Raw genomic sequence first — 123,672 nt, forward strand, 5'->3', positions numbered from 1 at the left:
ATATTGTAAAGACTTCCTTCACTGTTCGCATCATTTCATTTCAACAAATTTTATTATACAAGATGTTATAGTACAAAGGGATTTGACAACAGGCTTTGCCTATATCAGTCTTCTCCCACATAAATGACATTTTGATAAAATAATATTGATAGAATTTTTCTTGACAAATTGAACAATAGAACTATATAATTAGGGTTATTTGTAACACTTGCACATACACTCATACACACATCATTGTAATAATTTAAGTAGTCATTCATAGTTTAATGGAATAATTTATAGTTAAAAAGTATCGAAAGTTCAGGAAATATTTTTATTTATATACATTATATATAGAAAATAGATAATTATACAAGACTTTGTAAAGCAAAAGCGCTTTACCTACCTGACGGTGAGAAAGAAGAGTATTTTATTGAACAATTATAATGATATACATACATATCAATGAAATATTATATAATTAATTGATTCAAAGAGAAATAAAAGAGAATTAAAACCTTCTCGAATTAGTTATAAATCTTTCTAATTACTTAATACAAATTTATTAAGATCAAGTGAAAGTTCACAGTTACCACATGTGTTCACATCGTTGTCGATGATGCGAGATCTATAATTTAACAATGTCGACGAATGAAACACAATGCTTGAGAGGCATTTTGACAATTATGTCAGCCCTGATAAATACATAGCCTAGTATTGATTGCTAATCAAAATATAATTGGTATTACCTATTGCATTGTACGCATGACTTAAGGCAAGATCAGGTGATCACCTGGAACAAATTTATTATACTATTGGGAATAATTAGGCAATTTCCATGACGTGTCACACATGATAAACAATCCCATATGGTTGATTCTGTTGAGTGTATCACAATATCTGGAAGCATTAGTTTCACAAAGCTCAAGTTATGTTTGTATGGTGATCATTATAACTGGAGGCTATATTGATGTTCAAACATACTTATATTGATTTCCAGAATAGTAAATAATCGGGCTATTCTAGTAAGGTATCATGCTATTTGATTATTGTGTATATCTACGGATCTGATGACGTCATCCCTTGAATACAAGCCTGATATTCCTTCTTAATTAAATGAAAACTAAAATCCTGAGTGCATGTAAAACTACCTATTCTATTTTTATCTTATTTACATTATGCATCGTAACTTCATCAAATGGATGATTTCTTACCAACATTAAGCATGTTTTACTTATTCTCGCCTACTTCATGAAATAACCCCTTTTTTGCCAGGGATTGGATTAATAAAATCTATTACCTGTAAGTGATCGGGATCGGGTTTTCTCATACGGGGCAATGAACGACAGTTGACACGCATTTTATGTAACATAAAAAAGTCACTCATGTACCACGATATCAATTTCTACGTACATTTCACGGGAAATTGTTGATGACGCGATGAATAGGTTTCCCAAAACTTTACAATTTACAACATTTTTGAGTATATGAAAAATAAAAATAAACCAAAAAACAATAATGATTAAAATGAATATATAAGAGATAGGTTTGTTCCGTGATCAAGGATTACTCACATACTTCACAGGGTCATCTTATGGTTGCTAGTGATATCTTAAATCCATTTCACACAGCTTCACATCATTATTCTTATGTAGAGTAATCACGGCGTGGTTGTTAACGTCAAACCTCGTGATTTCTTGCCCAATTCTAACACTCGGATTCAGATATCACTGTCCATAAGCCAAACCCTTGTAAGATTTTATCAGTCACAGCCTAAATATCTTTAATTCCCTCGAGTAATTGTGCAAAAATCATATAAACGGAAATCATTTTGGATTATGAATAATAATTGCTGGATTTGATCTAGATCTTTATAGTTGATGCTGTCGATGAAGAAGAAACGGTTTCTGGCATATCTGTTCTTATTTATCCTATTACCCTTGTTTTCCCAGTATATATATAATACACTGATATAATTGATTTTACGTTCGAACTTATGTTTCGTTCTCACGAGGGGTTTCTCTTGTATTTCATTTTTTGTGCTTTTGAACTGTTGAAAAATGAGTTGTCTATTAAAATATGTCACGTAACTAAGACTTTCCGTTTATTTTGAAAATTAAAAGTGTCCATTTTTGAGATTTACACGATTTTCGCAGTCTTTCTCTCTTTTTTTTCCCTGTTTTCATAAAATCTCCTATGATATTCGCATTATTACTGAAACCTTTGCATACACCAATGTTAGAGCATATGTGTTCTATTGTTTACTGTTAACATTATATATATCATCTTTACAGTTTAGATCTAAAACATGTATCCTTATAGGGAACAACCAACCAATTGAAAAAATATATTTTTGAAACAGACCCTGTGTATAGAAAGTTGAGCCAAGGATAAAATGTCTGGCAGCCACTGATTGGCCAGTATGTTATGAAGTGAGAAAATAGATATGTAGCCTGATCGGTAACTATCAATAAGAAATGTTGATATAAATTTCGTAAGTCCGATTGGTTTTTCCCCAAAAGTTCACGTAATAATAGTAAACAGGTAAACATTTAAGATTTTTGCGAAATTCACCTCTTTTCAAAATGGCTACCCTGGAGAAAATTTGAGCTGAAGGACCCAACTTTTTTTTTGATTAGGTGTTATATCAGACCCTAAACTTTTGTTATAAACCATAATCGTCATATTCAATTCAAGAATTTGAATGAAATAATCCAAAACGTTAACACTAAAGTCTATGGGAAAGCAATTGGTTGGTTGGTCTCTTATAGAATTAATAATTATATATTTAATTGTTTTACGTAACGTCTGTATGACTTACCCCACTGCTTGGTATGCGACTGTATATAAAGTCATTGTCCTGGACTACATTGGTCACTGACGGCACTACATCAGTCAGTTCGCAGTATCCTGTGAACTTGTTGTAGTTAAAGGAGCAGCACTGAGGAGAATGCCGGACACAGTCGTTATAACAATCTCTGTATCCTGTTCCATTCCTTGTCTTAATGGAATTTCCATTAATCCTTCCAGGTTTTGATGTTTTGAAACAATGTTTCAGATCAGTACATTCACATTCACACTGCGAACAAAGCATTAACATTAGCAATATGAATCTGTCATAGTGCTTTATAAATCGTCTTTGATTTTGCATGGTAACTACACGGAGACGCTATATCCAAAACTACAGAAGTAGACACGCATTGTATTTATATCAATATCAAAATCGATCTGGGCATGCGTGATAAGTAGCATATTTATTAGATATCTCTAGTTCTGGGTATAAATGTACTACGTACTCGTACACGGACGCGTGTTAAGGGTCGTAACGTCCGTTATACTAATAGCTGGTTATAAAGGGAAATGTTTCCAAAATACTGAATTCAATGTAAACACTGACACCTTCACAGTATGCATGTATATTGAGTGTGAGTTGGAAAATCGTTCCAAGTCCATGTGCTGGTGACAGATCGAAGGTAGTTTTGAGCCCCAGTACTTTTTGTTGATTATAACATATCTATTTACCAGTGAACCATTAAACTATTCTGAATTATTTCATAATTTCCCCGTCAGTTCAGTTTGTTTTCTCGACCGGATTTTAATGTTACATGTAGGTGTCTAGCGTCCTTATCGGGGTGTTTTCGTCGGTCCTCGTGTTCTCGCGTGGTCACATACCCGGCACGAAGGACTACATAAACACTTGGTCGGTAAATATGGCCAGAGCACCCGACTAACGTATTTTGCCGTACAAACAAACGTGATACACTTGTTCATTGTACTTAGAAACCGATTAAAAGTGTTGTACATTCTTCTATTTTTTCACGTACAGCTACATAACGGCGTTATAAACAGGTGTAAATTGACGGAGTGTCGATTAATTGACTTATTTTTCAAAATAATTTTGACGATGTTTGTCATTTTCGTGAGAATGTACAGCACTTTTCGTTGTTCTCGTGCAAATACCTTCACGCTCTTATATATTTCATACATGTAAGTATTGCCTTTAGGTAGTCGGGTGCTTTAGGACGATTTATAGATTTTTAAGTGTTAATGTGCATGCTTCAATATTGGAACTCTTCAGTGTTTTAAGTACCGAAATCAGCATAAAGAAACGAACAAACGTTGATAGACGAATGCAGTGGATCGTTATTAGGCCTAATTCATTTAGTTATTTACAGATGATTTCCAAAAAAACATAAGGCATAGTTAGTTAGTTAGTTTGTAGATTCATAACTGTGGTAAAACCACCGTCCCCGTCGTTGCCATGACAGCCAAGCCAAGCTGAGATCACGAATGCACTGACAAAGTGAAAGTTGAAGTCTTATGCGCAACATGCCGTTTTTTTCTTAAAACAACATTCGCACCTCATATTGATTGAGGTTGTTTTTCCATACCTGATCAATTGAAATATAAGAAAACTAACAAAACCACTAAAAAACACAGAATGAAGCCGTCGTGTCAGGAACTGTAGGATCTGCGGGATCTGCAAACAATGTGACGTCATCGGAATGTACTGGTTGCAACATTGTACATAGAGAATACATGGTCAGTGTCTTAAAATATAAGCTGTATTTTGGCGAGGGTAAAGAAAGACAAAAGTGGCGAGCCTTGTCTTTCTGTCCCGAGCCAAATATACAGCTTATATTTTAAGACACTGACCATGTATTCTATTTATCCTGCAACAATAAAAAGAAAACAATCATAAAAAATAATCATTTTGAAGTGAAACGGTGCCAAAAATGACATAAATATGTTCGCCTTTTAATTTGTTTCAATTTGAAGTAGGTCAGTCGAATTGACGCACGTGCTAAGATTCCAAAACACAGCTGTTTTCGGTCACTGCCGTACATAATGTATAGATCAAAGGTGTATTCCGACAATGCGGCGGCAGTTTCAGGATAAAACAATGTAATGTATATTTTACATGAATACACTAATGAGCAATACAATGGGATGCAACATTAACCCACATGCGTGGTTCGCCCATTGTCAGTACATATGTATAATGTGACCGGGTGGGGTGTCCTGCTGGATGCCTTTGGCAGTATGCTTTAGTGAGGTAGCACTATGAAGTCGGCATCAATCCCGCGCTATGAAAAGGAGTCAAACACAAACATACGCGGCCTCCCAAAATACACACATATACACCTAACCAAGCATTTCTCACACAGGGGGAGACCGTCCTTTAATGACGTTATCTGTTGATATGACGTTAAACAATACTTAAACAAACCTTCAATATCTATGACAGAACAATACCATAGACAACGTGTCAGTGTGCCTGTATTCGATCATGCTTTATGTTTATGATATACACGGACTTCAGTTTGAGGCCCGTTCAGGGCACGAGACATAAAGTTGCATTCCTTCGTCAATTGTGTCACTATGTTATATATCAAATATTTAGCACGATGTATCATATGCACTATGAGTTGGTGATCCGAAGATATATATTTGAATTTCCTTTCGTAGTGTTGTACTCTATTTGTAATATGTGTACAATTTGTATCCATGTATGTAAAATACATTGCGATCCAGGTATTCATATCATCTAATCAGGGGGTCCAACGTGTTTGGTATGATGAGCGCGTATTTTGGTATGAGAAGATCAATATGGCTGACAAACACCGCTTCAGACCCCACCGGTGAGTACAAAATCCTTGATGTTTCGTTAACATAGAATATGACAGATTAATGGAGATTGCGTTTCGGTGACAAAATGTTTGCAGTTTCCAATCATGTATGATATATTTGCTGACAGTATATAGTTTAGAAGTTATTGAGCAGTTAACGCGATATTTTGAGACAAAAATCAACACCTCGCACCTATTTTCCACTATATTGATACTTTCAAGTCGATTTGAATAGCATTGTAGCACATATAATCAACTACTATCACTATCGAACCATAATCAAGCCAAATGTGACTCGCTATAATGCCCTATATTCCCATTACCGATCATATTCATATTAGTTTGGTGTACGCAATCATTGGTATGTGTCGTCATGTATACGACCAGATTTGGTATGATGCGTTTTTGTAGTTCGTCCATGCAATGATGCCCGAACTGGCTTGTTCAAAATGCTCCTTTTTATTTTCAGGTGATGCACAATGGCGCGGTACAAAAAACGTCTCAAGTTAAGCCTGTATAGATCAAAGCAACGCCATAAATACCCATCACAAACTATACATTCGCCGCGGAAATTAAACAAACGAGTCTTCGTTTTTTCCCCTGGAAAATCTAATGCGAACAGGATGTGCGTTTCTACACAAAAATCTGATCCTACATCAGTTCATACCGACGTGACACCACCACATAATGCTTCTAAACGGAAATTGTCGTTCTCTTCTGGTAACAGCGATGCTGCAGATCACAGAGTAGAAACAGAGTACGAACCATCCAGCTTATTATTAGAAAAACTTGTTCGCAACGGAAAATTTTCACCAAATAACATTGCATACAAAGTTTTCCAATATACTTTAAAGTGGCACGAGCAGTAGTATGCGATACTCTGAAGAAACAAAGGAGTTCTTCTGGACAGGGAGGCTGTTGCTAGGAGGACAGTTCATAAGATTCATGCGCGGGTTTGCTCATAGGGATACTGTGAAACAGCACCTTTCAGAACAAGGGCATTAGAAGCCGGAGATAGGGCAGCTGAACTTCGCGGTACCCAGCGACAGCACACTTAACGAATACCAGCCGTCAAACATCAATGTTCGCCAATCTGTTCCACCGGGCATCATTCAAGAAAACATACAGCTGTATTCAAGTCACTTCCCGTCAACATCTCAGGTTGTAATGTTTGATGGGAAGAAATCATTCCCAAGTCTGCCGAGGTGTATTTGATGGATGCAGAAGACGAGCCAAAAGTGTCAACCATACAAATGGTAACACAACAGATACAAGATTCTCTTCAAATATTATTATATATCCTTTATGATTACCAGGATATTGGGATCCAACGTTTGAAGGATGTTACTGGAAAATCGTCTCTCCTAATTGCACTTAAAGATGTGTTGAATAAGCTTGCCGTCACACTCCGATCTCTTCGCAAAACAAAAGCCAAAAAACTTATTAACATGGACAAAGTGAAACAACAATTTGACAAATCATCCGAACCAAGATTCCGGTATGTGTTGAATCATATTCGAACCTATTTACATGAAATTAACAACTGCATTAAGGACCTTCTGACGTGCGTCGACCAAATAGGATTCGCAGCCGCAATCGTGAATGGAAATGGGCATCAATACTGTTACGACAACAAAACATACAACATTGAAAATCACGAACACTTTCAGGAACTAAAGCAGCCAGAAGAATATCAGTCCAGTTTTGAAGACAAAATTCCAGCACACAAGATCAAACAAAGAAGTACGGAGTGGTTTGACTTGCGACAAAAGGTGAAGGTAACTGGTAGCCAAATCCACCAAGCCATTGGGATGGACACGCTTCATCCAATCATCATTACTCCATTATGGAGGCCAAATAAATTAGAGTTAGTGCCCGTTAAAGAAAACTTAAATAAAAGGTTTAGTGAAGTTGCTTTAAAAAAATAACATGTTTTCAAATATCTCTTTCATATCATACAAGCTAGGTTGATCAAAACCTGACCACATGCATCTAGCATATATATAATAGCTCAAGTATCTAGACATTGCTAATAATAAATGTGTCATTCTGTTTCACAGAAGATAAAGAGAGATATAGTTTGTAATTGAAACCAGAACATGTTGTTAACCAATGAACTAAGCACGATTTCACAAGACAGTGAAAATGATAAACTTTTTTTTCTTTTAATATACATGTACATGTATGCAGAAACAGGAATATTGCCACGTTCTCGAACTGAAATGACCAGATAAAAACAACAATATAAACCAGATGTACCTTTTGTTTTATAGTGTACAACTAAAGACATCCGTATGCTAACTACGGCTTAGAACAGGAGTGATCGGCAAGGTGAAACGCAACATCTCGACTAATTCCATCGAGACTCGAGTTATAAGCCATGACGGAATTGGTAGAAATGTTTCAATCTGGGTTACGCCTCATATATTCTTATCTATCGAGATACGTTATACATAATATATGTTCTATATTTAAATGTTAAATTATTTTAATAAAGCTGACATAGTCTTAATGAACTCCAAAACAGAGAATACCGCCATAACAACAAAACCGTAATTCGAACTCAGTATGGTCAAAATTAGATACGTACTTTTTGAGCAGCGGATCTAAATGCAAAAATTTAAAGTGAAATGCTATGTTGCCGTCGCCACTTTAAATGTAAAACCATAGGTAAGGTTTCGAGAGGCTTCGCCGCAATCGAGTACAAAATATGACTGACATTTGGTTGAGTATACAGTTATCCAAATAGACAATATGTAACTGGACCGATCGCATATATCTATATTTGTCCTGATAAGCACAATTTGACTGGGATACTAGTTTGTGTTTACAATGATCACGACGAGTACTTTGAAAACTACGTTTCTACCCTACGTAAATATGTTTTTAGAATAATAATAAAAAACGCTAATTACACTTTCTTTACATTGTTTTCTATGGTTATTATGGTTGGTGTTCTTATACCTCTTGTGTAAATCTGTTTATATTCGGTTTTCATCTCTATGTTTAGTTTTCTAAATCTTAAGTAGATACTTTTAAAGAACTCTTTGAATGTTGAGAATAAAATAAGGTTTCTGTTGAGTGCGATCTATCTATGAATAGATAAATAAAAATAAGAAATAATCAATGAAAATTCTTATATATTAATGAATACTTTGATACAAACATACTAATTCAACCGATAAAGTATTGTAAAATTGATAAGCAACAGAGAGAGTTTGTTACTTTTTGCTTATTGAATGCTGCACCAATGTATATTCCCACTGACTTTATCGATTTATAAGATATCATCTACGCTTATAAAAGATCACAATCTTGCCCTTGAGCATTGAGCCCAGCTTTCCATATACTAAATAATTACGTAAGTTTTCGCATGAGAAGACAAAATACGCGTTAATGGCTTAAAAATGTCCTTTATTGATATCCAGCTGTACTTCTAGTCAACTGTATAGTGACTCCTATCATATAGCTTAAATGTTCTGCATCGTAAAATTTGTGTTGTAATAATCTTATCAGCTGATTATTTTTCCCAAGTGTTGATGAAATATTCCTTTCGAATGTTTTTAATGTACACTGTTACGTCTCATGGGGAGGCTGTGAGGTCGCAAATAATTCACAAACTGATCAGTCACCGCTAATCAAACGGAGTGCATTAAACACTAGACTAGACTGCATGCATTGTTATGTTGCTGAGTATTAATAGATCCCACGTACAAAATGTTTATGATATTTCTTATCTTAGGCGGTGTGTCATAGAAGCATTTGCTAGTAAACATTGATATCATAGAAGCTATGTCTTACATTGTTTGTAGCCATGGATGTCAGAGAAGCAATGTCTTATTGCTAGTATCCAGGGATATCAGAGAAGCACTGTCTTACATTACTAGTTACAAAGAATGTCAGAGAACCACTGTTTTTTATTGCTGGTAACCAAGGATATCAGAGAAGCAAAGTCTTATTGCTAGTACCTATGGATATCAGAGACGCAATGTCTTATTGCTAGTACCCATGGATATCAGAGAAGCAATGTCTTACATTGCTAGTAACCAAGTATATCAGAGAAGCAATGTCTTATTGTTAGTAACCAAGTATATCAGAGACACAATGTCTTATTGCTAGTAACCAAGGATATCAGAGACGCAATGTCTTATTGCTAGTACCCATGGATATCAGAGAAGCAATGTCTTACATTGCTAGTAACCAAGGATATCAGAGACGCAATGTCTTATTGCTAGTAACCATGGATATCAGAGACGCAATGTCTTATTGCTAGTATCCATGGATATCAGAGAAGCAATGTCGTATTGCTAGTAACCATGGATATCAGAGAAGCAATGTATTATTGCTAGTAACCATGGATATCAGAGACGCAATGTCTTACATTGCTAGTAACCAAGTATATCAGAGACGCAATGTCTTTACTTGCTAGTAACCAAGTATATCAGAGAAGCAATGTCTTATTGCTAGTAACCAAGGATATCAGAGACGCAATGTCTTATTGCTAGTACCTATGGATATCAGAGAAGCAATGTATTATTGCTAGTAACCAAGGATATCAGAGAAGCAATGTCTTACATTGCTAGTAACCAAGTATATCAGAGAAGCAATGTCTTATTGCTAGTAACCAAGGATATCAGAGACGCAATGTCTTATTGCTAGTATCCATGGATATCAGAGAAGCAATGTCTTACATTGCTAGTAACCAAGGATATCAGAGACGCAAAGTCTTACATTGCTAGTAACCAAAGATATCAGAGACGAAATGTCTTATTGCTAGTAACCAAGGATATCAGAGAAGCAAAGTCTTACATTGCTAGTAACCAAGTATATCAGAGAAGCAATGTCTTATTGTTAGTAACCAAGTATATCAGAGAAGCAATGTCTTACATTGCTAGTAACCAAGGATATCAGAGACGCAATGTCTTATTGCTAGTACCTATGGATATCAGAGAAGCAATGTATTATTGCTAGTAACCAAGGATATCAGAGAAGCAATGTCTTACATTGCTAGTAACCAAGTATATCAGAGACGCAATGTCTTTACTTGCTAGTAACCAAGTATATCAGAGAAGCAATGTCTTATTGCTAGTAACCAAGGATATCAGAGACGCAATGTCTTATTGCTAGTACCTATGGATATCAGAGAAGCAATGTATTATTGCTAGTAACCAAGGATATCAGAGAAGCAATGTCTTGCATTGCTAGTAACCAAGTATATCAGAGAAGCAATGTCTTATTGCTAGTAACCAAGGATATCAGAGACGCAATGTCTTATTGCTAGTATCCATGGATATCAGAGAAGCAATGTCTTACATTGCTAGTAACCAAGGATATCAGAGAAGCAAAGTCTTACATTGCTAGTAACCAAGGCTATCAGAGACGCAATGTCTTATTGCTAGTAACCAAGGATATCAGAGAAGCAAAGTCTTACATTGCTAGTAACCAAGTATATCAGAGAAGCAATGTCTTATTGTTAGTAACCAAGTATATCAGAGAAGCAATGTCTTACATTGCTAGTAACCAAGGATATCAGAGACGCAATGTCTTATTGCTAGTACCTATGGATATCAGAGAAGCAATGTATTATTGCTAGTAACCAAGGATATCAGAGAAGCAATGTCTTACATTGCTAGTAACCAAGTATATAAGAGAAGCAATGTCTTATTGCTAGTAACCAAGGATATCAGAGACGCAATGTCTTCTTGCTAGTATCCATGGATATCAGAGAAGCAATGTCTTACATTGCTAGTAACCAAGGATATCAGAGAAGCAAAGTCTTACATTGCTAGTAACCAAGGATATCAGAGACGCAATGTCTTATTGCTAGTAACCAAGGATATCAGAGAAGCAAAGTCTTACATTGCTAGTAACCAAGTATATCAGAGAAGCAATGTCTTATTGCTAGTAACCAAGGATATCAGAGAAGCAAAGTCTTACATTGCTAGTAACCAAGTATATCAGAGAAGCAATGTCTTATTGCTAGTAACCAAGGATATCAGAGACGCAATGTCTTATTGCTAGTATCCATGGATATCAGAGAAGCAATGTCTTACATTGCTAGTAACCAAGGATATCAGAGACGCAATGTCTTATTGCTAGTAACCAAGGATATCAGAGAAGCAAAGTCTTACATTGCTAGTAACCAAGTATATCAGAGAAGCAATGTCTTATTGCTAGTAACCAAGGATATCAGAGACGCAATGTCTTATTGCTAGTATCCATGGATATCAGAGAAGCAATGTCTTACATTGCTAGTAACCAAGGATATCAGAGACGCAATGTCTTATTGCTAGTAACCAAGGATATCAGAGAAGCAAAGTCTTACATTGCTAGTAACCAAGTATATCAGAGAAGCAATGTCTTATTGCTAGTAACCAAAAATATCAGAGACGCAATGTTCTAAATCATTCCCTAATGCTGGTTCGATTAGTCAGATCTGTGTGTTTTTATCGTTGTATTCTGAAATATTTTAAACTGATTTGGTCCCGTGGTCCTAAATGTGTAATAACAATTTCACAACTGTTTTGGATCGTCTCCCTTGGATCGCAACTTGATCAGTCCCTATGATATATATTTAGATTAGACTGTTTGTCAACCAGTTTTGTGAGTTTATAATGGGATGTATCCAAAGTACTTGGAGTGATATTATTGCCCAATAGGCAAAGTTACACCATAACATGTACTATATAGGGTAATTTGTACACATGACGTCCAGAATAAATCCCATGCCCTGCATGGTGTTCATAACCTATCGTTTGTAAAAATGATGCTTCATAGTTATGTTTACCAGTTTGATGAATCTATTTTTTTTCATTATCATTAAGTATATCTATTAATTTCCTACAATTTTTATTAGTATTTTATCGTAATTGTAGGCTTCTATTCTCTTCCCGCGGGTTTAATGTACGCGTAAGTGCTCTTAGTAGGCGGCGGTGGAGATCGGCTGGACTCGGTGGAACTCGTTCGATCGCTTCCTCCGCCGTGACGACGGTGAAGGTCTGTGTAAGCCGGTGTGACGCGATGTGACTCGGTGTGACTCGGTTGAACCGCCATCTTGACGACGGTTAAGGTCTTTGTAAGGTGCTGAGGGGCGGTGGAACGTCCCGTTTATTTACCATGAGCGACGGTGGAGATCCGTGTATCGAGGTGATGATATTATGTATTATACGAAATATTTGATTCCATTAAAATATTAACTGTGAATATATACCTTATCAGCAGACTGTTTTTTTTCAATCAAAACAATCTCATATACAAGTTACAATCAGGATTCTTACCAAAACACTCTTGCACGCACCAACTGATAGAATTGTATCACTCTATGCTGTTATCGTTGGAAAATTATGAACACATAGCATTTATTTTTTGCGACTTCTCCAAAGCCTTTGATAGAGTTTGGCATAAAGGCCTCATATACAAACTTAGACAATATGGACTAAATGGAAAATTACTTACCTGGATAGTTAATTATTTGTCGTGCAGGAAACAGTCTGTTTATATAAATAATTCCAAATCTTCTTTGAAAAATATTAATGCTGGTGTACCACAAGGATCTGTCCTAGGGCCTCTATTTTTCCTCATTTATATCAACGATATATCCTCGGAACTCGCATCATTATGTCGTCTTTTTGCTGACGACACTTCATAATCATACTCTTCAAAAAATTTAGATGATATAACGCGTGTTGTTAATACTGATTTAAAAGCTCTTGAAAAATGGTCAAATGACTGGCTTATGTCCTTCAACCCCAAAAAGACAGAAATCATGCTAGTATCTTTTTCAAATCTTCCTTACCAGCCACTTTTTACATTCAATAACACAGTTATAGAAATAACAGAAAAACACAAACACTTAGGAGTAATTTTAAGTAGTGATGCTAAATGGTCAAAACATATAGACGAAATCATCAATAAGGTTTCTAAATATATAGCAACTCTTCATAAACTGAAATTTCTACTTAGCAGAAAAACATTAGAAAAAATGTATTTAACTTACATTAGACCTATCTTAGAGTATGCCTGCGAAGTTTGGGATAATTGTGGTGTTAACAATTCCAATAATCTTGAAAATTTACAACTTGAGGCGGCTCGTATTATTACAGGGTTACCAGTATACACAAAAATAGAGTTTATATATAAAGAAATTGGATGGCTTCCATTAGCCAAGAGGAGAGAGATAAGAAAATTTACCCTCTTTTATAACATAAAACATAGCACCCCCATATTTATGTGATATCTTACCGGATAATATTGGAATTTGTTAAATTATAACTTAAGAAATTCCCAGCAAGTGCGGCAACAACGTTATAGACTCCAATGCACATTAAACTCCTTCTTTCCTTCAACTTCTTCTCTTTGGAATAATTTAGACATATCTATTAGGGATTCTCCAACTTTAAATTCCTTTAAATCAAATTTTAGTAAAACGTTCTTTACAGAAACTGATGTATGCTTTCTAAATTTTGGTACTCGACAGCTAAATATTCTCCATTGTAGATTAAGAAATAGAGCAAGTACTCTGAATTACGATCTTTTCAGATCCAATCTTTTGCCTTCAGCACGATGCGTATGTGGATCCGCGTGCGAGGACTCGTATCACTTCTTCTTTGCGTGCCCTAAATATCACATTATACGACAGACGCTTTTAAATGATCTCCATTGATACCCTGGCAATATCTCATTAGATATACTTCTAAGAGGTGATGCATTTTTACGTTGAAAATTCTGTATCGAGATGATGTACCAGGGAATATGGTCCTGAATAGATGTGTTCTTATTGTTGAAATGTTTTGCAACAATTAATACGGCAATAACGTGAAAGTTCATCTTCAGGAATGAAAGGACGTTGCAATTATATTTATATGAAATGCTTGATCTAATTAAAATATTGATTTTTAATGTATACCGTATGCACGTGACTGCTCATACAAAATTCATACACTGATATAGAAACAAATATATATCAATACTCGATATAAACAACAAACATGTGTAAAGTACATGTACATGTGTACTTTATTTTAGAAAATGTCAAAAATACAAAGAAACATTATAATAAGGCACAACAAACCAATTGAAATGAGATTTGAAAGGACCTCTTACCGGAATAATATTATTTAACCCACGAACCAATATGACCAAAAAAACAGGCGTATCGCCCTGCAAAAACATCTTCAGTACTGACAAATAATGTATGACATCAAACGTCTTCTTAAATATACTACATACTTTTTTACAACGTTAATACGGGCGAATATAAACAACGAAAACATAAAAATAATGATCTTAGAATATGGCCACACAACAGCATAGACATTGTACATGTATGTTTTTGATAACATAAATAATACGAATACAAAGGAATAATATACTAGTGAACAAAAAAACAAATGGAAATCAGACTTTTGAAATGGTCAAGATTTGCGAGACATTAGATATTTGGCAGCCACCGATTTGCCAGTAAATTATGAAGTTCAAATAATTATCTAGCCTGATAGGGAATAATTAATAGATAATGGTGAGATGAAATTGGTAAGTTTGATTGAGTTTTAATTTTTCATAATTGTAGGACAAAATAATCAATAGGTGATCATTTCAGTGGCTTCAGAATTTTTACTGCGGAATTCACCCAATTTTAAAAAGGTTTTACCTGAAAGACCCCACATGTTTTTCAGATTAAGTGTTAAATGATACCATTTTCTGTTATAAACCATAATGGTTAAATTGTATTCAAGAGTGTTAATGATATTCCCCAAAAGGCTAACAATGAAGTCTGTGGGAAACAATTGTTTGTTTGGTCTGTATGTCTGTAAAGTCAAGTTTACCTTTGATTATCAGAGCTGTTAATAGAATGTTAAACAATACACAGATGGGGTCGTCCTTAAAAAGACCATATACGTTAATAGGACGGTAAACAATACACATGTAGGGTCGTCCCCAAAAGACTGGGGCCGCGGTGGCCGAGTGGTTAAGGTGTCCCGACACTTTATCACTAGCCCTCCACCTCTGGGTTGCGAGTTCGAGACCTACGTGGGGCGGTTACCAGGTACTGACCGTAGGCCGGTGGTTTTTCTCCGGGTACTCCGGCTTTCCTCCACCTCCAAAACCTGGCACGTCCTTAAATGACACTGGCTGTTAATAGGACGTTAAACAAAAACAAACAAACAAATCAAAAGACTATATTTATTGATAGGATGTTAAACAATACACAGGTGAGGTCGTCCTTAAAATACCATATCTATTTAGAGGATGTTAAACAATACACATGAGAGGTAGTCCTTAAAAGACCATCTCCGTTAATAGAAAGTTAAACAATGATAACCCAAAGTCAAAGTATTTGTAGCATACCGAAAATTAAAAAAAATGGCGGATATGTCAAACTCCATCATAGTCAGCTATGACACTAATTATAAAAATGTTCCTCAAGTTTTAAATCATTGCTGTAGTGTCAAAGTAATAGAACAGTCAAATGTACCATATATGCTAAATCTGCAATGGGGCAAATGAAAAAATCACACTTTGAGAGATTTAATGCCATGTCAACTTACATGAACACGATCGGAGGAATCACTATTATTAAATCACTTCTCATTTCACATTTTGACCTTGTTTTTATTTCACTTCCTAATTCTTAAGAACAGTTTTTAACCCTAAATTGTAGAATAGCAAAACAGAAAAAGTTAAAAGAGAACTTATTTACTAAGAATATTTTAATGGTGGTTTAAAAGTTATAATTTTAATGAATCTATAAAAGCTTTCATATTGAGCAAAATTCTTCAGACTACAACCAAATAGCAATCTTGATTTTCTAGCCAACTGTGGCAATGATTAAGTACAGAAATGTGTAATAAATTGTAGTACTAAATTCTGGATTGGTGAGTTTAAAGCCTTGTACAATTTAAATATATCAATTAAAAAAAATATAGCCTGATGAAAAATTCTATGTTAAAAACACCATTATAGGGTAACAAAAATATATCGGTTTTAAGTGGAAATTAATGTTGTTTAGATTTTTTCTTCAAGAAATTATTCACATATATCAGATCTAAACATGTTTTCTTCAGTATCATTGAGTTTAAAAAAGTCATTATCCTCAAATGGAATCCCTAAACTAAAAGTCCAATATTCTTGAAAAACAGAGAAGGCTCGAAAGATTTCTATAACTATTTCATGAAAAGTAAGATTCCTACACGTAAACGGAAGAGAAAGTTTTCAACTTGAATGATAAAACCTGGACTAGGATATACAAGATCCATTCAGATTTACAAAAAATACCAACCTCCAGTTGTTTCAGTACAGAGTCAATCATCAAATCTTAACCGCAAACTCTTTCCTTTTTAAATTCACATCTACTAATTTCTCCTCATTGTATTCTATGCAACTCTAAAAATGAAACTGTCATACATATCGTATGGGAATGTTGTTCACAACTTCAGAACTTATTAGAAAGTCTTAGAATTTTATACGATGCCCTTTTATCGCATTTTATTTCAATAAACAATCTTTTATTTTCGTACCACTATCACAAAATTTGAATAAATGTAAAGCTGATATGTAATTATACTTGTAATCAAACACTATATTTACAGCAATCGATGTTTCCACAAGTCGCTCAACAACAAATATTTCAATTTCTACTCAAGTTTGACTCAATGAAACTACCAAACTTAATCTGTTTCATTTGCTCATGAATTTGACCAGATTAACACTGATCAGTGCGTATGAATACATGGTTAAAATCCTTCCGCGGAACGATTTCACTTTTTCTACATTGCTGTTATAAGCATCGAATAATTATTAAAATTATCAAATTTATAATGTATTCTTGTATTTTATGAAAGACCAGATATGCTAAATACTTTTATTTTGACAAAGTAATACTGTTTTTCAATCCTAAAATAGCGGACTATTTTACTCGACCGACTAGACATGCAAAATCCGGAACTCCTCGGGCTTTTCCGCATTTAGACTTGCACAAGCTACAAGATATTAATATCTAGGCCGACTTTTTCATTCTAGAAAAAAAAACAATTGAAATATAAGGATTGAATCTAGATTTGGTCGATTGCATGGGGTCATGAATTGAGTTGCTCTTGATACAAATTCAACATGAACTGCTTCGCAGTTCATTAAATTTGTCTCAAGAGCAACTCAATTCATGACCCCATGAAATCGACCAAATCAAGATTCAATCCTTAAATGGCGTATTAGTGCTCTAAAACATTGGAGTTACAAAGAGTATTGCAAATAGTGAAAGAGAATCCTCAAGGGCAAGGTGTGAAAAAGTGAAAAAAGGGGGGAAATCACGGATTTATAAATCATATCTATTTTTTCTCCAGTACCGTTTTCAGTGTTGCTGATCCGTATTAGATTTAGCAGTTGATACTTTTTGTCCAACTCCTGTCATATAATTACATTCTATGTATTAAATGGTCCCTTCCTTCTTTGTCCTTCTCCCTCTTTCACTTCCTTACTATTTCCACATCTCGCCCCTTTCCCTCTTCCCTAATTTAAAACAAGCACATGAATCATACTATCATAGCATACTCCTTTAAACCAAATTTCAATCGATGATCTAGTTGATAAAATTAACTAATTAAAAGATATATCAATAAATTAAATGTGTATCAATTAATAAAATGAGTACATTAAACTGTTTGTATGTATGGATGCATGCTAAGTAAGATTATGGCTTATTTATGAATATCAGTCAAGTCATATGAATTATCTGAATTTACAGAAGTTTAGAGAAATGAGATGTGGTGTACATTGAATTCTGTATGAAGAGGTTAGGCATGAAATCTGTAAGTCAGATAAATTATTATATACATGGACTTCCTTTACCATGATCTGCAGACATATGTAGAGGGCTTTTTCTAAGTTGTAATAACTTGTGCCCGATCCTTTTGTTTATAACAATAAAATATTTCCAAATCAACATGTTTGTATCGCTATATCACATGTGTATGTGTTTGAAAACTCTGAATGAAATTATAACTTACAAAAAATGTTAGGGAATAGCTAACTATTGCACACGAGTGTTACAGAGTACAACAGTGTATCACTTTATGGATATAGAATCATAGCATACTTGACTGTAATCTTAATAAGGCAGGGATTTATTTCACATGGACATGCCGTAAGCACAAACGGGCGAGAACAACATTCTCTCGTCAGTTTTCCTATATTGGATGTCCATGTTTCTTCTGTGGTTGAATTTTATATAAGACAAAGTGCTTCACAATATGCTTCATCAGTGTCCTCTGCTATATCATTGAAAGTAAAGTAATTAGTGTAATATGGCACTCTAAACTAAGCATCCAGGGTCAATAATGGACATCACTTAACCATTCATATTTACATAAATCAGCTATTGATATTCCATCTTATACAAAGTCCCATTTAATGAATTATTCTTTTATTGCCAATTTTTTTAGAGGTTAATCAGCCAATATGCGATTTGGCATGTGCGTAAATGAGATGAGAATCATTTATAGACATGACACTTAAGCTTCTTTCCACATTCTGTCGAATTGTGTTAAAAATTATCTTTTTTTTATCGTCGTTCACAAATGAAGCGATGTTTTTTCCCACAGGACATGCTGTGCATAGTGCCTTTCAGACCTGCGCAAAGGTAGGTATCGTTCATTATCTTGAAGGAATTCATATCAATTGCGGTACCGTCCGAATATATCCAGTCATTTCCGCTGAGTCTTCCGTCAATACGATACTTTGTATCCTGATCGACGACAGAGTTGACACTGGTCAGTTTCGCGGTGGTATTTATCTTTACAAGCTTAGAACCCTCTAACGCATAGAAATCTATCGCCGCGTCACTTGACATTACTTGAGTCACCACTATAAAAACAAGACCGGCCGAAGTATCATTAATGTAATTTTCAATGCATTTCAAACTTGGCATTGTCCATTCAAGATTTGCCTGGCAAGTACTAGTTGTCGATGTTCGATCAAGCGCGAAGTATCCAGGGTTACAAATGTATTCAGTTTTTGATCCCATCAACAAATTGTTGAAAGAGCGGTTTGCATTTGAAATCATGGGTGGTTCGCCACAATACTCCGCAACACAGTGAGATATACCGCTAGATAAAGTAACACAGACATGATCTTTGGCACATTGGTGCTTTCCACAAGGGTCAAGGCCAGTGGGCTGGAGGTCAGAACGCCATTTCACAGCAAAATCTTTGCTACCTGAGTTATGGTTTGAACTGTTAAAAACACCGATGTAGCATGTTACAAGACTAACGTGAAATGCTATCACGTCACATCTGGTGGACGAAAGGCATTTATGCTCACACTGTTGAAGTCCCATCGTATCAAAAGCCAGTAGATTAGTCACGTCGAAAGACACCAATTTCATGAAAGATTTACAACTTTCAGAAACAGTATCAGTAATCAGCGAAGACAAAATTATCAAATTAAGTACTATTGCATAACGAACCGCCCACATTGTTTGTCTTCTTTGTCGTGTAATAACGTCTATTAATCTTCACCTCTAAATAATGTAAAATAATGTCAACGGATGCCTTCAACTTTCTGTGTATTTCAGTAACGTCTTCCGCTAATGCAGACAATTTCAGCATTAAACAGAACTGAAGCTGTCATCTGCACCAAGGAGACGGGTTCGGGTAGCAAGCTTCGCTAACCTCCGCGTGTTGGATAATTTATGATTATTAAGGTAGCCGCTATCTGATATTAAATGTTATGTAGCAATATCGATCCTTAACTGTTCAACAAATATCTATAATATCGACACAGTGTTAACTGCTCACAACAGGAACGGAATTTGAAATTCATCAAGCGTCGTTTCGAACTTATCAAAGGACATTCGTGACCCATAGTTTATTAAACCCAGTTGTGTTATTTACATCATTTGTATTTACTTTAATTGTTTTCATTGCATTTCATTTCAACAAATTTTATTGACATATATGTACAGGTGTTATTTACAAGGTCAATTGGATTGAATAACAGGCAGGGCCTAAATAAATTCTCTCCATATTATAGGCGCACAAATAGTGAGAAAGTGGAAAATTTAATTCGGATAATTGAAATGGAATTATATATACTTACAATTAACAAACAGTAAATTTACACATATTGAGAGGGAGATAACTCTTATACATATATCTAATTAATTTTGGACATACACATACAGATACACATACAGACACACATACAAACAAAACATACATTTGTATTTATAAGGTATGACAGATTAAATTAGCACATATCAACATAATTATATGTATGTAATAGTAGCACAGTTATTCAGTAAACAGTTTGGCAGATAGACCAAATGTCCGTATGCAAAATTTTGCATAAGTCATATCTACCAAGCTGTGTTTTTTTAGAGTAAAAATTTCACTACATCATACATGTACCTGTAATCATAAAAGAAATAAGGAAATACTGCATGAATGATACATTGAAATGTACATAGAGGAAAATTAAAATAATATGAAGTGATGGCAAGTTAAATTTTATTCAAGTGAAAATACATGTACATTCACAGCTGTGTTCAACTGAATTCAGACTCTAACAGGGGTTATAATAGTTTAATTACTAGACTGTCCATTTAATATGTATAACATAATCAATTTCTAAATATATTTGATATAATGGCATCATGTAATTTATATTTTATATAAGTTGAAACGATTTGATTTACCTATATAATAATGAATCTGGTGTAGCATCAGTTTATTTGTATTTCCATCACAGTTCGAGCATCCATTTACTAGGGTTTCCATAGAAGTATGATTATGGTTAGCAAGCACAGTTATCAAGAAAGTTAAAAAGATTATTACGCAGGTCAAAAAAATGGGATACTGTTTCTAAATGGTTTGTACATGTACATTCTGGGCTGTCTTTTAGGTGGTCATTATGCAAATCAAAATTTAGGTCGCTACATTTATTTCTTAATTGTGTTTGAACTATATTTGCTCGTCTATCGCCTTCATTTTTAAAAATTCTAACCGATTCCATTTCATGGATTTTGTTTTTGTCTAACTGTAGCATGAAATTTTGAAGTGTATTTGATTTTAGGAGAGTTTTATCATTAGTATCAGCAGTGCGGCACATAGATGGGATGAAGCTATCGAAGTAGTTATTTGTTCTGCATATAGGTGGATTAAAAAGTCTAGTTTGTCGAAGAGGATAAGGGTTGTCATCAGGATTGTTAATAAGGGGAGTTAATATGTCTTGTAAGTATTGCGGTGCTAGCTCATGTGTCAATTTGTACAACATTATATATTTGTGTTTTTCTCGACTGGCAGCCAGAGTTTCCCAACCAAGTTCGATGTAAAGTTTGTTGTGTGTAGTTCCTGAACGAAGGCCTGTAATGATTCTTGCTGCTTCAAGTTGGACAGATTCTAATAGATCTTTGGATTGTTGTGTGCAATTGTCCCAAACAATGTCAGCATATTCTAGTATAGTATTGATATTAGTGCTTTGCGATTGACTTTAGATTTAATGTAGCGAAGGATGTTGAGTCTTTTTGTAAATATTTTGAATATGTTGTTTCCATGATGCATCTTCTGTTAGGGTAAGTCCTAAATGTGTGTGTGATGTAGTGTCAGTAATTTGGCTGTTTTCAAATGTTATAGTAGGGTGGTTTGTGTTTTGTTTTCTTGCGAATATAACTGATTTAGTTTTATTTGGGTTGAATTTAATATCCCAAGTATTTGCCCATTCACTCATGTTGGTAAGATCAGTTGTTAGTGCTTGTGCTGCTAGTGCTTGGTCTTCATCTATGATTACATAAAGTGAGGTGTCATCTGCAAACAGCTTGATATTAGTAGAAATATTTTCAGTTATGTCATTAATGTAAAGAAGAAAAAGAAGAGGCCCAAGAACAGATCCCTGGGGTACACCTGCATTAACAACCTTGAATTGTGAAAAGTAACCCTCAGTATTTACTCTTTGAAACCTATCGGTTAGATAATTTTGAAACCAATTAAGTAGATTATCTTTGATACCATATTTGTTAAGTTTATAGAGTAGGCCTTGATGCCATACACGATCAAAGGCCTTACTAACATCACAAAATACAAATCTTAACTCCTTACCCTGATCCATGTTACTAACAGTTTCATTATAAGTAAATAATAATTGATTTACTGTAGAATCACCAGGTATAAAACCAGACTGATGTTCTGTTAAAATGGAATTCTCAACAAGGTAGTTATAAAGATACTTGAAAACAATTTTTTCCATTATTTTGCTGAAGCAAGATGTAATTGAGATGGGTCTATAATTTAGGACATCATTAGTTGATCCATTTCCTTTGTATATAGCATTAATGTTTGCCTGTTTCCAGCTGTTTGGTACTGTGCCTGATTCCAGAGATTTGTTAAATAGTAATGTTAGGGGAATTTTTAAAGAAGAACTAAGTTTGTTAACAACTTTGGGAATAACACCATCAGAACCTGGTGGTTTGTTAGTGTTAAGAATGTTTAGTTGGTCAGATACATCCTGTTCGGTGATATGGATATTTGTTAGTGAAAATGGTGTGAAGGGTTGTGCTGTTTGAGGTAATTCTAGGTCAGGGGATGATGTAGATATTCTAGTGAAATGACTATTTAAAATTTCAGCTTTTTCAATTGGATGATGGAATATTTGATTATTAGATTCAAGAGGGGGAATGGAAGAGGATTTGTTTGTAAAGTTAGTGATGGATTTAGCTATCTTCCACCATTTATCTGGTGGGATATTATTATCATTAAGAGAGTTTTCTAGGTTTTTTTTTATATAATTTGATTTTGCTTCACGAATCAGGTCAATAGTTTCATTTCTGAGAATGCGGAATCTGTGCCAGTAATGAGGTGTATTATTTATCTTCGCTTTTTTATGAATTCTGTTACGCTGTCTCATCTTTAATCTAATATTGTTGTTCATCCATGGTTTATCATTTGGCCTAATGGTTATGACTTTTTTGGGAATAAAGTTGTGTATTTGTTCCGATAAACAGTTAATTATAGAAGTATTGTATAATTCAGCGTCCTGATTTTGTGATAAGTTTAACCAGTCAACATTTAAGATAGCGTTATTCATACTTTCAAAATCAGCTTCATCATATTTCAACATGGTTTTTTTTATAGCTTACTTGTTTGAATACATCGAAAGATATGTTGGCATGAACTGACGAGTGGTCACTACAAAATGGTGGTGATACAAAGGTATTCTTAACAATGGTTGTGTTATTTGTAAATATAAAATCAATTGAAGTTCCGCTATTGGGTGTTATCCGTGTAGGCTCATTGATAAGACTTGATAAATTATGCTTAATAAGAATTCTTGATAAGTGTTCATTTAGAGGTCTATTTATCATGTCTATATTAATGTCGCCTGTAAGTACAACATCCAATGATGTATCAGTAGCTCTTGTAAGTGTTTCATCTAGTTTGCTCCAATAGTTAACATTGCTATCTGGTGGTCTATATATACAACCAAGAAGAAATTTGTGATTATTAACTTGTACTTCTGTCCATAGCAACTCTACATCATTCCTGTCTAAGTCATCTCTTCTTTTCATAATGATATTATTTTTATAATATATGATAACCCCACCCCCTGGACCAGTAGTTCTATCTTTTCTGTGTGGTGTAGTATAGGAGTGTAATTGTACATCAGTACCGTTTATCAGTGGATTTAGATGGGATTCACTTAGACAAATGATATCATTATTATCAAGTTCAGATTCAATTAGGGACGTTTTGTTTTCCTGGTTGTGCTCTATAGTTTTCCTCTGTCCGTCCGTATTATATGTACGTACGTTACGCTACTTGTCAACGCTCTTTCCTTTGTTGATTTCGACCACTTCACACAAATACAAAGAACGATGATATCTCAAAGACGTTCAAGTTTCAGGGTTGTAAGTTAAAGTTCAAGGTTACCGTTTTAAGAATATTTATTCATTTATTTTAATTGCGATTTATTTCGTTTTGAGATATGAAATTATCGAAATATATATCGAAAATTGTTTTTTTTTTCTGTCGCGGGATATATGTCGTCAAAACTTATTAGATGATGGAGCTTCGGCTATGAATATGTCGTTTGGCTCGTTTCTTTTGCATTTTGTTGGAAACTGTGTTGTAGTGACTTTATACAGTTATAAACAGTGACTAATCTAGGTAGCAGTGTGGAGTAAAAATACCCAATTCTGAAAAATAAGGCACATGTTTTAGATGTGTAAACTAAGCCGGTTAACCCTACATATTACCTATAACGAAATAGATGTATTAGTAATCTATACAATATATGTGAATACCATGGTAACCACTTCAAAAAACCTTAAAAATTCCAAAATATCATGATATTTGACCCAAAATGACACAATTCTCTTCACTTTTTTTTTACTGAAACCTATTTGAAATTAATAATCTCTATCCCAAAGACAAAATCAATCTTGTTTTGACATTATGTTGTACATCAAGTTTTTCCGCAATCTTACCTTGACTGCATGTGAGAAACCATTTGTCGCTGCAAAACTAAATTTTCAGGGTAAACACAATTTCAGAAAATCCGAAAACTATTTTTTTTAGTACTAACAAATGTAAAGCCTGTCTGTACTAATTCATAATGAATAAACCAGTTATAGTGTACCTTTATCTTTTTAACATTTTTTTATGCATATCATAACATAGGAGTTATTTTCTCAACAAAAAAACAAAAACAAAAAAAACACGGCCAGCTGTCTTTCTGTGGTCTGCTACGCTAGTCTTCACTACATGTTTTGTATTTGTGCTATACAACACTTAGATTGTTATATACTTTTTTAAACATTTACTTTATTATTGAAACTATTGCTCTTTATTGTTTTTTAGTTTCCATCCCGTTCTTATTTGTAAGATCTACTTATAAACCTGATATAAGACTTAAAGTTTCATAGTCCTCAAACAAAAGGTAAAAAATAGATGTAGACTACATGTGTTACTATTATCCCATTATAACTTACAAGTATGTAGTACCTAGCGTGGTGCAAAATAAGCTGTCTATAAAGACTCCCTGTCTAAAAAGGCAATTTTGGTATCACCTAAAGCGGTCTTTATAAGACAGGTTTGAATGTACTTAAAGGCCGCTGACCTATTCAACAAGATTAAGTTAACCATTGGCACTTGGTTCATCTGGATGTGAATGCGATGACACTTTTATCTGCGTTTGTGTGATATTGTTCGAGTCATATATAGTCAACATTATCTGTACCTTCCCTGGTGTCTATAGAACATTTTCAGTTTTTTTTTTGTTTTTTGTTTTGTTTTTGTTTTTTATTTGGGGGGGGGGGGGGGGGGGGGGGGGGTAAAAAATTGACACTCTCTTGGATGGTGATATCCCTGCTATCTACCTTTCTTCCGGAACAGACCTGCATCCGGTGCATCCGTGATGGCAGCCCCTTGTTTCCCTTTGTTTCAGACTGTCTTTCTGTTTTACTAAAATTAGGATTTATGCAAATTTTGTGACTGATGTCTCTGTTAGTCAACCTCGCCATATGGATGGACGTTACAGACGGTATATATCAGGTTGTCCATTGTAAACTACTCAGAGTTTAACATGGAAAGCTACATTCTCAATTATACCTAATGATGCGATTCTCTCTTCTTTCATTCAGCTTTCTTTTTTCTTTATAACATACATTATTTCAAAATAGGATTCTACACATTCTGTCTTCTATTCTATCACTTTCATCTGAAATCCATTGTCTTCCTTCCTTTCAATATGTGATTATAAAACTGCCTGCACACTTTCCCATCCCTTAATATTATCATAATTATGTTTTATTTACTGTTCTGCAAGATGGGTGTAAGAATGGGCTGGTAGCATGTTTAAACAAATTACTTTTCAGTTTCAAAGTCACAGAGGATCTTAGACAATACAAAAACAACCCATGTCATTGGGAATTCGACGAATTTTAAACACATTTGACACACCTTCATGATCTTGAATTTAGGTCAGGGCCATTCATTTAAACAAACTTGTTAGACTTTCATTCAAGCATGCTAAAACCCAATATCAAGTCCCTGGGCCTTCTTGCTATTGATAAGTCGTTTACATATTTTAGCGTATTTGATCCCTTTGACCTTGAATGTCATTTGAAGAAACTTGGTCACCATTCATGCAAGCATGCTACAGACCCATTGTCAAGTCCTTAGCCTCTCTCTCTCTCCCCCCCCCCCCCCCCACCCCCCCGAAAAAATAAAAGAAGTTATTAATGCATTTTTGAAAAGCAATAATTTTCTACGCTAATTTATGTAATTTACTGGCAATATATAGATCAAGATAGCTAGCAATGCATGTGTTCTCGCTAAAATAATTACGGCAGTAATTTGTGTAGCTCTATTCACCATCACGTATTTCGTCAGTTGACTACCTATATACTGTATATATGTATATATCTACTTCGTGCCCGCTATTAGGTTAAGATTAACCACTTTTAGCGACGATCCTGATGTAACAAGCGAGCGAACACAGGTAACTAGAATATCAATTATATACCGTAAATTGATCTTCGATGTTGATACCGGTTATATTCTAATGTTATAAATACTTTGTTGTCAACATGCGATGTCCACATCTGACCTTCCATGGATCGTCGCATCAGCGAGGAGCGCTTTGGTTTGTCGGACATCTAATCGTTGAATTTCACAGGGTAGAGTCGGCAAAAGCAGGAATATGAAGCAGGATAGAGATACAGTCGACTGAAAACATGACATTTAAGGATTAATAATGTAAATAGTTAAACATCGTTCTAATCGTATGGCATGTAATATAACCTGCAATATAGCTGGTTTCCAAATTAAGTTGCCCTTTTACGCTCATGGGGGCTGCAGGTACGATTAGTACGTCCTACCTGCAAGGTAATAATATATGCATTGATTCTTTTATCTAGTAACATATAGATGGTTGTTACCTTGTGTTTAATAGTTGCATCTCAAATGTGTGTAACTGTCTGTGCCACGTTGACAATTGTGAGGCGTCTAGTGAGATACCTGAACTCTCGGATCTGTACCCTTGACAAAAAAACCTTGCATTAACGAAATTGCCAAATGAAAATTTGGGATTCTTAAGGTGAGCCGAATTTTGCCAACTGACGAATTTCCTTGATTTAACATATATAGTATGCCATAATCGATCTAATACATGTGCTTTGAGTAAGACAATCGTCTTCATATGACCCTACCTATTGCATTGCTGTGAAAGACATGAAAACAAAACCAAAAATACCATGGGACATTAATGACGACGTGATAGGTCTAACAACAACTTACATGAGTCTGTACCGTGGACAGGGATACCCTTGTAAGAGTTCGACTGGCCAGCACTATATCTGTCCACGGAACCTAAGTATCTAATATTGTCATTACATCAATACAAGACAATGTTTACCTGACGTAATTGAATTGTCGATATGACGTCATTCTATTGCTGCCTTGACGTCAAAACATTTTAACACTAAAATCCCACTCTGGTAAAATAGTGTGTCAAGGGTAAGGGAAATTATTTCATCCTGCAACTGGCACTCTCGGAATATACCCGCCATATGACACTGACTGCGTATCCTCTATGTCCAAGGTAACAGAAATCGATGTCTAGCGTAACAGAAATCATTGTCCATGGCAACAGAAATTGCTACAGGTTAGGAGAAAGCATTGATCAACGAATTGAAAAAAAAATGTTATGAATTCTGAACGGTAATGTCTATGATAACCATATCATTTTTTGCCAATCCTTTAACACGACTTATTTTTATATGTATATTTGATGAGCTAGATTTAAATCCGCGACTTATTTCATACATTATCGATTCCTGTTATAATTCTCTGTTCTTTCTGATTTGGACCTTATGATAAACGATTTCATTGGTTATCATATGGACTTATTCATAATTCGAATATTATATATTCCTTCTATTTTGGACCTTATCATAGACAATTTTATTGGTTTTTAGGTCATCTGACCCTAGCGTCGTCTTCGTGCGCCGTGCGTTAGACTTTTTATTTCAAAACGCTACTCCTCCTTAACCCTTAGGTGGATTACTTTCATATTTGGTTTGAAACATTTGGGAAGTGCAATCATATTTGATATAAATGAGGCTGGTGTGACCCCATAGGACAGAGAGGCGGGGCCAAAAATGGGGAAATTCGGTGAATTCATGTTTTAAAACCCTACTCCTCCTTAACCCTTTGGTACATTACATCCAAATTTGTTGTGAAAAATATTGGGGAGTGCATGATATTTTATGTAAATGAGGCTGGTGTGACCCCTTGGGCCCCAGTGGCGGGCAGAGGGGCATGGCCCAAAAATGGGAACTTGGCTAAAATTTTGCTTTAAGATGCTGCTTCTTCTTCAAGCCAAAATTGATAAAAACCAAATTTGATCTGAAACACAACTAGCTGCTTACAGATAATTTATGGTCATGATGCTTGATCGAGGGGTGTGTCCCTGCTGTAAGTGTCTGCAAGATGACCGTTAAGGCCCATGGGCCTCTTGTTATTGGTAATTTTCTCCGGGTACTCCGGCTTTCCTCCACCTCCACAACCTGGCACGTCCTTAAATGACCCTGGCTGTTAATAGGACGTTAAACCAAAACAAACCAAACCCTTTAATTCCCATACCCTACTCTTCCTACCCCCAGCACCTCATTGTCCTCCTCCCCCTCCCCATCTCGTGATCTTTCTTTTACTTGTCCCGCTATATCATGGCTTATATTTGTCATTATGCGATCGCCGTGCTATGACTTCGACCTAGTTCACACACGAATACATAAAAGACAAATTGTAAAGAGTGTCAACCTGTTTACAAGGTGGAGGGATACAGACGTACGGTGACCGAAGGTATGTAATATCTGTGTGTTTATAATATGCGGTGCTTAGGATGTGAATATATCAGCTTTGATGCAGTAATAATGCAGATTTCATGTGATGTCTTCGGTGTTGTTTTCGCTAGACTTATGGACGAAGCTTTAAGGTCAGGAAGGCGAGTCTCCTATATTGTCGATTAATACTATATCATTGTGATATTTAAAAGGAATATATATACTTATATGAGGAATCACAATTGGGGTGTTGGGATGTAATACACGATTTTCTCGGTAATCATATGCAATGATTCTTATTCTGAACATAGCTTCACTTCACACACACACACACACACACACACACACACACACACACACACACACACCTTATTCTTCCTTATTTTTTTTTTTTATCTTTTTTATCTTTATTTTCCTTATTCCATTGTTGTGTTATGACTTCGCTCCAGTTCACACGTGTGCTTTTATAGTAGTAAAGTGTGTCAAACTGTTTACAGGGTGGAGGTATACATAGGTATGGTGAACGAAGGTATGTTATATCTACGTGTATGTGTTTGTAACACGCGGCGTGTATAGACCAGCTATAATTATATCGGTGCGTTAAATAATACTATATCATTGCTTTATTTGAAGAGAATTTATAGACTTATTTGATTAATCACAAGTGGGATATTGTGATGTAATAAACGATTTTATTTGTAATCATATGGAGTGATTCTTATACTGCACACTGATTCACACCTTTCCCCTCCCCCCTTTATTCGTTTTATAATACTATATCATTCATATAGTTGACGGGAATATATATATATTTATATATCAGAAAAATCTGTTGAAAAATGCTAAGAACCATATGAATATATTTATAGTATCCGGACCGTTTTGTTAGTAAGATTATTGACCGAAGATCTGTGTCATCTGTGGATTTTTTTCGGTCGTAACCATAAAAAGCTCATGGGAACTTAATGGTTTTGAAAAAATATCTGATACTAAAAATTGTTATTTTCCAATCGTTAAGTTAAAGAAACGAATTGTTTTTTGCACTCAGAGCCAAGAGATTATGACTATCAGCTAAACCAAACTAGCCAAAGTCTATAATGATCTCGACTCTCTACAATTCTTATAATTTTTACAATACACTACATGTTTCATACTCCATTGCTTACTTTCATTACTATTTCTTGTCGTACTCGCTTACATCAGAGACATATATACATATGTCTCTGCTTACATGCTCCTACCTTCAAGCATGCATGCATATATACGTACATACTAACATACACAAATGCTCATTCGATCCGTTCAACGCCTATACAGTCGCAAAAAAGACTCTCTGACATACAATATACAGACACTATGGCAGGGACTGACCGTCTTAAATCCTGCCACTATCAGATATAAAGACAAGCACAATTCACTGATAGCCTAACAAACAAACACACCATCAGTCCTATACACATATAAAAACAGTTATACTTAAGATCCACCCAATAGCCGACAACATATACAATGCAAATTTAAATCTGTCAATCATACATACAGACTTGTATATATCTCAATTAAGAGTCAGCTACATAAACACACAATCATACATATACTCAAAGACAGACAGTTACACTTTAGATCCATACACTTACAGACAAGACTGCAAACTCGTTCAACACTCGCTCAAACATAGACATAGAACCGACAGACTCAATGCCATATAAACATATTCAGTTTCACACTTAAACTCATATATACGTATGTTCTGTAATTGCTGATGTCGTTTTGCTCTCTTTTAATATTTATAATAGTCGTAATATTTATTTTGTACGCTTCAAATTCTTTATATAAATCCGTGATCTGGTCATACACACAGAAAAAGAGGGTTGAAGAAAAGAAAAACCAGTTAACGATGATATAGATCAAGCGATATATACAGTATAGCTTTATAACGAGTAGAACTTTGTCATATAGCAGTGTCGTTCATCAAGGCGTCATTAGTTATCCTTGGGGCCAAAATCATTGAAATCGAGAAGGGAAATTTTTCAAAACATTTTTAGTGAACTATACAGATGTGTAAAGATAGAGTATGCTTTCATCCCGTATCTTAATCATTTATGTTTTTCTGTAGTGTGAATATCATTAAGTTGTACACGTTCTGAATAGATGCCAATTGTTTAGGGGAAAAGGGTTTAGGCAGACGTTGAGCACGTAAAGCCTACCTGCAAAGTTAACCAACCGCCCGTTATTAAAGACTATAAAAAGGCACACAAGTGTCGACCGTGATGTATGACCTCAAAGTATGAACGATGAATTGACATGATCTTAGAACCAAAGGTTTATCAACTATCGGAAGAGAGGTAAAGACATTCTAATGAGTGAGACGTGTTAATACATCGTAGTTACAATGAATTTAATATTTCACTCGATACACCAGAAGAGTTTACAAGCGGGCATACAAATGTACCTTGAATAATAGATCGTATCTCGATACGTTTGAACACTCAATAAGCGGTCATACTAAATGATAGCTTGTGTCTTGATCATTTGAAGAGTCAATCAGTAGGTATACCCGAGATAACAGGTCGTCCGTTCATACGCTTTGATAATCAACAAGGATGGATAGTATTGCAACAGCAATACAAAGTCTTATGCCTGAGCTAGAAGTGCGCCTATTCATTTCCCATTTTTAAAAATGGTTTTTCGAAAAGAAAACAAAAAACAAATGTGGGATGCACAACTACATGTTATACTGATAATGTATACCAAGTTTAGTTAAGATCGGAATAGTACTTTAGGAGGAGTTGTCCGGACAACTATTGCATGACAGACAGACATACGGACGGACGGACGGACGGACGGAGGGTAAACCTATAGTCCCCCCGTTTTTCAAACGGCAGGGCATTAACAAGCGGGTTTACCTAAAATAGTAGATAATACATTGTTACACTAAAGAGTCAACTAGCGAGCATACCTACAGTTATAGATGGTGCTTTGATAGACTTGAAGAGTCAACTAGCGAGCATACCTACAGTTAGAGATGGTGCTTTGATAGACTTGAAGAGTCAACAAGCGAGCATACCTACAGTTATAGATGGTGCTTTGATAGACTTGAAGAGTCAACTAGCGAGCATACCTACAGTTAGAGATGGTGCTTTGATAGACTTGAAGAGTCAACTAGCGAGCATACCTACAGTTAGAGATGGTGCTTTGATAGACTTGAAGAGTCAACTAGCGAGCATACCTACAGTTATAGATGGTGCTTTGATAGACTTGGGAGTCAACAAGCGAGCATACCTACAGATATAGATGGTGCTTTGATAGACTTGAAGAGTCAACAAGCGAGCATACCTACAGTTAGAGATGGTGCTTTGATAGACTTGAGTCAACTAGCGAGCATACCTACAGTTAGAGATGGTGCTTTGATAGACTTGAAGAGTCAACAAGCGAGCATACCTACAGTTATAGATGGTGCTTTGATACACTTGAAGTGTCAACTAGCGAGCATACCTACAGTTAGAGATGGTGCTTTGATACACTTGAAGAGTCAACTAGCGAGCATACCTACAGTTATAGATGGTGCTTTGATAGACTTGAAGAGTCAACAAGCGAGCATACCTATAGTTAGAGATGGTGCTTTGATACACTTGAAGAGTCAACAAGCGAGCATACCTAAAATCACAAATCGAACCTTGTTACAATTAAAGAGTCAACAACCGAGCATTCCTAAAATAGATTGTACCTGGATACGTTTAAAGAGTCAACAAGCGGGTTTACCATGAACAATAAATGATATCCAACGTCCAAACACACATTCTGATTATACCAATTTGGTTTATTAATAAAAGTGGGCCGTTTAATTCATTTGCCGCCAAAGTATTCAGTCATGATTGATACATAACAGTGTAAATGATTTCACTCATATTAAACACTTTGGCTTCTATTGTAAAGTACTTTAAGAAACGATATCCATTCAAATATATATTACACTTTGATTTCCTTAATAATTCTTTCATATTTTTCAAAATTGATTGGAAACAGATGTCGGAACAAGTGAGACACGTGGCGGTGATCGGCGCAGGTATATCTGGGCTTGCTACTCTAAGGAATCTTCTCTCAACAAAGCAGAAGTACATACCAACATGCTTTGAACGAGGAAGTGACCTAGGTGGAGTATGGCTGTACAATGAGAATACACATGTGGATGAGTACGGAATGCCGGTATTTTCAAGCATCTACCGTGATCTGATGTAAGCATGTATTCATTAACATACGTCGCAATTGTTTAAGTTACATCTGAATTCAAAACATTTTCAATAATTGCAAGTGGGCAAAAAATCAACATAGATAATAATTACAGTAGTCATTTTGTTTTAGAAGATAATATTTTACAGTATTTCACAACACACATGCAAAACCATACACACAAGAAAAAAATTACACACAAGCACAAATATACACACAAACACAAACATACACACAAGCACAAACATATACCCACATGCGCCAACAAACTCCCATATTTGCAATACCATAAACATACATATGTAACAATATTCACACACACACACACACACACACACACACACACTTATGTACCAACATACGCACACACATGCACCAACATACACACACATGAATTGACATACACACATGCATACAGGGACGCATTCAGGAAATAGTATTTCATAAACTGCTAAAAATTAACGATAATGAAATAAACAAACAATACATTATTCAAACAATGGAACAAATACGACATACTTGGTCTGGTGTATATTTTATATTTCATTGCATGTCAGTATAACAAAAAAAAATAAAACTAAAAAAGAAAAGAGAAAAATCAGCAAAGCCATTATCTTGGTATCTAATCTGTATAACCATCTAAGTATTTCTTTTCTTTGTTATGCAATTACACAGAAGCAACTTGCCAAAGCCGCTTATGGAGTTCCCAGGTTTCCAAAATACAGATCCAGACATAGCTTCCTCATTTATGCACAGAGAAGAGGTGATGGAATACATCAAACGATTTTCAGCGCACTATGATCTTGAGAAGCATATCAAGGTAGATATACATGTTGTAATTACTTTTAAAATATTTGTGATTTTACAACTCATAAACATTACTATGAAATATCAATGTGGTTTAACAGTGTCTTCAGTATTTCACGAGTTGGACTGATATTTCACGAGTGCACAGCAAAATAAAGCAAAATATACCAAGCCAGCTTTACATTTTCCCCATTGTCGCATATAAGCAGTGTTAGATTAGTCAAATAGAAAAAAGTGATATGTATCTCTAGTGAAAAATATCACTTTTATCGAATGAATAGTTGTCGATATTTCACAGGTAAAAAAGTAATAAATATTGATAACAATCTTTAGGTGCATGACGTAAGGCGAAATGAGGATATGATCATTTCATTGTCTATGCATGTACTACATATAATCTTAATTTCGTTCAGTGTTTTGAAAGCAGTACACATAATTACTTCAGTGATAATGATTTCCGATAAATGTCATTAAGTATAATACTCGAAATAACACTTTGTTTCCAAAACATAAGAATTAAATAATTAAATAAATCATACATGTATACCATTTCTTAGATATATGTGGCAAAGAAGTAATTCAAACAGTGTGAACAATAAGGCTTGTTAAATTTTCGAGGCAATCCGCCCCTTTATCAAAACACAAAAAATACAAATACAATCACGTAATATATATAAGAAGTACTGGAAATACAATAAAATACAATAAGAATAATGTTTTAGTAACTGGAGAAACCACAATGAACCCTTCGGCAAACGTGGGCCGAAGGCGGATACTAGCGTGACTGTATCATGTGCAACACTAGAACGCTATGCGACCAACGGCAGAGATATTTTGAATTCCCCCGCACGTGAAAGTATATCGAAGAGTTCAAAGACGATTCGTCCCTAAATACTGTTGGTGGACGACATTGCATTGATATTAGATTTCAGAATAAAATGTTGCATTATCGTCTCTACATTGATTGATTAAATATCGTGTACAAAGTCTGAAAAACTTTAGAAAAATATGTTTTAGTCTATTTCTTAGATATATATATATATATATACGCGACTTATAAGTTTCGTTATAAGATTGAGTTACTTCAGTGATAATGATTTCCGATTAATGTCATTAAATGAATCATACATGTGTACCATTTTAAGATACACTTATATACGCGACAAGGAATTCGTGTCCTATTCTAGTAAGATTTTATTCTATTTTGTACTTTGATTCTTTTAGACTCATGCATATGTCACAGACGTGAGTCCTAAAAGCGCTGAAAGGTTTCCCGAATGGACTGTATCCTACCAGGACGTTCGGAACAAAGAAATGAAGCATGACGTCTTTGATGCTGTAATTGTATGCACGGGGTAAGGCGTTTACGTATTTCAATACAAAAATATTTAAACACAAGATCTGTTGTTTGAAAAATTAAGATAAGAATGATATTTCCAAAATGTATTTTTCACCTTTGTCATTGATTCGGCATATTGTTTTCATTTTTTTTTTAAATTACGGAAATTTATTGTTTTATTTAAAGTTTTCCTGAAAATGGTTGCTTGTTTTGTAGGTTATCTTTGTAAGTTTCTGGAGATAGATTACTAATTGATATAAAAAAAAAGTTTGTTGTATGTATAAATAACATGTCGATTTCTCTGAATTTTGGTGATCATTGGCTGCAAAATGTTCACCGTTTTCCATAAAAAAACCCACCCTTTTTTGCTTAATTACATGTAGATGTCGGCCCTTGAAACAAATTCTCGCAAAAAATGTTTTTTTAACAATGTCTAAGGTTTTCTTAAAATGTACTGTTTAGATATCAATCATGTTGAGAAAAGTGTTTCTCTACGTTAATCTCGGAGTTTCCTTGTCTTGTATGCAGACATCAACATACACCATACACACCAGAAATTGAAGGAGTTGAAGAGTTTCAAGGGGAAATTATTCATAGTAAAAACTATAGAATTCCTGAGAAGTTCACAAACAAGCGAGTTGTCATACTTGGAGCCTCTTTCTCCGGGATTGACTTAGCTATTGGGATATCGCCATGTGCTCATCAGGTACTGTCATCTTTTGATAGATGTACTTATAGAAAATGGCGGATGTTCATTTTACCACATACTTGTACACACGTATTTTGTTAGTGCGGTTGTTTACCTTGTTACATGACACTAAACTATGGGTCCATCTGTTCAAAAGGTAATTAGGCCAATTACAGTTAAACAAAAATATTAACAACATTTATAAACCCTCCGATTTTTGGTAGAATTAGCTTGACAAATTTTCATGCTATTGCATAGCAACTTTTGTCTTTCAATACTTTCCTATTTTAAGAAACAAACACAAAAATATGAATCACAGACAAATGTGAATTTCACTAATGAAGTAAATTAGCAAATAACCTTTTGTACGACTTGGCCCTATTGATTAATCCATACAGATTTGTTTGAATAACCGCAATCAGTAACGTTGGTATTTTACTATACGAAGTTATATACCGGGACTATCGAATGTAATACGCATTTAAAATATCTCTTCCTAGTCAGGCGCCATAATATATGATGATAGTGATATCAAAATCATGAACTCTGACAATCACACATCGAATTATAATAGTAATTATATAATGTGTAATGTGTATTTGTAATACTTCTTTATCTATATTAACAGGTTTTCCTAAGTCATACACATGACAAATTGAAATCAGCTTTACCCGAAAACGTTAATATATAATGTGTAATTTATATTTGTAATACTTCTTTATCTATGTTAACAGATTTTCCTAAGTCATACACATGACAAATTGAAATCAGCTTTACCCGAAAACGTTATTGAGAAAACTGGGATTAAACGAATGACACGTACGACAGTCGTCTTCCTTGATGACACAGAGGAGGAAGTAGACGTTTTACTGTTTTGTACCGGATATTGTTATAGCTTCCCATTTCTAAGTGATGACGTCATTAATGTTTCCAGAGATAAGATCACGCCTTTATATAAGCATGTTGTAAATGTCAAACATCCAAATTTACTCTTTATAGGAATCCTTGAACGTGTTTCATACTTTCCAATGGCGCACGTGATGTCAAGATTTGCTGTTGCCGTATTAGACGGTGACGTTATGCTTCCATCCGAAATGGAAATGCAAGAATACGTTGACCGTGATTTTGAAAAGAGAGAGGCACGAGGTGATAAGCCACATAAATTTACGAAAAATGAGCGATTATGGGAATATGATAAAGATTTATCAACACTGGCAGGTATTCAGCCAAGCCCTAAAGCCTTTGAATTAGTACGTGCCTTCATCATTCAGGAATACACGCACAACGTTACCACATTCCGTGACAGAAAAATTCAAATATCAGAAGACAGAAAATCATTTCAACTTTTAAATTAACCAATGGGAGAAAAGAGACCATTTGTATTCACCGTAGGGGAATATGTACATTTCACCGTATCGCAATTCAAATAAAAAAGAAACCCCTACTTTGATGGTGCAACAAATTTTTGTGTTGTAATCATACTTCATTCGGAAAATCAATATACCCAAAACAGATTTTGGGTTAGATACAATATACCCACAATGAACTACACCGTACAACTGTTTCGTCCTTTTAGGACTCGTTAGTTTGCTAAGAGGCTAAAGTGTTGATAACTAAGGGACGGGCAAAGACCCTAAAAGGTCGAAAAAAAACCCCAACTAAATCTGAATGGGGAGTGCAATCATGTTTTTTGTTTTTGTTTTAAGAAGTTTAACATCCTCGCAACGGCCAAGGTCATATGAGGACGGGTATCAGGAAGACGCCTACAGAGTAAGACAAAGCAAGAAATTCCCTCCCCGCTCCTACAAGCGTCCTTATATAAGAACGGTCAGATCTGTTTTTAAATATGCCATATACATTATACGGTTTATCCATACGGTTATTAAAAGCCACATGACTTAATGTTTTACTACATTACTTCAATATGTGTGGCTGATGATATAGTTGTATCTTCATAGAAGTTTCTTTTTCGCGATTTCGTATCAATCTCCAGTATGCCACATTGCTTTACTATAACTCTCGGTGGTTTTGTGAACAACACAAGAGAGACTGAATATACTAATTCATCAAGGTAAAGAACAATGTATAAAGTTGCTGGAAAAGAAAACATATTAATAAACAAATGTGTCATTGTTTTATTGATGAAATTTATAAAAGATGTTTGATTGAATCTGCGAACTGAATAGTAAAATGGCAAGCAATCTTTAATGTGTAAAATGACAATTATCGTTGAATATTTTACTTTCTAATATTAGATGGTTTTGAGAAAATTTTACTGGACCATTATGCACCAATTGACTAATTGATACAGAATATAAATGTAATTTTGTTAGACTTCGTACGACTATGCCACGTAAAGGTCAACGAAAAACGTTCACTGCAGATCACTGACTAGTTTTTTCTCAATGGCGTGCTGATGTAAACCCATTTTATATCAGTTATGTTTACTATTCAAACACTAATTAGACTCTAATTAGTTCAAATAAACATACCACTTTGGAATGTTAGGTCATGCTACTGAACAATAGAAATTTTCTTTGAAGTGAGCACCACTATAAATGAAACTGTACCTATTCATTTAATACATGCGTTTGCAAAATAAACAAAATAATAAATAAATAAATACAAAGAGTGTTCTTTTCCAGTATTTTTTACTATTTTAATTTATTAAATGTCGAGAAAGTACTTACCAATATTAATAAATGACAATTACAGACGTACAAACACAGAATCGTAGATTTCTTGAAGGATAATTATCAACACTGCCCAGAGCGAGATGAATTGGGAACTGAAAGCGCATGACACACCGTATGAGGCAACTAAATTTGATGATGTTTCAATTTTACAAATAACAAATTTATGTTAGTAAACCAAACAATTGACTTACATAAAAAAGATTATCAGATCATTTTATCTATTTTCTATGAAAAAGCACATCCTGCCCTTATCAAATGGCTACTTATGTACCGTAATCTTGCAATTAACACGCGGGTGAATATAAATGTTCCGATTGGGAAACGGTGAGGAAAAAGATTATGTTAGCATAATAATGAAAATAATTAGGTGAGTGTATGACCTGAATAACTCGTGGTAAATAGATAAGTTGTTGCCCTTAAGCAGGGCATTGACTTATTACGACACTTGCCATAAACAGCAATCTATCTCGACTTTAAAGCGACACGAGTCGTTAATACATGTAATGCGGTAACTACTTGGTAATGTATTTAAAACATAGAACCCTAAGTTTAGTGTGCATGTAAAAGAAATAAATGCTTGATCATGAACAGGGAACATTTTTAACGTAAATCGTACTCGGCTAGAAGTGTAATGTTAATTTGGAGCAGACAGAATCTGACCACAAATACAAATCAAGTAAGCAGTGTGCCGTACACTCTTACATTGTTTTGATTAATCCTTTCCCGATATCTAAAGACAAGTGTGGGGAAAAGTCTTGCTAGGTGAGCTTATCGAAATTTGTGTCATATGCTGAATGTTTTTATAAATAGTTCATGGATAAAAAATCGACTGAGATGAACATTCGAAATGATGTTACTTCTTGACATAACACAAAAGTATATACAAATTAACATATTTGTTTTATAGCAATGAGTAGTTAATCATCATAGTCAAATTCGTTTTGTTTCGATATACTTAACATCATATCGTAATTGGTTTATGGTTTAGCATATCAACTGGATAGGATATACCAAGTGTTATTAACAACGAAAGCCTGACTTTTCCGACACCCTGTCTTATCCGACCATAACGGTCACTCCCCCATCTTTTCGGTTTAGACAGGTTTCACTATTAACGTATATGACAATGAGAGGTCGATAACCATAGTCAAACATTTTCGTACAATATATTCACAGTGAGATATTTCATTTGCATTTCGCCAATACAGGCAATTTACAAAAGACAGTAAACTAGTATATTTTCGCAATATTAAAGTGATTAAAAATATAAAATTATCAGTTCTTCGGGTTTTAAAACTCTTCTTCGTTTAAAAAACAGGGTTTTGCATTACTTTTAAATGAAAAGTCTCTTTCTTCTTATTGACGAATCATATTCCAACTTAAACATATCAACAGTTCACATACCAAGGATGATAACTCTTATATAATAATATATAACGGTAGAAATGTCAACTGTTTATATCGATTTATTTTATTGTTTAGATATTTCGTGCTATTGCTGTATCATTAACTGCTGAAGTAACTATGATTTCTACAACATTTGTTTCTGTGATTGTTTTACACTAAATCGTTGTTTTCTAGGGCCTCGATCAAACCTATTTCTCCGTTAAAATTGAAGGGGTTGAGATGAAATGCGTATCTTTTTCTGTTAAACACAGACATATGTCTACGACACAAATCCTAAAAGTGATAAGATGATTCCCAAATGGACTGTGTTCTATCATGACGTTCGAAACAAAGAGTCGAAACATACCGACTTCAATGTTGATTTTGGTTTCACAGGGTAATGAGCTTGTTTTATATTTCATTTTCTTCAAATGAATCACAGAGGAATCATTGAAATATCTGCTAGCAAAGGATGATACGGAACATTTGGATGGTTTAAAATAAATTGTTTACTGCATTCTGTTACCAATTATTTTATTTGCTTGAGGGTTTTTACTTCTTATCCGTTTGCTATAAATCATTTATTTGCACAGTGCTAAGTTTTCTTTAGTATTGTGTTATTTTCTGTAAGCTGTTAATTCATATCTTAAAAAAATCAGTTACACTTTGCTTTTTCGTCTGTGTTCATTTACTGTTATTTTCAAAATATGTTTGTAGTTTCATTGAAATTACATCTATGAATCATGCCTTTATTGTAAGAAGCCATCAGCACACTTCATGTAAATATTCCTGATATTGATGGAATTGATGAATTTCAAAGAAGGATACTTCACAGCATAACGTAACTATAGAAATCATGAGAAGTTTTCAAACATGAGGATAATTATACTAGGAGCCTCCTGCTTCGGAACTGATTTGGTATTAGGGATATGTCAATACGCAAAACAGGTACTTTCACATTCATTCGGGAACATCTGAATATTCAAGCATATCTAGCCTTTTTGAGAAATTTCTTGTATAAATTCGGTCCTTGATTTGTAATTATTACGAAATGCCTAAGTGAAACCATACTTTACGTTGGAGAACTGATGCTTGGCCTTGGTATTTGTAGCAACATGTGTTAATATGCGAAAACATACGTTTTAATAATACAAATTATCACTCCTTTGTCTATGATGGATCATTATGTAAGTGATGTCAAAATTTGCCGTTGCCGTATTAGATGGTGACATCAGTCTTTCATCGGAAACGGAAATGCTGGAGAATGTATCTAGCGACTTCCAGAAAAGAAAGGAAGGAGGTGACAGTCCGCTTTTGTTTACCAAGAATGAACGTTATGGAAATTTGAAAGATATCTGTCAAGAATTGGCCAGGATGCCTCTGGGTTGCGAGTTCGAAACCTACGTGGGGCAGTTGCCAGGTACTGGCTGTTAATAGGACGTTAAACAAAAACAAACAAACAAACCAGCCAAGCCCTTGAGCCTTTATATTCATAACTGATTTCATTTTCAAGAAATTGAACACAATCTTTGTTCTTACCATGAAAGAAAAGAATCTAATTTCAAAAGACAGGTAATAATTCGAAATTTTAGATTAATCAACATTTATTGCATTTAATATAGCTAAGATTTATTGTTATACAATTTATTAGAAAACAGTTCCGATCAAATTCTAATCAGCTATATTGTACTTTTAATTCCAGGAGTATCGTTTATTTAATAAGCAGCTAATTGGAAATAATGTCGAGTCTATTTTTTTTTATCAATTTTAAGTAGGTCATTTATCATATTTTCAACATTTGAATTGGAAATTGTCTTAACGTTTGGCATCCAAGTGAAAAAAACACTTACATTTATAATGATGGATCAAGGTGCTGCTCATACATATACCTCTTACTCATCTTCAAACTACTCTATTTGTTGCAGATATATAAACGCACTGGAATATGTATCTTTTTATCTTATTCATATCGGAAATGTCAAAGGAAAAAAAAAGAAAATGAATAAATGAAAAATGATAACTAAATATAAAATGAATAAATGAAAAATGATAACTAAAATAAAAAAAGATAAATAAACATATAAATAATAAATAATGAAAATATTGTAATAAGTAGATAAAGATAATAATGCTACGGTCCTTAACAGAGGCAGGTATTATGTAGAGACGCGTCAGGGTTTATTTTCATGAGCTAAAATTTCAAATTCTAACAATTCATTTGTTGCATGTTTTTTATCAATAAACTTATACATAGCCTAATGTATAGAGTGATATATTGGATAATCAGTCTGAAGTGATGGCTTTAGTTGGATGAATAACACGTTGTGCCAGATAGTGCTTGTTATACGTCTGTAATATTTAATAATGCTAGGTTGTTACGTGTGGGTTAGACAGGTCAGAACTCATTTGGAATATCATATGTCCAGCCATACAGTTTTGCTAACTATTATCGTGTCTTTGCATAACTCCGATGCTTACTTTTTTTGCAAGATAGTATTATGCAAATACAGTCCTTGAATCATCCGATATTGACATATTAACTTCGGCTTTTGTGCCGTAATCTGTACCGTTTCATTTCTCTTTCAGGGATTAACGAGATAAACATTACAATGATAGAATATTTCATAGAAAATGATGCTAGCTGATATTTTTCTAATTATGTAGTTGGAAAGGCGGCATATATATCTATATGATGCGGTTGAATCATGTTTTAAGTCATGACGTCACATAAGCCAATGGGTATAATAATGTTATGGTTTGATTGGTCAATTGTCGTTCGAAAACACCTGCAAAATGCTAGTTGAGCATATCGTTCTCTTGAACATGTCAAGAAATACGTTTAATACCGAGAAAACAGAGCAAATTTTAAACAGTTTATCAGGTTTCAGGCATGTATGCTTTAAAACAGCACATATCTATCTGTCGAAAACTAAGCAAACATTCTGTTTTTCGTACAATGTATATGCATAATCAATACTCTGCGCTTGAAAGTTGATGTATCAGAATTTCGCAAGACAAGTCAAAGTAAATTATGAAATTGTTGGTTACCGCTTATCTACAATTCCATATGCTGCAATATGATATATAGATATTACCCATGATATCAGGCATGGTGATTACAATAAATATATATTAAGTGCCATTAAGTTGGTTTTAATCAAAATTGAATGAAGTTTGATCAACTGTAAATAAATGGTAAATGATGTTTATGACTGAAATTATTTCATTTCATGTTATTTCATAGCAATACTGGATAACTATATTCGCCTAAAGAATTGTGTCAGTTTGTCTTAACTAACGAAATTCTGATTTATGTATAATTATAAACTTATTTCACTCAGAATTTGTTTCGTGATTTATTACCTGAATGCCTGTTATCCTCACAATAAATATAATTATCACAGTAGTATAACGTTATTACTATACATAATTAACAGAAAAACAATTAAAAGAAAAAGCAACAACAGGAAGAAGAATGGAAACGAGGTTGACCTTTAAGGTCAACTGGTGTATACAAAATATACTACTGCTATAAACGTACCAGGTATAACACACAATACACTACCGGTGTATACAAAATGTTAGGAACATTTTAGTTACAATTCATGCAATTATGTTTAGATGTTAGTGTAAATTTATTGTTAACTTCTTTAAAAGCTGTTTTTTGCTTTGATTGTAAAAAGGTTGAGATTTGTTTTCGTAATAGTTTAGTGTTTCACTTAAGACCGTATTACTAACACTCATTATATATTTGATACAAATGTCTGAGCAAGTTAGACGCAATGCGGTGGTCGGCGCAGGTATATCTGGTCTGGCTACTCTAAGGAATATCCTCTCATCAGACCGGAGGTACATACCAGCATGCTTTGAAAGAGGAAATGACGTAGGTGGAGCATGGTTGTATAATGAGAACACAAACTTGGATGAGGACGGGATACCCGTGTTCTCTTGCATGTACCGTGACATAATGTAAGCTGGTATTAATTAGTATAATGCATTAGATTGCATGTAAGTTTTCTGTTTTCCATCAGGCATACACATTTGTTTACAGATTAAATAGTCGTAACATTCGCTCCTACTTTTAATACACCAGAGATACCAAAGTCAAGCAGATGTTCGAATGCATTACGCTCAGAAGTAGTCGAATATTGGCTCACTGGGAAAGGAGATTCCATTTGAACATTACATGTTGTTTATTGAAACACGAGTTCCCGATTGAATATCATTTACCGATTATTTTACTGTAAATCATTTTTTATTGGACAATGACTTTTGTTCAACACGAAATCATCTTTACCAAAAGATATAACTTATTTAAAACATTCGTTATAAACAACATTTAAAGACTTTTATCTCGTTATTATCAGCTATTTGTATTGACATTTTGTATTTCTGCTTTTATGAATATTATTCAGAACCAATTCAATAAAGCAAATAATGGAGTTTCCAGGTTTCCCAAATATGGATCCAGATACAAACTTTTCCTTTGGTTATGGACTACATCAAAAGATTTTCAGAGCACTACAATATTGAGAAGTATATGGTAAATGGTAAATATTTTCTTTCAGCTCATGTACTTTTTGTAAATTTCCATTTTCATTGATATTTTTGTGTAAAAGCACATGATAATTGTTAAACATAAAACATAAAAACACTGATAGAGTGGAATTGATTTGATACAATTTCTATTGATAATTTTAATGTAGAATCGACAATGTTACTATCATAAAATCGTTTGTTATATGGTGTTAGATATAAAACTAACACAATACATGCCTTGTTACCACAGTTATAATTTTGAGAACATGACAGGACCTCGGTTTGGCCTAGATTTGTATCTGTTATAGTGTGGTGGAGATGAGGCAAAGATGCTTAGCCACTTTTGCGTTTTGCGTTTCTCTCATTTTTCGTTTTAAACGTTATTTCAATGAATATTCATTTTGCTCCTTGGAGTATGATGACTGGTTTGCACGTTGTCAGTATGATATGACCTGTTGGGATGTCCTGCCGGGTGTCTTTGGCAGTATGATTCAGTGAGGTAAATACAAAATCGGCAAAAGTTCAGAACTATCACAAAAATACTTTACACGAACATACGCAGCCTACCAAAATACACATACACACTCACCACACGCATGAATATCGCACGCACGGGAAGCTGTTAATATAACGTTAAACAAACAAAACTAAAACAAATTACGATTTTAGTTAAGCCTTTGATTTCTGTTCGATAACATATTGAGACCGATCATTTGTTCCTGAAACTTTCATTAATGTAACATCAAATCACATTTAAGTGGCTAATATCTAATGCCCCGGTATGTAGCTCTAATTTTGTATAAACACAACTGTTTTGTGTTCTTTTTTTGTATTTTTAGACTAACACATATGTTACGAATGTGAGCCCTAAAAGCGATGTGAGGTTTCCCGAATGGACAATTTCCTATCACGACACTCGGAACAAAGATCTGAAACATATAGATGTTGATGCTGTTCTTGTTTGATCCGGGTAATACGTTTTTTTACCAAGATTTGTTTGGCGGAGAAAAAACACATGTTCTAGCAGGTAACAAAGAATTATTGGAATCTGATCTTTCGAAACTGGATGGGATCCAACCATGTCCTAAATCCTTTGAGTTTGTTCGTGGTTTTATTGCGCGGGATTTCAAGTGTAACGTTACTTCATTTCGTGGTAGAAAATTTCAAATATCTGAAGACAGAGAATCATACAAGCTTAAAACACAACACAAGAACATTTATCATCTCATTACATAATATGTACTCGTATTAAGTCATAGTCATATTGTATACTGATATTAGAAATAGATAATGATAATAATAATAATAATCTACGTTGATTATAGACTACATTGTTTGGTGTACGTTGATCAACACAGACGTTGATTATTTTCATAAATCTTGAACATAATCGACAAAGTTTTCTTTTTTTCTTTTTCTTTTAATCAGAAAACATTGTTGAAGTCGAATTATTTTTCATCATTTATCCCTTTTGTTGAAGAGCAACATATAAAAATATGAACAATTGTAGACAAGAGTTTTATTGTTTAAATCCATATTCTTATTTCCATACTAATTAAGCTAATCAATATTGAATTTTTTAATAACCTATTCCTTGTCAAAACATGAAGCAAAAACAAAAAATCTTAAAGATTATCATGCTAAATTCCAAGAAATGAAAAATAATATCTTGATTCTCGACATCAAAACAGATTGTTCGTTAGTAGAACATATGTGTCCCACTATTTCAGATCAAGTTCACCATCAAAAAAATCAAATCAACTTGTGAAAACTCTATACACTGATGGTAAAGAACAATATATTGTAAGTTGACAGCTGCGATAAAAATCACTGTCCGTGTATATATTACGTTATTTCTTCACGGACATTGTATATACACCCGTAAGATGCTTAAGATTTACGAATTTTCTCGTTTGAATAACAATTATACAAAGTTTCATGTGTTATCTCCCTTGAGAAGTCATCACAGGACCACATGATGATAATGCTATATGTATGTGTTATTCCCCTTGAGAAGCCCATGCCGGACCACTAGGCAATAAAGTATTATTTCATCTCATTTTTAGGATCCTCTGTAATAACTTTCATGATTGTTTTGTTTTTATTTATTCTCAAAAGAAATATGGATTCTCGTACCTAGCATTAGCTGTGTTCAATGTAATATTACGATGAGGCAAAGCTTTTACACCATATACTGCTGACTATCAAAGAATTATGATAATTTTAGTACAAAAATACCGGTTGTAACGTAAATATACAAATCACTGTGGTTTCAATGGTAATAAATTATATTTTGCTTTTTGTACATGTATGTGTAAAAAAAACAACAACCAAATACTATATGTCTCTACTATTATTCTCCGACTAAGTAACTTCCGTTGTGGGAAGCGCGTCAAAAATTAATTTGATATATGTTACGTCATACAAATCACGTCTCTACTTTTCAACAAATGTCTCATGCATTAAAACGCCAGAGATTGGATGAGAAAGGATAGCACAGGATAGCATAAGAGATACACTTTTTTTTTATTGAAGAAAGGAATTATCCTTATGTAAATAACTATGACGTATATGCAATGCAATCGTAAGACTAAAAGTGCTTCGACGATAACATAACGGTCAACTAAACCTACCAGACGTATAGGCCACATCTGCATCAACTGCATAACAGACATTAATCATTAACGCCTTGAAATACAATCATGCTGAAATCATTTATCATATCATTATATTGTTTGTAAAGTTATCTTATAATTTATTGTGTATTTCAGTTTTTTTTCTATTCATGTATTTATATGTTTTTGTCTAATTGTAATATCAAGAATGTCATGAATGGTTGACGAATAAAAAAAAAGACAAAGAAAAAACGTCCAGTTCAAAATCAGAATCGATGCGAAATGGGTCATATGTGCTCTGACAAAACGATTTACAAATGGGAACCAATACCGAGAATGAGTAAAAAGAAGAAAGTACAAATTATTGTTAATACGAGAAAAAGAATGAACCAGAACCTATCAAACAGAATGCTGATTTCTTTCGAGGAAAGACAGAAATCCTCAACTTCCTTAGTGCTTTTGTCTATGTCTTCCCAAGCAGTGTTGACAGTTTTACGATCAGAACTCGTCATGTTGTTATCGTTTTGGATGATGTCTTTTTGTGATTCAGTTCGGTTATCTTCGTATTTGCGTTTACATTTGCATTTTTGAAGCACTTTCTTAGTTAACATCTTCAGCCAATTTGGAATATCCATCTGCTCTTCTTGGTGGTAAAGGCGCAAATTCAATGATGTCAGAAAGACGGAAAGTGTTGATAACGTTAAGATCGACATGATGTATATTGCTGAAATATAAAAGAGTTATAAATTATTCACTGTACATATGTCATGCTTTTTATCATGTTTTCCCCTTTTCAAAGCGCATGCAAATGATGACTATTCAAAACAGCTGTAAAAATATATAGAAATATTAGTCTCACTAAGGACCTCGTATTCTCTCTACTACCTAGCCTACTGTATTTATCAGTCAACCCCATCCTCGACCCATGTCATGACAAACGCTAGCCTTTTTCTGCTTTGTTGAATGGGGCCGGATTCGGGATTGATCAAAACTATTTTTTCGTCTTTGTACATAGAATGTGCAAGACGTATACAGGTCATTCATGGATATGGTATGTGGAGGTCAGATATGAATTGGCCAGAGACATTCCAAACTAGTAGTAGCATTGTTTGTTGGTCAGCAAATACAAATATGTGTAAAATATGTTACATTATAAATTGCTAGTGGCTTTAATGTGTAAAATATGTTACATTATAAATTGCTAGTGGCTTTAATGTGTAAAATATGTTACATTTTAAATTGCTAATGGCTTTAATACTGATTCTCACAAAAATACATTAAATGAAAAAACAAGAGTATTAATATATCTTATTAACTCCAACAAATGAAAAGCATGATAAGAACACCTTCCCGATAAAGATTGCTCATGAGACTGAAAGATACATATACAATGAATATGCGGGGAAGATAGGTTTCTTCAGGATGCAATTCATTTTTAGCATCAAATTAAAAAGATGAAATTTGCTCGAACATTCCGGGGGTAACTTTTTGGTACTCTATGAAAACAGCCTATTAATTTCAATAATAACTTTGTAGGAAAATCAATCGCCTTTAAAATGATTTATGTAGATCATTAATTGATAAAGGATGTAAATAAAAAACCTCTTACACAATACTGATGTATGCATTGACGTTGTCGGCATGATGTCTGAAATCAGAGTCAGGAGCAGAGCAAGAGACAGCAGGACGGTGATGCTGAATGAAATCCGTTCCCCTGATTCTACCGGAAGTATGAATACAATCGTTGTTAAGAAGGAGATCAAGACTATCGGGAATATCATATTCATAAAGTAGTAGGTTGGTCTCCTAGCCATATGAATAATGAATTCTAGCTGCGAGTATTTGATCCCGTCGGTAGTCAGTTCACTCCAGGCAAGGGAGGTACTCTCAATGATCCACTCACCGTTAGTTTTGTAATCTTCCAAGTTGATATTGGTCTTATGATGTGATAAATTCACCACATCTATAGAATACCCCCAACTTGTCAACTGCAACACAAAACAATAGCTGTTTATGCATAATATAAATGATCATAATTCCGCAATTGACAATTCCATCAGTTTAATATGGAATTTATTGAACGAGTTCACTTATTGTTTATGTCACAAGCCTTTAAGTGAGTGACATACTGAATAATTTAACGCACTTAATGTGGTTGCAAACACCTACCATTAAACATTTTACAAAAAATAATCATTTCATTTTCAGTGATTATCTAGGCCACGAAGGGTCAAACTTGAAAGAGTAAGATTATTTTATTTAAAAAAAAAATAATAAAAAAATCCCAAATACGATAAAATATTACCCTGTCTGAAAAATATGTTTAAAAATGATATTTTGAGAGAAAAAAATCATTTGTGGCATGTTAATTATGTACAAAGCGAAACCACCACCTCAAGACATGATTACTCGCAACGCCATTTGCTGGTGACGTCACAGTAGGGCTGATGATGCATAATCGTAAAAAATGCATGTTATGTGGAATTTTAGCTTAGAAGTGCAGTGTATGTATCATGTCTTAAAATGCAAACGTTAGAGAACACGTGCAAACAATCAACTTTGATGAAATCGTCTAACATTCTCTGTGTACTGAATGATTTTTGTACAATAAATTTGAATAAAATCCAGACTGCGAAAATCAATATTAATACATGCACTTGATATTAACAGATGATAGAATCATCACATGACACTCACCTCTACGTAACATGTCTGACGATCAAAGGGAAACCACGTGATGTCGACCTCGCAATGTGTGTTGTATATCCCGGGGGGCTCCCATTTCACGTGTCCGTTATTATCAACCCGGAAAAGCAAGTTTGGGTCCGATATCACTGATATCTGGGTGATCCTGAATATCAAGACAAAATATTGGAAAAGGATAAAATATCTACTTTTTGGTGGAGATAAAAAAATATTAATCATAATTTTGCAATGACTTCTTTTGACTAAAACAAAAAAAAAACAACAACAACAAATAAATGTTATTATTGTGCTTTTGGAATTCATTTTTTCAATATTGGGCCGCTTTATCCTTGTAAATTAATGTACTAATGATGTAACAAATACATTTGTGGCATTATATTGATATCAAAATCTCAGAAAAATTTACCGGAATCATACATGTTAATTGATATTTTAAGAAAACAACCAGTTTCGATAGACAAACATAGTTGTTGACTTGCTAACTTGAACAAGCGCTTCATGTTATGTCAATGATATCAAAAGCAGTTGATTATATTTTAGTAAAATGACGTCAGTATACTCACGAGTTATCTACTACTAGTTCCGGTTTCCAGATTGTATCTTCGTCAGAATATATGAAGGAGATGTTATCGTTGGAGGAGGGAGTCCACGTAAGTCTGCTGTCTGTCCAGAACTAGCACATGGACAAGAAGTGCACCGGGGAAAAAATAAAATGTATACAAAATAACATATATCCACACATCAAATGACGAAGGGATACATATTACCAGACCCAGTAAGGGCACAGTACACAGCCAATGTTTCTTCACGTGAAATTCACGTGAAAAATTTCACGTGAAATTCACTTTTTTACCGCTTTTCACGTGAAATTCACGTGAAGACATATTGCCTGTGTACTCACAATCTACAGCACAGTACCTAATCATCGAGCCAGAAATATCAGTAGCTTATACCACTGCACCACATCCATGATCTTAAAACAATCAATTCAATGGCGCAGTGATGATCAGCATGACACCTTGCCATGATCATAGAGACAAGTCGTCTATCATATATACACAGTTTACATATAAAAAATTGAAAAAGACTTAATCATAACAAAGCCTGCGAAGTCAGAAAGGTTCTGCGGAAGTCTTGATTTTTCTTCTTCTTCTTTTTTAAAATGTGTATTATTTTTTAATGTGTATTACCTCAGCCAAGTTAATATGGACGCTTTAACAGAAGGGCGGTCCATTAATGCACCAATCTATATATCAGTCAGAATATAAACATTAATGAGTGTTCCTTTATTTTCTGTAATTTGTAAGTTTGTACTTTTAAAAATGTCATTTATTATTTAAAGTTTTCATAATATCCTATCCCTATATTAAGATCATGTAAAACAGTGTTTTACTAGTATTCTATGTCTGCTCTTAAATCAATCAAATCATCATCATATCTGAATTGATATAGTCATCATCAAAATACTATGAGACGATATATTCGGTACTGTGTACGTTTGTTTGAACTCACAATATTTTCACAAACATTTCGGAATATGCTTTCAAGAAGGACACATTTTCACATCATGCAATCAAACAGACTTGTTAACGTTCTAGTAATTGATTATTAAGACATCCAGGAGCAAGTATATTAAACATGCAGATAAATCCGTAGCATTAAATATGCACGAATAATTATCTAAAAAAAAAAAGAGACTTCGGTCATTCTCCTGGGGTTCGTTCGTAAGGGCACATGACATGATGTACCATGTTGTTGTTAAAGAGAATATACAGAAATAATTATTTGATAATTTTGAATTTTATATACCGCTTAAACACAAGCAGAGCGGTTCATAAATTATTATTCATGTTTTTTTGGACTTAAGCAACCATGCAATGTCTTTCTTAACTACCTGGGGCAAAGAGCCGGAGCTGCTCTTTCGATGCTAACAGTTTACACACGACATTTCTTTCACTGCTCTACCACGTACTAATTTACAGCCGAGTCGTGTCGACAATAACACCCATAAGTTAATGTATTGAATTTTTACATACATTTTAGAGACAAAAAAAATGGTTTATTGAGTTTTCATATATCACTAGCTAAAAGGTTTCGGAAACGTTGATACTGACAACCGCGAGACAATTGTCTTCAAGCTATCAAAAAGAATATGGCATTCATAATATCAAAATATGACAACAAATGATAATGTTTAGGACGATGAAGGCAGAACCAAAACAATATGTTTCGGTTGGCAAATTCGAAATATTTTACAAAAGATATGTTTATAAGATCTACATTAAAGGTATGTAAATATATAAGGACCCTTTCGTAACTTTGATTCTATATTTCAAAATTGACACATATACAATTCAAACGCGGTAGAATAACATCGTCGCCGTCACGATCCCATTATATTTCCGTTACGTTCTCGCGATCTCACTCTGTTGACCTTAAATTTGCAAGATTGCAATTTAGCGAGATGGACCTAAGCGGTCACAATAGAAAACACCCGTCTGCGAATACAGTTTAAAGTCCGACAGCCTTTGTTAAATTTTCCTTGATCAATTAAAATCATAAAAAGGGACTTGGGGCTCCAATATTTTCCCTGTGCCGATATTTTGCTACTGTGCATTGACTACTATAATAAAATAGTCCATTGCTGCTTCAACATTGAGTAACAAGATCTCATTTAGCTCCTTCGTTTAAATCAATAGTACTTACATATATTGAAATAGATTATATTGACTTACCATTGTGAAAAATCCAGCTGTGGACAGTTTCTGTTGCTTTAGATTCTGAAAAAGTAATAATTATTTATTTCCTTCAATTGATATAGCTATTTTTTTCTTTCTGCAATTCATTTCGATGTCTTTGATCAACCAGTTTCGTATGCGACAACCATTGACAACTTGTGAGATATATAATGGATCGCATTGTGAAGCAAGCATAGCTATGTGAAAGAGTTGGCTCAGTATGTTTACATATTTAATGTGGTTTTAGAAATTGTATAAGTCTGATATATCAAGGTCATTTGCTTGAAAGGACAAGCCTCAAACAACAAGATGATATAGACATATATACAAAAAAATGCTAACTCATACTCTATGAAGATGGATATAAACAGTAACAATAAAACAAACAGTTTTATTAAATAATCGCACTTGAAATATGTATGCACATATCACTTGTGCAATATGCACAGGAGCGTTTTCCATTGACTGTGTCATTCTTTAATCTAGAGTGACGTCATAATAATGATGATCCATTATGACGTCATAATACTTTATTCGGAATGGTAAAGGTATTTAAGGGGTCTGGAAATGTATGTCATTATGTTGATGCACGAATGTTAAATGTGTGGTCTACTTCAAATGTCTTTTTCTTGAAATAAATTTCTCATGACAAATGTGCTAGCTCATTGTAAGAGAATGTTTTATTTACTGCAGTATGCAAAGGATAATATATCATAAAGATGTTTAGGTGACGGATGTTTAAAGTCTCAAAATCATAACTTAAGACATAATGTATTGTTGTTTGATATCTTAAATGTTTCAATAGTAATCAATTTTTGAGGACAATTGCTTTTCCAGAATCGGTTCTAGAGAGGGATGATGTATCATTATACAATACTCACTAAGTCATTGATGCTGAGCAGAATAAACTCGACTTCAACCGTCACAATATCCGCGGGCCTTACGAGTCGATTGTATCCTGGCCACAAACTGGTGTGGACAGAGTTTGCCCCGTTCACTGTGAAACATCGCGCGATTCCAACTGTAAGATAATATATCAAATCAGTCAACACATATGTAAATACTGGTCTATGTGTGTAAGCTTTGAGAAGGAAAACGGAATACCAGTTCGAGATTCTAAATCAAATGGACATTTTTGTAACTTAATCAATAATTGCATACTTATTTCCTTTTTTAAAATCCGAAACAAGTAATATCAACTTGTATCTCTTACTCTTATTAGTCGAGATTGAAACACGTAGAGGAATCGAACCCTGGTCACATAGGTGGGATTCGGGTATGCTAATACTTTGCCACCTCGTCATTTTTCATTTATTCTTTTCAATATTGACTAAAGGGGTCATGCGACAGCTAAATGACAAAACTGTATAAGGATTCCTTGCCAGGACTGACTAGGGTGGCTAATTTTAGCCATGTGATATAGTCCTGTCGCTTTGTCGCGGTCAAAAGCTACAACAATCCGATATCTAATAGCTAAAATGTCGATAGCACAACATGCTGTATGCGCTAAAGGTGTTATCAAAGGAAGTGACAGCTACAAAGCGACAAGCTGACAACAACAACTGGCTTCAAACGAGAAGCCATATCTCACGACCCTTGAGTTGACTATCTAACCAGCTTCGTCGGCTATTCGATTAACGCGTGTTTCGATATAGTTATCCATCGATAACCATAACAAACTTATCGTTAATACTTAGAAAACGGATGTTTGCTATGACAACATATTCTCATCTGCATCCAGAATCGATAGCATACTCAGGCATTGACGCCATTTATTATCCGTCTTTATACATTATCGCCTTGTCAGTTCCAAATAAGAATTATGTAATGATAATATGTTGTGATGCCGGATTCATCAACAGCAGTACCCTAAATGTATACTTCAATGTCAAATAAAGTAGGATAAGATACACATATTGGCCACTGTTTAAAGATAAACAACCAAATAATGGTCTTAAGTCTAAAAACAACCTCTTAAAATATAATCGTTTACGTCATCTAAAAGACAGCATTTCGACTTGGTATGGATAAATGATTGATCGTTAACTTGTAAGAGTAACGTCACTTCATTTTGAAAGTAAGTCTAGATGGCTATCAGTGATTTTTAATTAGCAGATTGGTAAGAAATAGAGTATATAATCTATTATTATAAATTTATTGATAAGAAGATATTTTACCAGTATTTGTGAATATTTTTGGTAGAATCACATGTTTAATATACACAATTTTTGTACTCACAATACACTACGCGATTTATATGCCTATAAATAATGGACTAATCATATATTCTGAATCAGACATCGAAGGAAGTCCTGCAAGTGCGGACACAAAAATAAAGCACTAGTACTTCAATTAACCGTTTACGACTGACATCAAGTCCGTCTGATAGGATTTAAATTGATGTCACGTGTGGGAATGTCTCACTTGCACGAAAAAGATCCCTCGGTGATCTTTTGGTGTGATAACGCCGGCCCAGAGGATAGGGTATTTTAGGCCAATATTTAATATTTCGAAATATTTTTAGGCGTTTAGATGGACTTCAGAAACCTTGATAAACCAAATTCCCAGGATAGGGTCTTCTCTCGTCTCCCTTCATTTCCTTCCGCTTGAGTAAGCCTAACTGCTACTAAATAGTGCTAGGTTAGGACCCATTCGAATCTGGAGGTCGCTTTCAAAAATTAATCATACCATCAATTAGACAGGCGACTCTCTTCCACCCCACTTTCTTTTTAATTCTATACTGTTCCCATTCTACTCAATTTCCTATCTATTCTCTTCCGCTGAAAGGCCACAAGGCCGTAATAGTTTTTTTATTTTATTTTCAAAGAGATACAGATACAAAAATGTCCTCATACATGAGGGCTAGCATTCGCCATGTTTCTTTCTTCATATTCCGATGAATGTATTCCTGTGTGTTTTTTTCCACCGATGACAATGGGACACTTAAGTCTTTGTAAAGTCTAATATTTTCTATTTGTTTATTTAAAAAAAAATTCAATGTGTTTATTTTTCGTTTCGTTTGATTTCGTTTCGTTTCGTTTGATTTCTTTTCGTTTCGTTTTGCTTTTGTTTTGCACTTTACAGGTACCCTTTTAAATCCTCCAAATGTTACATACATTACTCTTATAAAACCCATAACCTGCACTATTACCACAATCCAAATGTTACACACCTTACACTATTACCACAATCCAAATGTTACACACCTTACACTATTACCACAATCCAAATGTTACACACCTTACACTATTACCACAATCCAAATGTTACACACCTTACACTATTACCACAATCCAAATGTTACACACCTTACACTATTACCACCCTCCAAATGCACATCTTACATATTGTATCAACAGAATCATAAGTGCGTTTATACTGCTGTAAAGCAAAATATCAAATTGAAAAAAAACTAATGATAAAAGGGCAGCGCAGAATAATGGTGGAGCAAACCTTAATTCTGTGTCACTTTGAAAAGTATTCGTTGACATATATGTTTATATGTGTACTGAAACTATTTCTTGTTTAACGGAGGAATAAGGGCCTATTAATTATTAGTACTATTGTGTTTATTGTATAGTACATGTCACTCTATATTTAACTTGGCAAATGATATTAGGATGTCAGTGATGACAGTTATAGTATTCATTTATGTAATTTAAAAAGGTTCTAAGGCCATGAAGCAATTTTATACATGTTTGATCTTTATTTTATTTTTTCATTTTTTTATTTGATGTCATCACTCTCCATGACCTTTTCTGTGTGAGACCGGGCCCATCAGATTTAAACTGAAGATCATTTATGATCCCGGAGCCTTGGTTACCTAACTAATGTGTATAGTAGCAAATGTTCTGCCTCCTTAAATACACATCCAATGATCCTTTATGTTTCAAAGATAAAAATCTACTAATTTATATATTTTTCAATCGGATAACTACCTTGTATTAATGGATACGCATTATTGATCATTAATTCAATTTGATTACTTCCATCAAATATCACAAATAAAAACGATGTCAATAACATCCTACACATTAATTAATTCAGACGAATTTTGCTCTTGATAATAATACCGCTGGGAATATATATAGAAATAGTTTTTGTCGATCCAATATCGATCTAATATGACCTTGACGATATGGGACTGTTTTAACCCGAATATTGTTAACGTGCACGTGTAGCGTTAATCATTTTTAGCTCATCAGCTTGGATTGCTGAATTGTGATTGTGCAAAATTCAGGTTTTGTACAATTGCTGAACTTATGTTTTAGTTGCTGATAAGTTACTGAAATTTGAGTTCGCCAAAATTAATACGTTTTGACAAATCACAGAAAAAAATCCAAAGAGATACAGTTTTACAAGTTAATTTTTTTTTTATACCATAACGGAATATAAACATGTATGTACAATAATAAAAGAGTGTTCCCACAGTACTTAATATAGACAATCCTATACAGAAACTACAATTAACGCAGACATTAACGGAATTATTACAGTACGACAAAAAAAATATGTAGTGAATGTAAAAATAAAATATTTATAATATAGGCTCGTTTAACATCGATTATCTCGGATGTCTCGAGATTTTTTTCGATATAACGAGGTCCAATTATATGCCGCACTTATAAACAGCTTATATGCTTCTTCCCTAATCTTCTGCGCTGTTTGTATTAGAACTTAGCTAGATCGTAAACACGTTCATACGAGTACAATGTACATAATCCCTTTAATGTTTTTTTTCAAATACACGAGGTCAATACACTAATAGATTTCAACACTATCAGTTTCTGATGATATCATCGACATGTTTAATCAGTATTAAAATACGTGTGATGACTAATCTCTGGCCAAAAAAGCCCCCCCCCCCCCCCCCTCCCCCCAATCACAGTACGTGTTATAATTATGTCACGTTAAAACATTCTACCTAAATCAGAATCAGAGAAAAGGTGCTCCGTCGATATATAATGCATAACAACATTAAATGAATGTTTTGGTTGCTATCTCATCATTGTTTTGGAATTATCAATGTCTGGAAACTTCCGGGGAGGAAGAGAATGAAAAAAACTGAGACAGACAGATAGAGACGGAGGCTACGGACCAAATACACAAACCACTGTGCATTACCGGCGACATATCTCGTGGAAATGTCATGCAACACTGGTATATCATCACACTGTGACATTGTCGATAACTGCCAATTATCTGCCATTACTAATAAACAATTACATAATAGGTCATTTACATGTGAAATGCTGGCAGGCAGTAGAGATAATACTAGAGACAAACACTAATGGGCTGGAGAGGTCATCTTGAAAAGGCATATAGAGGATGCATCTCTCCAATTTGAAGCAATTTATGTTATTATGTTATTATTTTGTTAATTTGTATTGCATAAAGTAAACACCAACTACACCCACATTGACAGTTGATCACTGTTGATTATGGTGTATTATCATGCTTGATAATAGACAAAGATTATAAGACTCTATCATATGTGGTCATGTAGGATAGGGATATTCCACCAGAGGGGTCACAAAATGTGGTAAAACCCGAGGCTCCGCCGAGGGTTTTACCACATTTTGTGACCCAGAGGGTGAAATATCCCTATCCTACATGAACCACATATAATTGAGTATTTTTCTCTCATTCCCCAACCTAAGATATGCAAAAATAGGCACTATCTGTCGATAGCATTCTCAGATAGACGCCATTTTTTCTCAATCCAAACTTTTTTTCTACTGCATATAATAAAAAAGAACAGCGCCAATCGATTTACCATACCCCATATATGCAAACGACGTTTGCTGTTCTAAAAACGAAGGAAACCATTCATTTCCACAGTCTAACGTTGTTTCAGCAGCCCTGGCATTGCAAGCGAAGCCAAATCACTTGATGTCGGCCAAGCTAGTGTGTCATTTCGCGTGAAAATATAGTTCCATGTTTTATTAATAAAAAAACAATAAAAGAACGTGTTTTTTTTTTTACATAATTTATATCATAAATAAAAAAAATATTATCTGTTTTCGGTTCGGCGACCTACTTTTGTATCATTGCGCGCGCGTGGCTATCCTACACCGGAAGCGAGGTAATACACACACAGCAAGCATGGGTGTATTTATCTGGACAGACCAGTATGATACCGGTAGGGATGAGAGAAGATAGATTTATTACCCTGCAGGTAGGACGTAAGAATTGTACCTTCTGCCCCCATTGCATGATCGTAAGAGGCGACTAAATTTGGGATCTTATCGTTTCTTTCTGAACAACTTTCTTCTTCCTAATGTCTCCCTTGACAATGCCTCACTTTTGGCCTTTAGTTGAGCGTTTGCCGCTGTGAGGAAGGCTTTGGGTTTTGTCTCCTCACCGCGACATACCAGAATCTTTAAAAATGGTAGTAGTACTCCTGCTTAGCGCTCAGCATATTAGGAGTGGGACGACTGCTTCGCCCGTTGCCAGTATATTGTGACCGGAAGGGGTGTCCTGCTTGGTGTCCTCGGCAGTATGATTCACTGAGGTAGTACTATAAATCGGTTAAATTCCGGACTATCACAAGGAGACTTAACACGGATATACCGTATCCTCCCAAAACACACATACAAAACCACACGCAAGCATATCGCACGCACGGGAGGCCGTTTTTACATGACCTTATCTGTTGATAGGACGTTAAACAGATAGAACCAAAAATTACGTCGGCGACGACGACGTAATCGTCGTCATTGAATCACTTCATAATCTTTGTCATCCATCATATCGTCATTCTGAGGAATTTAAATAATATTTCAAAATCCATTATACAAAAAACAATAAATGTAGAATACTCCTTTGAAAATGAACAAAACAAATTGTAACACCTGTCCCATACCGTAATACTATGAAGGATGATTTGTTTTACATTGCCCTTGTATGACTAGCCATGGATGCTGGGGGCCAGAATATGCAAGAACGTTAATTTACAAAAGTTTCGAATGGTTATAATGATACCTAATAATGCATAGATCATTTTGTTTTTACATAATACGTGTATTAAAATGCATTTACAAGTCTTTCAAACACAGATTACCTGGAGTGATGATTATGTATCAATATTACAAAAACTTGAACAAACCCTCTCGCTAGTGGCTATCCATGTGGAAATAGAACAAAATGCCATATGTAATGCAGCTGACATAATACTTGAGTATTTCATTTAGACCATCGCTGAAGGTGCAATCAAAATCAACAGCAATACAAAGAGAGAATACGGCAAGACATTATGTTGTCTGATTTTATATAAATGGGAATTGTTCCCCTTGCGATACATTTTTGCAACAATCCCAGGTTTCATTAATATTCCTTACAGATACTCATTAACATAAATTTTTCCATGCGAATTTAAGGAAAGATATTTAACTAAAATCTCCCTCAAATACAAAAATGCTTTCTGATAGAAAATTTCCAGTTATGACACTACCTTATGTTGAAGAATGATGTTGAAACTGGAAACTGATATATTTCCTAATCTTGCATGTATTTATAAGATAAAGGACATATAAACAACTTAGGTTCATATGTTTGGAGATCATCTTCAACTCCATTCGCACAAGGTTATCTCGGAGTTGGTGGGATTATGACAAAAGCTTCCCGATATCCCCACTATTCATCGTCAGCTGAAAGGCCGTAAGGCCGTAATAGCGGACGTAAAACCCATAAATAAACCCACTATTCGGAGTAACCGAGTATACTAAATACTGTATATGCAATATGGAACTGGATTGTTACTTATTTATGTTTGCGTAATATGGAACAATTGCAAATATAACGAAATCAACTTCCCATAATTACCAACTATTTGGTATTGAATTGTCTATATATACAATATTTAAATATTACAAAAGTACGAACTTTAGCTACAGCTACAGTTAGTGTAAAACGTATATGGCCCATGACAAATCTACATAAACCGGTATGAAAAGATAGCTATACACTGGAGCATTAATAACGTCCTTCTTGTTCAACAGATAATATGAAAATGACGCGAAAATGTATATGATTTAATTTCGATTTCAAATGTTTCAAAATGCAGAAACGTAATTGTATCACATCAAAAGCATTTGTGATATTGCATGACATCAACAGCATTTGTGATACTCCGATCGTCAAAAGAGTGAAACCAATTTGAAGGAATGGTAAGTAGTGGAAAAGGATAGGAACAAAATGACAAATAATGAAATATAGACAGATTATATTCATGGAACACACCACAACTCCGAACGAAAACCAGACTTGATTACCAACTGATAACATTAAACTCATATAGCTTAAAGCTGAGTTTTTTGTTTTTTTTTGACGCTAAGCAAAAATATCGACTTGTCGACATTATTACTTCGTAATCTGCTACCTCTCCCGTTTGACCTATATATAAATGTCAGTTTCCTAACCGTTGTTAAGGCGTTTCGTAGTTTATTTCCCATTAGCACGAGACATATTTCATTCCTAATAGGTTTCTGTCATCATTTCCATAACACTTTTTACGGTATCTGTTAAATGAGCTGAATCAACTATTGTTTCTCTTGAGTTCAATCAATAAATGCCTAACCTTGCTCTTAACACAATTATGTTATTACAAGATAGTGTCTATTCTATTAAATGTAAGTTTTACGCTGACAATGATTAAGCTTAATGACTTGAATAAGTCTAGTATGTTTAAACCCAATCAGTTATTCATTGATGAAAATATGCAAAAGCCTAATAATTTAAGTTTTTAACTTTATCAACTTAACCCAGGAACGACTTGCTTTCACATCTTCATCGGGATGTAAATATATGGAAATGATTTTTATAATCTGCCAAGATAATTGTGTCATAAGCAAGGAAGTAAATTAGTGTATCGAATGGAGTTTCAATTTGAGTAATATTCTTGTGTTGTATCGTGCTAAATATGACATATGAAATGTTGATATTCTTTAAAATGATGGTATCAAGAATGATTTTGTAGTGTGTATGATGGAGGAAGTAAGAGTGGGTATCCATGCCTTTTTGTAATGCACATTATACTGCTATCCAATGAGTTGTAAAATTATTGAAATACATTGAATTGAAATTGAATGGAACCAATAACATTATAAAGACTGCGTTAAAGCGTCATTTTACTGAACTGTCGCAGACAGATCAGCAGAATATTTCTCCCAGTTCATTATAATGATACTGGAATGGATTATTGCGTCAACCGTTTCCTGGTTTCTAATAACAGCGAAAAAGTTTATGACTGATTGTGCATTAAATCAAAGATGTTATCGGAGGAGTTATGACGACGCGGCGTGATGTCCTATGAACAATTATATCGAATTTATTCCGACAGCTAAAATAGTTCGTTCTTTTCGCGTTTTATTTCCATCCCATCTCAGTATTGTATAATATGCTAATGAAAGTAGGTTTTTCATGTCTTCTTAATTCAAACAGTTTTAAATATCTTTGTTTTGTTGTTTGGTCCGTGTGTAATGTTGCTTCCGTTCGTCATAGGCGTTCATGATCTCGTGCAGGACAACGATAATGGCGCGCTCTACACAGTGAACACAATTGATGTCTTTTTCTATTTTCATATAAAATGTTGGTAAAATGTGGCCGACCTTTAGATATTTAGATGTGAATGTATTGGTTTGCATAATAATCGTAACGCCTCGCACTTGTCACGTTAACATGAATAATTTCCCTACATAATAGATGAATACGCTAAGTACAATCGCGATACAAAGGCTGTTCCGATAACCTAGGTTTTTAAAATCCACGTCAACGATATGTATAACACCAGAGGATCCCAATAGAATGTGAAAACCTGACTTCATGCATCCGCAAGACATAAGATCACTGATCATCTTAGAACTGTTAGCAACTCACCGTTGCATCCACGTGGCTATTGTTTAGTGAATGGATAACATATTTGTCGGAGCAGATACAATCAAACATCGTTGTACCGAATTAAATAGGTTTTTTGTTGTTGTTGTTTTCGAGTCATGCCGTCTACGAGTCGCCTGAATGCAAGAAAACGAGGTTTGAATGTATGTGACAAACTTGCCTTTTTCATTCAAATTGTTTTTTGTCTTCACGGACCGTCTTTTAAATCTGACCTGTAGTAGAGGATGTAAAATACTAATCTTTAAGTCCCCTACTAATGAAATATGATATATCTCTTGGAGAAACTTTCTCAAAACAAAAGCCCTGATGGTCCCGTTATTTTTGCCCCTTTCAACATGTATCAGTTAATATTTGGAGACGTTTGTAACCCCCATTCCACAGGGGTATCTTATCTCTGTTGTGTGTCATTCGTCGCCCATCAGGGTCTAATAGAATCTTTCACCCCTTTTAGGGTGAGATAGGGGGATCTCAACCCGAAGGGGGGAGATTGTTAAATTCCCAAACACGAGCCTTGCCGAGTGTTTGGGAACTTAACAATCTCTCCCCGAGTGTTGAGGTCCTCCTATCTCATCCCAAAGTGGGGTGAATGATTATTTTATTTTTCTTTTACCCTGTTTTCCTATCGTCGTGTGAACCAAATCAAAACGTATGTAAACAACAACACGTGGACGGGGGATGACTGTTGTGATAAGGCTGTAGTAGACGCTTTACACCTTACGATGTTGATTCCATACAAAATATAATTCCGATAAGCTTATCAAAATGAACACCAAACACTCAGGTAACTCTGACAATTAATACTTATTTTAACACACTCTAACGTTCCGGGTCAGGTCATAGAGATGTCACTCTATCGAGAACAAGAGCACGCTCAAAGAGCACATGTAGCTTGTCCTTTCCCTAGGGTGAGATAAGAAAGTCTCACCCGGTAAATATCCCTGTCCAGGGTAAGAAAGATACTGGTCTCATCCCTGATAAGTAAAATGCTTCAAACGATAATTATCGTGTTTAGGTACTGTCAGAAAATAAACCATACCAAATCCTTTGAGTTATGTGTGATTGTTAATTGTATTGATTCACAATTATACATCCGTGAATTATTGATGCCTTCAATTAAGTCAACCAATTGTTCTCAAGATCGTTTGCAAACTGTGACATTCTGCGTTACAGACGAAATTTTCGTAGGAATAGTACTATCACTTAAAAGTCTAAAAGCAATTCAAAATCGGAGCTTAGGCCTATATTGATTAGTGAATTAGTAAAATATTTTGCTTTAAAAGGTAGCTTGTCCGAGTTAGCACATTGGTGTCATGTAAAAATAGACACTAAATGTTTTCATAGAGGTATTGCCTTTATAGTAAAGATAAATGAATGTATACTTACATTAACGTGTTATCAAACATTCCATACAATTATTCTGTTTGATACTAGATAGGATTCTGCACCATTGAACGGTATCAACATATCTACGTTAGTGAATGATATTTGTTATTACTAAATGATTATTTGGAAGAAAGACGCAATATCATTAAGAAAACAACATTTTATGTGTTTGTATTGGACGTTCAAATGTATTAAACAACTCTTAATATGCTTTCAGTGAAAATAAACTTTTATTTCGTTGGTATAAATATTTTCAGCAATCTTTTCACTTACAAAATACATATACAATAATGATTAGTCTTTTTACGCCATGGTTATATTAAACAATAACTAGTGAAAAGTTTATGCTACACTATTATATAAATTTTAGTTAAAACAGAGTATCATAATTGTGCATGTGTGATAAGACTCCTTTTTTGGACACAATTATATCTATGATTTTTATGCGCCAGATCATTAATGCATTCAAATAACTTTATAAACTATGCTCATCCGACAATTAAAATATCTTCCTTTATAAAATAAATATAACAAATTCATTAAGTTGAACAAAATGATGTAATGCTATAGGCTTTGTATCTCCTATTTTGTATTTAACATTGACCCTAACAATATTATACAACCTTTCGCTGTATTCAATATCATTAAAATATCAACGCATTCCCCGTATATACTGAATAATCAAAAACTTTCCGTTCACATATAGATTGGGAAACCGCAAAATAATTCTGAATTTCATCACAAAAATATATCATAAACATCACGTCTAACTAATGAAAAGCATTTACTTACCGTTACAGAGAAGCCAGAATCCGGTAACAAGAATACCACACTTGAAAATGTCGTTTTTCATCGTTGGTATGGAAATGCTGTTCTGATCTGTGAAATATACATTCCCAACGCTTCTGTATGCTTAATGCTTAGTGCTTCTCTTGTGGCAATTATATATAGTCTAGCAGTTGAAAATCAATACGAACGCGCCCTTCAATGTTATTGATCTACCTCAATAGGTTAAACGATTCTATTATTTATGTAAATAACATATAATGTCGTCTTTCAGTTGGATTCCTGATTCAAACAGTGCATTATCACTTTATCAATAGTCAATACATTCGAGTGAGGTTGGATCTGCGTGTTAGTGACTTCAAAATGATAAATGTCCAATAACGATATGCAGTAGAAAAATGACATTTTTTTTATTTACTAAATCCATCTGTTTGCAATATGTTGCGTTCCAGCAAGAGAGGAACTTATATACAGAACTGGTGCACTGATTTGGTAAAGTGCCGGGCGCTTTTAGAGTGGAATTGTTCTGAAAACTTTGACGCGATAAAATGACAACCAATCGGGTTCTGTTATAAGCGCAACTGGCGAATTGGTCAGTTTTTATGCCATATGAACACCAATCACTAAAATCAAATGAAAGATTTCGCCATGTGAGATATTAGAAAAAAAAAGAAGTTTAAAAGTATAGAGGAGATATTGATATCTTTTGTTGAAATTGAGCAGCATCGCTGGCTTTTTTTCCCCAGTTGAGTGTGGATATTACAATGATTACATTCAAAATGAAATATCATGATATGTTCTCTAATATCCGTGATACCGCCTTCCTATAGCCATTCAATTAACTACGGTAGTAATTAAAATTTCCTTTTCATAAACTAACGAGGTTTGTTTGTTTGTTGGGTTTGCCAGTCATTTAAAGGCGGGATTTCCTTGAAGTAGGTGGTGCCTACCTCACTGAAAAACATACGGGAAACCCGCCTCATACCTTCCAGGTCAATTAAGGTAGTGTATTGTCAAATGACAAAATCACTACAGCACAGACTGGGCTACCGCGGGCCCTGGCTTTTCCTATTTCTAAAAAATAAGTGTTGTATATCACAATTATTACTACAAAAATGAAATATCATTAATTTTTCTCTAATATCCTTGACATCGCCATCGTTTTTTATAACCATTTAACTAATTATGATTGTACAAATGTATTATGATTGTAACAAAAATGATAGATTTCCGGGATGCTTTAATCCTCATAATGAAATTGCTCTAATAAACGCATTTTTACCTTGCATTGAATTGCCATTGCATTTATTCTGATGGAAATCTAATCCTTATTTCTGCCGAAAGAGCTACGCGCATAATGTACGATACACGACCTATACTCGTATGAATGATTTATATTTGATGAGAGAAATAAAAACAAATATTCAGTCCTTAATTCTTTCACTAATTCAATCACGCAGTGCCTGCGTTTGTGACTCTAGAAAACACATTTCCTGGAGCTCACAGAAATTCTATGTTAACACCACGTGATACCAATTAACAGTAGTCCGAAATAGGAAGCTGGCAAACAAGTCTAAGTATTAAACATCAAACCATAATGTAAATGAATTTATATATCAATGTTGTTGTCATTAAGGAGTCCATTAGTTGAATGATTATGTTCGGTTAAACAAATATCCAATCAGGGTGTCAGGTCACGGTTTATCGGGTAAATATTGGACGATGCGGACTCCCATTGTCCACTGTAATTAGTGTCGAAATTAATGAATAACTGGTTCTAGGTTTAATCACTGAACTGGGTTATAAAAGACAAGTGTTCTATATCTACTCTGTGTACTCAGAAATTGATGTTAAGATTCTATTAATCTCACACCCACGTGGAGTCATTAATTTTTGAAACAGAATGGGACTGGAAAACAGATTGACATAAACAAACACAGCGTATACTTGAATGGTTTAAATCATATTTTCTACAGATAGACTTACATGAAAATGCGATTTACTTCTAAATAACGAGCAGTGTACACAGTTCCTCTTTTCCGAAAGTACGAAACTGTCGTCATAGTTACTAATTTGTCAACACCGATACGAGTAAGATCTCTATACTGTCATGATGTGTATTCCGTCTAATTCTTATAACGCAATATTGATCAACCATATGTACCTTATCGCACAAAATTTGTGATATAAAGTATCGAACTGTTTTGTTGCATTGTACAATCTTAGACAATGCAATACGATTTGTAACCAATTTCTAAATGTATATCAATATAAACTTCACTTAGGGTTGATCGGGTTGTACAGCGGTAACTCACTTGCCTTTCATCTAGGTAGTCGGCGATAAAACATGATGCAGAAACAGTCAGCACTTAACGTAAAAGAAGCTATGAGAAACTATGAAACAATAGGCTTAAACGGGCGGCAGTCAAAAGCGATTTATCAAAATGTCTTCATTCATTTCTAACATTCAATTATCATCACAGGTCATTAATTAATCATTATAATGGATGAAGACCATTCATGTCCCCTTTGATTTAAATGAAGATATGCTCTTGAACAGACTAGTGTCTACCTTTCTGCATCGGGATTTAGGTACATGTACCAGTAACAACCAGCAGGGTCGAGTACCATCATGCGTAATTTTGGTAACGCGCCTTGCCCATGGACACAACCATGGCAGCAAAGACATGCTCATTTCCTATCTTCCCGAGAAACACAAACCACCACGGTCAGGACTTAATAAGATATGGTTGATATTATGTCATTAACATTGATTCTATAACATTTATCGAAACACAACAGAAGTACTGAGTCGATGATTGTGTGTTTTATGACACGCCCAATATCTATAATGGTATATGTAAGACAATAAGATAGTTCTACATGTAAGACAATTAGAAGATTTTACATGAAAGGCAATTTGATAACTGTACATCGAAGACAGGTAGATAATTGTACCTGTAAGACAACTAGAAAATTGTATTTGTAAGACAATTAGATGATTTTAAATGAAAGACAACTAGAAAATTGTAGGTGTTAGACAATTAGATGATTTTAAATGAAAGACAGTTAGATAATTGTACGTGGAAGACAGTTAAATAATTGTACATGTAAGACAATTAGATAATTGTACATGGAAGACAATTAGATAATTATACATGTACGACATATAAATAAAATAGTACAATTATGCCAGTTAACGAAACAGTTCTAAAATCTGTTTTCCAAAAAAGCTTAAACGGGAAAGGTATAAAACAACAAAAATAGATACAGTGACAATTCAACAAGCGCCATGTTACAACAACATGAGTTATGAATATGTGTCAGGCCTAAAAGACATTCAGGTTGGATATTTTTTCTGCCCGTTTTTGCCAGATGATAACCCTTCATATTGCGTACTTATTTACTTTGTGCCTCGCTGAGTAAATATTAGCATAACGTTGAGTAATCCCTCGGACCGAGTGTGACCTGGTTGGATAGTTTGGTGTTATCTCGGCCATTATCAGTTCCAAGATGACTAGTCTTTCATCCTACAGACCTGTACTTAAGTAAACTAAAGATTACTCCCAGATTTTTGTTACCATACCTTTTGTCTTTTTGCATTGCCTGTGTATAACGTTCATTCGATGATAAGGTTATACTGATCAGGTGGGGAATTTCTAAGTTCGCATACCAGAAACCGTCCCCTAAATAATCTCCAGGTAAATCCGAGGTACGGCCTAGGTTTGGATTCTCCAACCTAGTCATATCACGCATCTTGCCTCATATTACGCCTGAAGTCAGTGGATAGGGACTTTAAACGACTATAAGGTAAGGTTTATATAACGTTTGAATTTTGAATTTGAAATATTGACGATTCTTTCTTTCTTTAATTTCGTGGATTGTTTATGTTGATATACAAATTCATGCTCGTTGTTTCAGGAACGCTTACTGATCTTCAATATTTTTATTAATTTCCCATAACATCATAAATATATAGCTATGCCTTTCCTCGAAAGCGCGTGTTTTTGTTAAGTCCGATAATTGTACAAATGTATAATATAAGATGAACACCGATAATCAAGAGACAATTGTGAGACTAGGGAATGTGACGGATAGTGTGTTAATAGCACTGAAATTGAAACTTATCTAGCAAATGTGACAAATGACCATATAGACATCGCTATTAAGATAACATATTTACATGTTAAGTAAATACATTATGTTCAATGTATACATGCTTTACGTGCTCCATTTGGTTCATATAATAAAATGCCACTAATGTCTCTAGAGTATTAGAATCATAAATGAAATTTATTATTTTAGTCTCAAGGAGATGATATAGTATTAGAATAAAGCGTAACAATTCATAACAACAAAATTGGTTGCCAGCCTGATCATATTCTTACACTATCGATATTATCATAATCATATAAATATATAAATAATATAAAGAATGATGCAATGAATAAACATTTATCACAGATACGTCATTCATTTAAACTGGTACGTTTATACTCATCTATTTCTGTGTAGTCTAACAATCATATCATGTATGTATTTAATATTATCCATTGTTTGACACATAAGACAGAAAAGAAGCAAAAACACGATACTAATATCATTTCGATGTTTGCGTTGAAAGCAACACTGTTCCAAATCGTGTATTGATAACTCAATAACCTCCAATATGTGTCCGTCACATGAACTTAAGTTGACAGTGGAAAGTCAATATTTATTATCCAATTATTAGCTTCATCGTTTATCTGCGGATCAACACTATATCGGTCATATTTCTTTGTATAAACTTCTAACTCCTAACCTACTTTTACTACAGAACCTTATATCTCAGCAGTTGTGTTTAATCAGGAATGGGCTCGATTAATCCTAATTACTTTTGTTTGTTTAAATTAACTTGTGTGTGAACTTAACATATTTTGATGTTTACGGATAGCATTGATGTATTACGCATAGACTTGTTATAACCTCGATATTAACCTCGATTTGATTTTGTATTGTTTAACGTCATATCTAATAGTTTAGACAATTCAAGGACAATAGTTATAGATTGTATTTGATTGACATCATAGTTAACTTCCGTACATATGTCCATAACAAAACATATTTTTATTTGTCAAGAATAAGTGATATGAGATCGATAGGCCCAATGAATTGTCAAACAAATACTGCTGAAACCCAGACAAACATTGCTAAAATACTAAACCATGCCTTACTGTACACATCGAAATCGTTATCTGTATCTTATCTGTGGTAAAGTGTAGCGGAGTGACGAAATCCCCGAACCATTCAAGTTTACCTTGGTGAAAATCGATAAAATGTCTCTCAAGCCTTTCAGCATTTTGTTTATCAATCTTCGTTACGACAATAATGATTTGTGCGTTAAAAGCCAGTTGAAGAGCCTAAGAAATCCTGTGTAACCTTCTCATGAACGGTCTTTCGTGCTGAAATGATACCAATATACGGATGACCGAAAAAAGATAGTTCAAGTATTAAAATGATAATTATTTGTTTCTTAAAACATTGTAGACAAAAATGTTTTCATTATTGCTATGGCACTAGCTCATATTTTTACAGTTTTTTTTTTCATTGTATCAAAATCTTAAATCCTAATGCATAATTCCGTATCTTATTCAAAATATCAGTTCGACACAGTGCATCAATGTTATAACAAAATTGTGTACTGCCAGGGTATGCTTATACATATTAACCGGTCAGATTAACGTGTCATTGTTCGAATTTTTCAATAAAAAGATGGCTGTGATCGGATATTAGGACAGTCAAACGTGACTTCAACAATACTGTATTGGACTGAGTTAGTGTGTCGGATACGACAGTGTGTCGGTAAAGTCAATGTTGGTAATGACAGTTGAGTATGTCACCGTTATGGTGGATATGGTCAGATGTTACACGATGTCGTTCAAGTCAGTGTCGGCAATAACAGTGGAGGGACCAATCAACCAATTGTTTTTCCATAGACTTTAGTGTTAACGTTTTGGAGTATATCATTAAAATTCTTGAATTCAATATGGCAATTATGGTTTATAACGAAAGTTTAGGGTGTCATATAACACGTAATCAAAAAAAAAAGTTGGGTCCTTCAGCTCGAATTTTTTCCAGGGTAGCCATTTTAAAATGGGTGAATTTCGCAGTAAAAATTCTCTAAAATCTGAAATGTTGTTGAAGTCAGTGATCGGTAAAGTCAGTGTCGGCAATGACAGTGGGACATGTCTCCGTTCTGATAAATATGATCGAATGTTAATGTCAGTTTCACAGGGCATTTTTGTACACGAATGTACTGATACCAGTAACACTTATAGGATTTTCTATCATCCGTTAATTAAATATAGAATAGTTATTTTTTATGATTATTCCGACTTATATGATCATACATATCGTCATAAAAATTGTGTCCTTTTTATTTTATAAGATTTTAGATTAAAGGAACTATCGTCCCTCTTTACACACTTTTTGGGAAATTAACTGAACTGATACCATCACCTTGGTGACAAGGAGGACACTCATACTTGGTCATAGTGTGGATAAAACCGCAGTTCTGAGATTAGACAATGCTCATTTTGGATCAAGGCGAATGCCCACCCTGACAGCTGTGTCCCACATTACAACAGATGCTGTTACATCGATACGGTTCGATATTTATTACCAGAAGTCAACTATAAATATTTATAGGGGCGCGTATTTTAGAAATAGTCAATAAACAGTTCTAATATTAACCAGTAACATTCAATGTATTAATGATGTTATCATATTAAATTCCCCTAAGGATGAATGCGGCCGAGGTTTATCGCATTTCCATATGACTGTTCGTGAGCATTTGAATGACATTCCTTTGATGTAGAAATCAAGGTTTGATAATTTTGAAATTCTGAATATAATAAGCAAACACCAGTTCCTTAGTGTATGATAACGGGATACAAATGTATATGAATATATCATGTAATATAGTCTAATGTTATAATTGGTATAGGGTTAGTTAGTTGTAATGTCTATGGTTCTGCTAACATATACAAAACTGTATAAGGACGACATATTCTTAAAATGAGCCAACACAGTTGATGAATACAAAAGAGATAGCTTGATCTATCTTAACTCGTTAAATCATTTCAGCGTGTGTACACAAACCAAGTAACACATTTATGTATGAATAGATTGCCGTATTTGTGGAATGATCAGTAAAACCACATCATACTACTGTTCCGTACTTCTAATACCGTACATCAATACTTGCAGATCTATTTGTATACACGTATAGCAATCCAAAAAAATCCACCATTGGTTTACATGAATATGAAAAACGTCGAAAAAGCAGTACACCTATTATAATATTAGGGAAAAGGCTACAGATAACTGCATCGATGTTAAATTTCAACAAAACGAGTATTTATTTAATGCCACTTCATCTGTTGTTGGCTCCAATAATAATAATAATAATAATAAAAACTATCAAAAAGATAACAAAAAAAATGTCATATGAGACTTCATCTCGAGATTATGCAGGCTTGCGTTTACCAAAAAAAAATGCTCGCAAATTATTTTTAAGTTAACAGTATCGACGTATGAACATAGCTATAGACTTTTTACAACAATTTGCACGAAGTTAAACTGGGTGATAATGGGACGAAATCTGAGTAGCCGGGAAAAAATAGGGTCAGGCCTCCATACCAATTTACGTTTGTTCGGGAAATTGAATCCCGATCGTTTAGTCGGCAGGCGAGTGTCTTACACCGTCACATCACGACAATGTACTGTATCATTAGTCTTGGATTCAAAATGTCAGTATAGGTCGACATGGGTCTTGACCGATGAACAAAGTATGGGTGTGACCACGGCAATATTAGTCCTACCCTATCAACGATAACACGGAGGGTTTATGTCTGTTTATTCCTACCCACACACTGAGGTGTCACCTGTACTACAGTCGGGGTGATAGGTATGTTTACTTAAAGGGGAACATCCCAGACCATCGATCACCTAAAACAAACATTTATCTCACCTGGATATATTTGTTTAAAATGCCATTGTCTCCTGTTAAAGTCCTATGAACTATGTCGTTCATTGAACTATTTTTCTTATGTAGAATTATGATAACGAATGGTATAGTACACTTACTAAAAAGTTGAGACCGACACGTTGTGTATCTATAATTTTTAATCAAGCCTATTAAACCAATGATATTTGTTCATCGTGAAGAATTGACAAAAATGTTAACCAGATTATGTCTAATATATCTATCATGACCACTAAGATATAACAGTATTTATTTGGGTTTTTTGTTTGTTTTTTTTTTCTGGGGAGGAGGAGTGTTTGCTTGTTTTATAAACATTTTGTTTTTCACTAGGTACTTGTCCTAACAAACAATTTTGATGTTGATTTTTATATATATTGGCCATATTTACAAACTAATTGTAAATGTATTCTCTTTCGTGCTGGTCACGTGACCACGGGAGGAAACGAAGACCGGAAAAACATCCAGAAAAGGACGTTGGAAATTAATGGATAATGTATTTATTTGAAAACATGTTTGGTATATTTCAGTAATAAATGAAACATTAACCCGCATTCGTACCTTTATCATTCACCCTGATGTTCCGTGTGAATGAATACAAATAATAATGATATAGTGATCCTATAAAATACTTGCCAAAGCCTTCCGTTTGAAAATTATAGTTTTTTTTGGGGGGGGGGGGGGGGGGGGGGGGGGGGGGGCCTCTACCTTTCAGAAAAATTTTGGTTGTGATAAATAGAGATCTTTTTGATGCCATACTTACTTTTATTGAAAAGTTCATAAATTTCACTTATGAATCAAATATGATGAGTGAAATATAAAACTGTAGATGTTTATAAAATCTTAAACATAAATTAATACAGTTACATTAATAATAAAATATGAATACTAGACTATCTTCACCCCTATGAATAGATGTGATGACAAACGTAAGGTCCTATTTATTTATTTTATTTTATCTTTTCAGCCATAAAATACCAAAATGCTGGCCAATGTCCCTTTTGCTCTGGTCGTTGTAGCAAATATATGCCTCCAGTACAATGCAATGACTATTGATCCAGGTAGGAATATCATATATCTGTTTTATTCATTTTTATTCGTACTGATGCATGAAAGAAAAATCGTTCGTCAATTACAATGTAAGAATTAATCATCATTTCTGATATAGCTTACATATCAATTACGAATAACGATTTTTTTTTCTTTAAATACTTCCCCCGTCCAATTATTTCAATCTCATGAGTTGTTTGCATAAGTCCATAGAAGCACCGCAAATTAATCGCAAAGCACTGTAATTACTCAAATTCCAAGTAACAGCACATCCGTCAAATGATTCTTGAGATGTGATTAATCTGATACAAGTGAATTGAAGAGGCTTTAGGCATTCTATAAAGGTAACAGTATGTCATTACTAGATGGTCTATTTTACCTTAATGTTATTCAAACATTAGAAGTAGCACAGCATGTTGATATAGTGATATATCTGTTGACACAATATAACAATGTTTTCGTTGATTAATTACAGCCTTCGCAATGTGTTATAATCTATGTCCAACCACAACTACTACTACGTCAACTTCAGTGTCAACTTCTACAGCCAGTAAAACAGCTTCAGAGCCTACTACTAAAGTCACCAAAACAACCCCAGTGCCTACTACTACAGTTAGTAAAATAAATCCAGCATCTAATCCTACAGTCACTAATCCAACTGCAGCGCCCATTCCTACAGTCACTAATACAACTCCAGCGCCTACTACTACAGTCACGAAAACAACTCCAATTTCTAATCCTACTGTAACAAATACAATACAAGGACCAACTAGTACAACACCAGTGCCAATTACTGGAGCTTTTAAAACAACTCCAGCGGCAATTACCCCAACCGCTAAAACAGATCCAGTGTCAACCACTCTAGCCATTAAAACAACTGTAGCGCCAACTACTGCAACTACGAAAATAACGTCAGCGCCAACAGCGACAAAAACTAAAACAACGCAAGCGCCTACTGCAACTACCAATGGAAACACTCATATGCCTACTGACAAAACCACTAAACCGACTCAGGCGCAAATAAATTTAACTACATCTTCTTTTCCAATTGCATCAAAAGCTACTAACTATGAGGTAACCACAACAAGAAATACACAACCGGCAGCTTCGACCACGAATTCGACAAAAACTCCAACAACGGTCACTAAAACCAATAATCCAACTTCATCTGTAAGGACTTCTGGACCTTCGTCGGCCACCCTTCATCTAGCGAGCACGACAAAGCCTGCTTCAGACAAAACGACAAGAGCATCAGTGCCATCACAGACTTCTACTACCACAAAAGGGGTGAAAACAGAGAAAACTACGTCATCTGTACCGGATATTGTCACGACAGAGCATGATATCCCCAATGATACAACAACTGCAGTAAGGACACCAACCCCTAACGTGACTCCTGAGTTAACGACAGTGCAAGTAGGTAGTACAGAAGTGAAAAGCAGTAGCACTACAACGGCATCATCTAGTAGACCTATGTCCACGACATTCGATTCATCTACAACAGAAGGCGATAACACGATATCATTTTTTGAAACTACAGAACAGGCAACAGCACCAACACAGAGGCAAACAACTACGTCGTCAGAGACATCGTCTACCACAAAGACAAAAACAAAAGCTCCGGCAGCGACAACAGTGATGATGGATGAATCGACGACAAATGTGGCAGTAACAACTAATTCCCATGTAACGACATCCAATGGGCTTACAGATATCCCTATGGCATCAGATGCTATAAAAAACACAGATGTGACAACGTTACAGGGACAGACGACAACCAACAATCCTTCAACTACAACACATAGCCATTCAAGTACAACAATAAAAACACATGGGCCTGCTAGCAGTTCATCGATAATAACAACAAACTTTTCAACAACACCGATGAAAACAACAATAAATTCAACCACAACAACAAAAACAGCTGAATCGACAACAATTGATCGACAAACAACAAGTGAATCAGATGGAGGTTTGACTACAGAACAACTGACAGGAAAGGTGACCACGACCATACCCAGCACTACATCTAAGTCAACTTCGACATCAACAAAAGAGTCACCGGTGTCCCTTACAACCACAAGTCTAAGTACAAGTAAAACTGACACGCCCTGGACCACACGTATCCAAATAACAACACCAACATCAACAACGAAAAATTTTGTCGCATCGACTCTTATCACATCCGCAACAGAAACAGCATCACCAATTACGACAACAAATAAAATACCAACGCACACAGCTGGTGGAACTTTTTCAACCACAACGGATGATATTTCAGCTATGACGACAACAAAAGACAGCGTATTCTCAGCAGTAACAACTGTCAAATCAAGAAATTCTACTAGCACACAACAAGAAAATGCAACAATGTCTACTAATTCACCTACGTCCTACACAAAATCCTCAAAATTCACAGAGAAGACTCAATTTACTCAGTCAGTCACGCAAACACAAACAAAAGCAGAAGGAACCTCATTGCACGCAATACATTCTTCGACAACTCAAATTGCAACAGATATAAATTCAACACCGACAGCAAAACCAAGTCCAACAAAATCTAACACAACACCAATGACAGCCTCATCATCTTTAAATGTTAACACCGTAAGTATGAGTATGAACACAACGACAGCTAAAGCTCCTTCAACTTCCAAAACAACTGCAGCACGAGTCTCTCCAGCTACAGCGACTGTTTCCAAAACTACAACGTCTACAATCAAAACCACTCCTCCAACCAATATCCCTACCACTCCGAATCCAATCACAACTACAACTACGTCAACTACAACTACACCAACGACGTCAACTATAGACTGTGTAGCAGTTTGCCTAGCCTGGGGAAGAACACCAATATATACATCATCATCACCCGTGACGTCATCATCAGCATTGGTCACGGCATCACCATCACCGTATGACAACGTGGAACCACAATGGGGTAAGTTAATTCAAATTCAATTTGTATACGTCGTAGATATAGAGGTTACACAACGGGTGATTGTTGGATATGGAATTTATTTCACACAAGTAAGTTATGTTTTTAAAGTTACAAAAGACACGAGCTTTAGCGAGTGTCTTTTGTAACTTTTAAAACATAACTTACGGAAGGTCATATTCCACTAGTGGTATAAAACGTATATTTATCAAACAGTCGGGACATTTATACAATGGCATGGCCTGAGAGTGGAATAACGCAGGGTATTGTGGTAAAAAAGAATTTATCACATTTTAAGAGAAAATGAGAAGAGAAGTATCCTCAATTAGACCGCATGTACAAAGAGGTTATGGAATAAGGTCTTTTATTAAATAAATTCGGTGAACTAAGGTTCATACGCAATCTGGCATGGTATATTTGACCTAGATGTGTCCCGGAGTAGAAATAAGTTGGTGGTTCCGGCGGATATAATCTTTTTTAGATATAGTCTAACCGTTCTATCATTATACCTCAAACAAATTGCAAAAGAAACAGAAACATATGTTATAAGTAGATCTCAAATGTATATACAACATGCTAAAATTCGAAAGAAATCGAAAAATGGTTCTTAATACTTGATACTGATATTTGAAGAAAAACAAACCCGGAAACGCTTATTGCTGACGTCAACAATCGGTATTCTTTAATGATACAATCATACATGAATAGAGTTTCTAATTTTCTGAGTTTGAGTTGAGGTATGAAATGATGGATTGATGATCAATTTAGGTATTGTCCTGATCGCTTGAAATTAGCACGAGTCATCTCGTCCACACCAGATCTCGTCTACATCATATCGTCTGGAAACTAGTGTAACTAAGAGATACAATTAACATGTTTTACAAACATGTTTTGAGTTTGAAATCATCATTTATTAGAATATTTGGTTAATAAAGAACTCTGATATACAACAAATCTGATAAAATGTCGTAATCATAAGACATTTCGTCCCAAATATTGCTATTTTAGTATACATTTAAATGTTTTAATTGTTAATTTCGCTTTCATTTATGTATATTGAATCAAAAATAGTGAAAACATATTCATGGATTTGGATAAATTGTAACACAGAGTCAGTGAAGTATCTATTTCATCATATTGTCAATGAATTTGTGTATAGAATATAACTGACGGTTATTGTGACCTTTGATCCCTCAAAATTGACCTTTCCCATTAGTTCTTTGGTTTTGAATTTGTATACGTGTTTAACCACTAAATAAAGATTATGAATAAAAAGTTCCTTTTGCAATTTGTTTGATGTTCAGCTCTATTTTGCGTAAAATGGTTAGACTAATAAGTTTTGAGACAAGAAAGAGATGTATTATTACGTATACAAATTGGCAAATTGTTCCAACACTCATAGCAGAGGGAAGGAAGGAATTAGCATATGAGCTAGTTCTACAACGAATCTGTGTAATATGTTCAGACAGTCCAGTCCTATAATTGAGACCTGATGAAATTGTGCCATGAACAAGATTGCTAAGCTATACTGGTGTATTATGATAATGCATTGATGAAATTGGATGATTTTGTGGTTTTGTCTTCTGTCAATCACTTTACTCCAACATACCTCACAGTACAGTTTTCCAATATTAGTTTGTTAGCACCAGTAACCATTCTGGCGGTTTCTATATTTAATAACTAACATTTCATAAGTAAGGAGATTGCGTCAGGAAAACCCCAGAAGGACCCAATAGCGTTCTTTACAATATCGTTTCTTTTTTATGATTAAATGTGTTTTTTGTATTTTTCAGAAATCGCTGTATTCCCACTTCATTTCACAATTTCCTTTAACATCCCATGGACATCAGACTATGACGTAACAACATCAAATGTGTATATCAGTATATCGAATAAAATCCGTGTTTTCGTAAGTTATACAACACCATTCTATACCTTGATCGTTTATTAAGAATTTACCTCTCAAAAGTTCATTTCATTCTAGGATCTCCGAGATAAATATGCAACACTTTTCTTTTTTAATTGTTTTGTTTTTCCCTTTTTTTAAATAATTTTCCAATAATTTTAATAATTGCCCAATCTAATTAATAATTTTCCTCAGTGTTAAGCGTAAAGCTAAAATTAATGGGCAATCTTTATTTACGTAAAAAAAATCCAAGCTTTAACATAAGATATTTATCACGTTATTACAATGTCTGATTTCTGATGCAATCTTCGATTTGACTTCATATAAAGTGTATTATAGTTTCTCAAGTTTCCTGGCAGTTGGAAAGTTTGTATATAATAACCTATCTCACGTAATGTCGTGTCATCATATTACAGACTTTCATGTATATCCGTTTGATTTACGTTTCAGTTAGAGAATATTTATATCCACATCCCTGGCCTGAGGAGTAAAACAGTCAATGATTTAAGGTAAATTAATCTTTATATGACTACAATAGTTTCATTGTTTAATTTCTTACGTTACAATCTAGATAATCTTATATGACACGATAATGAGTATAAGATTCTGTTCATCACATAACTACTGTTAATGAGAGAGTAATTGAAAACTCCACAATTAATGTAAGACGGACAAGTTTCTTCTCGGCTGATGCAGTATGCGTTTATCTACAGGGAGCTCGAGAGTGTGATGGGTATTACGACGTCAATATCAATTTATAAAGTCTCAATAGTGTAATTACGGTATAGATCATAAAGCCGTATTATAATTATGGTAAAACAGGCCAGGTATTTGAGTCATATTTAAATTAAAGTCACGAGAGAAGAAATTAAGTGTAGCATTTTTACTTCCTTAAAAACACAAGTTCAGCACAGTCATCTTTCAAATGAATCTTAACTGGGCGACGGTGACAAATAATAAGTGAGGGAAATATAATGCTGTATCAATTAGATTAAGTTAAGTACTGTTTTATATCCACAGTAGGGGGAGTGTGGTATGTACGTACACGTTACGTGTCACAGCATCACTGTACCAAACAGCAGGCGCTTACAACGCCTCCATGAAGCTGATCAGTGATGCACAACAACGTTTGGAATCAATACGATCTGCAGCAGGGATAGGACCGCTTAGTATTGACTATGTCAAAACCAACAGGAACGCGGAATTTGGTCAAGGTAGGCAAACTCACTCACCTAAAATAGAAAGTAGACTGAAAATCTATTTTCGATAACTCTTACTAAATTAATACATAAACAAATGTTGTCAATTTAATGTTTCCACTAAAGAACATTAATGAACGAATAATTTAAATGTTGTTCAGTCTGAATGAATATAGAAATGTACATTTTTTTTTCATTACATACGTAGATGACTTTATTATTAAAACTAGTTCAATCTAATTAAATATGATAGAAATCCCATTTATCAATATCTCAACCACAGCGATGAGAAGTAATATTTGCACAATTTATGAAAATATCATTCAATTGTATAAGAAATATGGTTATTTATTATGACCCAGTTTGATAATTTTGTTTTACATTTCAGCCATGGAGGACTCGCAGTCCCCCTGTAATGCTACAAACATATGTCCCTTAGGTTACACGTGCCTCCACACGTCCACTGAGACCACATGTGTACATAAGTGTAAGATAGATAACCCGTGTCACAACGGAGGCACGTGCTATGTAAATGAACAGAACATAGTTGGATGCAAGTAAGATTTTTAACATATATAATGTAAATAATCATCTTGCCGTATATCACATGCATATCATTTATTTATTTCATAATAAATTTAGTTTAAACAACATTTTTTACTAATCTTCTCTCTGTGGCTGTTATAACTCGGTTAATGAATAAAAATTGTATGAGAACTATTGAAAGGAAGGTAATATCCTGTCAAAAGTGAGAACGTCAGATTTTCAATTAAATGTTTGTTAAAAAAGATTTTCATTAAATATTTATTCTTTTCAAACACAGAATGGAAAACGCACTAAGCTTATTAACAATTACGAAGTAACTTTCAATATGTATAAAAAGGGAAAGGGCGATAAAATGCATATGCTAATCGAGTTGAAATAGTTTCTATTCCCCTTTTTATTTCAGATGTAAACCGAATTCAGATTTGATATACTTTGGAGATTATTGTGAAAGTTCCGATGAACGTTTGGCATTAGAGAAAAAGTACATCATCGTCATTGCCTGTGTGTCGGGTGCTGCTCTAGTACTACTTTTTGTTTTTATAAGCTGTATATGTTTTCGTAAAAGACCTTTCGACCGAGGAGAGTATAGTTTTCAGTAAGTATACAAATCAAAATCAATTGTTCCAACGATTGTACAACAGGCAGCAAGATATGAGAACCATTCAAAACAAATTTGGAGTTTAGAGTAGAGCTAAAATTAATTCAACTACATAATACAACTGCTTCATCCTTCTAGGTCTCGACAGCGATACTAAGAGCCTAAAGTTGTTATAGGAGGAAACTGAACTCGAAACATATCAGATCAAAAGAAATATCAAACGTTTGATAGAGATGTACAAAAGACTTTCAATAAATTCCATATTTTCAAAAACAGGGATTCAAAGAATTATAATTACAAACACGTATATCCTGAACCGCGTCATTACCCAAATGAAGTAAAACGTGACAAGCTTGCAACGATAACCTCGGACGCTAAAATCCAGTAGTGTCTACCATCCGCAATCACAAAGGATTGTACATAAGGCACACAAGAATATTTGTTATCAAAAACAGTTTTGTTGCTCGTTACAGTTCTATTACTTCAAGAAATGCAATTAACTCTCAATATAATTTTCTATGATGAAAAATGCAGTCATTGCTTATAACATCTACTTATCAACTACATTGTATTCTTATCAACTACTGACATAAACGGCTTATCTGGTTAATATCTCCAAACTTATTTGTATCCAATGCATTTGATTTCACAATTACTTACATTCCATTTACTGGTAGAAGCACTTCTGCCTCCTTCATGAAACGTGATTGCAAATCATATTTGGTTCGAATATCACGATGGATTGATTGGTTGCTAATCCGTGATGAACTTTAAAACATATGTGCTGTGATGTATGATGATGATGTATGGACCACAGTATTGTCGCTCGTGTGAAATTAATAATTCTAAAATTGATTTAATGGTTTTTATAATGTTTTCATGTGAACCTTTTTCGTTCGCGGCCATTACAATTCAGTCTTATCTATTGTTTACCTAAATCAAAGGTTTTAAGAATAGCCAAGTTTTTATTTTACTGTCAAAAATGAAAGTAGTGTGTTTTTGTCATAATGATATATCTTTTTTTTACGCCATGCCGTAAAAATTAAAATTCCACAAAGGGAGATAATCTATTCGTGTCCAATATATTTTTGTACAGAGAGTTCAATGACGCATACTACTACAGATCGACTAAGGATGATGTCGACACTATACACAAGCTCTACGCTGTAGATAACCAGGCTTATGATAACGCTACCTTCGATAACGACAATACGTCCACATTTAAAGAAGCTAGGGTAAGTATGGAAGAAGCTATGGAAGGAGCAAAAAAACTAGGGTCAGTGTCAAATAAATTAGGGTAGTTGTCAAATAAGCTAGGGTAGGTTTCAAAGAAATCTGTTTCCAGTGTCATAGATGCTACGGTAAGTGTCTAAAAAGCTATGGCATGTGTCAAAGAAGCTATGGTATCTGTCAAAGAGCTAGGGTAAGTGTCTCAGAAGCTAGGGTAAGTGTCTAAGAAGCTAGGGTAAGTGTCTAAAAAGCTAGGGTAAGTGTCTAAGAAGCTAGGGTAAGTGTCTAAGAAGCTAGGGTAAGTGTCTAAGAAGCTAGAGTTAGTGTCTAAGAAGCTAGGGTAAGTGTCTAAGAAGCTAGGGTAAGTGTCTAAAAAGCTAGGGTAAGTGTCTAAAAAGCTAGGGTAAGTGTCTAAGAAGCTAGGGTAAGTGTCTCAGAAGCTAGAGTTAGTGTCTAAGAAGCTAGGGTAAGTGTCTAAAAAGCTAGGGTAAGTGTCTAAAAAGCTAGGGTAAGTGTCTAAAAAGCTAGGGTAAGTGTCTAAGAAGCTAGGGTAAGTGTCTAAAAAGCTAGGGTAAGTGTCTAAAAAGCTAGGGTTAGTGTCTAAAAAGCTAGGGTTAGTGTCTAAGAAGCTAGGGTAAGTGTCTAAACAGCTTGAGTAAGTGTCTAAAAAGCTAGGGTAAGTGTCTAAGAAGCTAGAGTTAGTGTCTAAAAAGCTAGGGTAAGTGTCTAAGAAGCTAGGGTAAGTGTCTAAAAAGCTAGGGTTAGTATCTAAGAAGCTAGGGTAAGTGTCTAAAAAGCTAGGGTAAGTGTCTAAGAAGCTAGGGTAAGTGTCTAAGAAGCTAGGGTAAGTGTCTAAGAAGCTAGGGTAAGTGTCTAAGAAGCTAGGGTAAGTGTCTAAGAAGCTAGGGTTAGTGTCTAAGAAGCTAGGGTAAGTGTCTAAAAAGCTCGGGTAAGTGTCTAAAAAGCTAGGGTAAGTGTCTAAGAAGCTAGGGTTAGTGTCAAAGAAGCTAGGGTAAGTGTCTAAAAAGCTAGGGTAAGTGTCTAAGAAGCTAGGGTAAGTGTCTAAGAAGCTAGGGTAAGTGTCTAAGAAGCTAGGGTAAGTGTCTAAAAAGCTAGGGTAAATGTCTAAGAAGCTAGGGTTAGTGTCTAAAAAGCTAGGGTAAGTGTCTAAAAAGCTAGGGTAAGTGTCTAAGAAGCTAGGGTAAGTGTCTAAGAAGCTAGGGTAAGTGTCTAAGAAGCTAGAGTTAGTGTCTAAGAAGCTAGGGTAAGTGTCTAAAAAGCTAGAGTTAGTGTCTAAGAAGCTAGGGTAAGTGTCTAAGAAGCTAGGGTAAGTGTCTAAGAAGCTAGGGTAAGTGTCTAAGAAGCTAGAGGTTAGTGTCGAAGAAGCTAGGGTAAGTGTCTAAGAAGCTAGGGTAAGTGTCTAAGAAGCTAGGGTAAGTGTCTAAAAAGCTAGAGTTAGTGTCTAAGAAGCTAGGGTAAGTGTCTAAGAAGCTAGGGTAAGTGTCTAAGAAGCTAGGGTAAATGTCTAAGAAGCTAGGATAAGTGTCTAAGAAGCTAGGGTAAGTGTCTAAGAAGCTAGGGTAAGTGTCTAAGAAGCTAGAGTTAGTGTCTAAGAAGCTAGGGTAAGTGTCTAAAAAGCTAGGGTTAGTATATAAGAAGCTAGGGTAATTATCTAAAAAGCTAGAGTTAGTGTCTAAGAAGCTAGGGTAAGTGTTTAAAAAGCTAGGGTAAGTGTCTAAGAAGCTAGGGTAAGTGTCTAAGAAGCTAGGGTAAGTATCTAAGAAGCTAGGGTAAGTGTCTAAAAAGCTAGGGTAACTGTCTAAGAAGCTAGAGTTAGTGTCTAAGAAGCTAGGGTAAGTGTCTAAAAAGCTAGGGTAAGTATCTAAAAAGCTAGAGTTAGTGTCTAAGAAGCTAGGGTAAGTGTCTAAAAAGCTAGGGTAAGTGTCTAAAAAGCTAGGGTAAGTGTCTAAGAAGCTAGGGTAACTGTCTAAGAAGCTAGAGTTAGTGTCTAAGAAGCTAGGGTAAGTGTCTAAAAAGCTAGGGTAAGTGTCTAAGAAGCTAGGGTAACTGTCTAAGAAGCTAGAGTTAGTGTCTAAGAAGCTAGGGTAAGTGTCTAAAAAGCTAGGGTAAGTATCTAAAAAGCTAGAGTTAGTGTCTAAGAAGCTAGGGTAAGTGTCTAAAAAGCTAGGGTAAGTGTCTAAGAAGCTAGGGTAAGTGTCTAAAAAGCTAGAGTTAGTGTCTAAGAAGCTAGGGTTAGTGTCTAAGAAGCTAGAGTTAGTGTCTAAAAAGCTAGGGTAAGTGTCTAAGAAGCTAGGGTAAGTGTCTAAGAAGCTAGGGTAAGTGTCTAAGAAGCTAGGGTAAGTGTCTAAAAAGCTAGGGTAAGTGTCTAAGAAGCTAGGGTAACTGTCTAAGAAGCTAGAGTTAGTGTCTAAGAAGCTAGGGTAAGTGTCTAAAAAGCTAGGGTAAGTATCTAAAAAGCTAGAGTTAGTGTCTAAGAAGCTAGGGTAAGTGTCTAAAAAGCTAGGGTAAGTGTCTAAGAAGCTAGGGTAAGTGTCTAAAAAGCTAGAGTTAGTGTCTAAGAAGCTAGGGTTAGTGTCTAAGAAGCTAGAGTTAGTGTCTAAGAAGCTAGGGTAAGTGTCTAAGAAGCTAGGGTAAGTGTCTAAAAAGCTAGGGTAAGTGTCTAAGAAGCTAGAGTTAGTGTCTAAGAAGCTAGGGTAAGTGTCTAAGAAGCTAGGGTAAGTGTCTAAGAAGCTAGGGTAAGTGTCTAAAAAGCTAGGGTAAGTGTCTAAGAAGCTAGGGTAAGTGTCTAAGAAGCTAGGGTAAGTGTCTAAAAAGCTAGGGTAAGTGTCTAAGAAGCTAGAGTTAGTGTCTAAGAAGCTAGGGTAAGTGTCTAAAAAGCTAGGGTAAGTGTCTAAAAAGCTAGGGTAAGTGTCTAAGAAGCTAGGGTAAGAGTCTAAAAAGCTAGGGTAAGTGTCTAAGAAGCTAGGGTAAGTGTCTAAGAAGCTAGGGTTAGTGTCTAAGAAGCTAGGGTTAGTGTCTCAGAAGCTAGGATAAGTGTCTAAGAAGCTAGGGTAAGTGTCTAAGAAGCTAGGGTAAGTGTCTAAAAAGCTAGGGTAAGTGTCTAAGAAGCTAGGGTAAGTGTCTAAAAAGCTAGGGTAAGTGTCTAAGAAGCTAGAGTTAGTGTCTAAGAAGCTAGGGTAAGTGTCTAAGAAGCTAGGGTAAGTGTCTAAAAAGCTAGGGTAAGTGTCTAAGAAGCTAGGGTAAGTGTCTAAGAAGCTAGGGTTAGTGTCTAAGAAGCTAGAGTAAGTGTCTAAGAAGCTAGAGTTAGTGTCTAAGAAGCTAGAGTAAGTGTCTAAGAAGCTAGGGTTAGTGTCTAAGAAGCTAGGGTAAGTGTCTAAAAAGCTAGGTTAAGTGTCTAAGAAGCTAGAGTTAGTGTCTAAGAAGCTAGGGTTAGTGTCTCAGAAGCTAGGGTAAGTGTCTAAAAAGCTAGGATAAGTGTCTAAAAAGCTAGGGTAAGTGTCTAAAAAGCTTGAGTAAGTGTCTAAAAAGCTAGGATAAGTGTCTAAGAAGCTAGGGTAAGTGTCTAAGAAGCAAGGGTAAGTGTCTAAGAAGCTAGAGTTAGTGTCTAAGAAGCTAGAGTTAGTGTCTAAGAAGCTAGGGTAAGTGTCTAAAAAGCTAGGGTAAGTGTCTAAGAAGCTAGGGTAAGTGTCTAAGAAGCTAGAGTTAGTGTCTAAGAAGCTAGGGTAAATATCTCAGAAGCTAGGTTAAGTGTCTAAGAAGCTAGAGTTAGTGTCTAAGAAGCTAGGGTAAGTGTCTAAAAAGCTAGGGTAAGTGTCTAAAAAGCTAGGGTAAGTGTCTAAAAAGCTTGAGTAAGTGTCTAAGAAGCTAGGGTAAGTGTCTCAGAGGCTAGGGTAAGTGTCTAAGAAGCTAGGGTAAGTGTCTAAGAAGCTAGAGTTAGTGTCTAAGAAGCTAGAGTTAGTGTCTAAGAAGCTAGGGTAAGTGTCTAAAAAGCTAGGGTAAGTGTCTAAAAAGCTAGGGTAAGTGTCTAAAAAGCTAGGGTAAGTGTCTAAGAAGCTAGAGTTAGTGTCTAAGAAGCTAGGGTAAGTGTCTAAGAAGCTAGGGTAAGTGTCTAAGAAGCTAGGGTAAGTGTCTAAGAAGCTAGGGTAAGTGTCTAAGAAGCTAGGGTAAGTGTCTAAGAAGCTAGAGTTAGTGTCTAAGAAGCTAGAGTTAGTGTCTAAGAAGCTAGGGTAAGTGTCTAAAAAGCTAGGGTAAGTGTCTAAAAAGCTAGGGTAAGTGTCTAAAAAGCTAGGGTAAGTGTCTAAGAAGCTAGAGTTAGTGTCTAAGAAGCTAGGGTAAGTGTCTAAAAAGCTAGGGTAAGTGTCTAAGAAGCTAGGGTAAGTGTCTAAGAAGCTAGGGTAAGTGTCTAAGAAGCTAGAGTAAGTGTCTAAAAAGCTAGGGTAAGTGTCTAAAAAGCTAGGGTAAGTGTCTAAGAAGCTAGGGTAAGTGTCTAAAAAGCTAGGGTAAGTGTCTAAAAAGCTAGGGTAAATGTCTAAGAAGCTAGGGTAAGTGTCTAAGAAGCTAGGGTAAGTGTCTAAGAAGCTAGAGTTAGTGTCTAAGAAGCTAGGGTAAGTATCTAAGAAGCTAGGGTAAGTATCTAAGGAGCTAGGGTAAGTATCTAAGGAGCTAGGGTAAGTGTCTAAAAGCTAGGGTAAGTGTCTAAGAAGCTATGATAGGTGTCATACTCCATAGGATTAGGGAACGATATATACATGTGGATATATGAAGCACCTAAAATATTAATTTAGTAATATATTTATTTATAGAATATTAAATATGACCGCATATCATTGCAATTCATCTTTCTAGCATATAGAACTCTTCAATTATCATTGGAGTCCAAAATTGTGACAATCCCGAAGGATATTCAGGACAAATTAACTATGCATTGAATGGTCGACAAATTGAATTTATTGCCAATTATGAATGTTACTCGGCTGATATATAAATGGAATGACAACTGTTATCAAGCAAGTCAGATGTATATTTTGTAACTATAATTCTTATCCAACTGACCTTAAATCATGGATTTGTAGTTAAAGCTACACACGTTGGCATTTGACCTGCTTAAGAATGTTACTTATCAATGTAAGCAAAATATCAGTAAGTAAAAAAAACCACATTTTTATCAACAACCGCCTGAGGCCAGAAAGTGTAGACACAGTTATGTCACTATTGTAACGTTTATAATATTTTATTATAAAATTTACATTTCATTAAAAATATAGAATCGGTTGTCTTTACGTAATAATTTCAGGGAAAGAAATTGTTTTTAAAAAATCCATGACATTAATGGTACCCATACAATCCCATTAAGACTCTCTATCCTATAATATCTCGTTTACGTTTTTCTTTTGTTCAGTAGGCATACATGTTTATGTACATATTCTTGATAACTTCATTTTGATGAACTTGTCATCTAGAACAATTAATTGATTTCTTTTGTCATAACCACACACAAATTGACATTTCACATTCATCATCGTTTGACTAATGTATTTTTCTACAATACAAATATTGTTCAAACAAAATAAATAAAATAACGACAGTTTTCTATTGTCCAATAGAAAACTAACTGCATGCTTTAAATAAAAGTATTTAGATGCCAATATGCCGATAAGACTTTAAATGCATTACGAATTGTTGTTAAAGCATAGCTTTCAAATAAGCGGACTATAACCAAATCTTTCCAACGCTAAAATTTTAGCACATTTTCACAAAATATTACTAATTGAAAAATGGAATTATCTTTACATGACTTAAATCAATTAATCTCTATTTGTTTACGCTGTCGAAAAGTAATCTGTAAAAGTTTCACATTGATGTATTTTTGTCGTTGGATGTTGTTGCTGTGATATTAATTGCTGTTGTCTTTCAAAGCTGATACTTTTCGTCATTACGTGTTGACACTTAAATGCCTGTCCTGATTTCTGTATTGACCCTATATAATTGTCTCCATCGTATGTCTACCCATACCTGTCCTAATATGTCCAGGATGACATTTGCCCCGTTTAGCGTGTCAGCGTTGTGTATTGAAAGTAGGTCTTTGTTTTTGCTCCCGTGAAATATGTAGTTTGTTGCATTGTGTTGACGTTTGCTGAGCGTTGGCATTGTGCATTGACGCTGTGAGATCTACTTTGTATTTGTGTGTTGACGATATGATGAGTTTTGTATTTGTGTGTTTACGATATGATGAGTTTTGTATTTGTGTGTTGACGATATGATGAGTTTTGTATTTGTGTGTTGACGATATGATGAGTTTTGTATTTGTGTGTTGACGATATGATGAGTTTTGTATTTGTGTGTTGACGATATGATGAGTTTTGTATTTGTGTGTTTACGATATGATGAGTTTTGTATTTGTGTGTTGGCGACATGATGAGTTCAGTAATAGTGTGTTGACGGTGTGGTGTAGGTTTTCCTTTTCTGTTGATGTTAATATACTGTACTGTTAACCCATTCTTATGTCAATGAACTGATGTACTTTTTGTCACTGTTTTTAAACATGTGTTGTTTAGGTGGTGATCACGTGGTATTTCATTGTTTAGTATGGACGCTGTGATGAGATTTCTCAATGTATCGTTGTTGTCGTGTTGCTGCCGTGAATTTCCGTATCTGAAATTATCACAATTTTTCATTATTTTTTTTCCAGATATAACGGGAGTTGAGGAAGTAAAATTTGTAGTCGATGGTCGTCGCTATGGATGTTTACATGGATCTGTTTCACAACTAGACACCCGATGGACACTAATATTACGTTAGTTACATAGGATGATATCGGAACTGTTGAACACAGGATGCCTCTAGTGCAACGTTATATATAATACCAGAAGGGCTGAACAACAAATCATCTGGTTCTTTTACATATCATATCTTGATTGGAGACAATTCAATGCTCACTTCCTCGCCTTTGAGGATTAAACGGATATTACACCATGCTATCGGAGATGACGGTGGCGTTACTTACTGGTATCATTAACACATCTTTGATAAACGCAATAGCAATATCTTTGGTAGTTGATTCTTATCAGGTGTGACGTCATACTTTATAACGTCGTAATTAAAAACAATGGCGAGGACATTTCTGTAATAAACTCATTCGGAAGTTTATTTTATTCTTTTTGCTCGACGGGAGCTTATTGGTCGTGAAACAAAACGCTTGGAACCATTTTATTGTTGAAATAAGAATGAAAGGTCATGTATAGGTAATATATTGTGTTCACTGAATATCTATGTGGTAAATGATCAATTATTGTGCTGCTAGAAATGTTCTGATAAACGAAATGTTGGTGCTGTATTCAAAACAACCATTTTGGTGAATGTGTGAGTATTAAACACAATTTAACCAAAACAATACAAAGAACACATGTATATACCCCATGGAAGTTTGATGAAATTAGATGTATCAAATAAAACAGTATGATATATAATTATGGGTGTGAGTTAATCTCTGTGCGATTCTAAACAGACAGAAATCGTCAGCTTGGAACTATTTTATTTTTTTTTGGGGGGGGGGGGGAGGGGGAATGATTTCTTGTTGAAACAATTTGTTGTATCAAATGAAAACTTTAAATTATATTTGTTGGAACCACAATACCTTCTGTGATCTTGTTTCGGTAAATAATTTTCCCTGGTGTCAAGTTTTTGAGTCCTATAAGAAAGGTAGAAGGGGGAGGGTGCGTGTGTATGTGTGTGTGCTATATTTGTTTGTTTTGTTTTTATTTTTGTTTTTATAATATAAATAGAATGCCTTCAAAATAATGATCGTTATAGTACAAGTACAAATATTGTATATACCATTACAATACGTTCATAGTATATATTGTTGTGTGCTATACTGAAACACACTTTTGCTGTAATTTCCATAGACTTCTCAAATGAAGAGGATATAAATCCAACGCATTTTCGATACATAAATCTATGTTATCATCTGCATGATTTGAAAATCATTACGTTTATATCACAGGTACTTGCTATCAAAGCTCGCCCACATACAACTTGGTTGCACTTACCTCGATTTCTTTACCTCATTCGTTTTTTTTTTATATCCGACAACCATTTTGTTTTGATATATACAATTGATATCTATCGTGGCAGCTATAACGGACATTTAATCACAATGGGTACAATCTGCTGATTCTGTTTAATGATTTCACGATGATCGTGACATAGTTCTAAGCATACTATTAACCCAAGTATGTATCTACGGTCGTAATCGTTAGAGGCTATTTCAAGTAGAGCGACTTTTTCTAAACAAACTTGAGATTATTTGAAAATTGATAACAGAAATGACCCATTGCTCTTAAGCTAATATATGCGAAGATTTACCTGCTAGGTATTTTGGCCTAGCACTCCTTGACTTTCCTACTACCCTGCCCCACCCTACCGATTATGACAAGTTATATCAGGTAGTCCATTCCCAATAGACTATTGTTAGACAATTGGCTACCAGGGAGAATAGTCAGGTGTGCGTAAAGGTAGGAATGATTTCATTGATATTTTGTGTTTCCCGTGGATTATCATTGGTGCTCATATGATATTAATTGTGCCATTATTACACTGATATTGATAATTTCTTGTCTTTTGTATTTCAGGTGTGAGTTTGTAACACGTGATTTTCATTACTCTAAACTGAAACATATGTCTCGTTATCCATGTAATTGATTTCATTAACCATTAACCTACTTTCTATTTTATTTACTATTGGGATATGATTTAATTACAATAATAATAATAATAATAATAAAACATACCTCATTATTCTTTGTAAAAAAAGATGTCAAAATTGTTTTTGTATTTATATGAAGTTTTCGCTGAGTGAGCATGTATTAACAGATACCAGGCCCAGTTCCATCAATATTCCTTAACTTTTAATTCCCCATAGGAAAGAATTACAGTATTTAAGGATTGTTCCTTACCTAAGATTTATCTTTAAATTCTGTGATGCTTTCCTATGGAAAAGGCTTTCCTTGTGTTAAGGAGCATTGATGAAACTGGGCCATAATGATGAGCAAATCATCAATCGATATTCAAAGTATGCTGTTAAGAAGTGTTTTTTTTTAGCTTTTCGGGTTTGAGTCACTCTGAATTATCAATTATTTCTTTTTAAAAATATGCAATGCCTTATTTGATGACTTATTTCACACACAACTGTTCTTTTCTCTTCATGCAATAAATCTTTTAACATATAGATTTTTGTAAAGGTCGGTAGAATGAATGTTCAATTGAAATTCCTTCTAGAAATTTAATCTTTATATAATAAGGTGGTGTTAAATATCTATTCTACGTCTGAGATGCCGTTGGTTTAAAAAAACGAATTTGATATATAAAACATTAATGCCGATACCAGTCTGAAACGAGTGATCCTAAGTATTACTTTTAACCCAACACGAAAATACCCGAATGTATTTGATAGTCTCAATTACTCTTGGGGGAGACGCATGTTCGATATAGACTCCCCTTATATCGGAAATGTACATTGCATTTCTTGTCTGATTCAGACTCAGCGGTAACTTATCTTAACCTTTTCAGGGGGTATATCAACTAAATAGTTTTAGATAATACGGTACAGCACGTTGTCAACTCAACTTCTAGTGCGTAACATTATCCCATAACTAAAGTAATGTCATTGAATCTATTTTGTAATTTCTGAAAACGATCTCAAGGACTAAGGTTTATCCGATAACAAATAACCCCCGAAAAAAAAAGAAGATATTTTTTGTAAAGCATTTTTTAAAAGTAATCTACAATTTTTTGTTGATCTTTAAATATGTTCCATGGATTACGAGAAAAAAAAACTAAAAATATCAGAATCTGTATTTATATATTTGTCATAATGTACTTTGGTCCGGTCCCGTCTTTACCTAAGTTATTTGCGTTAGTTAATACAACATTAGGTAACCGATAAATAGATGGCATGTTAAGACGGTGCTTAGAGGGATTAAGATACCTGATGCAGGTGTTGTATCCTTTAGTACGCTAATTAGCTATTAATGTTTACCCAGTCTGGAGTGTAATATGGACTGGCTGATATTTATCAATGATGGACCTTTGGTCAGGTCAATATTTTAGATATATTAACCTCATCAAAATTCCTTATTTTATTATATTAGATATGAAACTTATTTGCAAACGGATGGAGTTGCATTATATTTGTCTTGAAAACTGTAAATTTACATTTTTTTCATTGTGACTTCACAATGATCATGACATATACACGCAACATTGTCTTGGTGTTTCTAAACATCGAGACTTCAGGTAAATATATTAAACTTTGAACTTACACGTCATAATGTTTTAACCATAGAGAACTGAGGAAAATCGGACCATATCTAATATAACAAATAATACGATGTAACAGTATAATGAAAAAGCGTTATGCAAAATAATGTAGAAATTACGGTCCTATCGCAAATACATCATAGATTATTTTATAATATCAGATTACTCAAAATAAAATGTCAATGAAAAATCATATTCAAATCAGGGATGAAGGATTTCATTTTCTGTTATCCTGGACCGGGATATCCGCAGTTTTACCGGGTTGAGATTTTCGTATCTCACCCTAGGGAAAAGACAAGCTACGAGTGCTCTTTTCACGTTATTAACAATTGTATTTCGTCACGTCAACAATACCATGACGTCAGGGTAATAGTACAATAACGTCATGTCGACAATTCTATCACGTCACGTCAACAATTCCTTGAATCGATGTAACGTAATATTAGATACATAAGAAGGTAAGCAGGGTAAGAGAAAAATAAGCATTCACCCCATTGGAAGTGAGACAGGGGAATCTCAACCTCGGAGTAAGAAAAAGCTGCCAAACACGAGGCTTAAGAATCTTCCCCCTCGGGTTGAGATTAATATAATCTTTCAACCCCTTGGGGTGAGACAGGGGAATCTCAACCCGAGGGTAAGATTCTTAAGTTGCCAAACACGAGGCTTGCCGATTGTTTGGCAGCTTAATAATCTTACCCCGAGGGTTGAGATTCCCCTGTCTCACTTCCATGGGGGTGAATGATTATTTTTCTCTTATCCCTGTTTACCCTCTTATGTATATAGCATTCACGTTACATCAATGCAAGGGAAATGTTGACGTGACGTGATTGAATTGTCGACGTGACGTCATGATACTGTTGCCGTGACGACATGGTATTGTTGACGTGACAAAATACAATTGTTGAGAACGTGAGAAGAACACGTGTAGCTTGTCTTTTCCCTAGGGTGAGATAAGAAAATCTCACCCCGATAAAACTGCGGATATCCCTGTCCAGGGTAAGAGAATCCCCTGTCTCACCACCGTGGGGGTGAAAGATTCTATTCATCTTAAGAAAGGATTGGTTATTTCTGATTCAGAATCAAATGATCGTTCGGTCTGAATTTTTGGATTAAATTCCTTTTATAAAACATTGAAATATATATATAACCTTCCTGATATCTGTTACACTAAGAATTGGAATAAACTCCTACTTAATCCTCCACACGTTTCGACGTTCATATCCAACAAAGTGACCCGGATATACAGTGTTTTTCACATAGGTTGATATTTAGAATATATCACTTACTTATATGATAAAAGGAGACCAATAATACCTACAACAGAAACTACATTAATTAGATTTCTGGCTTACTGATATATAATGAATAACCTTTATAGACGGAAGTCTTTATATGTTTTTTTATAAAAAGAAAGCCTTCATAGAGAAAGTTTTATCTATAATACTTTTATATTTATAAAACTTTTTCTGTAAAGGCCACTTTTATATCCATAAAACTTTCTCTGTAAAGGCCACTTTTATATTTATAAAACTTTCTCTGTAAAGGCCACTTTTATATTTATAACACTTTCTCTGTAAAGGCCACTTTTATATCTATAGCACTTTCTCTGTAAAGGCCACTTTTATATCTATAAAACTTTCTCTATAAAAGCCACTTTTATATCTATAAAACTTTCTCTGTAAACGCCACTTTTATATCTATAACACTTTCTCTGTAAAGGCCACTTTTATATCTATAACACTTTCTCTATAAAGGCCACTTTTATATCTATAAAACTTTCTCTATAAAGTCCACTTTGATATTGCCATTGTCGAATATCCTCTATTTACATTGTTACAAAAGAAATGTATAGAGTATCTGTTTCTATATAAATGCATCTTTTTATATCAATAAAATGAAATCTTATATTGATATCAAGTGTTATACTAGAGGGATTTAAGTATGGAAACGAAACAATAAATGTAAAATCTTTATGGACGATGCTTCATGTATATTACCAAAATAATTTGTAACACACATTTGTGTTGGTAATATTTATTTTAGTAACATCGACTTTGAATAAAATAAATCAGACAATATTAGCCGTTATCTAAACATAGCTAATAAATACCTGACTGCTGGAGGTAAAACATACAGGGAAATAAAGAGTAATGGTCAAATCATTTCTTTTATTTAGCTGATTTTGCCCATATTACTACGGCTAGTGTACAACAGTAATTAAACTTGGATGTTTTATTCAAAATATTAACAATGTGTTAAAGTTGACATTCAAAACACAAATTTCTCAAAACTTCGTGATGGAATAATAATCACCGTGATATCAGCACAATAACCCTAAGATGTAAGATAATATAGAAAAATGAGTACACATCACTTAGTTTCGTCTTTACATTTAATGAGTGGCATTTCAGTGTGATAACACTATAAAAACGGACACTGTCTGGGTATGACCTGAGTGTCCATAAGATGTAAACCATTAGAAAATCCAACTGTGACATTCCTCTTAACTGAATGTTTGAATACGACAGAGAATAACTTATTCAAAGACCAATAATTCATAAAATATAAACAAACAAAAAATAAAACATAAATAAATCATACAAAAAACAATTGTTTGATTTAACAAATGTGTGAGATATTTTCAACATTCACGTTAGTTTCAATCCTACAGAAATATGTTGTACATATATTCATCATTACGCTAACCTAACCCGATAAATCTCTATGATAAAAATTACCACATTTATAGAATATCATTCATGGTCAGTATGATTTACAATTTGAGTGTTTAAAAATTACCACATTTATAGAATATCATTCATGGTCAGTCAGTCTGGATACAGTTATCTACAATGAATATTTTATATGCAGAATTCTACCCAGTGCATGTAAAAAAATATTTTTTGAAGAAAGATTGATAGAATCTTGAGGTGTGATTGAGAAATATCCAACCTGCGGAATAAAGTCTTACTGATGATTTGCCGAGAGACATTCAGTGATATCAGCTCGAAAAATGGAGATTCTCTGTCACGTCCTCAAAGAAGGGGATGGTTGTTTCAATCCCATAATACTATTTTAATTACGCTGAGTCCGATTTTTCCAATATTTGAAAAATATATTGCAATATATTGTTGCGAGAACGTGTGATCTGCCATACCTCAGGGGTCGAAAAAAAATCTTGAGCAAGTGAAACTGTAGACAAATCTGAATAATGGGAGAGGGAAAAAGTCATTCTAATTCTGCTGATGACATCAATTGATCTACCCTTAGCTGACCCAATACCTAGTTTTTCAATAGGAGATGATAGACACGTTTGGCTTTCCGGGGGGAAAGCCAACCCACAAAACAAACAACTTGACACGTTGTTCAAAAGCATTGTTCGCTTTCTGGAATTTAAATGAGAAATGTTAATCTTGTCAGCTTTCATTAACATTATTAATATGCACATATTATATAGTTTCAGAAATGAATCGGTTCATAAGAGAAAAAAATGTTAAAACGCGTAATGAATATCTGTTACTGAAATATACGCAAAGGTTTGAGAATATTATTAAACGGAGAGAGAAATATATGTTTAAATACCATCTGACCTGGCTCAGGGGTGGACATTTCTCTGTTGTCGTGACGTGAATCAATACATAAATCCGTAATGTATTATTGCTAAATGTCTTCACTTCAGACCACTTTCACTGGTCAATGAAGTTGGAGTCCTTATGGGTCAAACATATTCGTGCGAACATGACAATCCCACCTACTAATGGCTTGTATGTCAGATAAACAGAACCTTACATTGGTCTGTTCCGTGGATAGCAATTTCTCTTATCCTGGACAGGGATTTTCCACAATTTTACCTATGTGAGATTTTCTTACCTCATCCAAGGGTTGAGGCTCTTTGAACGTTCTCAACAATTGCATGTCTAGCGCATTATGCCATGTTTGTCTGCAAAGCTCTGTCATTTATATCGAACAGAGATGCCATATCAAGACAGTTTAATGCTTATATTTACGTTTGATGAATTGTTTTTATTTGAAAAATATGTTGGTTTCGACTTATAATTTAAATTTCCTGCCTTATCGTCAATCGCGAAATTATACCGTTTCAAAACTGGAACAGCCTTTCTTCTCACGTGCAGATTGCCACACAAAATAGTGCATACAAAAACGACAAAAATAATGATATTGGTTTTCACAATGTTTTATTTATTATCATATTTGCTTTATTTGATGTGTTTTTGTCGATATTATACCATTTAGTTTAGTTGTTTCAAATGTCTTGTGTTTGGTCACTCAGGAGTTCAGAGTTCGATTCACATTGGCCGCCATCTTTGTTTACATTGTAAATGTATTCTTACGCACTGGCATCATGGCATGCTTTGGGTGTCAGTTATACTCTCATAGACAACACTTTGTTTTGGTTAGTTTATTTAGTGACATTGCCAGACAAATGTAAATATCAGATTATAAACAAAGTAAGGGGAAAATAATCATTCATCCCAGTGAGACAGGGGCCCTCGACAAGCCTCATGTTTGGCACCTTAAGAGTCTGGTTCTCTACAATGTTTTTTGTGGCAAGGTTTATCCGCTAATCTGACTTATACTGAAAATAATTGCATTTACAGTATACAGATGTATGGGATATGTATATCATTTTCTTGGGTATATGACGTTTTAGTGATGTAGATTATTACAGAACTACTTTCATACGAAATGGAAGTAGAATATATAGTAAGATGAAAAAGATGAAAAGCAAGAACAGATTTCGCGGGAGTTTTAATCTACGAAAATATGGCTTAATCTGCACTTAGCAGATGACATCGAATTTATTTTAGGAAAATAAATCATTAATCAGTACAACGTAAGTATGTTTGAACAAATAAACACGCAATCTACATATGGAGATGTATTGAAACTTTACTGACTACTATACAACACGACACGATATGATAAGTTAATTATATGGTTGAGTGAATACCAAATATCCTAAGTAAATCCCTGTATGTTTTTTACATTGCTTTTTATATATGGTGTTGTTTCAGATAACGTTGTCGCCATGGTTACTAGGTGGACGGTTGTGTTGGTCGTCATGGCTTTGACTCTTATTACACAAGGAGCGTCCATGTCTCTCTCATTATACCAACAACAAGGTAGGTCTCGGCCAAGTTCCGGACATACGTCCCTTTCTGCAACTCCAGATTTCGTCTCATATTTCCTTCCGGATTTCTCGTTTGGTCCCAACCTTTTTACTTTTTTTTTTCAGAATATGATAAATGTTACCAAGTATGCCCTACTACAACAACAACAACAACGACGACGACGACCACAACAACTCCTACAACCACAACAACACCAACCACAACTCCTACAACCACAACAACACCAACAACAACTCCTACAACCACAACAACACCAACCACAACTCCGACAACCACAACTACAACACCTACAACCACCACAACACCGACGACAACAACAACACCGACGACAACAACAACACCGACGACGACAACAACAACTCCGACGACAACAACAACTCCGACGACAACAACAACAACAACACCGACAACAACAACAACAACAACAACAACACCGACAACAACAACACCGACAACAACAACAACAACAACACCGACGACAACAACAACATCTACAACCACCACAACACCGACGACGACAACAACAACCACTACAACACCGACGACGACAGCAACAACCACGACTACAACACCTCCAACTACCACAACGACTGCGACAGCAACTACACCGTCTACGACTAAAGCTACAACCACTTCACCGACAACTACCGCAAGTAATTGTTTTCTAGAATGCCGTACAGCTTCTTCGGAAAATATCAGCAAACCAACAGCTATACCAATTTTACCAAACTCCACAGGTACGGTAACTAACGTACTACGAACTACAAAAGTTTTGACAATGACTCCTACAAGCCAAATGGCATTAACACCAACACAGGTCACAAAAAATACGACCCCGCTCAAGGTGACTGTAACCCCAGTACAGTTGACTAAACCTACTCTACTTAACCCAACAAACACAAACTGTGTTAAGGTATGTCGTTCATCGACATTGTCAACAACAACTACCACCACTACTCCGACAACTACAGTAACAACGACACCAACAACTACTACAACTCCGACAACTACTACAACTCCGACAACTACAACCACCACCACACCTACAACAACCACGACACCAACAACTATTACAACTCCGACAACTACAACAACTCCGACAACTACTACAACTCCGACAACTACTACAACTCCGACAACTACTACAACTCCGACAACTACAACCACCACCACACCTACAACAACCACGACACCAACAACTACAACTACCACGACACCAACAACTACAACTACCACCACGACGCCTACAACTACTACAACTCCGACAACTACAACAACTCCGACAACTACAACAACTCCGACAACTACAACAACTCCGACAACTACAACCACCACGACGCCTACAACTACTACAACTCCGACAACTACAACAACTTCGACAACTACAACAACTCCGACGACTACAACAACTCCGACAACTACAACCACCACGACGCCTACAACTACCACCACGCCTACAACTACAACAACTCCGACAACTACAACTCCGACAACTACAACCACCACGACGCCTACAACAACTCCGACAACTACAACCACCACGACGCCTACAACTACCACCACTCCGACAACTACAACAACTCCAACAACTACAACAACTCCGACAACTACAACAACTCCGACAACTACAACCACCACAACGCCTACAACTACTACAACTCCGACAACTACCACAACACCAACAACTACGACCACCACAACACCGACAACTACAACAACCACCACTCCGACAACTACTACAACTCCGACAACTACCACAACACCAACAACTACCACAACACCAACAACTACGACCACCACCACTCCGACAACTATAACAACTCCGACAACTACGACCACCACCACTCCGACAACTACAACAACTCCGACAACTACAACAACCACCACTCCGACAACTACTACAACTCCGACAACTACAACAACCACCACTCCGACAACTACAACAACACCGACAACTACAACAACCACCACTCCGACAACTACTACAACTCCGACAACTACCACAACACCAACAACTACCACAACACCGACAACTACAACCACCACCACTCCGACAACTACCACAACACCAACAACTACAACAACCACCACTCCGACAACTACCACAACACCAACAACTACAACAACCACCACTCCGACAACTACTACAACTCCGACAACTACCACAACACCGACAACTACAACAACGACCACGCCAACAACTACTAAAACTACAACATCCACCACGCCAACGACTACAACGACTCCGACAACTACAAAAACTACTACTCCAACCAAAACGCCAACAGCTTCCACCACCACCACCACTTCTTCAACTACCATGCCACTCGCTTCTACTACACATTGTGTTAAAGTTTGTCGATCAACATCACCCCCGATGCCTATATCGTCTTTGACCTCAAATCAACCGACATTCACGTCAAAACTTATGCCTGTTCAACAGCCAAAGTTGACAACTCCGACGACAGCAATTACTGTAACATCAAAAGGAAATACATCACCGAATACTATTATAAACACCCCCAAGACAACGTCGTCAACTAACCATACGACAGAATGTGTACAGGTTTGTAGAACCACTTCACACACGACACCAACTACTTCAACATCGACAACAACTCCGACAACTACAACAACTCCGACAACTACAACAACTCCGACAACTACAACATCTCCGACAACAGTAACCACCACAACACCGACAACCACAACTACAACATCTCCTACTACAACCAGCACAAAACCAACAACTACCACAACCACACCGACAACTACTACTCCATCAACTACAACCACTACGTCTACAACTACTACCACTCCATCAACTACTACAACCACAACGCCAACAACAACAACTCCTACAACTACAACAACTCCGACAACTACAACAGCTCCGACGACTACAACCACCACCACGCCTACAACTACTACCACTCCAACAACTACAACCACAACACCAACAACTACAACTACACCGACAACTACCACAACAACCACGCCCACAACTACAACATCAACAACCACCACTACCACTACTCCAACAACTACAACCACAACAACACCAACAACAACCACACCAACTACAACTACAATAGATTGTGTAAAGGTTTGCCGATCCTGGGGCAGAACTCCATTATTTCCGACCACACCGGACAAAAAGCCAGTCACCACTGTACCGTCTCCATACAGCAATAAGACTCCTCTCTGGGGTAGGTTATCTCTTAAACTACCATTACTGTAAACGTCCATATCTTGGCGCACACATATTTTAGCGCAAACTTCTCATTAAAATAGTGCCAAAATCGCTAAAATTAAATTATCGCTAAGATATGTATCTTTGTGTTTTTTTATGATCTGGATGAAAATAAGAAATCCTTTGGCACCTTTATGCGTGTATTTATATTTTTGATCTTTATGCAGTGTTAAATTGAACAATTGTTTCAAGGTAAAAATGGAAGAATATTTAACTTCAATAAACATTTTCCAAACATGCATATTTTGGGAAACGATTTTCTTGATGTGTAATTTACATGAACTATCATAAAAATAACACCTCTATCATCACCAACCATTTTTTAAATTGTAAAATACAATTGTTGAGCGTATGCTTTATAAATATGTTTTGTTTATTTTTGGGAGTGATTTATTTTCAGAATCTGCCTTATTTGTTTTACCGTTTACCATATCTTTTGATATTAAATGGGATGATGACTACCTCCAGAAGGAGTCTGATCAATACCGGGATCTTTCTAGGAAGGTCATAGATCTGGTAAGACACGCAATACAGTAAAATAGCTTGATATGCAAATATAGAATAAAAAGGGAATATATATAAAAGAATTATTACATTTTCAGTTTTGTGTCAGATGCCGATTGGTCTACATCTTATCGCGTGTTATCCCAGGTTACATCGAATTGAATTCGCTCGTGCGGGCGTTCTGTGACGTTGCATAGTTTCATCCAATCATATTTGTCAGACACATTCCGTCAAGTTGCGGGAGAGTGCAACATGTTTTATGAAATATGCTGTATCTATGACGTTGCGGTGGATTTATGTAATAAAATGCATTTCCAATGGCAAGGGATCATGCCTTCAGCATTTGCATGTTCTGCCATGTTCTGGTTTTGCTACAGAAATGAAAGGACACAGTTATGACACTTTGTTTCTGTCTAATTGATGACTTATGGAGTTAAGATAACCAGTATCAACCTCGGCCGGATATTGGTCATCTTCGATTTTACGTACACTACTGACAATTGTCGACAGTATAAGCCAAGTTGTATTCTTTCTTATTTTACAGTTGGAGACGATTTATAAAGACATTCCAGGTTTCAGAAAAATTACCATTGTTCATTACAGGTACAAACGTTACACAATTAGTATTGTATTCAAAGTTTGTTATGATTTAGTGCTATATAGTTTAAAGTAGATGTGCATATATATGAATAAGTCATAACTTTACTTTAAAAGAGTAACATTGATTCCAAGCTACAAAGACAACTATAGTAACAATGCTATGAAATCTACCACATCTTCAACTACATACGCTCAATACAACCTTGTATTCATTTATTTGTTTATTTTAAACTTCAATTTAAACATTTTTATTGCTATAGATAATAGTATTTTTTTTAGAATTTTACATTTGGACTTTTTTTTCTCACTAATACATACTTATTCCTTAAAGAGCAACATACGCTAACACGATTTTTAATTCCTCATTAGTTTTTCCATTATTTCAATTGTATCCGCAGGCATGGCAGCGTGGTTTGCACATACGCTGTGAATTTGGACGCGACGTCACAGCGAGATAAAACATGGGCAACAACTCTTGTTAGATTACAGACAGTTCAAAACCAAATGGACTCCTGGAGTACTGTCCACAATGTAGGAACTCTCGTTCCTGGATATATCAGGAAAAACCGCCCAGCTGAATATGCACAAGGTATTTAAAAACGATACGTGGGTGGCCGTTACCCCCACCTGATATCGCTACAAAGATTCACGGCGGCAAAATTAATGATATAACAACATTTTCATAAAACAAAATAATTTCGGTAATCCAAAAGCTATCTCCAGATAGATACTGAAAAAAACAGCATGCATTTAGGCACAAAATGAGAGGAAAATGTCAGAAAGACGAAAACAAACAAAACACACGCGCGCGTGCGCGCGCGCCAAAAAGCAAACACACAAACAACACACACACACACACACACACACACACACACACACACACACACACACAACAACAACAACAACAACAACAACAACAAAGCAAAACAAACAAAATTCATACACACAAAGAAACACAAACAAAAGACAAAAACAGACAGGCTAGTATTCAGTTTTCTCATGTACTCGGAGTGTTTTGATCTTACAATTGTATGGTTCTGAATACGTAGTCAATTGGTTACTAGGAAACGCGTAGTCAGGTCATCCGGGCATCTAGGAAAGGGTTCTAGAGGGGTCTCGGGTCAGCTTTCACATATGGAGTTCACCAGTGGCTGGAAGGAGGATAACATTAAGAAGATATTGCTTGTATTGTTTTTAGGGGATTTATAAAACATTCTCGCAACACTAAATGTAATGGTGTATTACATGAAGTGTCATTGTGTGTAAACTTTCGTTGTTTTCGTGGTTGCAATGGAACTGAGAATGTAAATAATTGTTGTATGTATTATTGTTATATTATTTGATGGACTTAACCACAAAAGAGTGTACCCAAAAAATAAGTTGAAAATTCCCTACAATATAAAGACGGCTATTTTACAATATCCCCCCTCCGGACTGGACAACTGACGGACATTATAGGGTTATCATCTGGGAACGAAACTGTGTCCAGAACCCTCATATTGTAATCATAGCAATGGAAAAACGTGTTTGTATGTTATATATCTGTATTAAAGTTCAAATGATGTTATTGACCGATTTTTTCTTATTTTTATTTTATTTTTTTATTTGCAGCCCAAGTCATTGTTCAGTCTCCTTGTTTTGCCACGGGAATTTGTCCAGTTGGATATGACTGCCAATACACTGGGGGAGTAACGTCTTGCATTCATAAGTGTATGACTACCAATCCTTGTCAAAACGGAGCGGAATGTTACGTTAATGAACAGAACAATATCGGTTGCAGGTGTGTAAAATCGAAAATCACTTAAAAGTCGACACTTCCCGAGGAATCAAAAACCGGAACTATAACAAAAGGCTAACATAACAAATAGCATCACATCGTGACAGCAAGACTCCATCACGCCGACCGATGATAATCGGTGTACAGGTCGATTCGGCTTCTATTAATTTCAATTGTTACACCTCACTGCAATGGTCATTTATTCTATTGAAGGTTGCAGAGTAGTCACTCACACTTCACGCTTAAATCCCAAACTGGTTGTGATATATATTTATATAGTCTATTCACACTCATACTTAACAACCAGAAGAACCTGATTTAAGATACAAGTTTGTAGGCGTTAGAGTTGTCTAACAAAATGTTCATGTAAACAATTGTTCATTCATTAGGTGTAAAACAAGTGACAAGTTTGTGTATTACGGGGACCATTGTGAAAACTCAGACGAACGCCTCAAGATGCAGTCTAAGTATATCATTCTCCTGGCGTGTGCTGGGGGCGCTGTCCTCCTCATAGCGCTTATCTGTGTGTGTTGTCTCTGTGTCAAACGAAGACCGAGGGAGAAGGGAGAGTACCAGTTTCAGTAAGTTCCCTGATCTATAATTAAATCATATATCAATGCGGATTACTGTAAATGTACTAATTTTGGTGCACTCAAATTTTAGGGCCCAACCGAATTTAAACAGACTAGCACAATGACGGATTAGCGTTTTACTTTTTTTTTTTTGCTTTTTTCCGATATATTCAATATGAAGGTCATCAGTTGTTCTTACGCATAATATCGCTGCTGACGGTTAAAAAAATATTATTAATTATTGTAGGGAACTCCGGGATTCGTACCACTATCCTCCAATAACGGACCTGGAGATCGACAATAGCTTCTCCGGTGCTGACAATCGGGCCTACCAGACGTCGTTTGTAAGGGAGGAAGTACCAGGATCATCTCATCGATTTTCGACCAACGAAGCAAGGGTAACGCGTGAAAAATATACCAAATTCTGATTATAGAAATAAAACGAAGCAAGGGTAACGCGTGAAAAATATACCAAATTCTGATTATAGAAATAAAACGAAATAAGGGTAACGCGTGAAAAATATACCAAATTATAATTATAGAAATAAAACGAAATAAGGGTAACGCGTGAAAAATATACCAAATTCTGATTATAGAAATAAAACGAAATAAGGGTAACGCGTGAAAAATATACCAAATTATAATTATAGAAATAAAACGAAATAAGGGTAACGCGTGAAAAATATACCAAATTCTGATTATAGAAATAAAACGAAATAAGGGTAACGCGTGAAAAATATACCAAATTCTGATTATAGAAATAAAACGAAGCAAGGGTAACGCGTGAAAAATATACCAAATTCTGATTATAGAAATAAAACGAAATAAGGGCAGCACGTGAAAAAAGAAAAACAAAAACAAAAAAAAACGTGAAAAATATGCAAAATTCCAATTAAAGAAATGATCATAGTATAATAATAATATACGTTTTGCTCCATTGTTAAGTGTCAAAATATGGCTATTTTGGTTTCATGTGAACTTCAAATTATCACTTATCATCATTATATTACCAGCATAAGGGCAAAACAGACAGAAGTTTACAAATGAGAATCGGCAGAGCAATTGCATAAGAAATGTGTTGTTCTATCGGGCTGCAACTAAAGCGCTACATTGTCATAAACAATTATGTAGCATGGCGTGAAAGCCAAATCACGGAAACAACCGATATGTTATGTTATACTTAATGAACAAAACATATATTTAAGACTCTATTTAAAAAAAAAAGAAGTTTGTTATTATATCTAATAGTGTTCTTTTATTATTTCAGATTTAAACAAAACAATTGTAATGGATTGAGTTGAAATGAGGTTGCTATTTATGCGTGTATTCAATATAGTAGCACCAATCCATATGTTTCTCACGTCAAAAAGGTGACGAAATCATGGGTAAAGATACCGTTAAAAAATGCAGGCTTAGACTTTAAGCTATCCTCATGGACGAATTCAATGTCAAACTGCAGCAGAATATCTTGTTTGTGATCTTTATCATATTAATTACTTGTTAATTGTCAAAGTAGGTATTATCGCATCAAAACAGCTATATATGTGAGGTGGGGGTTAATCTGGGAAAACGCTACTTATAATGCCAACTTAAAAGTATGTCATTCATTTACTATTTTGTAAGGCCGTGTGTTTTGCCAAGACCTTAATGAAAACATTTTTGGAATGTAAAAATACAATAAGCGGACAAATTTGTCCGTGTTCCAATAAACAGCATATGATAATTCTATTATAGTGTCTTAAACATTTACTGTAATTCAAATAGATTAAGATTTTATAGTAAAACTTATGTAAAAAAAACCCACATTATCCCCCTCCCCGATCCCTTCTTCATTCTCATGTTTAAAAGGGAGTGTATTTTATATGTAATTGTATAAACAAATGTTCATATATTTTCTTAATATAGAAAACGAGATGTTTTGTGTTACCTTTCTGTTTATGCCATTCTCAGTTTTGAACAGTATTGCATATTTTTTACCAATACGAATTGTTCTCGTGTCGGTCAGGAATTGTTATTAAGCACTTGTGTATATGTTTGGTTTCCAAATTAGTTGTTCTTTTTTATGTATTTTAATGTAAAATCCTTAATACAATACCCTATTTATATTGTATGTGATAAATATAGACCTATGTATTTTGGTGTATTGACATGCCGTTGATATATATCACTTGATAACTTTATACTTCTATTTTAATATTTTATATCGTTAAATACGTAAGCTATTAATTAAGATATATACATATCTGTGTGTATGAGTGCGTTGGAAAGTAGGTATACATTGTTAGATTTTAATGTCTAATGATCCAAATTTTGGAATAATTTATCAGACAGCTCAAATGTATCCTTATGCTATGGCGAGTATTGTTGGACCAGGGTCTCCTATTTGGTGAACTGATGTACAAAGAATTCCAAGATCATTCATCCAAGAACAACAGAGAATACCGACATTATAACAAAATCGTAATTATAACAACTAGGATGAATTGCGAACAAAAATATAGATTTGCATGAATATCCTTAAAAATTAAAAAGAGAATATTGATTTCATTTATTGGCGATTTTATGATTACATTGGTATTCTCTGTTGTTCTTGAATGACTTATCTTTTCCTAGTACATTTAGTATTAATGTCATCTTGACATCGATGCTTTTAATTATTAGTTTATAAAATTGATTTTCAAAATTAAAACATGTTTAATGTACAATTTGACTGATCTAATAAGAGGTTCTTTTTCATATATCAATACGCAACGTCAATGGCCGTATTGTTTCGTCTCATTTCCCGCGCCGTTTTCAATTTTTTTTTCATAGAGGTATGAAAATAAACATTAACCAATCAGAAAGCCGCATACAAGCAATGCAAAATTAATTATTCGTTCACCAAATAAGAGGCGATAGTCCGGTAGCACTCGCCATATCATAATGAGACCAGGTGTTCCAATAGGGTAAGTGTCTTCCGCTAAATCGTCCACACCTGAATCTTAAAGTTATTTTATTAGAAAATTTAATACTTGGGTGGAACCGTAGATATTAATCATATCCAACCTTGATTTAATTATCAAATATGTCAGGAAGTTAAGCATATTTTTTGTCACGAACTATACATCTTGTCCAGGACAAGACGACCAGTGTCGCTCCTTGGTGATGTAATGCGGAAACAACTAGGATCTGATTGTTAGATATGTCTTATGAATATATTCCCTGTGTATTATGATATAGTTTATATATACATGTAATTCATGAAACATACGTTTTTGTCATAATATTTTTGTGGATCCCAGTACCACCCTAGCTTTTTATAAACTCTTTTAAGTCATAAAACACTGATTTGTGGGTAAAAAATAAATTTCAATTTGATTTTATTGTAAAGAGGTGTGTATGGATTTGTATCCCTAGTGAATATTTTGAAACCGAGAATTAAAGTACAATTTATTCTGTTTTCATTCTTTATTTGTTTCTTTGTTACCGTTATTGGTTTTCTTTGAGTTGCAAATGCAAATTTGTGAATGATAATATATCAGATAGTATTGCAAAAAAAAGTACAGAAACCTCTATATCTCATGCCGCGAAAGTGCTAGGGAGACAGCAGATCTGTGTTTGACTTTTATTGTATCATATATATATATATCCATACCATAAATGATATCTTCTGTAAAGGCAATGCAGATTGATAATATGCTGTCTTTGATGATAAAATGATTTTTTAAATCATTAAACAAAATTATTTTTAAAACATCTGCTGGAGTAGTTTTTTCTGTATGTTCGGTTAACCTTGCTATGCATTTCAAATATTATTTGAAAATCAGCTCCATACCCGCATGCGCCCTTGCCTTCATTCCTACGTATATTTTCCTATGAACATCCCAATAAGCGTTTTGTATAATGCTGCTAGTGTCTTAAACGTTTTTTTGTTTCTTTTCTTTCATTCAAAAAGAAAATTATAATCTATTGTTTCATTATTGTGAAAACAATAAAAAATGAAACATTAAAATAAAATTGTTTCTCTAAATCTTTGCACATCTACCAAACAGCATGATGTGGCTGTAGTTGTGTCCTTTCCTACGATTTGAATTTCTTCTATTTTTTCGGTGTCACTACAGACAATACTTAACTGTACTTAAAGTATCATTACTAAATGAAACGGAGGACCTAGGTAAAATGACAGCACCTTTCAATATCGAATTCTGGGACTCCACAGTGGTGCTAAAAGTCAAAATGGAAGGAAAGACCTGGAAATCTAAAAAGGCTCCAGGGTAGAATGCGACACTGAAGTCATAATTAAATCGTAATGTTAAATATGTCACTAGCGAATCATGGGACTAACAACAAACATAATGAGCTAACTCTCTAGCAAACCCCAAGGGATGCATAAAAGACGCGTAAGTAAAAGAACCCTTAAATAAAAATCTTAGATACAACTTTGGTATCTGCATTATAAAGCTTGTTTGTACTTCTTTGCTGGTAGGCGATACTTTTCTGATTATCCAAAATATATTATTCCAAGATTAAGAAACAAAGTTATACATTTAATGTTGTTGCTAACAATTAAAGATGCGAACTTCTGTGATAGGAACGGAGAAAACCTTGAAATTAATGGTGTAAATAATCCCTAATCACACCGTCAGCTTCCCCTTCACAAAGAAGCAAACGCCGTATCCAGTCTTCTGTATATCTGGTTAGGTACAACCTCATATATGAAAGAAAATAAATTAAGATATGATGGAATTAATTCCATTGTGAATCACCAAATACTTTCGGTCAATCTTAATATATATGTAAAATGTATTTCAAAACGTTTGCGAAACAAGTTATACCACCTTATATTAATCACTGTTGTTTGTTCGAATGGAAGCGTACACCGGGATCTAGTGTGAAAGGAAACATGATAACCCAGAGAATAACCACATGGTCGGGTAGGCCAACCATACCATTTCCCGATCGGGAAAATTAGCCTCTGTTTCCTAGGTAGAAAGGCTGAGTACGTCACCACCGCGCCATCCGACACTCCTGACTTCGATACATCCTTATGTGATTTCAGAGGGTTACTATCCAAGGATACTTGTGTCCAATGAAAATAGTATTCTTTAATATGATTTGACAGTTCATATTTCAGTATGGAATTATCACAAATTGGGTGGACGAATGATCTACGTCGGCGATTTGCGATTGATATTCAGCGACCAGAATCTATAAGGAGTCAGTGTATTTATTACAATGTAATACTGCGGAACCATTGTATATTTTTCTTTGTCGGAAAATGTTTGATAGTCACATTTCTTTATTTGATAACCGGAGCTGTACCTCTTGGAAGAGGAGCAATATTTGGATATTCATGTACCGCAGTGAACATTATTTGTATGTGGAAATCATTCTTTTTCAGAAAATTACTTTTTTTACAACTTTATACTGCATTGAAATACAATTAAGAAAAAAGAAACTTTCAAACAGATTGCAAAGAACAGCAATGTGAAAATTTTAGCCGTCTGTGTTATTGCGGCCCATACTTACACATGTAAACACTTCTTGCTATTCAAACAAACGATTTGATGCATGTGTAATTTATTACTGAGTATGTGTTAATTTAATCAGTTATTATTGAAGAGTAATAAAACCACTACAGTGCATACGAAATCTGGATAGACTAAAGTCAGTTCATTATAAAAATGGACGGGATGATTATTCAAGGAAGAAAATAATCAATCGAGGTTATATGTGTTGTCCATTGTTTGCCAATACATTCGGCCGATTATGATGAGTGAAATGAAACCACAGAAAAATAAATATACGAAACTTCAATTGAAGATTTATCGTTTTAATAGTATCAGTTGTTACAGTCAGGACACTCGCCATAATAATTTCCCTTAATAACACATGTTAACTCTTATTTAACTATAATCATTGCTATCGAGTTTTGAATTGACAAGAAATTTGCTATTAGCACTTCAATTACCAGATTAAAAATGTATATTATTCTATATTATCATATTTTTTTGATAACCTACAATGAATGAATTAACTAACACTTTGATCCAACAATAAAATAATATGAGCTGAAGTCTTGAAGCTGTGCATCAACTGCAGTTCCTTGAATTTCCTCGGCAGCTATGGTTTTGTATCCTGTTTCGGCCATTGCAGAATCTATTTGCTTCCTGGAGATATTTATCGTACGGTAATTGTACTCTCCAACTTGGTAAAGTCCTCCCTCCAAACAAGCCGCGAGGACGAGGTACCCACCCTTCTTCAGAAGTGTGGAAACATTCTCGATACAGCTTTTATATTCTGCAACATTACTTACTGCCGCCTCGAAACAATAGCTTGTAACTATGATGTCAAAAGGTGCTCCGTCATAGTCACTTCCGAGAGGTTGCTGTGACGTCACGTCTATAGGTACAATGCCTTTGACCTTTTGTCTTATCTCCTTTTCTCTTTCTTCAGCAGTCACCCTTTATAAAAAAAATAAGCTTAACATGTCATTATGATGTCATACAAAACTAAATTAAATATGTGAATAACCAATCACAATGTTGAATGGAATCAATGTTATTAATTTCATACTTGTTTTTATTTTGAAAATAGCATCTTCTTACTACATCTATGCGACAATTTTCATATCAAATAAAATCTGGTTATGTAATATGAGATTCATTAAACATTCGTAAAAATGTATATGCATCACACCTAATGCGCTTGGTATATCAAATTAATCATTTAATCAATTCTATATGAAACAGACACACATGTACGATCATCTCTATGTATAATACAAATGATATGGATGTTTAAGGGTAAGGTTTTGTAACAACAAAAAGACGTAAGATGCTCACGTGCGACCATCCAGACTGCTGACGTAGTCAATCATCATTTTCGGATGATCTATCTTCCCACTTCGCCATTTCTCTAGGTATTGACGGTTCTGAGATGTGTAGTCAGATAGGAAGATCTCGTCTACGTGATTACTAGCCGAGATTACAGTGTGAATGGATGGGCCAGTACCAACATCAAGGAGACGCTTACCACGAATTGGATCTGCAGAAACACAAGTGTATAAAAAACAGATAATATTTGAGCTTCAGGAAGTATACATTATGTTTTGATATCTATCCACTTAATTGTTTGAAGCAGAGATCAAAACTATTCGTTAATTTGTAAAAACTCCTTTTGTTCTATGCGTTTATCATCCATGAACCTTTGTAGATTTGAAAAATCGGGGGCTTTCATCAGTCATGTATACTGTGAAATTGAATAAATAAAAATTGATTTGTTGCACAGCTTGGACAATGCCGAGTTATATGACAATATTTCCTTTTGCTCTACATATTCACTAGATAGTCGTACCAAGTAAAATAGAAAATTGTCATATCATAATTATCACATAATTCCCAATGATGCAGTGACATGAAGAACAATGTTCGTGACGTCGTTCCTTAATGACGTCGTTTATACTAAAAATAATTTTGACGTCACGTATGTTTCCGCTACTGGATTGATGAAGTTTCGATTGATCGTTGTAACTTTGTATGTAGTTATGTTGTATAAAGAGGTGAAAAGCTTCCCGGTGGAATTTATTGATTTAAATAGTTATTCTGTGATTATTTTCACAAACTATATTTTGTAGCGGGAACAGTCGCGTGTACTCGTGACTTTATAAGAACCCCCTCCCCCTCTTTATACACGCTTGTATGGCCATTGCAACAACACCGTTACAGGCAAATATCATTAACTGGAAATATGTAAAAAATATTTTCAAATTTCACAAATTTCCCAATCACAGAGAAATTATCTTAAAACATAATGGAACTTGATCTGTTTTGTCTTGTTTAGTCATTAGAATTTCTTTTTAGTTGATTTTCAAAATCAAAGAAGACTTTTTTTCTAAGTGTACAGAGAACATTATTCGTGCAATTGATGAGTGTGAACTATAGTAAAATACCTTAATCTAGATCAACCGTTTTCTTAAAATTTATTGATATTGTGTGACATTGTGTCTTACTTTGGCTGAAGAATCGGTGGTAGATATTGAGATCAAGCCTCATATTGATGGAGGCCTCTTCAGTCCCTATATAGTTGTCAAGGTACCATTCGGGATCAAACTTAGCATAATCCTCCGTCTGTGGCCGATCTTCCATCTTTGAATATTGTTCAGCTTAAACTAGCGAAAAGAGCTGAAATTCATTGAGAGACATATGATTTATAACGTTTTCTTCATCTTAAAATGTTTTTTTGATATCCCCATATTTTAAACAAACAAGTCTATAAAGCATTTTAAAGCTTTCGGGTCAAATAAAGAGAATTTCTTAGATAATATGGTGTTTTGACATCATTTTGACTACATTTTGTATGCACGTATTACCATCAAAAGTACTTAAGTAAAACATTGGCTATATCAACCCTCGAAATGAGCCTTTGAATTGACAAACAAATTATCATAAAAAGGATTTTTTACGATTTTGTTTTTTATTCTTATTCAATTCCGATTTTAAGCCAAACAAAAAGAACGATTACAACCAGACATACTGCATGATTCAAATAGAAATTAGGATAACTTTAAAAAGATACATTTTCTTACATTGACCCCCAAGATTACAAATAGCTACTCTTCTGAACCAGTAAGTCAGGAAATTGTAATAATAAAAACATTTTTAAATTAATAAAATTCCACTTAGTATATATTTGTTGAGAAATGGGATTTTAAAATGGTTATTTAAAAAAAAATATGATATTTGCTAAGGGTAAGGGTTAGTAGTTATTACAATAAGATCAAAGTTTGAATAACGGTATCTTATATTCTAACATCAAACAGAATGGACTTTATCTCTGTATACTTGCATAGCATCAATACATTTAAGTTAAGAAATTGTGTACCAGCCAGTATCATAAGAATGGGAAAAAAACATGTGCTGCGAAAATAGAATTAGAGCCAAACATTGCTACGAAAACATCTAAACATGTTTTAAAAGGTATTCAGATTTTTGTAAAGCATAAACAACACAAACTTTTAAAGAAAAATAAATAATCAAAAAAATAATGTAAGTGAACAAAAAACAAAAACTTAAACCCCTATTAAAGAGAGTGTCACTCATTGTTTCGTTCTTTTGTTATCTAGAAATCCACATAATTCTATTCTTGTCCATTGTTAGCTGTTGTTATCTACGTCTTCACGAACCTATCGTCACATTCCATTCCAAGGTCATTTGAAAAGAGTGTTTCATTGACCGATAGTTTATAAAGTATGTCACACCCAACAGCATGTACATGTTCCCGTCATAATACGTCAATATACTAGTGTCAGACCAACACATTTATTGACCGATCACGTGTAGTTGTGAGATAAAAGTAGGCATGATATGACGTGGCATTACCTGATGAGTTCTCTAACTCAAATGATCTTCTGTGAACAAAATTAATTTAATGTTTTTCATTATTGTTTTTGTCCGGTGAAATAATGATAGAATATAATTATAAAATTGTAACATTTGTTTTCTTTATCATTTCCATTTCCTACGCTGGCGTTCCCCCCTCATGATGATGGTGTATACTGACATTTATCTGACCATATGAATTAATTCCTGCCCTACAACCTACTGTTTTTCAGGATAAATCTTGTAGGAATCTTCGACATGTCAGTTTACATTTCGTAGTAAGGAATTGACTGTATTTTTAGATGATGTTCCCTCTAGAAGCATTTCACTCAATTATAGTTGCGCTAATATTATTTTTCTGCAGTATTTCCTATGACAATCATTGTTGGTGCACTGATTTAGCATTCCGATAATATGTTTTAATTAAGATTTTGCTATATAAAATGTGTACGTTATATTAAGTGCATTTACATAATTAATACCATAGTTTTTTAAACACTTCATCAAGAGAAATGACATAAAAACATGAAGGTTAGCTGGCTATCCTTCGGTAAAAGTACCAAATCCATGCTCATTACAGATTAGCTGTATTAGGTCGTTCTCCAAAAAAGGACCCTAACTGCCAGTTTAATGCTGGCTAGCAGAACACATTATCCCAAACCAATTGAGAGTCAGTGGAGCCAATATAGATTTACCATATACAAAAGTAGCTATTTCGTACTTTCAGGACTCGTCAGTGATGCTAAGTGGACGACCACAATAGGCCGAAAGAAATGCACTGATCTGGATGGCAGGTGTGAAGACATTTATGATATGATCCTATCTGTTTCGAGGACATTAACCCTGATAAAGAGAACATAAAAAACGTATCTGTGACACGGACCTTATATGAAAAAGTGACGAGCAGATTATAACGTCTACTATATAATTGCATATATCAGCAAATATGTTTATCATCAAGATCCAATTGGAAATATTTTCGTTTTGCAATATGAATTTAGACGTGTTCGGTGTCGTTGATATGCCTGGTAGTTCCACTGTCTCCACCCTACTTCTCATTTTAATAATGTGACATCAGCTGGATTTGACTTAGATCTGTGTGGTGGTTGCTCCGATTTGACCAAGATTTGTGTTGTGAGTGTTCTCGATGAAGCAGAAGACGCTTAACCAGCTGGAGCATCTTGGCCTGTATTCATGGAACCGTAATCGTGATCTGAGATCTGTACAAACATTTTGCTATGATTTGAAGGAAATTTGGAAAAACTTCAAGTGGAATGATATTTTCAATGATTAGGTTATTCTTTTAAACAGCTATACGAAAGATGTATTTTTCGTTCAGATTCGTGACGAGACTCTTAAAATGCATCTACTACCCTAGTTCTACATATTGAGAATTTGACTAGACCCGGATTTGACCTTAATTTGCATCATTGTGTGTTGTCGATCAAACAGAAAACGCTTATCCTTGCGAAACACTTTGTCCTATTCTTCTTTTCAATGATCTTCATGCAAATCTACAATTTGTGTCAACATTTCAGGTTTCTTATGTTAGAAGATTTGTTATTAGAAGAATTTTCAAAAATGGCCCATTTGGCGGCTATTTTGAAATTGTAGTTTTCTTGCCTTTTGTGCAAGGCTCAAATTTCACATTTTTGGACTTAAATGATTACACTTAAACCATCTATGCGTTGTCCATTTTGAATGTTTCTAACTCATTTTTGTATATACGATGTATATCATGTCAAATTCTAATTTTGATCCACAATAGCTCAAAAACGAGCATACCGACATGTCATTTTCTTTTCATTTTGTATATCTCTGTATTCTCCCGTTTAAAATGAGGTAAAATATTTTAAAAGTTAGTCATCAGAAAATTTTGACTTTTCACCAGAGCAGATGCAGATCCTCAAAATATTATTAGATTTGTGTAACAGTATACAATGCTTCCTCTACTGTTTCATACACCTTGTTTTCACTTACTGTATAACATGAAACATTCGTTGGGTATACATTTTCGTTGACTTCGAAGTTGCTATGGATCAATGAATGTATATACAACGATTATTGTTGCATACATTGTTGTTATATTATTATTGTTTCTAAGTTTGTACCCATGAAATAATTTGAAAGCCTCCAAACCACGAAGTACACACGAACATTTATGATATAAGTATCTAATTCACCTATTTAAATGCTGGTTGAAATTATGTCACATTCGCTATCTCTGATCACATTCTGGCAATGTTAGGTATTATCGTGATGAAGGATCACACAACAGATACACTTAACACACGAAGTAGATAATGGCATGTGAAATTGTTCAGCTGGTAGTCATGACAATACACCGAAACAAACAGATCAAATCGCAAGTTGTGTAAGGTAGTTTTTGGATAATTCATTGGGTCAGATTTTCCTAGATGATTTGTTTTTGTCATTGTGAAATCACGGAAACTTATTTTGGTATTAGAATTTCTGGTTGTTCCCTAGCTTATCCATACTACGTATTATTACCACACTTCTAGTATTATGCCGTACGCCGACTTTATATAAATCAAAATCGTATCATTCTGAATTATTTGTTAAGAATTATATAACATTATTTTTCGTTTTTGCATGCTTAACAATCTTTTAAAAAAGTGATGATTTTGCAGCCAATTAATGTTCGGCATAATATTATGACCAGCAGCGAAAACACAAACGGAAATTTGACCGACAACAATGTGACAAAAGATTGTACAAAAGACAAACTAATTGAGGGTTAAATACAGTATAGCCAAAATGAAGTAAACTGTATCATACAGCTGTTTCGTGCTTCTAGACCTTTCAAGGGATGCTAAGGCAAGCTAACAAAAGAGGTCCTGGCCGAAAGAAATACCCACATGTGGATGATAAAAGTCAGAATCATAGACATCAGTGATTCTAAGGGCATACAGTGATCACAGGAGAGGACAAAAAACCTTGCAGTACGCCAATAGGGATTCAAAATATCGGATATTGTTAATAAATACACATTTAAAAAAAAGGAACCCTTACCCTCACACATAGTCAATAAAATATGTTAGATTCAAGATTTAGGCATCGGAATATGTGGAAAAACGAGGGAGGGCTAAATATTTGCAACAATCGTTTTGTACACTGTTAGTTATCATAATTAATCGTGCCGTGTCAGTCAATGTATCAAACACACGACACCACAACAGGTCACTACCACCTTAAATACCAATGCTTGCCATTAAAGTCTCAGTCACGTATATGATTTTTCGTGTCACGTGTGAAATGTCACGTTTTGGCCACGCCGTTGTACCTCATTTTTGATCTTCACGATTGCAAGTTTATCATGATGTACTAGTCACGGTGACGTCATATCGCGTCGCTGTGACACTACGGTATAGGCACTTTAAACTAAACTTCAGTTTTCTTTGTATCTTGCTGTCGCTTCTTTTTGATTTGGTATTTGGTATCAAACTAGCCCTATTGTCTATGTTTTACTGCGTTTATACTTAAACTAAAATATATATATCTTTTAATCAGAGTTATTTTAGTGTTCCATGGTACAAGATACTCAAAAATGGTTGGAATATACATGGAGGTGGAGTAATTATGCTACATTAAGTCAACTCTCCCAGCAAGACGTCGTCCAGATTTAGAATTTTCAAAAAGATAGTAAAGCTGACCCATCAATTATTTTGAATGAAGACGACAAATTCATATCTAACCAAAAATAAGTTTTTAGTACTTTTAATGACTACTCCATCAATGTTGCGAGTGAAATAGGCTCTGATGACAGGTTTGGTTTGTTTGGTTTGTTTTTGTTTAACGTCCTATTAACAGCCAGGGTCCTTTAAGAACGTGCCAGGTTTTGGAGGTGGAGGAAAGCCGGAGTACCCGGAGAAAAACCACCGGCCTACGGTCAGTACCTGGCAACTGCCCCACGTAGGTTTCGAACTCGCAACCCAGAGGTGGAGGGCTAGTGTTAAAGTGTCGGGACACCTTAAGCACTCGGCCACCGCGATGACAGTGACTTTAATGCTCATCCTAGCATTTAAAAAATTCTAGAACAGAATGACCCTGTTGTTAATCATTTCAATTTTAATCCTGTAAACTCAAAATATGTTTCTAAACTGATCTCAATGATCCAGAGTAAGAAGCTACAGGTGCTGATGACATATCAGCAAAGATTTTGAAATCATGTGCTGACACCATTGGTCAGCCTTTAAGCAGCCTTATTAATTTTAGTTTTGAAAACCATACCTTTCCTGAAACTTTAAAACAAGCACAAGTTCTACCTAATTTTTAAAAAAGAATTCCTCTAGACAAACAGAACTATAGATCTGTAAACATCCTACCAACTGTATCCAAGCTCTTTGAAAGAGCTATACATAACCAACTTAAAGTCTTCTTTAACAATATGTTCAGTCCTTTCTTAGCGGCTTTCCGACGGGGTGTCCTTAGGGGAACTTTCCTTAGGCTTGTCGAGGACTGGAAGCTAGCTCTAGACCAACATAGGTGTGTGGCAGCTATCCTCATGGGTCTGTCTTAGGCGTTGGACTGTCTCCACCATGGACTTCTGCTTGCACAGCTGGAAGCTTATGGTCTGTCGGGGAGGCTGTTAAACTCCTTGACATCTACCTGAGGAATCGCCAGCAGCAGATCAAGATTGGTCCTCCTACTAGTACCTGGGGTGATCTCCTGAAAGGCGTCCCCTGGGGTCTATTATAGGACCACTCATGTTCAATATATTCATGAATGGTATTTGTTTTTATTTTGTTGAAAAATCTTTGCTCTATAATTATGCGGATGGCAAAACTTTGACATACTAGTATATGGATCAAACTGTTCTCAAAAGAGTATTTGAGAAGGACAGTGAAGCTCGTATCAACTGGTTTGACAATAATTCCATGAAAGTAAATCAAGATCAATTCCAGCCAATATTCCTTAGGAAAAAAGACCAATGACAAAACGACCTCATTCAATATATCTGGAACTGAAGTGAAATGTAATAAGAATGTTACACTACTAGGTGTCAATAAAGTCTTTTTGTTTGAATTTGATGACAATGTCACAGACATCTGTAAAAAAAAAAAGCCTCTAAACAATAGCTGTCCTTAAGAGAATCGGAAAATTTCTAACTAAACAAGGTCTATTATTTACAACTTTTTTTATTCTCTCCAACAACTTTAATCACTGTCCCATTGTAAGGCACTTTTGATGTACACATTTACATCTAACAGTTAATGTAGACAAAATACAAGAAAGATGTTTTCGATTTGTCACCGACGACCATGAGTCTCCTGTTGAATCTATCCCGGCTAATTCCAACTCAAACCTTTTTCATGTAATACAGTACACAGCTTATTGCTAAGAAGGCTTTTAAAATAATAAATAAGGATGCGGATGCTACTAGATATCTGCACAACTTGCTGGCTTTCAAAACATTTTCGTGTGACTCTAGGAGGGAACACCGACTGAGTTCTACGAGGTGTAGATTGAAATCGTTCCGTTATCAGGCCACGTGCATGTGGAACACGTGACATATGTCCAATGACTCCCCAATGACATACGCATGACTGACTCTTAAAGGTCGTTAGACAGACTGTTCCGTATGTGGGATGGACCTCTGTGCAGCTGCCCAGTTTGCAAGTTTTGATTAGTGCTGTTATTGTACATTTAGTAATTACTCTAACTTATACCTGCTGGGTTATGCTTTTTAATTATGCTTTGTATGTTTTAATGTAAAGTTCTGCCTGTGATTTTGTTTTGCATAATGCTGAAAATCCTTGTACAATGATTTTAGCATGTTTTTTCTGTCTTTTATTTATGTTTTATTTATGCTGCATGACTGTGATTTATCTATTGTTGCTTTTACTTTGTTCTGTCGAAATACAAGCTCTTCTGAGCTTATTTTTTTTTTATTTTCCCACAATTTTCGACGCAAAATAAAGCTTCTTTATTTGTCCCTGTATCTGATACAGTATTTCCCCGAGAATAATCAAATATGCTATAGTTTCCCACTGTCAACATTATCGCAATGGAGTAGTACGAAATGTGCCGTCCCACATACTGTAAACATACTTACTTTGGCGTGCTAAAATTTTAGCGCAAAACTTAATTAAAACGAATTAGCAGAATGATAAATTAGCGTACCGACCATGTTGGCCATATAAAACATTACAGATAAAAAAAAACTAGCCAAATCAAAAGGGAAATTCTTCCTGCGCGAAATCACAAAAACAAGATTATCACTAAAATACATACGTTTACTTCTTACCAGTATTAAATTGCAAACGATGGCAGTGTTTAACAGTTGGTTCGGTATGACGATGGGAAGAGTATGACTATCGATGGAAGTTGAGAAATCTGGTTTTATTGAGAAAAAAACACCCTATTAAATGTACGCCCTGTGATATGCCAAATATATTCTGTCACGTGTTATTTTTACGATATATTTCATGCATTTTGACAAGTTTTCAATTATTTTATGACTTCTTTTATCAGTGGCATTTACTTAAATTACACAGACGTGTAGATAATTATGTCTTCATTCCTCTGATATTATTTGTATAATCTTCTGTAGCCACGATCAAGAGATATTGCACTTTTCAATCATAAAATTTAGCAATGGTATTGCTAGGTACTAGTACGAGAGAAAGAACAAAATCACGTCACATTTTGTTGCAGTGTACATCTTCGTCAAGTGCAGGGTAATTAAACACTGGAAACGTATGTTAAATATATCAGGTGAAAGAGCCAACAATTGTCTACTAGTGTGTGGAATTTCAAGAAAATGCATTAAGAAATTGTCGTAAAAGATTATTGCAAACTTGTAAAAATGCATGAAATGTATCGCAAAAATATCACGTGAACGAATATGGCACCTCACTGTGTGTTAAATTATTATAAAAAGTACATCTAAATCGCCAAATTCAGTATTCAATGAAATGTGTGTGTATTTGTACACTAAATAAATACACAGTTTTAAACGCATTATAGTTTACTACTTAGCCCCAGAAACGTTTTCTTGAATGTTGCAGGAAAACGAAAATTAAAGACTAATTAGATAACACCCAAATTTCCATTGGGACAACGCCAGTCTGATATGTGAAATGTTTGTAACACAGTAGTAAATGTACTTACATGTGGTCCTTACAGATCGCAAACGTGTCTGATGATATCAGTTTGAAGGTCTCTTTGAAATAGACTTCGACAAGCGTTATCGCTCCTGATCTAAGCTTGGTGTCAGTCGGCGGTTGATAGCTATCAGAAAAGGGAGTTGATTTTTATGCAAAAAAAAAACAACAACAACAAACAACAAACAAACAAACAAAAAAGAAGAAAAAAAAATCAAAAACAGAAAACACATTTAGAAAATTAAAAAAAAAAGATTTTATTCAAGAAAGCAAAAAAAAAAAAAAAAAGTGGCAATGCTGCACCATCCCATCAATTTTTTTTACATTGTTTTTATATCGATTTTTCCTATGGTATCAAAACTGTTTGGCCCTAAGTATCACTTGCCCTGTGGGTAGGGTGTAAGCATTGTACCTGAAGCCCCCATTGCGGCTCAATTTGGGATCTTCCATTCTTTCTAGCAACTTTATTCTAAATGATATCTCCCTTGACACTGTCTCACAGTTGGTATATAGTTGAGCATTCCCCGTGTGATGAAGGCTTTACAGGTTCTCTCCCCAAAACTGAGACATCCTAGAGTCTGCTTGGGCCAACTGATTCGCCCGTTGTTAGTATAATATCATCGGATGGGTGTCCTGCTGAGTGTGCGTGGCAGAATGCATTAGTGAGGTATCACTATATTCACATTAAAATGTGCATTGTTCACTGCTTGCGTTGCGTTGAGCTTGAAATAGGTGACGGTAAATATTGTTACCAGAGAGAGTGTCGTGCTACTATGCCTTGGTGGTCAATATTGCTTAGTTCAGATCTTCAGACCACTCTCCCCTAGAACATGGGTTCAAGACGAACATAAACATGTCCACACCGATGGCATGTTGACTAGTATGCCTTTGTCTTTATACCACTCTCCCCTAGAACATGGGTTCAAGACGCATATAAACATATCCCCATCGATGGCATGTTGGTTTCTCCAAGGTTTTTCCTCTAGTATCTAAAAAGTTTAGCATTTACTTACTTTCTGGCGTGGAACTTTAAAGTGATGCCGAATAAGATTATCTTTCTTCATCAAGGGATATCGTCCTCATAATGACGATAACTGTTAAAGCATTGTTTTGCTGGTAAAGTAATAAGGTAACAAATTATAGTTTCGTTACTATGTTGTTTCTTTATCAAACAGTAACATTTGCATTCACAAGTAAACAGTACCTGTGTTACATGTAGTTTAAAGCGGTACAAAAACATAAGCTTTAAGTATAGTAAATCATCCAACATTTTAGATTCTGAAAACGGTAAATGAGTATACTATATTAATGATATTGTAAGGAACATTACATAATTGTAGTGTATGTTACAGAAGACCAACAAACCAAAGCTTATACATGTAGCGGAACTGGACTAGTAAAAGGTTTTAGTGTCATCGAGAGTTACCGGAGGTCCCGGGTTCGAATCCTGGTTCAATTGTTGCATTTCTCCATTTCTATCATATATAAATAAATATATTGTCGTAGTATTTTTTGGCAGTATTGTCAATATTACAGATATCAGTGAAATGCTCAGTACATGTACATTTTAGTATGACCCATGAACATACATACCTTTTAACATTATTATTGGTTGACATTAAGGGAATATGTTTTTTCATTTATTTTCCAGCAACTGTTGATTCTTATTTTCGTCGAAAAGGAGGAGTATCAATAGTAAATCAAGTAGGTCATTGGTTTTAGTAGGATAGGGTTACAGACAACGCCTGGGGTCTTCCTTAGGTTAGCATGCCCTTCATTGTTGTTATAGATATCCCTGGTAATTTTGGATGAACTTCTGTTTGTTGGTTGTTAATCAACTGCCATCAAACGGCTGTCATGGTGGTCGTTTCATCCATAATATCCTTATTGTTGTCCAATCAACGGTTAGGTTTATATTAAGACTGATTCTGGCAGTGATACTTAGTTTTATCGGTTACATATTGGGAGGTTTCGTGTTTTTGGTATTTACTGCACTATGCCCGATGTTCAACTTAAAGTAATCTAGTTTGAAGTAAAGTTTTGGTTTGTAATGAAGTATTGACTAATTACTCCATTTGTAAGTGTAACGAGATCTGGTGATTGTGATATCGCACTATCCATCCTTGGGCGGCTCCATCATCCGTTGAGACAGTCTCAGCCATGTCCTTAGCTGTTGTGAGATAAACAATCCTTAATGAAGAAACCTTGACACCCGTCCTCATATGACCCTGACTGTTGATGTCTCCTTGACAC

The 123,672-nt window shown here is 34.8% G+C and overlaps 7 protein-coding genes across 8 annotated transcripts in view; 4 read left to right on the top strand and 3 right to left on the bottom strand.

The window, feature by feature from the left end:
* The window catches only part of LOC117318173, a 16,901-nt gene extending 13,792 nt beyond the window's left edge, over window positions 1-3,109 (bottom strand). The window contains exon 1 of the mRNA XM_033873196.1: window positions 2,801-3,109. Within this exon, the coding sequence (XP_033729087.1) occupies window positions 2,801-3,079 (279 nt within the window). The 5' untranslated portion in view covers window positions 3,080-3,109. The remainder of the gene's footprint in view (window positions 1-2,800) is intronic.
* Window positions 3,110-33,465: 30,356 nt separating this feature from the next.
* Window positions 33,466-37,858, top strand: LOC117317418 (dimethylaniline monooxygenase [N-oxide-forming] 3-like). Its single transcript, XM_033872229.1, has 4 exons — window positions 33,466-33,674; window positions 34,345-34,489; window positions 35,701-35,814; window positions 37,238-37,858. The coding sequence occupies exons 1-4, from the start codon at window positions 33,466-33,468 to the stop codon at window positions 37,856-37,858; spliced, it is 1,089 nt and encodes a 362-aa protein (XP_033728120.1).
* A 10,220-nt stretch (window positions 37,859-48,078) lies between these two features.
* On the bottom strand, window positions 48,079-65,355 carry LOC117317952 (neuronal acetylcholine receptor subunit alpha-2-like). Its single transcript, XM_033872919.1, is given in 8 exon segments — window positions 48,079-48,230; window positions 48,233-48,463; window positions 49,349-49,727; window positions 50,437-50,590; window positions 51,009-51,118; window positions 53,181-53,225; window positions 54,065-54,204; window positions 65,253-65,355. Coding segments are annotated over 8 exon segments (1,161 nt in total). The 5' UTR covers window positions 65,314-65,355; the 3' UTR covers window positions 48,079-48,189.
* Window positions 65,356-68,906: 3,551 nt separating this feature from the next.
* LOC117317808 (mucin-5AC-like) lies at window positions 68,907-90,140 on the top strand. Its single transcript, XM_033872747.1, has 10 exons — window positions 68,907-69,056; window positions 74,237-74,330; window positions 74,795-77,260; window positions 79,051-79,166; window positions 79,614-79,672; window positions 80,184-80,377; window positions 80,751-80,919; window positions 81,312-81,503; window positions 82,603-82,741; window positions 89,446-90,140. The coding sequence occupies exons 2-10, from the start codon at window positions 74,252-74,254 to the stop codon at window positions 89,449-89,451; spliced, it is 3,420 nt and encodes a 1,139-aa protein (XP_033728638.1). The 5' UTR covers window positions 68,907-69,056; window positions 74,237-74,251; the 3' UTR covers window positions 89,452-90,140.
* An 8,883-nt stretch (window positions 90,141-99,023) lies between these two features.
* On the top strand, window positions 99,024-99,944 carry LOC117317419 (hepatitis A virus cellular receptor 1-like; the record flags this gene model as incomplete). Its single annotated transcript, XM_033872230.1, has 1 exon — window positions 99,024-99,944. A coding segment is annotated over exon 1 (921 nt), but the record flags the coding sequence as incomplete, so codon positions are not given.
* Window positions 99,945-100,311: 367 nt separating this feature from the next.
* LOC117317698 (mucin-13-like) lies at window positions 100,312-108,372 on the top strand. Its single transcript, XM_033872574.1, has 8 exons — window positions 100,312-101,436; window positions 101,881-101,996; window positions 102,529-102,587; window positions 102,983-103,173; window positions 104,196-104,364; window positions 104,751-104,942; window positions 105,181-105,331; window positions 106,201-108,372. The coding sequence occupies exons 1-8, from the start codon at window positions 100,548-100,550 to the stop codon at window positions 106,204-106,206; spliced, it is 1,773 nt and encodes a 590-aa protein (XP_033728465.1). The 5' UTR covers window positions 100,312-100,547; the 3' UTR covers window positions 106,207-108,372.
* A 2,357-nt stretch (window positions 108,373-110,729) lies between these two features.
* LOC117317699 (nicotinamide N-methyltransferase-like) lies at window positions 110,730-121,527 on the bottom strand. 2 transcript variants are annotated; one of them, XM_033872575.1, is made up of 4 exons: window positions 121,427-121,527; window positions 112,924-113,095; window positions 111,758-111,959; window positions 110,730-111,376 (listed from the first exon to the last, which is right to left on the bottom strand). In XM_033872575.1, the coding sequence occupies exons 2-4, from the start codon at window positions 113,057-113,059 to the stop codon at window positions 110,950-110,952; spliced, it is 765 nt and encodes a 254-aa protein (XP_033728466.1). In that variant the 5' UTR covers window positions 113,060-113,095; window positions 121,427-121,527; the 3' UTR covers window positions 110,730-110,949. The 2 variants fall into 2 exon arrangements, with proteins under 2 accessions (XP_033728466.1, XP_033728467.1); XM_033872576.1 differs by lacking the exon at window positions 121,427-121,527 and adding an exon at window positions 114,097-114,115.
* Between the last annotated feature and the right edge of the window lie 2,145 nt (window positions 121,528-123,672).

Source organism: Pecten maximus, chromosome 19 (genome assembly GCF_902652985.1).
Source record: "Pecten maximus chromosome 19, xPecMax1.1, whole genome shotgun sequence".
In the NCBI taxonomy this organism is placed as follows: Eukaryota; Metazoa; Mollusca; class Bivalvia; order Pectinida; family Pectinidae; genus Pecten; species Pecten maximus.

Excerpts from the sequence above, each read along its gene's own strand:
- LOC117317418 (XM_033872229.1), top strand. The coding sequence starts at position 33,466 with ATGTCGGAACAAGTGAGACACGTGGCGGTGATCGGCGCAGGTATATCT. Across the intron at positions 34,490-35,700 it reads ATCTTGAGAAGCATATCAAG|ACTCATGCATATGTCACAGA; the intron begins GTAGATATACAT and ends TGATTCTTTTAG. Across the intron at positions 35,815-37,237 it reads AGCATGACGTCTTTGATGCT|ATTTTCCTAAGTCATACACA; the intron begins GTAATTGTATGC and ends CTATGTTAACAG.
- LOC117317808 (XM_033872747.1), top strand. The coding sequence starts at position 74,252 with ATGCTGGCCAATGTCCCTTTTGCTCTGGTCGTTGTAGCAAATATATGC. Across the intron at positions 79,167-79,613 it reads CGAATAAAATCCGTGTTTTC|TTAGAGAATATTTATATCCA; the intron begins GTAAGTTATACA and ends TTTACGTTTCAG. Across the intron at positions 80,920-81,311 it reads CAGAACATAGTTGGATGCAA|ATGTAAACCGAATTCAGATT; the intron begins GTAAGATTTTTA and ends TTTTTATTTCAG.
- LOC117317698 (XM_033872574.1), top strand. The coding sequence starts at position 100,548 with ATGCCACTCGCTTCTACTACACATTGTGTTAAAGTTTGTCGATCAACA. Across the intron at positions 102,588-102,982 it reads ATTACCATTGTTCATTACAG|GCATGGCAGCGTGGTTTGCA; the intron begins GTACAAACGTTA and ends TTGTATCCGCAG. Across the intron at positions 103,174-104,195 it reads CCCAGCTGAATATGCACAAG|CCCAAGTCATTGTTCAGTCT; the intron begins GTATTTAAAAAC and ends TTTTATTTGCAG.
- LOC117317699 (XM_033872575.1), bottom strand. The coding sequence starts at position 113,059 with ATGGAAGATCGGCCACAGACGGAGGATTATGCTAAGTTTGATCCCGAA. Across the intron at positions 111,960-112,923 it reads CCACCGATTCTTCAGCCAAA|ATCCAATTCGTGGTAAGCGT; the intron begins GTAAGACACAAT and ends GTGTTTCTGCAG. Across the intron at positions 111,377-111,757 it reads AGCAGTCTGGATGGTCGCAC|GGTGACTGCTGAAGAAAGAG; the intron begins GTGAGCATCTTA and ends TTTTTTATAAAG.